Genomic DNA, 123,436 nt, shown 5'->3' on the forward strand with positions numbered 1-123,436 from the left:
CGTAACAACGAGAACATTGTCGCCACGTATAATGATTCTCACTTCACTTTGAAACATCTGTCATCTCAAGGAGATGAAAAGAGTAGTTTCTACATCTTGACCCTTGAGAATAAAATACGATCTTCATCATCATCATTAAAATATAAACTTTTATGAAGCTTAACAATGAGCTAATGAGCTACTGATTATTTTAGGTTTTCTGTGTTGTAATGTTTATTGCCAATTTTCATACTTTGGAATAATTTCAGTAGCTTTGGTAATTACTGTTGTAGCCACTTGAGTAGAGAAAGAAATTATTTTCACTCTTTCTATTTTGAAAACAGTAGGCTCTAAAAATTGAATAGATAAGATATAATTCTCATTTTAAAATAAATTTTATTATTATTTTGTCCCTTTTTTAACATTCAACGTGTAAAATAATATGTAAAACTATCATTTAACATAATAAATTTTATTACCTATTTTCTAACATTTAACATTTTTTTTTGTCGTAACATTTGGTAACCATTGTAATATTTTTGCCTGCAGACGACTTCCGTTTAAGATTCTCAACTCTATTGCTTGTGTTTTCCCGCCTTTTTTTCGAACTTTTGCGTTCTGATGGTAAATGGTTAAAATATAAATGGAATGAGAATATTATTTGCTCGCAATAAAAATAGTTTTAAGATAATTAGAATCAGTGAATAATATGTAAGTCAATACATTTCTGAGGAAGTAATATTATTCTTATGTACAGTTTCATTTATGTATCATGCTTTTTTTTTTTTATTTAAGTGTATTTATTTATGGAGTCTTAATGACGTCTTTAAAAAAATGTAGTCAGTTTGAGTTTGTAAGGTCTGATTAATTTGAGACAAAATTTTAAGTAGATTCATATTCTATTGCATTGAATCAGATGTATAGTTTTAATTAAAGAGGAAACTATAATTAGTTTAATGTGTTTTTATGTTTGATCAGATGAGAAGTTATAATACTTCTGTTTTGTAAAAAGAAATATCTTAAGCAGTATAATTTTTAAATTTTCCTTTTAATTTCTTTCCATTTTCTCTTCCTTCATACAAAATTAGTTTTGATGTTCTAAACATTTGTTATTTAATCTGCTTTTTTTTAAGTTCTTACTTTTTCAGCAACTATAGTATATTTTTTTATTTGTAGAGTTAAGTATGTTAATTTTTATTATTCCTTTTAATTCTTATATATACTGTAAATTCTGTATTTGTATAAATCATTGTACTTATACCTAATACATAGTAACTGATATTTGCAAATAAAACTAAAAACACAAGTGTTTGCAAATAAATATGAGCCACTGTATAGATTATATTCATGAACAGGGTTACTAGATGGTCAACTTTTGGAGGGCATGTCTAGCTTTGTTAAGCCTGACTCCTGTATTTTAAGAACTTTTAAAATATTAAAGTATCTAGCTTTTAATCAAAGAAATTATTTTTATTACAATCTGTGGAAAAGCCATTTTTTCATTTTTAGATGGCAACAAAATTTTAACAATTTTCATGATAAAATCGGAGGAATTTTCAGATGAATTCTGTTAGATTCTAAATCTGTTTTCTTAATCTTAATTTCTGTTTAGCAATTTTTGTTACAATATTTAGAAAACATAACATATAAGTTACGTGATGTTTTGCAAGACAATTAACTGAATTTTTTTTATGGGAGGAATGTCACTGAAATAAGGTGTAAAGTTTGTGGCAGTTATGTATCCATTTTAAGTAAAGGTAATGAATGCTTTAGACTTTTATGTTGCTATGATATGCATGAGAAAGCATTCAGAATTCTACTGAATGTCAGTATCAGCTTGTTTTGCAATGTAAATTTTTAAAACAACTGACGAAAAATTTGAGTTCATCAAGGGCTACTCTCCATATTTTATCATAAAATGCAATTTAACACAAAAAATGTATGTGTCATATTATTTGAGAAACAGCTTTTATTGATAATTATTAAAAAATGCTAATTTTTTGTTTACTTTTTGGTTTGAATAAATGATGCAAAGCACAAATATATATATTTAGCGTCTTTCATTTTAAAAATATTTGGCAGTCCTGATTATAATGCCAATTCTGAAAAAGTGTATTCGACTGCATAATCATATCAAGCCATGTTAATTCAAAACATTTTGTTTCTGTGATCCATATAGCAATTTATATATATATATATATATATATTATGAGTCTGTATATGTATTTTACACACATATTTTTTCTTTAGTGTCATATGCTTTCTTCTATACAAAGCTTCTTTGCTTTTGACTGATCAGATGGCTCAGACGTACTGTGTTGATTCGATTCATCGGGAAAAAGAAAGGTAAATTTATTAATAAATACTTTTTAACATATGTCATTGAATCTTGTAATTCCATGGTTATGAATTATATAAATATTTAATAAAGAATAGCTGGTTAATCTTTGGATTATAGTAACTTGGCGAGTTTTTGGCAAAAATTCGACGACCAACCCTGCTACAACAACCTGCTAGTTTTTGTTTGGATGCCATTTTGTTTTCACGAAGTAAAGGCATTTTTTTTTTTACTCAACATTTCCAACAATCTGCTAGCCGAATTACGCTTATGCTAGAACTTTTATGGAACAAAAGTGCTTAATCATGACGAAGATTAGGTGCGAAATTGGGACAAAGTGCAGAATCACCCACTGCTTGCCACGTTTTTACGAAATGCACATACACGGTATCATCCATGTACACGTCGACCAATTTTCACTTAAAAAAACATCCCAGAATTGCACAAAAATGGCATTGCGCACACTCTTGACTATATCCATGTACACTGCTAAAGCCGTAGCTAGTAACCTTTATCACCTTACCAAAATGTCGCCAAACTACCTGTTACCATATTCCAAAGATTAGCCAAATAGCCTTCTTTGCAAGATACTGCATCTGGAAAAAAAAAGAGATGGTGGTATAAAAAATATTTTAAATATATTAAATAAAACTTTGTGGTAGATAGAACAGTCTCAATGCAAACACATCTACTATGAAATCTTCATACAGTGACCACTTCAAGCTCCAGATGATTATTATCTTTAGAGGAGACCACCTTAATGATATAATTTTAAATTATATTAAAAAAATTCTGGTTACATCCAAAAACAATCATTATGTGAAATTTAACTGATGATTGGAAATAATCTAACTGGAGAAGAAACATGCCAATATAAAAAGCAAAATTAGGGAAAAAAAAAAACAACAACTTCAGATAAGTGTAGATTTTTAAATAAAACTAATGAAATAGTTTAGGGTATAATAAAAGGAATCTAAGTCTGATCATCATCAAAATGAATAGAATTTTATTTAAAATTTTCTTTGGCATAATTTTATAGGATTTTTTTGTATTTAAATCAACACCTTCTAAATATAAATTTCTTAATCCTATAGAAAGAAGAGTGCCTTTAGCGTGACAAAAACATAATTTATATATTTAAGGACGATTACATGCATTAGTATATGCAGGGTTGCCACACTACCTGGAAAACCGAAAAAAGCAAGGGAATTTGAAATTGACCAAAAAAGTCTGAGAATTTAAATAGTTGAGCTAAAATCTGCAAAAGGCTGTGAATTTCATAAGGCAGTCCCCCCAAAAAGTGATTTTTGCACCAACACTGGAAGCAGATCACTTTCTTGGTGAATTATGTATCACATGAGCATTATTCCGGAAGCTGGTGTAGCGCCTGTTTTCACAGTGCCAAATCAGATTGTCTTTCAGAAAGGCAAAGCAAGTACAGTCAAAAGTCCGGATTATAGATCATCAATTTAAATCTGGTAAGATGGCAATTATAAAATTAAAAATATGAAACCGTAATTTATGAAATAAAGAGCAATTTATGATCTAAAGGGTATCAAAATTTACAAAAAAAAAGCTTAATATTTATTTGTTTACTTTATTAAGCATTTCTTTCAACGCGCACATGTGTAAAGCATACATTACGTATAGTCGAAATTAGAAAATTGCAACCAGAAAACTATTTGATGTGTATTCGTGACGAGGAGTATTATTTGATGTGTAAAGACGAGGAATTTGATTTAAATCATATCAAAGACGGAGTACATCGAGATGAAATACTATATTTAGTAAGGAATTATAAGCCGAATAAAATAAAAATATCTGCCCTGAAGATATGGATAGTGCTGACAGATCAACTTCCAGTTCATTGCGTGCCACGACATTCCCCCCCCCCCCACTCCCGCAGAGCAGCATGAAATTGATAAACAGATTATTTTTCCCTTTGCACGGAACCCCACTTTCACTTCCTGCACCCAACCCCAAATCTATTACAATGTAAATGTAATTTTTAATTGTCAAGTAAAAGCTTTATTTAAAGTAAAGTGCATTAGCTAGTATTGCCTATTTGAAATATCCTTGAATTTTGTTTTATTATTTTCTTGATTTGATGCACTGTTACAAAAATAGTGATCGAATTATTTCACATATATTTTCATATATTTAATTAAAAGATTTAATTTCTTTATGAGATAAAAAGATCTTTCTTTAGCTTAGATATTTAAAGTTCTTATTAAAAATTGCAATTTTTTAATTTAGAGTATTTTTAACTTGTACTTTTTCTACAGCAAGGAAAGTTTAATTATGTGAAGTGCCTATTTCAAAGAGTAAGAAAGTAGTAAGAGTTTTTAGAGGTTCTTTGTTGAATAGATTACTACAGGAGTGCCCATTCTTTTGAATAACGGACTGAAAATTCAACAATGGTTATAATAAAATAATATTTAAGATAATTTTTGATAATTTTTAATTTTTTAAATTATAATTGTTCTCATTTTCTTTATGATGCCCTTAATATTCCCTTTTTCTTATTCTAGCCTCATAAAAGTAAATAATTTCAAGAATTATATCCAAGACTATATATATATATATATTCAAGAATACCAATATCAATTCAAAATAAAGTAATTAAAAATAAATTAAAAAGCATATGACTTACGCTAAAGCTGCAAAGTAATAAACCAATAATTTATAATAAGAAAACTTTTCATATACCATCTCCAAGGAACACAAATTTAAAACTATCAATGAAAATTTTTTTAGAATTTAAATTAGTATTTTAAATAATTTTAACTATTTGTTTAAAAATCTGCTAAGAAAAATCTCTCGCAAAAATACTACAACCAAAAGTAAATTTTAAATATTGAAAAAGTAGCTATTATCATAGATTGCAGATTAATAAACTTATCAAGAGGATAAACCGATCTACCATTAATTAACAATAACTAAATTAAGAGAGTGTCTCATCTTACTTCCAAGTAAGCATCAAATTATTTGCTAGATTCAAATCATAAGTCACATAAATACTCAATCCAAATAATGACATTAGTCCCCTTAAACCAAAAGAATCTTGTAAAACAAAATAGCAAATAATCTTAAAATTAAGATTTCTCAATAAGAACACAATTAATCTGAACAAGATGCTTACCTTAGAAGACTCCTACTCTTTCATTTTCAAATTCAAAACCAGAACTAGAAATATTAGAAAATTAAAAGTTGATTCAAAATCATAAGAAGATCAACAATGATACAATCTTAAAATTAAAGTTTAAAACAAGCAGTTAATTATAGAATATATGTATTCAAGAATTATTATTAATTTGACAAGGCTATCCTCATAAAAACTTTTCAGTATCCTTAAAATTTTATTAGGTGAACTAAAATACTTATCTAAATTTATTTCTTAAGGTTTTGGTATAAGTAGGTTAAAAATATAAAGCATTCACATTATAGTTTGTATATTTTAAATGATATAATTATGTAAATATGTGAATTATGTAACAAATGAAACACCATAAAACCATAAAATTCAGTTCAAGAGCAATTTCACAAAATAATTTTAAAATGAGCATATCTTTATAATTTCTGATATGCAATCTCGCACATGGAGATAAAAGTGTTTTTTCTGTGCAATGTTGCCATTGCTCGCTTTGAAAGCCTTGAGTTTGTTAATCAAAAATTTATTAAGTTTTACAAAATAGGAAATCGATAACCAAACAAATTCCAAATTTTAAATTTGGCCTTCAAGATGCCCATACTCGCAGGAGGATTACGTTATTCAAAATTGGATGGCTCTAGGTACCATTCTTTTATCACAACTTGAGAAACATATGTACATTTATGCAGATTCTTCAGATAGTATTTGGTGACAACAATTTGAAAAATGAAACAACGTGTTTAGTGATTCAATGCAAAATGCTAAAACAAAATTAATAGTCCATCTGGGCAAATTGCTCCTTTGGACTAATAAACATTAATAGCACAAGCTTGAGAAATGAAATGTAACTTCGAAAATTTCAGTTCAACATTGTCATTAATTGGTGCATCATAGTCATAATGAGATTTAAAGCAAGTAATATTTCCCCCTGTGTAAGTAAAGTGCTAAAACACAATGCATATATTGGGTATAGCATTTCAATTGACAAAATTAAAGACTTACTTGGAAGTAAGATGAGACACTCTCTTAATTAAGTTATTGTTAATTAATGGTAGATTGGTTTATCCTCTTGATAAGTTGATTAATCTGCAATCTATGATAATAGCTACTTTTTCAATATTTAAAATTTACTTTTGGTTGTAGTATTTTTGCGAGAGATTTTTCTTAGCAGATTGTTCTTATTTCAGAGAATTATATACACATCATATTCTCAAGGAAGTGTTATAGGAATTTAAAAGATAGCATTTAAAGCCTTCAAATCCCTTTGTTCATTAAAGGGAGAAAGCTGTTGTGGATGTCATAAGATAAGTTGAGGGGGTAGCTATTCGACGAAAGTGTCCCCATCCTTTACTTTTCTGAAACAGCCCCACTGTGATCCTAATGCAACACCGCTGAGAAGATAAGTAACCCATCAATCACCTCTTTTCATTTTCGACTCATTCTCGGGGAGTTGTAAAAAGACACTGTGACTTATGTGCCTTGGGGGTTACAGTCAGGCCCAAATTTCACCCCGACAAGAGTCTGCCGAACTAACGGATGACGATGCATTTCCTGTGAACGTATCTCGTGGCAAACGGTGAACTTGATTAATCTTATCATATACAGTCATTTTACCGTGTAAAGCACCAATAAGCAACATACTTCCTAACCAACATCCAACACATAAATAAGCCCTTACAAATATTTTCCCATCACTCATATTCACCACAGTCATGCAATCAGTCATGTCATAATAAGGTTTCCATAACATTCAAACTCTTAGTTAACCATAAATGAAACAACAACTTGGCAATAATCCAAGGGCACCCTAAAATATAGGCTAACCCATTTTTTCTATTAATGTTTTGTTTAAATATTATAAATGTCTTTTTTTTTTTTTTTTTTGTCTTCAATAAAACATTTTATTTGTATTATATATGCTTACATTATTTTTTTTTTTTATGAAAAGTCTGTTGACTAAAAAAAAAACTGCTTGTTGAACTTTCAGAATTTAGCAACTGTCATAACATTACAGAGAGTATTGTTCTTTATTAGGATTGATATAACTGCTCCTCAATTGTCATTTGTAAACAATAACTTCCATTGCAGAATTTATTTGTAATACCTTTTTTTATATCTTTAAATATACATTTTTCTATATCTTTAAATTTTTAATGAAAATATTTTGAGTTTTTTTATGTGTTTTTGCCTCGCCGCGAAGTGAGAACTGAATTAATTGAATGAGAAATATATCTCTAATGAAATTCAAGAAAATAAGTTTAAATGAAATGTAGGAAGAAATGCATATAATTTAATGTTCTGTACAAGGAAGTCATGTGGTGCACACATCAACTTTTTTACATATAAACACCAAAATTTAAATAAACTATGCTTTATCTATATAATGCAGTTTCCACTGTAACTTTTACTAGTGAGTTGCCTGCTTCATCAGAAGTAAAGCTTTCAGCTTTAACCATGATTTGGGCAAGCTTAACAGAAACTTTTTGTATTACACAATTCAAGTTTGTTTCCTTTCAGATTTTAATCTTTATATTTTAGTATGGTTATTTTGATAAATTTATCAAGATGCCCTTTTTAAGTAATTATGTTTGTATATAAAGATTTAGCAATGAAACAAAGTTTATTATTAATTGTTTTTAAAAAATTGTATATTTTATTTATAACCTATTTTTATATTAGTAATTTTTTAAATCTGAAATTCAGGATTCGTCATCAAAAGCTACAGTCTGTATTAAATGAAACAGTAAGACTTGTCCCGAAAATCTGTGATGGAAAAGAAACTAAAGTATGTTTATTGGAAAACTTTTGATTTTTTTTTCACTTTTGATTTTGTTTGAAAGTATTTTCTAAGGGTGGATTGATATTTTTTTTTTAAATTTTGATCTATGTAACCCATTTTTCTGAGGAATAACGTAATTGTATCTTTTTTAAATTTATGTAAATTTTTGATATTTTTCAATGCATTCAATTTTTTTTTCAGTGTAAAAAACTTCGAAAAATTCTTGTCTATTTTGAATTTTTGAAGAGGAAATTAGAAAATCTTGAATCAAGTGTTCATAAAAATAAAGGTTTGCTTGTTAAACTGTTAAGTTTTTCTTTTTTTATCACTCATGAAGACTTTATTAACATTCTGTAAATTATTGTAAAGCTAAAATAATGAAAAATCTTCCACTTTAAATTTTTCTAATTTTTAGATGTTAATATCCCTGCCATGTATTTGTTTTAATTTATTTCTTTTTGATAAAAAATGTTATTGGGGTAGAAGATAGTATTGTATATAAGAAAAAACGTACAAATATATATATATATTTTCGGGATATATCATATATATATATTTTTAGGATATATCATTTTTTATATATCATATTGTAAATTTTTAAATTCTAGACTCAGTCATTGAGCTCTAAATTGTAAATCAGCTGAACTGGCCTTCTTAGTAGTCCAGTGCCAGTTTGGATCGAACATGAGCAAACTTTTCCGTCCCTACCAGGGAAAGTCTCTATAATTCTACCTAGAGACCACATATTTCTAGGGTAGCTTTCTTCATTGATTAATACTATGCCATTTGGTTTGAATTCAGTTGCCTTTGAATTTTGCTGGTACATATTAGCAGATCTTAAATTTAATAAATAACCCTTTTGCCAGCATTTCCAAAATTTATTTAATAATATATTCTGCTGATGTTTGAATTTTTTCATAATAGATTTTCTCGATCCTGATAAATCATCCTTAGATATTCTAGTTGGAGGAAGGGATAGCAAACGTCTACGTATAAAAAAAATGTGCAGGAGTGATTGGAGAGGGTTCTGAGGGTTCACTATATAAGTATGGGCCTAGAATTGATCATGGCTTCAATCTCAACGAACACAGTTTCCAGTTCATTGAGAGAGAGTGGTGAACGGCCAACAATTTTTCTAAGAATTGTTTTGATCATTCTGATCATTCTTTCCCAAAATCCTGCCCACCATGCTCCCCTTTCAATTATATATTTCCAATGAATAATGAAGGAAGAGAAGAAATTCTTTACACAAGGATCAGAAATGCAAGTCCACAGTTTTTTGAGTTCAGTGTCTGTGCGCTTGAATGATTTTGCATTGTCGTTGTATATAATTGAACACAGTCCTCGTCACGCTGTAAATCTTCTAAAGGCCAATGAGAACACTTCTGTATTCATCGAAGTTACCAGTTCTAAATGAATAGCACACGTTATTGCATAAGTGAATACCAAAAGGTAATGCTTATTGTTGCTCTCTTTAGTGAAAAATGATCCAGCATAATCCAGTTCAGTACCAGCAAACGGTGGCGACTGAAGAATTCGATCTGGAGGAAGTGGAGCTACGTTTTGAACTCCAGGGCGAACACTGTATCTTTTGCAAATCACACATCTGCTCAACAAGGATTTAATTCGCTGTCCACCTTTGACAACCCAAAATTTTTTGCGTAGGTGTGTCAGTGTTTAGTCCACTCCGGAATGAAATACGCTTTCATATGCATTGAAAATTAACAAATCGACGTATCGACACTTTGGTGGAAGTATCCATGGATGCTTGACAGATTCCAGACAGTCTGCAAATTGTATTCTGCCTGTTAACCGGTTAACTGTAGAAGTTCGTGTTCATCGAGCTCAGGATTCAGTGAGTAAATATTGGACCCTCTGTCAACTGACTTTCTTTGGGATAAATCAAGGATTTCCTTTTTGAAATATTGAATTTGTGTGGTTTTAATCCAGTATTTTCCTATATTCATTATTTCAGAAGCAGTTAATGGTCCACAAAGTCTTTCGGATCTAGGGCTAGAATTGTTGATGAACATATATATTCACACTGTTATTTGGTATACCTTGCTTTAATTTACTAAACTGATTTAAATCAAGCAATGAATTAGAACTTTGCTCAGTGTCCTTGTTATTGATGGCAGCTTGTAGGACATTATGAGTCTTTCTCTATTACGAAGTGATTAACGATGCGAATGCGAAGTGCGAAAGGCGAGTATAACACTTGACAATTTTTGTACGAATGCTATTTTTGTTTTGACGAGTTTTCATCAGTGGTAATTTTGATCTTGATTTGATATACAAAAATAAATGATGATATCTTTCGTTTATATTTAAAGAAAACACCAAAATATATCACAGTAACACAGACACATCGCAACGGGAACCTGCAGTTACATAATGTAACACACACAGAAGAATTCTTTCAGCACAACAGCTCCCTCTATACTATGAAAAGTTCTAACATTCTCTCTTCCTCATTACCTTTCAAACAGATAGATTCATGATAATTTTTGTCATTACATTTACTACATACATTTTTACACAGTTGTCATAGTTATCATAGGATAATTCGAATCCTGAGTTTATATATATCCTAAATTGCAGAAAATTAATTAAAGGTTGCATGTTTGCGAAAAGCAAAGCCATCGTATTTTTTTATATTTTACATATACAGTCAAAAGTCTTTAATCTGAACTCGTTGGGACTTCAGAGATTCCGGATTATCGGTTTTTCCAGAATATTGATCATCAGTTTAAATCTGGTAAGATGGCATGCAGAAATTATAAAATTAAAAATATGAAACCGTAATTTATGAAATAAAGAGCAATTATGATCTAAAGGGTATCAAAATTTACAAAAAAAAAAAAAAAAAAAAAAAAAAAAAAGCTTAATATTTATTTGTTTACTTTATTAAACATTTCTTTCAACGCGCGCTTGTGTAAAGCATACATTATGCATAGTCGAAATTAGAAAATTGCAACCAGAAAACTATTTGATGTCTATTCATGCCGAGGAGTATTATTTGATGTGTAATTACGAGGAATTTGATTTAAATCATATCAAAGACGGAGTACATCGAGATGAAATACTACATTTAGTAAGGACTTGTAAGCCGAATAAAATAAAAACATCTGCCCTGAAGATAGTGCTGACAGATCAACTTCCAGTTCATTGAGCGCCGCGACGCTCCCCCTCCCCTACGCAGAGCAGCGTGAAATTGATAAACAGATTTCGGAATGGTTAGAGAAACAAAGGATATGCCTCTATCCATTTTTTGCAACAATTCCACTTTTTATTTGATGGACATCGAAACACGCTTTCGCTTTGTAGATCCTTTGGCAGCTCCAGAATCGGAAATTCTTTTTGACATAATTGAAAGTTCAAGCTTACTTTTATAAAATTGCTCTAACAGTGTGCAAAAAATAATAAGCCTGGTCCAATTAGAAGATTAAGGAACAACGCAATCTGCAACATTAACTGAAATAGATAATTAGATAATTTTAGCTTAGCTTATACCGTCCGTTATACATTAAACGTGCATGTGTAAACGTATTATGCGCATGCATAAAGGTATCGTGCAGAAAGTTTGTAGCTTTGAAGTCTGGATTATAGATCATTCCGGATTAAAGACTATTTGGACACCCATAATCCGGAATGATCTATAATCCGGACGTCAAAGTTGACGCATGCGCATAAGACCTTTACGGCTGAGAATATGCGTGTGCGCATGTGCAAAATATGTTTACGAATGCGCGTTTAATGTATAATGGACGGTATAAGCTAAGCTAAAATTATCTAATTCAGTTAATGTTGCAGATTGCGTTGTTCCTTAATCTTCGAATTGGATCCGGCTTATTATTTTTTGCAAACTGTTAGAGCAATTTTATAAAAGTAAGCTTGAACTTTCGATTATGTCAAATAGAATTTCTGATATATATTTACTAATATGTAAAGGGATCTACAAAGCGAAAGTATGTTTCGAAGTCCATTAAACAAAAAGTGGAATTGCTGCAAAAAATGGATAAAAGCACCTTTGTTTATCTAACCATTCCGAAATCTGTTTATCAATATCAAGCTGCTCTGCGGTGGGGGGGGGGGAGGACGCCACGGCGCACAATGAATTGGAAGTTGATCTGTCAGCACTATTCTTATCTTCAGGGCAGATGTTTTTATTTTATTTGGCTTATAATTCCTTACTAAATGTAGTATTTCATCTTGATGTACTCCGATATGATTTAAATCAATTAAAGAGAAAGTATTATCACATAAAACAAAGCAACTTAAACAACTTACATTGAAAGAAATGTTTAATAAAGTAAACAAATAAATATTAAACTTTTTTTTTTGTAAATTTTGATATCCTTTAGATCATAATTGTTCTTTATTTCATAAATTATGGTTTCATATTTTTAATTTTATAATTTCTGCATGCCATCTTACCAGATTTACACTGATAATCTATAATCCGGAATCGCCGAAGTCCCGACGAGTCCGGATTAACGACCTTTGACTGTATGTATATACTTGCTTCAAGAGAAAAGAGCCATGGATTGAAAATGATAAATTGGCTTATGTTGATTAGGAAGTATATTTAAGATGTTTAATAATTCTTTGCTAAAACTATCAGTAAACAAATGTGATCTTTAATGTCTTACTGCTGTTGCTACAAAGACAGTAACAAAGCATCTACTGCAATGCAAAACAGACAAAAAATGTAAAAATTTCAAATTTCATCAGCATGCAATTACAAAAGCATTTTTGTAAAAAAAATTGTGAATAAATTTAATGATTTTATAAATAGTTAAAGTTTAGTGTCAATTTAAATTTCTTCTTTCAAGTTGGTATTTTCTGATTATCCCCCCTCCAACAAAAAGTTTTTAATGCATTGCCATTTCACAAACTCAGCCACTTTGGAGAGAAACATCTTTTTTGACATTTTTATGTCTATTTTCAGTGGTGTATTCATTATCGCCTGTTTTTTTTTCCCATTGTTCTGTTTCTCTACAAGATATGTACGTGTCTTGTTTTTTTGCACTCTAGCTTAAAGCTTGTGCAACTGGTGTGGCAGAATTTAGGGGTGGCAAATATTTAGAATTTAGAGTGGCTCTGAACAAAAAAATTAGGAATGGCAACAGAAGGCCTTGCACCAGCCTTGCTCTTGCTCTCATATACTCAACTATCTGCTTTTGCTAAAAAAAAAAGTAATCTTTAAACATCTCTCATAACCTCAGCACCAGTATCCTAAAATTAGAAGAAAATAAAAATAATAATAATAAAAAAGCTTTATAAATATATATAGATAGATAAAATAAGGTTTTATTTAAAATTCAGATGAACTAAAAGGAGAAAAATAATTTTTTTTTATATAGTTTTAATGGTCACAAGAAATTAAATGATTCTGTTTACAAAATTCATCTGCAATTTAAACCATGAACAATAAAAGCATGTGGCATCTATCATAAATTTATTACGTTAATGGCTTATGCATTTGATGGTGCAGTTTGATTATTCGATTTTATTATGTAGGTGCTTAAACTTTTAATATTCGTAATATAAAATTATAGATTAGTTTTGTAAAGGTAATTATTTAATCTATTGTTTCCATTTAAACGATGAGATAAATTATTTTTCTCCTTTTAAGTTGTTAGTTATTTTGTGAGTTTTAAGTAAGTTATTTTAAAAAACCTTTTCTTTCTTTCTTTTCATCTTTTAAGTCTCAATAACATATTATGAGTTTATTCAATTGAGAAATCATTTTTCAGATAACGCTTACTTCCAACAATTCTGTAATTCTGTGCATTATTATTATTCTGTTATTCGGTGCAAACAATAAAATTGTGTCAGTTCATGTTTGTTCATCAAATAAATATGTGTACAAAAGGGGGGAATTGAATCAAATTTTGAAAATATTGAATGTTTCACCACATTGTCAACCATAATGAGTGTGCTCAAAATTTGAGCTCGATAGCATTTTCGAAGTAATTTTAAAATGGATGCAATGTTTTGACCATAGTGAATCTACCACAAGTGAATTAAATGAAAACTTATAAAAATATGGCTAGATTAAAAGAAATTCCTAATTAATCATTTTTTTTTAAAAACATTCTTATTTTAAAAGAGGGTAAAGAGTTTGTTTTGACCTTTAAAAATTTCATATTCTTGTAAGATACATTTTTGGGTGTCAGAATTTTACAAATCCCACTTTGTACCACAACAAAATTAAGAAAATTAAACTCTGAAAAAAATGTATATAAGCGTCTGGAAAAAAATGTATATAAACGTATAAACTGAAGTTAAAAATAATGTGATAGATATCATTTCAAATAACTTTTAAACATTAATCAATCTTGTTGTATTTTAGATTAAATGAAATGAAATGAACTTATTTTATTTGGCTTATAATTCCTTACTAATTCCTTACTAATAATAAAGTATCTATTTTTTGAAAAAATGCCAATATATAATATGTATAAAATAGTTGAAAACTTCTGTAGTGTAAGCTTGATTTCTTTCCAAGGATTTTTTTTGCAGCAAGGGGATTGGTTAATAAATAAATACATAAATAAATAAAATTTTAAAGAAATCTCTATAGAAGCAAGAAAAGTAATATGATGTAATTGCATCATAACCCTGAAACTGAAGAACTGTTACCGTCTGTTCCATATTGTAGCACATATATTTAAAAGAATATAAAGAGCTACCCAATTAATATTATTTTATCATTCTTGTTTTGAAAGAGGGCAAAGAGTTTGTTTTAGAAACTAGGAAAATTTCAAAGTTTTTTTTTTTAAATATGACATGGTTCATAAAATCAAATTTCATTAAAATCCCCCCCTTGGCTCTGTCTGATAATGGACATAGTAAATTTCTGAGATTTTAAATTTGATCATTAACTAAAGATATATGCAAAAAATTGTTTCAACAAATATAACATGAACTTAAAAAATGTGCTTCATAATATTTTTTTAAATTCAGTGTTTACAGAAGTTTAAATGTAATTTAAAAACTGATGACAAACATCATGATTGAGCTAAATATAAGCTTATAAAAAGAGGTACCAAGATTTCGCTGCAGATGCTGAAAACAACAGTAGGCAGTTCATTGCTTGGTACAGTTCTGATATCGGGACCAATGTGTATATGTATACACACATACATTCGTGCTTACATGAACTCATGCATGCATGAACATGTACACTGCTAAAAAAAAAAAAAAAAAAAGGATAGTGCTATATCTCCCGTTCTACTGGGCCGATTGACAAAATTCAAACTGCGTTTTTCATGTCTCGAAAGCGTGACTTAGGATATATATTAGATTTATATATAGCACTATTCTAACATAAGTATTTTGACACAAAATCGGACTTTTTCTGAAATAACATACCAATTTTTTCCCATATTTCGATTCTACGACTCAAATTATGCCAGAATACCAAGTTTTGTAAAAATCGCACGAGTAGTTTTTAAAATATTAGCTCTCAAAATTTTAGCTCCTCAATGTTAATTGAATTTGGCAAATATTTATTAATATCTCTTTTTTTATTAAACATTTTTGATTTTTCCTTTCACATTTCGAAACTTAGGTTCATTCCAAATAAAATTTACCCATTTTTTGTGTTTTATTTTTAAAATTTCTATTTTTAAATAATTTTTATAAATTTTTCGAAAAAAATTTTGAATTATAACCTATAAAATTTTTACCATCATCTTAAAGTAGGTGTATTTTTAAGCATATCTGCAAAAAATTAGACTTTTTTATTCAAAATTTTCTTAGATATACACGAATTTACATATTTTCGCGTTTTGAAATTTGGCATCTTTTTTTTTTTTTGAGCGATAATAACGCCAAATGTGGTTTATGGATTTTTGTTACAGGGAATTGCCACAGCTATTTTTAACCTTAAATTTCAAGTAAAATATTATGGAGAATTAATAATATGATATTGTTTCTCTCAAAGATGCGTAATAAATATTTATTAATACTATATGAAAAGTTATTTTTTTAAAATTATAGATGATATTATTCAAATTTTTAACTATTTTTTTAATTTCTCTTTCTTCCATTTTTAAAAAAAAATAAGAGTAAATTTTTGTAAGAGTAAATTTTTACCTTCGGCGTTTTATCGTCTGCTACTTTACTTTAACTTCGCTTAATTCGAATTGTCTAAAACTGAGAATTTTCGTTTGATGTTTATTTGAATTTTATGAAAATATTTTATGACATTAACTGCATAATTTATTTCTAAACAAACTGTTGCTTATGAAGTGGCTGAAAGAGCGGCTGATACTATCATCCATATTTTTAAATCACAGTGTATTTTTATAGAAATATAAGACTTAGAATAATCATTTTTATAAAAGTCAAATTATGATATAAACATACAACCCTCTAGAGACTGAATTAATGGAAGTTCAATGGTTATGCAGAAATGATCTGCAGCTACTTAATGGCTGGATAAGTCAGCAGGTTCTGTGGACAATCCTTAAAATTCTAATTTACAATGTAATTGTCAAGAACTGAATCCTGATCATCAGTAGTATAATAAGTAATTATTACGGTTATTAATAAATCCTTCTTATAAAGTAACTGCAAATATTTCAAAAAACTTTCTGTCTGAAAGCAAATATTTTTAATTTTATATTAATCAAGATTGCACACGATATTACTTATTTACACTTCAAATTTTTACCGTCAACTCTAGTAGAAGTTACAAATCAATTATAGTTAATTAAGGATTGAATTGGATTGGATGGATTATTTAATTATGGCAAAGCACACGAGGGCTATCTGCCTAAAGGGAGGGATGCTTTCGTGGAGGACTTTCTAAGGGAAACTGGCTGGTATACACATTACACATGGGGAATTCCACGAAAACGCCCATGCAGCCAGCCCGTTAGCGGGATTCGAACCTCAGACCGAACTACCAGTGTTCAGCATCTTTACCACTCGGCCGCTGGTGGGCTATTTAATTAAGGAATGACCATCTAAGTTTAGAAACAGCGTACCATAACAGCAATTCAATTATTCGCGCCATATCTTTCATGTTACTCCTGATTGGCAAGCTACATGATTTTTAATGAGTATTCGAGTTTTGCTAGTAACTTCACTTGGAAATCGCGCCTTAAACTAAGTTAGTTGGTTATTTGAACATAGAAACAACATGGGAGCTATTTGATTAAGATGCTTTCATAGAGAATCTTTGTAAGGAGAACATAGAAAACTATGAAAACCAACTATGCAGCCTGGGTTAAACGTCGCAACGAACAATTAGTATTTAACAATCTTCAAATGCTAGGCAACTGATGAGGCTCCAAGTAAATCTCCAATTTAATATTTTATTTGTAAATATTTAAAAAATATTGTTGTATTCTTAGACGCAAAAAGCAGAATTTAAGTTTTGTTAATTCGTTAGTTAACTACCAAGACGTAGTGCAAATGAATATTCAAATTCTTTTGCAATAATTGTATTCACTTAATATTCTTGGAATATGAGCTAAAGAAGGTATGTTCTCGCAAGATTAAAGAAGTGTTTAAATCCAATGATATTAGGTTTGTCTTACAAGCTCAGGATCAAAATGATTCTGCAATTGCCGAGTAGTTGACTTGTAAATGGCTGTGAATTAAGCAGATGACTTTTAATCTTACGTTTTCAGTCAGACAACGTATTCCAAATGTTTTGTATTCCATGATAATGCATCTTTTCATTATTCAATAACCAGTCGGAGAACCGCTTGTGTTCCGAAAATAAGTATGTGTACTCAATCGTCTGCATGTTCTTCAAATTTGTCTTCTTGTGATTTTTTTTTCTTTCCTAAAAACTAAAGTTGCCTCTCAAAGGAAAGTTTTTTGACATTGAAGAGACAAAAGGAGTATGACATCTACTTTTAGAGGCATGTCAAAAACAGATCTGTACAAGCCTTCTCTTCCATTACATGTTGTGCAGTCAGACAAAAATTTGCATCAGCGTAAATTTTACAATCTATTTTTATTCCACTCTGATTACTTTATTAACATACAGTGAATATATACTAAAACTTTTACTTCAGCTTCAGTAATTCAGAATTTTTGACGGAATTGTTGTCAGAACTAGGACTTAAGTCAAATTAAATATTTCGATAACCCAATAAATTCAAGGTCGAAGTTTCAATATTTTATTTTCGGAGGGAGGGGAAATTTGTTCAGTTTTGGTTCATTACCCTAAGTATATTTGCTTCGATTCTTTATTTTTCCATAAAAGCAAAACATTTACGCATGGTATATATATAACGCATAGCTTCAAATTAAAATTTAATAATAAACAGAGTAGTTATAATTAAAGTTCCACATTGAAACTGTCATAAAAGAAAAACTACTAGATCAAGTGTTAACAAATTTGGTAATCGTGTAAAGGAGGTCATGGGAATTTATTTTCCGCGAAAAAAGGAAGTTCGAAACATCACCACCAGGGCAAAATGGCGCTGTATACAATATTGTTAAATGAAATATGGGTCGGAATCTAACTTAACCTTTTGTTACACGAGTTTAATATGTTGTATACCATTAACAAACTTTGAATTAAGCAATATATCATTTAAAGGCGTTAAATTCGATAAACGTCGAGTGCGCCATCCGTGTAAGTGAGAAATTCGTCCGTGAAAACCACGAATTAGCGTTTAAAATGTGAGATCGCAAATCACTCGCACAAGTGCGTACAATCTGGAAATTGTTTTCTGACAGATCTCTAATTTGTAATTTTTGAACCCTGAATTCGGCCCTAAAACATGAAGACACTGATTCAAAACGCTTTTAATCGATTTGGGCGAAAGAAGTCCCTCATGTTCCATTGCATTCTCCTACTGCATTCGATTGCATAGCAGTCATTCCACACCGTTTAGTGTTGAATGACAGCTAGTTTTATAATTGAACCATTTTTCTTTGAAGAGCAGTCGACAGCTGGACCACTGTGATTGCAGCTCACTTAGAGTCAATGTTAAAATGTTTCGTGATACATGAACTGCAGTAACGTGGAATTTTAGATACTACGATTTTTACGCAGAGCTGGGCCTAACCTCACGTGTGTCACACAGTTACTTAGGCAACATTTCACGAATGAACATCTTATAAGCCAACACTTCCCCTCTTCCCACCAGACCTCAACCTCTGTGACTTTTGGCTATGAGGTTATCTCAAAAGCACTGTTTATGGTGATAATCTAAACAATTTGGCAGAAATGAAAAATGTGATACACTGACATGTCCGTAACATTCCTCCTGATATGCTAAGAGCTGCTGTTGAGAATGCAGTAACAGGATTTAACTTGCTTTCGGAAAATGCTGGACGCTACATTGAGCATGCTTTGTAACACGTTTCGGAAACTATTAAACACATTTTAAACAGATGTTTTCATGTCTTATTTCATTTAACAATATTGTATACAGCGCCATTTTCGCCCTGGTGGTGAGTTTTTTAAATTCTTTTTTTTTTTTTTTTTTTCCCCCCCCGAGGAAAATAAATTCCCATAACCTCCGTTACACGATTCCCAAGTTTGATAACATTTGGTCCGTTTCCTTTTATGACCATTTCAAATTGGAATTTTAATTATAACCACCATGTAAATTTAAAAGTTTGACAGTTTGGTTCATGTCCCAGCTTTAAAAATATATATATAAATATAATCTTTTATATTAATTCTCTTAATTTTTTTCTCGCGTTATAGATTGTATAAAAAAAACATGATCTTTAATATGATTTAGATTGTTTCAGCCGATATAAGAATCGGGTCACTCAGTGGTACAGAATAAACCCTGCTGGACTGTTTTATTTCTTTGTCATTTAGCAAAAATCTTTTAATTAAAATATTTATCCTTTGGACTTCGCTTTAAACTTTATTTATAGTTAAAATGACTAGAAAATGAAAAGCTGTCTTCAGCTGAAACGTAATTCATGTAATTGATATTTTAAAAAATTGACAAGAATGCAAAATTTATGGAAGTCTAGCTATCGAAAAATCTTAATTTTCTTGTGTGTGCACTGAAAATAACTGTAGAAGGAAAGAAAAAAATTAGGGAGAAAAGTAAGCAAAAATTTGAATGGAAATTTGGCTGTCAGACATACCAAGATGTTTCAAAAAGTTGGATGCTTTTGAATATACTTTCAGGATACTTCAAAGAATTTAGGTGTTCAAAGAAAAAACACTTGGACGTGTACACCAGCAAATACTATCAATTGAGCTTGTGGTTAACGGAAAAGACCAAAGCGATATCATTGCAGATTAAAGTGAAGAGCGACTGGTTTTAGACTATATGGTTGTATAAATTTAAATTACGTTATAGAACGTCATATCGTATCATAAATGGAGAATCCCGTGATTTTCTCATTCGAATTATTTGAAGATTCAGGAGTTTATCCAGTGATGTATGTGGATGTAACCTAAAGAGGTTTTTTTTTTTCCTCCTGGTGAAACAGGGACCGAGCGGTAAAGTCGCTGAACGCTGGTAGTTCGGTCCAATGTTCGAACCCCGCGAACGGGCTGGCTGCATGGGCGTTTTCGTGGTTTTCCCCATGTGTAACGTGTATGCGAGTCAGTTTTTCTTAGAAATCCTCCACGAAGGCATCCCTCCCCTTAGGCAGATAGCCCTAGTGTGCTTTGCCCTAATTAAATAAACCAAAACCTCTTGATGAAACCAGTCCTTCCTTTCATCTCATACCTTCAAAATGTTTAGCCTCTAAAGACTGATAAAGGCTCTGACCAAATATTGATGAAATGGATTGAATTGGATTATTAAGTTACATCAAAGCATGGCTATCTGCCTAAAAAGAAGGATGCCTTTGTGAAGAACTTTCTAAGGGAAACCAGTTGGCATACACGATACACATGAGAAAATCCACGAAAACGCCCATGCGACCAGCCCGTTTACCGGGATTCGAACCCCAGAGTGAACTACCAGTGTTCAGAGACTTTACCACTCGGCCGTTTATGGGCCTTTATGAAATGGAAGGCGATAACTTTATTTAAAATGATTGTCAGAAATATCAAGATATTTCGAAAAGTTGGATGCTTTTTAATATACTTGCGGAATGCCTAAAGAAAAAGAGCAAGAATAAAGTATAATGCCTGAAGAAAAAATAAATGTTTGGTAAAATTTAGTATTTGTATTTTTTTTTTTTTTTTTAATTTAAAACTTTTTAATCTTATGATATTTGATTCTTACGATTTCAAAAATAAAATATTTGACTAAAATATGAATAACATTTAAGAAACAAATGTAGGATAAAATTGTGTAAAGCAATGGGCACAATGATAAAACTGTTTAAAGCAGTGTATGCAAGTCATCCTAAGTCAAAATGTCGGTTATACATCTCTCCTATTTATGTATATCTTTTCTGAACAGAACATTGAAAGGCGTGTTAACTGTGCTTTACTGTATTTTCTCTTTTAATAAATGCAGTTTTCAAACGCATCGTAGTCTGGGTTACAAAGTATTCCTCCGAAAGAAACGCAATTCAAATAAATAAAATCAAATTCTGGAAAATTTATATTAATAAATATATTTAAAATACTCAGTTCGAAGGAATAAATAGAAAATTTTAAAACAATTATCTGAAGAGACAATGCAACACAAACAATTAAAATAAAAGTATAAGAATTTAAAAAATACCTAAAATAATAACTATGACAAAAAATATATATAAAGAAAACTATTTGAAAAAAAAAATAAACGCTGCACCTTTATTTACGCAGTTCGAATAGGTAAATAGAAATTTTTAAAAGAGTTATTTGAAAAAAAACCATGCAACTTAAACAATTAAAAAGAAATTCGAAAAGGAAAAAATTACTTATAATAAGTTATAATTAAAAATATAATATAAAGAATATTATTTGGAAAAAAGGAAGGATGGTGACTTTTTTTCCTCTCACGGGAAAGGAAACTAGGTTGCCATATATTAAGAAGTTCGCCAAGTGAAGTATTCTTGGCGCAAACGGACAAAAAAGTGCCAACATAAATTTGTGAATTTCTCCGTAAATTTCGCTCCAAATTTTACAAAATTTCATATTTAGGCGTAAGTTGAGTCGTAGAATCGAAATATGTAAAAATATTGGTATGTTATTTCAGAAAAAGTCCTATTTTGTGTCAAAATACCTATGTTAGAATAGTGCTATATATAAATCTAATATATATCCTAAGTCGCGCTTTCGAGACATGAAGAACGCAATTTGAATTTTGTCAATCGGCCCAGTAGATTGGGAGATATAGGACTGTCCCCCTTTTTTTTTTTTTTTTTTTTTTTTTTGAGCAGTGTACATCCATTCACACATACATTTCTGAATCCAGTCCTAATAACAGAAAAGTATGCGTCACCATGCTAAAATACTGAATTTCCTATTGGAAAGATCATAATTAATAATCACACTTGTGAAAATATTGGCAGAAATGGAAAGTGATCTGGATGATATGTGCTTACCTGGATTGTCACAGAAGTACTTTATGGTGACATCGTGGTTTGCTACCTGAATACTTCTTGACAGCGCAGTGCATTGTATCATCGATATATTTTTCCAGCTTTTTGGAGATGGAACAAATAATTAAAAAGTATCTTTTAAGTTATTAATTATTAAAATAGTCATTAGGTATGATCTTACTAGGTAACTCTAATGCTGCCTTCATAATTTGCAACACAGATTTGCTATCTATTAAAGTCAACCATATCTCAAATATATTTCAAATGGATGTGATTTTAAAAAGTGGCAGAGATTACAATGACTGTTCATATAATTTTAAAAAGGAAATACTAAGATTCATTGATTTAGAACTGAGGTCTGTGATTTCTCTTGTGAATTAAAAAAGAATGACAGTCATTGGGATAAACATAACAGCAGCCGAATGGTAAAGTTGCTGAACACTGGTAGTTTGGTATGAGTACAAACTTTTTGCAGGTGATTGTGCCAATGTATTGCAGTTTTGTCAGCTGCACCCAGCTCTTTTCTCCCCTTTCAAGAGATCTTAATTCTTTCGAACAGCTGTAAATGAACTATAGCTTGGTCACAAACATTATTCCACAGCCATCAAAATAATTTTTTTTTTTTTTTTTTTTTTTTTTTTTTTTTTTTTAACGTAAGGAAAAATATACAGCAATGACAATTAATTTTTATTCTTGTTCATAAAAACAAAAGGTGGCAGTACATCAAATGAAAGCACAAATGTGAGTGCGTTGTGATGTCATGCTTACACGTAACTGGCATTAAATTGTATTGCTTGATTGTCTAACAGTTGACAGGTTAATATGTACGAACCTCCTTTTATTTTGTATGCATTAAATTTCCCACTCCCAATCTCTAATTTTCTGTTCATTATATAAAGTCTAAAATTATTTATATTATGATATTTCATGACTATATCAAATGTATTTCTTCCATAGACATTCCTGCTTTATATTCAAGTGATCTAAACATAGTGAAAGAAAATAAAGTCATTAAATGGGTATTATTTTTCATTTCAAATTTTTCACATTTATTTAATATATTAATCTTTTCTGATGTTTCAAAACTCAGATTATGAAGAATTTTTTCTGTATTTCCTTTTATTATAATTAACTATATTTTCATGGATATTTGTCATGTTATACTTTTACAGAGAGACTTCTGTTTTTTTTTCCCATCTTCCAATCTCTTGGTAGATCAGAAAATCTCATTTTTAAATTTTAGTCTTTATGGAGGAAAAGATTTCCAGTAATAAATAAAATTTACTTAATTAATGAAACTTAAGTTGTCATTTTCAAACCCCTAGTGATTCTCAGCATAATTTTTCTTATTAAATTTATTTGATTAGAATAGTAAAATTAAATAAGTCAAGTAATTAAATAAATTTATTAATATTAATGTGTAGAACATTTTATGAAGTTTCAACCAATGTTTAATCAGTTAATATTTGTATTTAATTTTGTTTTGTATCAGTGTATGGGACGAAATTCAACTTGCGTTTTTCATGTCTTGAAAATGCAACTTAAGATATGTATTAGATTTATATATAGCTTTGTTCTAATACAGGTATTTTGACACAAAAATCGGACTTTTTCTGAAATAACGTACCAATTTTTTTCAACGTTTCGATTCTAAGACTCAAATTATGCCAAACTACCAAGTTTTGTAAAAATCGTACGAGTAGTTTTTAAAAAAATAGCTCTCAAAATTTTAGCTCCTCTTAACTGAGTTTGGTATATTTATTAATCTCCCTTTTTTTATTAAACTTATTTGATTCTTCCTTTCACATTTCAAAATTTTAGGTTCATTCCAAATAAAATTCACACATATTTTATGATTTATTTTTAAAATTTGTATTTTTAAATAATTTTTATAAATTTTTCAAAAAGATTTTTAAATTATAATCTATAAAATTTTTACCATCATCTTAAAATAGACATATTTCTAAGCATACCTGCAAAAAATTACAGTTTTTTATTCAAAATTTCCAAAGATATATGTGAATTTATATATTGGCATGTTTTTAAAATTTGGCATATTTGTTGAAAGCGATAAAACATCAAATGTGATTTAGACACTTTGCTAAAATTATGTGGAAGTAGAAACCATAGTGACGTTTTTTATGCTCATGTACAATGTAAAAAGGTAGGAATGAGGAGCCCTTTTTTTCCGCTCCACCATAATGGAAGGGAAAGGAAAATTGCTACATATTAAAAGGTTCATTAAGTGAATTATTCTTGGCGCAAACTGAAAAAATTGTGCCAAGATAAATTTTTGAATTTCTCCGTAAATTTCGCACCATATTTTACAAAATTTAATATCTAGACATAATTTGAGTAGTAGAATCGAAATATGGAAAAAAATTGGTATGGTATTTCAGAAAAAGTACGATTTTGTGTCAAAATACCTATGTTAGAACAATGCTATATATAAATCTAATATATCCTAAGTCACGCTTTCAAAACATGAGAAACGCAATTTGAATTTTGTCAATCGGCCCAGTAGAACGGGAGATATAGAACTGTCCTTTTTTTTTTTTTTTTTTTTTTTTTTTTTTTTTTTTTTTTTTTTTTTTTTGTGCACAATGTAATTTATTATTTATTTTACTTTCATCATATTTAAAAGTATTTTAAGAAATAAAATTTTTTCTTCCTTCCTTAAGGTTTTCTCAGTTAAAAGATAAAATTTAGAATGTATAATTTAATATTAATATATTTTTCATAAGAATTATATTCTACGAAGTTCAGTAACCTGAATCATGCATTACAGAGTGAATTGAAATCAATTTGAAGTTCTTTTGAAATGGCATCTCTTTACAGTATGAAAAACCTCCTGGAAACTCTGGTTTTTGCATTAGAATGTATTATCTTCCTTTCAAAATCTATTCCATAACTTATGTAACAGTATACTACTTATCTATAGCTGTTGAAATAAATTTACAATTCTGGTTTTTACATTGAGCAGCAAGTAAAGAAAATAAATTTCTGTTTATCTCAGGTACATACCAAACATCTTTTAAGTAGATTCTTTAGATTCTATTACTGATACTTGTCTTGATGCAAGCTGTGCCGTTTCCATATGCATCTAATTTTTTTTTTCCAACAGCTTCAATGCTACAAGGATTATGAAACTTCACAAAATTAAAATGTGTGGAACAGTTAATGATGTCACTTGAAACTTCACTGTTAATCCAAAATGATATTCAACCAGTCTCAGCTATACAGGCTTCTTCCTGAATGGATGTCAGTGCTAAATTGACAATATTTTCTTTAATCAAAACTCAATTATTCATTATTAATTTTTTTTAACAAAACATACTTTAATAATAGCTGTTAAATCAGAGCTGCCAACCCTTCCAATAAAAGCGGAGACTTCCTTTTTTGAAAAAGAGGTGTCATCTTTCCCTGTAAATCTCCATAAAGATTTTGTATTTATCTGAATTTAGATTAGTACCTCTTTCAAAGTTTTTGATAAAAACTACTGATCACTAAGTGTCAAAGGAATGGGAAGTGCTCTAAAGAAAATTTTGATGACCATTTTTTTTTACAGACCTTGTGTCAATAAAGCTGTGAAAATTCAATCCTTCGCCTTATGGTTTTTAATGTAATGTATCATTCAGATCTGAGAAAGTTATTTTGTCTTTATCTGGCTTTCACCAGCCCTAAAATTTTGAGAAAATTACAAAATCAAATATCATTAGAAAAGAATTTAATATGCTATTCTAAATTGCAATTTAACTCATCTTACATCAAAGGCATCTAATAACTAGTTTAGTAATTTAAACTATGCATTATTAATTGAAATTAAGTCCGATTTGTTTGTTTGAAATTCATAAAAACTTCTTAGGTTTTTCATATCATTCGGGGTTTCAGCTCTAGGAACAAAAATAAAGAATTATAATTCATTTTGGTACAACTCTAATATACGCCCTAATTTCACCAAATGTGGCGATATGTGTTCCGCGCTGGTTTGCACGATTGCATGTTCTATGGCAACCCTGTTGATTGCATGTTCTATGGCAACCCTGTTGACGTTGAAAAATCTTTCGCTGGAGCTCATTGATTTGCCTCTGTGTCTGAGAAGATGGGAGGGAAAGATAAAATGGTAGTTGTTGAATTGAAGTTCGGCAAAAGGAAATATCATTGTGGCTATCCTGTTGAGGGGTAGTGGGTATTTAGAAGTGTGGAAAGAGGGTCTGGGAGATTATTTTTAATGGCAATGCATGATAGAAGTAGGGATTTGTGATTTTATTTATTTGTGAACCATAGTATAAATTTTCTGGATAGTGTGTCTGGCTGTCATGTAAATATGATAGTGATTACGTGGCGGTATGAAATTGATATTTCTGCTATTCGAAAACGCATTAATTCATGGTAAGTGCATTTTATCCTTGTTTTTATTTTGTAGAATGTTATGTTCATTGGTTCTTAGTATGAATTTCTGTCGTTGTTGTTGTTTTTTTGAATTGTTTGAAATTTATTTTAGTTTATTTTGTTGTTTAGTGTCTAGACTGTGCAATTCGTAGATGTTTTTTAAAGTTGAAACAGAACGCTGTGTACATGGTATTATTTGAAATTTATTGTTGTTATGTTATTTTATTAAGGCAAGGAGTGTATAGATCGTAGATTCTTTCCTTGCCTAAATTGTGCAATTCGTAGATTTTTTTTAAAGTTTAAACAGGATGCTGTGTACATGGTATTCTTTGAAATATATTGTTGTTATGTTAATTTATTAAAGCGAGGTGTGTGTAGTTTGTAGATTCGTTTGTTGCCTACATTGTGCCATTCGTAGATGTTTTTTTAAGTTAAAACATGTAAAAGGATTCTTGTCAAATATTTTTGGTTAGAAACTTTACATTTCTGTTATCTAAATTTTTTGTTTTTGTTTCGGATTTTTAGCTAAATTGTGTGTTCAAAATGTAGTTTTTGCATGTGCGAAAACCGCGTTTTTGGAGACATTTTAGACTAAAAGTTCGAAATGTAGACAAAAAATTTAGATAGTAATATGGCAGCGTGAAGAAATTTGGCGACTTGAGGGCGCATATCAGAGTAGTTCCTTCATTTTCATCAAAATAAGCAGTTTTAAGATTTTTGTAATTTTTTTATCCTCCTAGTGTAAATTTACTGAAAGTCTTAGTATAAAATATGATTTTAATGAATTATTAATTTAAAAAGAAGATTATGTTAATTCTAAGATACATATGTTTTTCATATTTAAATAAATAGCAGCAATTTTTTTTTTAAATCTGAAAAAACACTTATTAATGATGAAATATGATGTAAAGCTACCATAAAACATAGTTTAACATATCAGTTATAAAAATTTATGTTTTCAAATCTTAAGACAATCATTTATTACATTGTTAGAATTTCTAACATTTAGTTACATTTATCACACTTGATAATTTAGCTCAAGTGTTTAAAGCTACATTTAATAATCTTGTAACAAGTTGATTTCTGGAATTTTTTTTAATGTTTCTCAGATAAAATGTAAATTTTTACATTGTAGCAGGGAGTGAGTGAATTAAATGTGATGCTATTTCCATGTTAAATATGTAGATCATATCCTTGTAATAACTGCGTAAATCGAAAGATTTTTCAAGAAAACCATAAAGCAGATGTACATAACAATCTGATACAGTGCAGTATATTAACACTGACTGGAAGTTAAAATTGAAGCTTAGGCAAGCTTAATAGCTTGATGGATGAATCAGAGCTCAATAGATTGGGAAGACAAGTTTTTCTTATAATGATGAGATTTAGCTGTCGAAGTATTAAAACAAAATATATGCTCCTTCAAATTCATTCTGTAAATGTAAGGAAGTGTTACATGAAAAAGTTTTTTATTTTCTATAGCCAAAAATACCATTTTTGAAAATTTTGTTTTAGACATTTTAAAGCTTATAAAAGATGAAAGTTAAATGCATTATTTTTCATGTACTAAAAAAGTGTCTTGTGAATACATCTGATAAATATTTTGAATTTTTATGAATTTTTAGTTCATTACAACAATTTTGTATGAAATGAAACAATGGGAGTCAAGTATTCAGTGAATGCTTGTTAACATGAAATATTACTTATTTTAGTACTTTCTGTCTTTAGTATTTAAAATTTTGTAGTAAAGGAAAAAGAGAATGTTTTGACCTAAGTAATATTTTAGTAGAGTTCTCCAAAATTATTAGGCTGTTCCTTGTGCTAATAAAAGCACTTATTCATGCAACTTTACAAATGTTATTCATTATGCAAAACATCATCTTTTTATATTACTTACCATGTGTTGTTACAAATAGCAAGCTTTCATAGTGCTGGCATTCTGGTAAGCTCTTTAAATGTATTTTAAAAATATCTGGTTGTAATGAAAGTTTTCCACCAAAAAACATTAATTAAAGTTGGGGGTGGGAACATGAAAGCAGTACCTTTAGTGCGGGTAATAATCGTCACCTAAATCTATGATTTTTTTCCCAATGTTTTGGTAGCTTTTCAAATCTTTTAGCACATAAATTTGATGGCTGCAAGTTCAAAAACAGATCAAACTCACTTCAGACGTCCTGTACAGAATGGAAAATAGCACCAGAAAGACAGCTGCAGGTGCGAAAAAATGCAGAAATCCGAAGGAGCGATGTCAGGGCTATATGGTTGGTGTGACAAAGGATCCCATTTGAGTCCGTATAGAGCACACTTGGAGAAAGTTTCTAACATGGAAAATAGATTTTTACTTATTTCTGGTACATACCAGACATTTTCAGGATTTTTGATTTGATTCATCCCATTTTTAATGGTCATTATCTTCGAAATGCCTTATAAACTGCTGGTAATGACTTTCCATTTGCTACATTGATGCCATGTGGAAGCTCAAATTTTTCATTTTATAAAGTAATGACTGTTATTGATGGCCTGCTTTTAGGTTCCACCATTAATAAACCTATCACCAGAATTTGTTTCAGCAGAAAATATTGCCTCATCTACAGCTAAGAGTTTCATATTTGCAGCAGTATTATTCTTACCTCTTTTGCTTGGCCCTGTATGCCAATGCCAATGATTATAAGTTACGGAGTGCCTATGGTTCAAAACCATGTACCTCCACATCAGAAAAATATCTAAGTAGTGAGCAGAAATAGGAAAATTACATAATTGGTTATCATGTTGCACACTAGAGGGAGCTACATTAGCTCGAGAAAGTTTAGGGATAGGAAAAATCAAGTTTTGATTTTTTTGGAAGTTTTATGATTTTAAACTTTTTGTACTTTTTAATTTTATGTATTTTTTTGGTATTTTTTTTAAAAAAAATTATTACACATGAATACGACACTAAAGCAAAAAGCAGAAAGGAAAGATTTTATAGATTAATAGGCTTATTGGCATATGGCACTAATCATAGCGAAGTAAAGATTGAATTTTCGCGATGAAATATCCATGGCAGCGGGCACGATGTGGTTAAATAGTGAACAGATTGATAAGAATGCAGAGGTGGCCACTTCTCAGTAATACTGGAGTAGGAGAATGGTAGAGCAATTACATGGCAGTACGTCCTTCATGGGCCGGGAGCTGGAACTAAGAACAGAGGGGCGTGTCTATGCCTTTTAGCTGGAGGATAGATGCCGTATTTACGTCCCATGAAGGAGCGAGGTCTTTTTTACAAGCTAGAAATAGCAGGATCGTAGGCCAGTAACTGTTGAAGTGCACGGTTATCAGTCTGTTCAATTTTGAGGAATAAATTTTGACTAAGTTTTTTAATAGCAACGTCCATGGGTTTAATGTTAAGATCCGAATGAATCACATCAGTATGGACATAATAGGCTGCATTAAGGACTAAACACAGGGTCCTACTTTGGAAGCCATGAAATGTTTTTATTTGTGTTTTTGCAGCTGTACCCCGGATGGTGCAAGCATACAAAAATATTGGTCGAATGATGGAAGTATAGAGAAGAGCTTTGTTTTTGATTGACAGATTGCTCTTTCGGCCTAGAAGGGAGTAAAGTTGGGTTCTGACGGTCTTCACTTATTGAGTGTATAATCAATATGAAGACGCCAGATTAATTTGGAATCAAGTATATACTAGATACTTACATGAATTTGACCAGGGGACATAGTCATCGAAGAACTTTATATTAATGGTAGGGTACGGGATTTGGGAGCGTGTGAATATCATGGCAGCACATTTAGTGAAGTTAATTTTGATTTTCCAAGTAATGAGCCAGTACTCAAGGATATGGAGATAACTCTAAATATTGTATTGTGAACCAGAACATTCAAATGTTTGTGTTTTGTTAGGATGGCCTTGTCATCTGCATAGAGTGCTAGAGTAACACTGAGTGATTTTGGAATGTCGTTGATAAAGATGTTGAATATAGTCAGTCCAAGTAGACTACCTTGAGCCACTTAGGATTGGACGGGGAGCCGAAATGATAGAATTAACTCGTACTGAGAAAGAAAAATTAGTGAGATACGAGTTAATTATGTGAATAAGTTGAGCCGGAATACCAAGTCACATGAGATTGATAATGATACCCGTATGCCAAGTCCTATCATATGTTTTGGCTATGTCAAGAAAGAGGACGCCAATAAGCATTTTGCTACAAAAGCCTGCATGAATGAACTCCACTGTCCTCGGAAACTGGTGCGTTGTGCAGTGTTTTGTTCGGAAACCAAATTGCTCATCAATAAGGACTTTTTGGCTCCAGAGAAAATCACTCAGGCATTTAATTAGCACAAATTCATAAATCTTTGATAACGAAGATAGGAGGCTGATAGGTCTATAATTTTGAGGATTTGAATGGCACTGGCCAGGTTTCAGAATAGGCACAATAAGTGCTCTCTTCCAGCTTTGAGGAAATAGCAATGCAGTAACATATAATTTATGAGCATTACTAAGAAAAATAGATAGCTGGTGAGTAGGTATTTAATCATGCGGTTAGAAATAGAGTCCAATCCAGGCGCTTTCTTAGGATTTAATTTAGCAATATATTCTCTAACTTCGTGCATGATTGTATATTATATGTCTCTCTGACATGAAGAGTTTAGAAATCTTTCAAAATCTAGTTGGAAGGAATTTGCGGTCTTAGCAAAAATCTCTGCATTATGTGGTGTGAATTGTTTGGAGATTGTCAGCAATTAATTCAGCTTTCTTTGTGTCTGTATGAGCCACCACCGCGTCCTTAGCTAAGGACGGAATACGAGATTTGTGTTTGCGAAGTCTGGCAGATGCATGCCAAAAACTGTTATCTGTGGTCGTTAGGGACCGAATGTGATTAGAGTATCATGATTGATTGAACTGGTCACATGAAGCCTTGATCTCATTTTGGAGAGCACAAAGTTGTAATTTTAAGTCAGGACTAATTCTTTGCCAAAGCCTTTGTACTTTATTCTTTTCTCGAATTTTGAGTTTGATTTCAGCTGGAATTTTATTTTTGATACTTCTTTAAAAGTATCTGTTAGGATAGAAGTTAACTGATCAACAGCTTTGTCAATATTGTCACTGGATTTAATTTCAAGGGAGGGAAAACTTTTACTGTTAAGTTTATATCGAAACTTGTCCCAATTTGTAGAGACAAGTGCAGGAGAATTTTGATTAAAAGAATTACAATTAAGGTCGATGAGTATGGGGTTGTGATCTGAAGATAGACAACTTTCCACAGTAACGTGATAGTCAAAAGGAATATTTCGAAAAAGAGCCAAATCAATATAAGAAGGAGCTCCCCGTACATCGTATTGTGTGGATGAATCCAGCAGTATAATTTTAAATTGGACGCACTGAGCCCATTTTAGGAGGCCACAACCAGCGGTGTTGGAAATTTTACAGCGGCAAGCCTGGTGGTGACAATTTAAATCACCAGCGATAATGATATTGGTTGATAAATTGAGCAGTTTGTTAAAATCCTCCACCAGAAATTTTTCTCTTGTTTTGAATAAAGGTGGAAGATAGGCAGAGATTAAAACTAAGGAGGGTGAATTTTGAATACAAATTTCGATAATCATCATCTTGAGTTTGCTCAGACTCGGTGTGTCAATACTGCGATGGGGAATATGATTTTTAATAAAAATGTACCACCATGTTAAACAGCACGAGAATCCGATGCTTGTCTGTCATTTTTATAAGTAATTTGCAAGCTTGGGAACTCTTCCTGGCTTGAAGTCTGGTCTCTTGGACAAAGATATGTCAGAGCCCTTCTCTTCGACGTAATCACGAAATTCGTGATATTTACACATAATGCCATTGGCATTCCAGGTACATAATTTTAAGTACTTCAAACCTTTCAAAGTATTGAATTTTAATGTGAGGGCGAAATCAGAAAATTGTAGAGTAACATAGCTCTCAAAAATATAGTATGCAGCATCAGCACCAGAGGGAGCCACTCATAGCTTAGGCAAGGCACTTTTGAATGCTAAGAGTAATTTGCTGTGGTCAATGCTAGGCTGATTAGAGATTTGGATTATTGCCAAAAGGATTTCGGTGCAATTTTGAGTCTGATAAGCTCCTTGGGGGACCGAATAATTTGGAATAAGGGGGGGGGAAGCAACCTGTTGAGTGCCCGTTAAGATATTGGAGTATGAGACTCCGGGATGAACTTTACTGTCATTATTAAACTTTGCAGCCAGACGTGGGTTTGATTTGAGATTGTTGCTATTGCTGGGGGAAGGACAAACGGACTGGGTGGATTGAGTCGGGGGTTTATTTAAGTTTTTCTTGGCTCCAGGAAGGCATGGACACGAACACCAGTTCGCGGCATGAGAACCTAGGCAGTTTGCGCACTTCATCGGCTTGTCGAAGGGCTGGGTGCAGTCTTTGGCTTGGTGCAGACCAGCACATCATATACAGCATTGGGGTAAAGTACAAACTTGAGAGCTGTGGAAAAAACCCTAACAGCGCCAGCACTGTGAAGGGCCTTTCCTTCCTTTGAATCTTTCGATTTGACGTCAGTGCCGAGAAGTTCCGTGATATTGAAGACTTTGTCAGCTTTCAGGCTGTTGTAAATCTGGACATAAAAGTGAGGCATTGGAACTTTAGTCTTCCATCGTTTGAGTTATTTTGTGGATTTTAAACCCAGCAACTTCAATCGTAGTCTGAACAATGTTGATGGGCATTACCGAGGGTAGGCCTCGAACAACATTTTTTAAGGGACGTTCTGCTTTGAGAGTATGAGATTTAAATTCTATTTGATTCTCTGAAAGGAATCTAACAAGAGTTTTATAATCAGTTTCATTAGTAGTAGTTTATCTAAGAAAATCAATATCTTGCTGAGTTTTCAGATCATGCATTCTACCATTATGCAATCTGAGTTTGAGACCACACCTCGCCTATAAAAATTCTCTTTTATTTTACCTGTTTTTGAACAACAATTATTATTATTATTATTTTTTTTTTTCTATTAACTGGCTAGACTGAATGTACTTCCAATTGCATCTTTCAGGTATTGAATTTAGCATATACTACATGGCTGCCTACATACATGCATATGCACACACATATGAAATCTCGGTTCATTAATCCCTTAACTGCCTTGAAAAACGTGCAAGATTCACTCACCAGTGTCTCCGTTTTTTACACTGGTACGCATAGTTATGCCATGAATTAGGGAGAAAATAAGTGCAAGTTTTGCTGTCTAAAACTGTTTACTTTCAGAAAATAAAGAATAAAGAATTAAAAAAAAAAAAAAAAATGAAAATACAAAATTTAATGTTTAGAGTAAAAGTATAATAAAAAAAGATGTAAATATAATAAAAATGTTTGCATAATAAAAAATATGTATAATAAAAAATATCCCCAAAAATGGAGTTTCAATCAATTTATTTTTAGACTAGTAAAGTGTAATAGTTTTAGTATTATACCTTGAAAAATCAGTATGCCTAAAGGGAAAGTGTGGAGGCATCATAGGCAAGTTTTTCGTATCAAGTTGTACCCAACATTGAGCATCTTTCGGAGATTAGTCGCAATCCTCTTCATCTGATGTAACATTCTGAGGTGTCCGATTCTGAAGATGACGGAAAGTAATCATCTGTTTCACTGTCATACATATTCGTTAAAAAAGCACCTACTTCAAATAGTAAACGAAAACGGAAAACACAGAATAAAAAAGTGTGTTTTACTCAAATAAAAACACGAGCAATAACTGCGCAGTCATTAAACATCACTGTCAGACATATTTGTAAAAAAACACTTATTGCAAACAGTAAACAAAAAGGAAAGTAAAGAATTAAAAAAATGTGTTTTCCTCAAACAGAAACATGACCAATAACAGCTTATTCATCACTTTCACTGTTTCAGAAACATCCCCCCCTCCAGTTCCTTCTCCTTTTCTCTGAAATAGTATCCATCTTTGCATACTCTGTCATTGTGGTGTTACATTCCAAAGCTTTACGAATAATTTTATTGGTAGCAGTGCAAAGCAAATGATAGCATTTCGGAAGGGCGTATATATTTGTCCAAGGCAGTTACTGCATTTACAGAGCAAGGCATATATATATACGCCCACGGCAATTAAGGGGTTATTACCATTCACTCAAGTCATATCAACCATAATGCTCATGAACCCAAACTATTTTCCCCATGGGAATTAATGTGAAACAGATTAACTGTTCCTTCATCACACATGACTACTGGAGTTTTGATAGTTCTTTGTGCGCACATCATATATATATATATATATATATATATTTAAAAAAAAATTGAAATCATTAAATCTAAGACACACACAGACACACAATATTAAATAAACAGGTGATGATTTAGTTTGTGTTGTACCTGTATGAAGGAGAGTAGCTAGCATAAGTGGAAAATTATAAGGAGAAATGAGAGATGTTAGTGTCTGGATAAGAAATTCCCAATCCATCAAAATATCAGGTAACTATCTATCTGGGGTATTTTTTAATTGTCTCTTAATGCCACTTTAACCTGATTGAAGCACAGTGGATCTCCGTTTTATTCAAAATTTTTCAAATGTGATTTGTTGTTTATAGTGTAAAATGTCTCTGATGTGAGACATGGCATTGCCATCAAAAATGCTTGTGTTGCAGTTTGCTGTTGCTTTACCACCATAATATCTCTGTAAAAAAATTTTGCATCTTCCCCCATTTTTTATAAATTTTGCAGATAAAAAAATTAGGTTAATTTATTTTTCCTTCCTCTTCATCTGAAAACATTTCCTGTACAATCAACTTCTGTTGCTGCTTCTGAAATTGTTCCAGTTCTTTCTTGTTGAGTTCATTTTTACTATCTTCTAGTAACTCCTCTATATCTTTATTAAAAACAAGAATAAAATGTTTGTTGCGATTTTACTGTTAATCTTTACTATTGCTGACATTTTACAGTTAAAAGAGTTTGTAATTATTATTTCTTGCATGGATGTACACTTTCAAAAAATGCATATGTTTCCTTTTATAAATTTATTATAATCATGCATTTAACCCATGGAACCTGCTATCCTTAATAGTGTAAAAGTTCTTTGATTTCAGAATTTTTTCTCCTCTCTCTCTCTTTCTTTTTTTTTTTTCTTTTTATAAATTAAAAAAAAAAAAAATTTTTTTTTTTTATGCCTAAACTATTGCCCCCACATTCGAAACATTTAAGTTTAAAATAATAAGACTTAAATGTTTGTATTATATTAAACAAATTTTCATTTGTGTTTAAAAATATTTTTGATTTCATTAGTATTCTAAGCATTTTTTTTCACTATTATTAGACTTCCAAGGCCAAAACAAGAAGAGCACAGATTGTCTATCTTCAAAAATCATCTAATTCATCTGAAGCTGGGCAGTTTAATAATCGTGGTGGAGAAAATAACAGTAATAACACAAGTAAGGAAGTCATCTGAAAATTTAATTTTTAAATGTTTTAGATGTAAGTATTTTAATGGAGGACAGTAAACATTAATAGCAATGGGATTTAACTAGTATTCGCAATTTCAAGTAAATATTTTTAACAGAAATAGTGCTAATGCATTATGATCACGCATGAGAGTTTAGCTTTATGCACATCCATCTTTATTAGAAAAGCAAAGACTGTGTATTATGACAACATAAAATATTATAGAAAATCGATGTCCAGTGGTTTTAAATTTTGATTTTATTGAAAGCTGACCTTTTTTTTTTTTTTTTTTTTAAAAATTAAAACTCTTGTCAAGAATATGATGAGTGTTCTACTAATCTATGTAACAAAATTTTCAAAAGCTTTTAAAATTTTAAACTATGTATGTTTTTCATTGTATTTGATGTATTTCATTCTGACAAGTCTCTAATTATAGGAAGGAGAATTTTATATGTCTCTGATCAAAAGTAATTTAATGAATGTACAGTTATGCATCCTCCCAAAAGAGAAACACCTTTTATTTTTTCTCAAATTTAAGAATAGTGCAATTTATGATTTGTTTGCATTCTAGCAATTACTGATTTAATGAATCTTTAAGTCAGTCAGTGATTATTGGAATGTTTTTGTATTATAACATTTTCTATGAACTACAAAGATGCCAACTTTGTAGTTCATAGAAAGCTAAGATGTAGTATTTATTTTCATACTACATCTTAACTTTATAGCATTAGATTCTGAAAATTTAAAAAATATTTGAATAAATTTCCTCTTCCTCAGCCTGTTTTCCACAAATTAGCCATGAGCTTCCACAAATTTTAAAACGGGTTCGTCTACGTACTGATTTGTTTTTGCCTTTCTAACAAAGACAAGCCATTGCAAACTATTGTGAAGGTCATGCTGAACCTTTGTGTTCTAACTGTTGAACTTTATGCCAACTAATACATGAACCTACCAGTGATAGTGAAGCAAACATAAACTGAACATTCAGTCTATGATTCTGCTGAGTTAGCTGCACATTCACCTTTTTTTTTTTTTTTTAATTCATCTATTTGAGGCCTAATGAATAGCAGAAACAAGAATAAGAACAAGCAAAATTAAAGTTACAGGGAAGTGAAGATATTTTATTAGATATTATAATGTTATGTTGCTATGCATTCTTATTGGAATATAGATTAAAAAAATATATTATGGTAGTTAACTGTAGTTTATCCATGACTACATTTTGTTTGGAAATTAAATTATTCGCGTAATTTTCTCCTGTTATTTCTTGGATAATAAATTAAGTAAAAAAGTTCAAAAATACACCAAGAAACATGGCATTCCAAAAATGCATTGGACAAAAAATAAAAACTTTAACCAGAAATCTTTTTTTGGGGGGGGGAGAGGGAAGGAATTGGTTTGGTTCTAAAATTTTTCATTGAAAAATTGCTTATAATAACTATATAGGGGAAAATAGGTAAAGAAAACATTGCAATATTGCAGAGTTGCAAACTATTTAAAAAAAAACCCTACAGAATAAACCAGCTTCTGCCTCAGGGCTCTATGAGGAGTCTCTTGTTATTTTCATTCTGGTCCAGATATTGGAGTGATTTAAAATAATATCAATTCCACCCTTTCTGAAGTGGAAGTTTTCGCCACCCACCATAAAATACAATTTATATCACTAATCGAAAATTAAATAATTATCCTCTGCATATTGTTATGGTCATGATTGTTACTTTGGCAGGGAGCTGGGAGGTGCTTTTGTTTTTGAGGTAATCATCATGCTCAGCACACTACTTTGACAAGGCTCCTAGGTGACAATACCTAAAATGCCTTAAATTGGACCAGGGCAATAAAATCTAGCTCCATCTGTAGGAAATGCAATACTGATCATTTCACTCCTGAACATCTTCTCTCTTGAAAAGACCTACTTTCCTGTTAGAAATATTAACCCTTTGCGGTATGGCGTGCCTGGTCTGGGCACACCTAAAAATTTCCTTCTGTTCGCACAGAAAAATTGAATGAAAAAGGATTTGAAGTTTACTATAGGTTACTGTGAACCTTCTTTATTTATAGTAGATGGCAGCTCAACACAAACCAATACATATATTTTAGCCATGTTTAATTTTTTAAGACCCTCATTTTTCGAAGAAATCTTCCCAATTTTTTTTAGGGTATGAAAGGAATTGTTTGAAAGGAAATTTCTGTGTTATTTTTTTGGCTGTATGCTAATCTCCTTATTCTATATTAGTTTTAAATTTTTACCTTGAAATCTTGCCTAAAATTTAATGGCGAACCGAGGCGTTCCCAGACTGGGCTCACTGCCAATCTAGGTCACCGAGAGGCAGCTGTATCTTTGTTTCTCTGCAGCTCATCGATCAGCTCATTAACATAGAAACGTGGGTCCACATCTGTGTTTCATTTCCTGTTTTTCTCTTTCTTCTTTCCCCCTTTTTTTTTGGGGGGGGGAGGTTTGGTTATCAACTATGAAATTGTTGGGGTGATTTTCTGAAGGTCAGGGATCATTTTATCAGTTAGCTGTTTGGTTTGTCACTAGAGCTGTTCTCTTTTGCTTTGGCTCAAAGAAGTTTTCTTAGCGCTACATTTAATAGTTATGAGTTGTAAACATTTATATTTTTATTTTATAGTTTATAATTTCAAATTGTAGGTATAATATTATGTTATTTTTTGTTTGATTTTTAATTATTTTTCAAACGGATCGGAGAGGGCTGACCATTTCTAAAGCACTGAAAGTGCTACATGAATTGCTTTCAGATAGTGAATCTGATATGGATACCAGCATATGTTCAAAACATGCAGTATTGGGGTTATGCTTTTTCAAAGGTGGTGTCACTTCGAAAAGTACCACGATGAAAAAAATAGACTAAAGTGTAAATATAAAATGTAAATATCATATACCCAAGATACTTTTTTTACTTCCTTCTACGGAGTAAAAAGAAAGTATTGTAATCGCAAAAAGTTTCAGGCATCATATTTCAATGCAAATGTCCGTTTTCACCGCTATTGAATGCAATGTAATGATTTTTTTTATGGGACATCTGTACGTAAGGACAGGATAAAGGACTCTTTTCCCCAAAAAAATTGTAAAACTAATTTAAAATGAATTCTAAAGAGAATTTTTTGTGGCGTCTGTGCGTATGTACGTATCTCGCATAACTCAAAAACGAGTAACCTCAGAACGTTGCAATTTTGTATATAGGACTGCTATAACATGTAGATGTGCACCTCGTATTTTGGTAGCACCAAAAGTATATAAATATATATATATCCACTCTGTTACTCGGCTCAGTGATCTCAGTTTCTTTATTCTTATATGTTTGTAAATTGTGCATTTTTTGCTTTAAAAATGATTGAACTATGTTATTCTTATCTTTCGGTTAAGATTTTTTATGCCTTTAGTGAATCTGTATGCAATATTTTTAGAATTATCAACAATTTAAAAGTTGTTTAAGTGCCGCTAAGCCTAATAATTGTTTCCATGGCAGCCATTGCTTGTTTACATTTGAAACAGCAGAATAGTAGATTTGTTGCCAATCTAGAGAAAGTAAGCTTTGCAATAACAAAGATACCGCCTTCTTTTATTATTGTGAATTAAATCATGCGTGATCCATTCTAGAATTTATTCGAGGAAGTAAGTGTTTAAGATTTACTTCATAATTTTCAGTACAGACATCTAGAGTTTTAATATATTTTTGCCTTGTCGTAAAGTGAGAACTAAATTAATTGAATGAGAAATACTGAATCGTCTTTGAAAAACTTTTTTTTTTGTTTTGTTTTGTTGTTGTTGTTGTTGTTCTTTGCTTAATTTCTTTTATACATCATTTTAGATTTATTATAGTATTTGAATAGAACATGTGGCAATGATTAGATAATTCTTAAGATGATATAAATTTTGGGCATTCTGAGTTAAAAAATGAATGAAATGTAACGCTGCTAAGTGAACGTAGGACCAGAGTGTTGCTATGGTAAACAAATACAGTCAAAAGTCTTTAACCCGGATGTCCATAATATGGAATGATCTATAATCCGGACCTCAAAGCTACAAACTTTCTGCGCATGCGTCAACGCATAATGCGTTAACACATGTGCATAATGCCTTTATGCATGCTCGTAATATGTTTAATGTATAACGGGCAGTATAAGCTAAGCTAAAATTATCTAATTGTCTATTTCAGTTAATGTTGCAGATTGCTTTGTTCCTTAATCTTCTAATTGGATCTGGCTTATTATTTTTTGCAGACTGTTAGAGCAATTTTATAAAAGTAAGCTTGAACTTTCGATTATGTCAAAAAGAATTTCCGATTCTGGAGCTACCAAACGCTCTACAAAGCGAGCAATTTTATAAAAGTAAGCTTGAACTTTCGATTATGTCAAAAAGAATTTCCGATTCTGGAGCTACTAAGCAAAAGCATGTTTCGATGTCCATCATACAAAAAGTGGAATTGCTGCAAAAAATGGATAAAGGCATGTCCTTTGATTCTCTAACCATTGCAAAATATGTTTACCAATTTCCCGCTGCCCTGTGATGGGGGGGGGGGGTCAATGAACTGGAAGTTGATCTGTCAGCACTCATCTTCATCCTCATCTTCAGGGCATATGTTTTTATTTTATTCGGCTTATAAGTCCTTACTAAATGTAGTATTTTATCTCGATGTACTCAGTCTTTGATATGATTTAAATCAAATTCCTCGTTATTATAAATATCACGAAAACACATCAAATAGTTTTCTAGTTTCGACTATGTGTAATGTATGCTTTACGCATGCACGCGTTGAAAGAAATGTTTAATAAAGTAAACAAATAAATATTAAGTTTTTTTTTTTAAATTTTGCAACCATTTAGATCATAATTGCTCTTTATTTCATAAATTACGGTTTCATATTTTTAATTTTATAATTTCTGCATGTCATCTTACCAGATTTAAACTGAGGATCTATAATCCAGAAAAACCGATAATTGGGAATCGCCAAAGTCCCGACGAGTCCGGATTAAAGACTTTTGACTGTATTGTTAATTTTGGAGAGTACATTTATTCTATTGTGGTTTGTGCGCTATCGACGAAGTAGATTTAATTCAATCTAATAAGTTTAAATGAAATGCAAGAAAAAATGGGTATAATTTAATATACCGTACAAGTCATGTGGTGCACACATCAGATTTTTTCCATTCATAAGCATGTAATCATCATATAACCAAACATATAACCAAAAATGAGCTTTTTAGGGAGGTGTAGAATAACAGATTCTCCCGTGGCATACCTTGGGTAATGCTAAATCTGCTATGGTATTCAGAATCTAGTGTTTTTTAATCGTAGGCAAAATCTCTTTTTTACGTGCTTCCCAGCAATGCTCGTTTCAGCACTCTTTTCAAAGCTCTATTCAATCAGTGTGCCTGCTTCTGGCACACCCACAGAATTAAAACAATGAGTGCTATCTTTACAAAGTTTTACTTGTGTACTCCTCTAGGCCTAATTAAACTGCCTACCATTTTTTTAAAATTGAAATTCCAGCTTTGAAAGGTAGCGTGCCGGAAAGGGTTAATGGCTCTTGGATTCATGGATCTGGTCTAGCCTAATGGCTAACCAGTTAGGATTTAATCTTACTATATATTAAACATCTTAAATATTTGGGCTACATGTTTGATTTGGAGTTGTTGAGTAATAAACATGCTGAAAACCTGGCAGAAAAAGACTTAACATCCTTAAGTATATATCTGGTATCAAGTGAGGGGATTCATCTACTGTCAAATCTACGTATATGTCATTGATAAGATCCACTTTGGATTATGGTTTGGGGATTTACTTTGTGCTTCTCCTACCAGTTTGGCTAAACTCGAGCTTGTTCAATTTAGTGTAGCCCATCTAATTTCTTCCTTATACAACAGCTGCCCGGCTGAAATGGCACGCTTTTAATGTGACATACAGCCGTTAAGTTTGAGATGCAAAACTAAACTGCCGAAATACTTTAATAAACTATACAGTTATGGTACTCATAACCATACCTTTATACTTTTTCATGATTGGTTTTCTAATCAGAGATTGAAAAGAGACAGCCTTTTTTCTTTGGCTTATCTCATGTGTGTAATAGATAAAACTATTGAGAGATACTCACTGAAACTTACTATCAACCCATTGGAAGGACTTTCTGGTATCTATTTTCACACAGACCTAACTTTTTACACCAACAAAAAGACGGATTTACCAGATTATCTTCGGCAGATTGCAATGGAAACTTTGAATGGCATTCCCTCTAATGCCCTTGAGATTTACAATGATGGCAATAAAAATGAACTTGGAAATTGGGGGTAGTAGAGTCTTCATTAGAAAACCTATTAATAGCTTTAAGACTAGAAGCCCTGATCACTGCTTTGTTTTTCTTTATGAGCTTATAGCAGTTAAGGAAGGCCTTAAAGCTGCTTGCAGTTGCACTGCCTACAAAGATACCTGGATTTTGACTGACAGCTGTAAAATTGGCCTTGTATTGGTTATAAAGACTTCACTCTCTATTCTGGCTTTCTAGCAAAAACTCTCTTCCCGTCATGATGTACAACTGCAATGGATCCCTTCACGTATTGGTCTCAGTAGTAATGAAATGGCTGATGCCCTGGCTAAGAAAGATACTAAGAAGACTGGCTAAGAAGAATTGGTGTAAAAAAGTTAATAGTTTTAGCGTTAACAGGCTCGCCAGAACTTGTATCAGAACAGTCTTCGCTGATACTAATTATTCTCTCTAGCTTCTTTTCTTGAATTACTCATGATGTCTAAAGAAGGTTATTTCATCAGAGTAAAGTAAATCTAGTACTTTCCTCTACTTCTATAATGATATTCAGAAAACTCAGCTAATACTCAGAACAATCCAATAGTTTCTTCTCGATTGTTTTTACTCACACTAACTGAAGTTTTTTATAAAACGTCTTGACACATTGTCTGGAACTCAGTGATTGCAAATTGTTCCTTAGCCGAGCCGAAATGCTTTATGTTTAGGCATGCACAATCGACAGATAATCACACATGACATATCCCTTGCCATGGTGAGCTGCTGTGCATTGATATTGGATTCGATGTGATCGAAAGATATTTCTGCTGAATTATGATTTGTATTTAGCATCTACATTATCTACATTCTAATTACTTTATATTTATCATCAGAAAAATAATTTCATAAAAAGAGTGATTTATTATGATTAACTACAAAGCTAGTGTACCCGTCATTTAGACAGGTATAAGATAAGTGTACATCATACAGAACTCTCAAAATAAAGGACTGAAGGGGAATTAAAATCGATAATTGTCAGCATAAATTAGAAAAGTAAAAATTGTGGTTTTTATAATTTTGCTTAAAAAGTCCGAAATCCATCAAAATGATGAATCATTTGATGATTTTGGGTGATTTATGATCAATTTATTTGGTCATAAACTTATTTGACTTTACAAATCGTCAAATGATCCTGTAAATCTAGTGTTAAAGAAGCAGTGGAAAATAAATTTATTTGGAATGGATGGGAAACAGTTTGCTTGCTGATTTCAAGGCCAGGCAAATAATCCAAAATACACAAGGAAAACTGTTAATGGCAAGAGATGAGATGGCTGTCATATGTTGTGGGGTTATTTTTCATGGTAATTTTCAGTTTCCGTTTTTCATATAAATGATATCATGCTGAAAAAATATATGTGGATACTCTGAAAAACATGATGCTCCTATAAACAAAAGATATTGTGCGACTAAAATGGTGCTGCCAACAAGATACTGATCTATTACATTTATCTAAATAAGATAAATTAAAATACTATCGTTCAATGAATTTGAAATAACATTGGAAAATGGTCCAAGGTGCATGATATTCCATTCATATTGAAAAATGACAAACATTATTCTATGTCAATTGAAATTAGTACAGGTCTTAAAAACAAAAGTTTTGTAACTAAATTTTAATAAAGAAGTTTACATTTTGTAGCAAATAACAATAACCAGGTTTTGGTATTTTATAATACCTGCATCCGCATTGAAAAGTTGCAAACTTATTACCAACTTTATGGAGTATTTGCAAACTTGTTTCTGACTCTGGAGAAATATGTTTGAGTATTTTACATTTGTTTCATTTATCCAGTGCCTCCTTTTTTTTTTACATACAAGACACACACACACTTCCCCCCTTTTTTTTTTTTTGCGCTTCCCATTTCTCCTGGTATAATAGCAATCTGCTTTTGCTAAAAAAATCACATAATTCTGCAAACTTGGCACTCTGCGCAACCTCGGCACCAAAATCCTAAAATGAGAAGGAAAAAAGAAGCCTTTGTGCCTTTAAGTAAGCTACATTATGCTGTATGTGTGCAGAAAGCTAAGTCTGAGATTTTGCTAAAGACAATGAAAACTACAGTATGTTGTCCATCATTATGGTTAAAACACTGAAATTTCCATAGGAGAGGCCATAATCTGCATTCACACTCGTAAAAATGTCCAGATCGGTGGAAAGTCATTTTGGGTGGGGGTATACTGCAGGCATACTTGGGTTGTCACATAAATACTACTTTATGGTGTCATCATGGGCTGCCACATAAATATTTTTTAGTGTCAAGGTGCATCACCTGGTACTTTTTTTTTTGGGCTTTTTGGCAGGGGTATGAATAATGAGAAAGCACTATATATTTTTGTTCAATATATTTTGGGAATAATTCTGAGGGAAACATTATGACATGAAGACATTCCAGCAATCAGTGATGATTCTCGCAGAATTAATAAATTATATCACCAGTTTAAAAAAATATACATTAAACATGAGCAAAAAAGTTAAACAGACTTTATTCTTTGGGGGGGGAAGTGTTTATACCTAACTGTATGTGCTGCCTTATTTTCATTATTAAGCTAATACTGTTTATTAGTAGCTTTATGATCAAAATAGACATTAGATTCTTAAATTTTAAACTAGATTTAACTGTGTCTATTCTCTGTTGAATTTTTAGATTTATATTATTTAAAAACTGATTTGTTAATATTCAATGAGAAATTTAAAAGTGTGAATTAAAACGTGTCGGATTTGAGCAAAGTTCTTGCCTGTTAGTATTGCAAAGAAAGTGTCTATTACTAACTACAGCTTAAAATTCAAGGGTGTAAAATAATTCAAATGTCCTTTAAATAAAGCTATTCCATGTTTTAGAATGTTTAGATTTGGGCAGTATATTTGCTATTAAAATAAAAGCATTAAATCTAGCATGGTTTATTTCTTGGTTAGATTTGTAGTTTGCATTCAATGTATGTTTCGCAGCCTTCAGATCACAACATTATAGTCATGGATTATGTAAATGATCTCTCTAAATTTATAAACCGTATAAATCCTATGTGTATGGATTTTTTTTGGGGGGGGGGGTGAAATTTTTTCTTGTGTAACTTTGTTTGGGGAGGGGAAGAAGCTTTAGTAATGTATTCAAGAAAGCTGCAGTTATCAAGCTAGTAAGTTTTTTTAAAGACATTTGTGTCAGTTTTTTTTATAAGCATATCTCTAAAAGCATACAGTGTTATTATATAAAACATTAAAGGCTCATTGCCAGAACAGATGTGCTTCTTTTAAACTATATAGATAAATTCTAATATATAGTTTTTTACTATATAAATATTTGTATTAATATAATCAAAATGGTGTATTACATTTGATTAACAAACAGTAATTTTGTAATGATTTTATTCATCGGAAGTTAAATTAAGTGACTTGAATAGATTAAACTTGAGGAAATTCTGTTTTAAAAGTTAATCTCTAATTTTGTATTTTTATTCCTTTAGGTGACAGTTATTCACCTTCAGTTGTCTGGGAATCTGTGAGTAATTTTTTTTTAGTTTTCAAATTTTTTAAAAAATTTTTATTTTTATTTATTTATTTATTTTTTGTTAGAGTAATTTATGCATAAACACCTTCTCACTCACATACATATATTTATATAAAATAAAAGAGAATTTTAATGGAAGTTTCCCACCACTTCAAATATCTGCAGAAACAGTTTGTGTTGGTGTGCATGACGATATTTTGTCAAACAATTTTTGGCATTTGAAAGAAAGAGACTTGCTTTAGAACATTAATGAGTTTCCCGCCATCCCAAATATTGTCTGTGCAAACAGTTTACATTAGTGTGTTTACTCATATTTTGTCAAACGATTTTTGACATTTGAAAGAAAGAGACTTGCTTTAGAATACTATATTGGGAAGTTTGTAAGAAAATATCATTAAGTACAAGGTGTCTGAAATGAAACTATCACACTATTAAATTAGAACCATCATTTAATCTCAGTTCTGTTGCTAAAACTCAGCTACAAAATGTCACCAAATCATGTGTATGTACTAATGTTGTATCATAAAACACTATGAAGGTTTGGTTCTGAAAGTTCAGAAATAAGGACTATGACTTTCAAGAAGCAGAGGGCTCTGGTCAGCCTACTGATGTTCATGAAGCTCACCTGAGAGAACTTGTGGAAGAAGATCCGTATGCAACCATTCGAGAACTTGCTAAGGAGTTAAACATTAATGGCATGTCCATTAGTCGCGGTATCTATCGCAAAAACTTGACATACTAGTTCAATTGCTGGGTGTTGCATGAGCTGACTCGAGCAGATACGAGCAGACTTGTTCGGACCTGCACTAATCTGCTCAAATATCAATCCAAGGACAAAATTCTGGACCAAATCGTCACTTGTGATGAAAAGTGGATTTACTTCAACAACATGGGCTGAAAAGGGTGTTGATCTGCACTTGGCGAGCCTGTCGACCGCGTCGCAAAGTACAATTTGACTAACAAAAAGATCATGTGTTATATCTGGTGGGATTGCCATGGTATTATCTACAAAGAGTATCTGGAAAAAGGTAAAATCCTTGACAGTAATGTGCACAGCAAGATGCTAGTACATGTTGATGCTGCTATCAAGGAAAAATGTGCAACTGAGTTCTAGTGTAAAAAGGTAATGTTCCATCAAGATAATGCAAGACTACATGTGTCTGTATTCACCGGCTGGATTCTGTAGGGACTCGAATGGGATCTTTTGCGATTTCTACAATATAGCCTCGAAATCGCTCCTTCAGACTTCCTTTTTTTCACACTTGCAGCTATATCTTGCTTGTACTATTCTGTATGTGGTGCCCGAAATGAAGTTGATCTGTTTTTGTACTCATGGCCACCAAGTTTCAGGGCTGAAGGCTTTGAAAAGCTACCAAAACTTTGGCAGAGAAATCATAGATTTAGACAGTGATTGCTATCTGCACTAAATGTACTGCTTTCATGTTTTTTTCCCTAACTTAAGAACATTTTCTGACAGAAAACTTTTGTTACAACCAGATAATTATTTATCATTGCAAAGATATGTACATAATTTCCATACATTTTTTTATATTGGAAAAAAAATTCCTGTTTTGTTGTAATTTTTAGCAAAGGTTTACTGAAATCTGATAAGATGTGTTTTGATATAATACAGTACAAAGTCCATAATCCGGACATCCATTATCTGGAATGATCTAAAATGCGGACTTCAAAACCACCAACAACATTTTTTCTCATAAGCTTTATGCATGCACATTTGATTCCTCCCTCCGGGCATAATAAAATATCTGGAGAGTCTCGATTCTTAATTTCACTTTGACACTAAATAAAATACCTTCTTATTGGGGGAAAAAAAAAAAAAAAAAACTAGCGTAAATTTGTAGGATCAGTAATTTAGTTCCATTGCTGCATATCTGCTTGGCACACATCTCAAACTGAAACATTTAACATAGATACATCGTTGATCTGACGCCAACCTGGCGAATCATTATTATTCTTTCCTTTCATCATCGCATCATTTTATCAATACATGACAATGACTTGAGTAATGACTCATGTAGCGATGCCTAAACAATTTGTTTATGTTAGTAATTGAATAATAAAAGAGTATGATGACCTTTTATGTTGACATTACTCTTGGCAATGATTATAGATTTATGTTGACGAGGAAAATTTTACCAAAAATTTCTTTCCATATACTGAAAATAGATTTTGCTAATTTATCATAGACCCAAAGATTACATTTAGGGCTATTTGAATTAAGAATAACTGATTTCTTATTAACATAAACCCAGAACCAGTGCCAGGGCTCGTGTGGCCACACCGAGTCACAGAATTTAAGATATCTAGCGCCAGCCCTCAATAAGGCTTAAGTATATGTGAGAATTTATTTATTTAGAACTCTGTTAAGCCTTAAACATGTGCAAGAAATAGACATAAGTATAATTAATTACTAAGCTAATACAATTCAGGCTTAATTGTCTCAGTGTGCGGTAGAAGCAAAATAAAATTTACCGAAACAACTTGTCCTTAGTTGCCAAGCTCATGATGCATATAACCAAATATGTATAGTGAAGGATAGCTAAATTTGATGGTGATAGCCACTAATTTTAAAGGTTTTCGGATATTGCAAAATAAAGGTCAAATTTTCCAATTCACAGCTTTTATAAAGAAATGTGGAGAAGAGGTAATAAACGCAGATGATTATAAAAGAAGTTTTTCATTGTGATGACAATGACTTCTCAATCATCAATCAATTAATGAATGTCAAATCAATCAATTAATGAATGTCAAAATCTGTAGTATGGTTCAAGATCTAGAAAATACCGCTACCGCTAATGAAGAAAGTGACAGAGAAGTTACTGAAAACGAGAAAATTTCGATTGACAAGTTAGTCAAAATTCTTGAAACGACAGTTACAGGATTTCAGCAATGTAACTGAACAAGATATTATGTCTGTCTAAAGAATTGAAGAGAAGGCATTAGCACACACACACACACACACACAACAACAACAAAAAAAAAAAAAAAACTTAAACAACTTACATTGAAAGAAATGTTTCAAGGTAAAAAAATAAATATTAAGTTTTTTTTTTTTTTTTTTGTAAATTTTGATACCCTTTAGGTCATAAATACTTTACTTCATTATTTTATAAATCATGATTTCATATTTTTAATTTTATAATTTCTACATGTCATCGTACTAGATTTAAACTGGTGATCTAATATCCGGAAAAATACCAAATCCGGAATCGCCGGAGTCCCGACGTGTCTGAATTTTGGACTTTGTACTGTAATAGCATCTCAAATGTTATCACTAATGAATTATTTCATTTATGTCAAAAATCCATGTAACAAACTATTGATCATAGAAATTATCATAAGATGTAGGAAAATGATATTTTATGTTTTATATATATATATAGATAGATATGTGATTAAATAATTTAGTTCTTTGCCATAATTTAATATGAGATGAGTGCTTGACCAGAGAAGGCGTTATTTTGGAGTTACAAGTGGACTGAGGTTAGAAGATCACTGAAAATATCAGTTACATAGTAGACGATGCTAGGAACTTTTGAAGAAATACAAAAGCTCTTGTTAATCCATACATATCTTTATTACTTATTGATTTCTCTATTAAACGGCACTGCAGAATATGGGCAATCCGCACCCCACAATTTTGATGATGACGCATTACATTTTTAACAGAAGCAGCCAAGCAAGAGACATTCTTTAGCTAGCAAGTGTATGCAGAGAAAAAAAGAGAGCATAGTTGGATTGCAATGGTATTTATAGTAAAATGTTTTGTTAATCCAATTGGCCAAGAACTGTACACAGTGCAGAAGGCATAATGCAGACTTAGTTTTCAGATATGATGCAGTTTCAAGAAAGTTATTACCATTTTTAGAATAGAGAGGGGGAAGTGCTATCATATACAGGCAGGCACTCTGCTAGCAGAAAATAATCTTTTGTTTTGTCAGTGGCAAAATCTGGTTATAACAGGTTGAAATCAACAGAAAATGACAGTAACTGGAAGAAATTACTTTGCATTAAGTAGTAATATGTACTATCACATTAAAATGTTTTTAATAGACAAATCCAATATGTTTATATAAATGTATTTCAAAATAAAAGAATGGGTTATTAATTTAATCTATGTGTAATTCTAATAATTGAAGAGAAAAGAAAATATTCTGTAAATGTCTACTTCTAGAAGTTGTAGGCTCATAAAGAAGTTAATCCAAATGTTACCTAAACACTTAATATCCATAACATAGTATTAAAATCTAGAATGAAAGTGTTGCAGAAAAGTATAGTTGTGATCATAGTAGAAGAACAGGTACACCTACCTTCTAAAATGGAACTTGTTAAAGAAGCTAGTCATTTAACTCAGCTTCACGTGTAAAGGGGAGAAGAAAAGATCATGGTAAAGACAACTGACTCAGATGAAAAAACTCATGTTTGGGTATTTGCATTAATGTGGTATCCCCAAATAGCATATTTGAGCAATTTTTGATCAGTATGGGAACGTAACATGTATCAAAGTAAGATTAATACAAAAATAAGAACTGGTATGTAATATCGAGTTGGTAAGAAAGTAATTTCAGTTTTTTAGTGTGAGATAAAACTCAGTTTTTTTCTATGCAAAAAATTAACTTTAATCAGTCAAATAACTTACATTCTGTTTAATGACAGTTCTGGTTTTCTCTGCCTCGGAAGGGCAACAGTCTGAACTCGACAATTTGTTTTGATGCAGCTTGAACAGTGCTGATGAGATGTTAAATCGATTCTAGATTATAATAATTTGTTTGATATTTTAATAAATTCCTCTTTAAACTAGATTGAATGTTGATTTATACAGAAACACCTCTGAACCGCACATATAGATATTTAGATGTGGCACTTAGATTCATTAAAAAATTCAGTTAGCTATTCAGTGCCATTTGTCTATTAGTCTATTGTACATTAGTGCACATTTTGGTGCATTGGATGTCGGGAATCCGGCATAACCTATTTGTGTGAACAAGGATTTTCTTTTATGTTATGTCTGAAAAATAAATACAGAACTAAATTAAAAGTGTATCCTAATGGATGGTTGAAATAAGACCAGACATAAAAAAATTGATTTGTCTCATACAAGCACGAATTTCACACTAAATTTCAAAGTAATTAAATTTTGATTATTAAAATTTTGATAATTAAAATTTGATATTTAAATTTTGATAATTAAAATGGTAACCAATTTTTAATCTAATATTTTTTAATGTGTGTGTATTTGATGCAAATAATCAATAAGTTGTGCAAATTGAAAAATAATTATTGTAAAGCATAGTAGTGGAATGACTTAAATTTTGATAATTAAAATGGTAACCAATTTTTAATCTAATATTTTTTTAATGTGCGCATATTTGATGCAAATAATCAATAAGTTGTGCAAATTGAAAAATAATTATTGTAAAGCATAGTAGTGGTACTAACGTTTTCTTATTTTTGTTTAGATGTTATATATCAGTCAAAAGGTTGAGAACTGCTGTTATATTATAAGAATATTGTATTTGTTATTCAAGTACTTCACATACATTGTAAGATAATTACAGCAATGAAAACAAAAGAAAAAATAAAGTGTTTTAATTATTTTTACCTCCTGACGTGGGCATCGACAGAAAATTTTCAAGTGAAGGGAGAAAATTGGAGACAAATTATTTTATGAATAGATTTTTATTTGATTTTTTACCTTTTGGGGGGCATTCACAAAGAGGTTATAAACTGTAACACAAAAACACATGGACTGTACATATATTTTGCATACATCTGAACAAAAACAGATTTTGTATTCAATTTTAGCAGGACAATATACTACAATAACCCCTTTTGATGAATGCCCACATTCTGGGTTCTCCTTCCTAAAATATAGTAATCCTATGTATTTTTCAGTGTTACTTTTTATCAATAATTTATCTTTCATGAATTTAATTAAATTGGAAGAAAAATTGAACATGGATTAATAACTTTTATGATGTATATGATTATGTAACAAACACAGTGGTGACCCATTGAAAAACTTAACATATACTTTGTTGTAATCTGTTTCAGAGTATTACATTGACTGTTACGTAAAGTTAGTTCTACATCTGATGCTGATTTTTCACTGTTTATAGCAGGGATGTCAAACTCATAGGTACACTTGGGCCAAACAAACAAGGTTTAACTTTAGGTGGGCCACCCCCCCCAAAAAAAATCAATATTCATAGAAACGTAGATTTATTTTGAATAATACAATAATAAACATATATATATATTTATATAGAAAAGAACAAGAAAAATTTAATGTTTACGTCCTGATACTAGACATCTCTGCTATTATCTTTCCTATTTCGGGAGAAATTTTGTTTGCAGTGATAACTTTCAACGCTGACCCAAGGTGAGCATCATTAATACGCTTTCTAATAGGAGACTTATTACCTTTCATGACTGAAAATAACTGCTCGCACCGATAAGTGCTACCAAACATGGAAATAATTTCATATGCGAATTTTCGAGTATTTTCAAACGTGGCTGGTAAATATTTGTAAAATTCAGGCACGCCCACTTCAATGAAGGCAACATGAAGCAAATCTAATTACAATTCTAAATAAAAAAAACTAAATAAATAAATAACTATGAAATCCGTAACAATATGATTTAAGTAATAATTAATAATAAAGCAAAGTGCATGCACATGCATGCACCAATATATCGTACAAAACTATGATTGGAAAACTGAGACCATGAGTTCGGCCACATTTGGCTATCGGGGGATGCGTACAAGTTCTGAGTGCACGTGTCCCCTAACTATGAAATCCGTAACAATATGATTTAAGTAATAATTAATAATAAAGCAAATATATCGTACAAAACTATGATTGGAAAACTGAGACCATGAGTTCGGCCACATTTGGCTATCGGGGGATGCGTACAAGTTCTGAGTGCACGTGTCCCCCAAAAGCCGAAGGTAGCTGAACGCAAGCTACTCACACGCATTTATAATTGAAGTAGTGTGTGTGTCAGCTCGCTGTGAGTAATCTAACAACACTGAATAAATTATTGTTAATTACTTAGCAGTAAACATTTCATTTTTTTCTTCGTCGATATGTTATTTTATTATTATATATTATTATTTGCCGGGCCGTAAAAATATTTGTTGTGGGTCGCGAGTTTTGACATCCTTGGTTTATAGGAGGATCTATGGAACACATTATTTCACCTTTAAAAATAACTTTCATGACCAATCTCTAGTTAAATTATGTGGTAACCATCACATGTATGTTTTATCAGTTGATCAATTATGAAGCTTCTCCTGAATTGTATGGTAACTATCATGTATATTTTATTGGTGAATCAATTATTATGCCATAATAGTTCTTCCTCCCTTTGATTAAAACTAAACTTTCTAAACAGTTTCTGATATTCATTTAGGAAAACGGTCAGAACATACCAAAAACTACTATTTTCAGCATACTCTTTTATTATAATATTATTTTATTATAATTGTAACAACAGTAAGAATGTATGATACCTTGTTTCTAATCTAAGAAAACTTACATAAGATTGTTACAGACAGATCTGGAATCTATAGATTTTGAATTTATAAATTTTGTACCAACGAGTTCTGAACTGTACTAGTTGAGCTATATAGTATTATTTTGTTACATGAAATGTTAGATTTTGTACTAGTAGAACAGAAGCATAGATTTTGGACTAATTAATTTATATTGCCCTGTTTGAACTATGCTGTCTCTAATGCAATCATCCTTTTGTTACATGGAATAGAATCAAGCTACATCAAATTTAAAATTAGAGAAAATCATTCTTAGACTGACACTAGTTTTTTAGAAAATTTCTTTCTTGTAAGAAAGGTCTTTCTCTGAAATTTATTTTACAGCAAAAACATCATTCTGAGGTTGATTTTTCTTAAATTTTGTAATCCAGTGATGTTTGTATGATTGCTATTTGTTTAAATTATGTGCTGAGATACAATGGTGGCATGTTTGTTAAAAGCTATTGTGGTATTTTAGAAAGAAAAGCATGATCTGGTTTCCATGTATTTTCTCCTAAATAGAATGTTATTAATTGTGCTTGTAAAACAACACTATTTTTTCAGGATGAACTTTAAACCTAGTAAATTTAACTTAAAATATATATTTCTCATTACATTTTCTTATTTAATTACAGGTTATTGATGTTCCTGAAGAAATAAATGATATAAAATCTGAAAGTAAAAGGTCATGTGTTTCAGAAAAAAATCAGCCCTTTTATCAAAAAGCTAAGCAAAATAAAGGTCAAGAAAATTTTCAGATATTTTCACCGCTTTTGAACTCAGTTTATGATCAAGGGAAGTGTATAAACTTTTCATATATGTCAGGTACAGATCACTACAAAAATACCTCAAAAAGTCCCATGTTGTCTACGGAATTTATAACTGAGGACGTAAGTTCAAAGAACATAGTTTATAATGCATATGATGCCGTCCCATTTTCTCTGGAATCTGATGAATTTATGTCTTATGATAAAATGCCAAATTCAGAATTTAGTTCACAGTTTATTCCAAATGATATTTCTAAGGAAAGTGATAATTTATCTGTAACTGAATCTCCAGTTCCTGATTTGATTAAAATGAAAAATTTGATTAGTAAAAACGAAGGTTCTGTAAATGAAATTTCCAAGCAAGATCAGGACTGCATTGATCTTAAATCATCTTTAAACAGAAAATTTTCTTGTATCAAAGAATCAGATAGAAATTATCCTTCAATAGAACAACAAAATGAAACTTTTGAGGAATATTTAGGTATCTCTAAGCAAATTGAGGATTGCATTGATTATAAATCATCTCTGAATAATACTTTTGATTTTGTCAAAGAATCAAATAGAAATTCTTCAATAAAGCAAGATGATAAAAGCTCTGAGGAATACCTTAATATTTTGAAGGAAGGCCAGGATTTCATTAATTTTAAGCCATCACTGAACAGTACATGGGCTCTTGTTAAGGTATCAAATAAAATTACTTCAGTGGATCAAAAAAATGAAAAATCTGAGTGTTTCTCTAAGAAATCAATGTTTTGTAATCCCCCTACAAATTCTGAAAATGAGGCATGTTTCAAAGCAGATTTTTTCTTGCCTATAAAGGAAGAAAATATTTCATATAACAAAAATTTAAGTCCTAGTGTTCCTTTGATAGGGGATGATAGTAATTCTTCTGAATTGAACTGCTTGCAGTCAGATGCTCAAGTTAATATATTAAATCCTATGCTGAATGCTTTTTCTGATACTTATAGCTTTCTTGATGGCGAAACTCTCCCTAATTCTAATGAAAGGGCTTTTCAACATTCTTCTTCCACTAGTGCTGGAACTGAGACATTTGAAAATAATTCCGAAGGAAATTATGAAATTAATGAGGAAAATTATTCTGAATTTGGAAGGAGTGTTTCTTCTTATTTTACATTTCCTGAGAATAAAAATTATTCTAAAATAGTTTTTCAGTTACAAGATAATTCTACTTATGAAAGCAGAAATATGAATTGGTTTGAAAAGCCTCTTTATGCTGAGCGTTCTAATGCAAAAAATCTAATTCCTATTCCATATGGCTTTTCTTCTGTGTGCAATGGTGATTTTTGCTCTAACAGTGCTACTAAAATAGAATGGGAAGATATTAGCAATAATGTTGAAGTATGTGAAGATACTAAAAACTATGTTGAAGAATATGACAACTCAGGTATTCTTATGGAAGAAAATAATGGTATTAATACTTACATTGAAGAATATGTAGATCCAGTTCTTTTTAATAACACCTACAGACCACTACATCCAGAAATGAACAGCTGTAGAGCTTTTCCTAACATGTTTAAAATTCCAAGTGATTCTATTCCGTATCTGCCTAAAGAAGAAACAAGTTTTAATCTTAACCATATAGAGAGCTCTGACTTTTGTTATGAAAATGTAAATGGAATGTAGAAAGGGGAAGAGTAACTTTTTTCCATACTTTTACAATTTTTGTAGGCGTTTTAAAACTTATCTATGGAAGTAATTAGTAATTTTAAACTGACTATGGAAGCATTACATGTGGAAGTTTTTATTAAGTTTTAAATTTACAGTATGTATTTTATATCTTTTATAACTAGGTTTTTTTAATGTGTTCTGTGATATTTAAATTTTGTTGTGCAATTGTAACTTAATTTTAATGTATGAGTTTTGTTTTTATTTATAAATATATGCTTATGTTAGCTTTGATATTATATCTATTAACTTTGTTAAGTTATTATATTTAAGTAAACAAGTTTTTGAAAAAAGAAAGTATTTAATTATCTGATAATATTGTTTTGTATTGAATGCAGTATTAATGTTGCCTGCTTAACACTTTTAATGCTGTGATATTCTTTGTGATATGTTTTTGAATTTAATTCATCTAATACATGAAGAAATTCACTGTGAGATTTTTCTAGTCACATATTTATATTACCTTCTTTTGGGGGGGCAGTAAAATATTGTAAATATAATTTCTTTTCTTTCTTAATTTTCAGGATTCCAGTGAAATAAATTTCTATTTCTCTTATTTATAGAATATGTTAACTTTCTATATTTAAAAACTTTATTTCAGGAATTACATAAATGCACATAAAAAATGAAGCTTCAATATGCATTTTATTTATTTTGATTTAATAATTGAAATATTATATTTAGAAAAGGTTTAAGATAGAAGTATTTCTTTCTCTTTCTTTCATCTGCTTTCTTATTCTTTATCTTGAATTTTATGACAGCTTTCTTTCTTTGTGGAGACATTAGGAAATAAATTATATATATATATATATATATATATATATATATATATATATATATAAATTATGAAAACCTTACTTGATACTTTCTCATTAAGTTGCACATATTCTTATTCAAAACATTTCAGTCCTGCAAAGGAAGTCTTGGCCAGCATTTATATCAAATATATTATTGTTTTCAATTATTAGATGTCATTAATATTTATTATTTCAATGCTATCAATGTTAGATTTTTGAGCACAAAGCAACTCAAGTTAACTGAAATAATTTAATGATGCAGGATTCTGTGGAAATTCAGGTTTATTGTCTTTTTTATTTGCTAATAGTATTTATAAAATTATGACAATAAAGATATAAAAATTTGAATTGCATTAAAAATGTGATACTCATTTTACTAAAAGTTATCAGTATATTTCATAGCATCACTAAACTTGATTTTGTTCAAGATTTTTACATGCTTAAATACTAATATAATGCAATACTTAGTTGTTTGATATTGTCAATAAAATATTACTTTAAATACTATGTTATAACTAAAGCAGAAGCTGTTGTATATAATTTAATTATTATCAAAAGTGAAAGAATTATTATGTATTAAAGAAAATGTGTGCTTAACATAAGTGGCAAGTGAAAATAAATGTATGCATTTTTGGAAGCAGTTCTGATGAATATGTTGTAAGTATTTTATGTATAATAATAATTTTAAAAAGAAACTGTACAACTATATATTTGTATACTGCATTTTATGAGTAAAAAATTTTAAAAGGTTAATATGAAATATTATTATTGTGTTCTCGTAAATTCTACTTTAAGGTCCAAAGTTTTTTTACCAAAGAATTTAGTAATTTGTTATACTTCACATTAATTTTAACTTTCATCTCAATACTGTTCTTGTTATTTTTTTAGTATATTCTGAGTACATCATAAAGTACACTTACTTCTAAAATTTAAATGTAGTATGGTCATGGTTTTTAAAATTAAATGGCTGTTTTGAAAGAAGAAGAAGAAGAAGGAAAAAAAAAAGCAATTTATTGTAAGAATTAGTAAAATATTCTTTATTATGCTCATTAAAAAATATGACACTATTCTTTATGGGGGCCATAAAAATTACTAACCTATTATTGGCACCAGTGATGCTCTTAATTAATTGTGGTAAACCTAACTCAATTCATGAGCTTGATTTACACAATTCAGTAGTTCAATTAAAGAGATACACAATTCACGAGTTCAGTTTTCTTTTTCACCTGTGAATTTTTCACATGAAGTAAATATTTAAAGCATTTAATTTTTTTTCTCTGCTTATTATGGATTTCAAAATTTGGGAATTGCCTATGGATGGAAAGTCTGTGATTGATTTATTTCACATAAGAGCCATCATCAAAAATAAAAAGTTGTGCTTGAAAGATCATAAAATGAAATTGAGTTTTGAACAAAATGCCATGAAATGACATTCGAAAAAGGATTGGGAAAACAAAATTGGTTTGAAGGTTCCAAAATCCTTATCCTCACAATCAGTAGGTTCATATATTTCTAGTTCCAGGAGATGCAATTAATTGAATTTTGAAAATTACGATTTAAGATGTTAATTGATTACTTAAGATGTGCAAATTACCACTACTTAAGATAAAACATAATATTCTGTTGATTGGATTGGAACAGTTACATGCAGAAGGCCTGCACAGCAGCTTTAATAGCTCGGCCGAAATCCGCGGAAGCGAAATAGACAAAAGCCTTTTCAATAGGAGAAACGTTCAGTGGGTTTTTGGAAAATTGTGCGGAGAATCCAATGAAAGCTTCAAATTTCGACCAGGAATTACTTGAAAGAAAAAGACTAGCGTTTTACGAAAATACTTAAAAAAGGTTCTCTACTCTTTTAAAAGTTAAAGATGAACAGATGCAAGACCACAATTTCAACTGGATAATAAATAATAACGAACCGATAATAGAAACGCTTCACACTTTAAAGATTGATAATTTTTTCTGTTACGACTTTGAGAATTTATACACAGCTATTCCTTTACATGAAGTCTTCGACCGTGTTATTACTCTACCAGATCTATTTCCACAAGTTATTACTGTTATTTCCAAAGAAGAGTGGCAACTTTATTTAAAAAGTATTCTATTTAATAACTACATAGCATTTAATAATTTTTTTTTTTTTTTTTTTTAAACAAATCAGCAGTATCCCGATGGGGGCTAGCATGAGTTCAGTGATCTAATTTGTATCTTTTCACCAAGGAATTTCATTTCCAACAACAGTTATCTCAAGTACAACATTTGTATTAGATTCACTTAATTAAATTATTATATACATTATTGAAATAATTTATTCTATGCATTAAATTATTATATACATTATTGCAATAATTTATTATATGCATTAAATTATTATTACATATATAAATTGATTATATTATTCATTGTATTATATGTGCACAACATCGAGGTTTACCGATTTCGCCTCGAGCAAAGATTTCCAGTTTCGGATTCCAGTGTTAGAATCACTGTTGCTGTAAAATTTCAACAGCTTTTCTTTATTTTTCCATATTTCATACACAATCGTGTTGCAATTCCTTACCATTCTGCTATAAATCGAGGAGTAGCACCTGCTTCCATTTTTTACAGAATTTGCACTTTTTGTGTTACAGTCAATGCAACGTGTTTACATTTTTCAATGTTGCAAGCAGTAAAATCACGTTTGCGTTTCTTATCTGTCATTGTATTAAAAAGAGCTGAAATTAAAAATATTCTAATTTATCCATAAAATATCTGGATAAAAAAAAGGCAGCACTAAACAATCTCATGAAATGAAATAACAAAGCTCAGAAAATATAACAACCTGAATCGTGAACTTGAACAAAGAGTTGAGTGAATTGTCTGCTTTTTTACCTCGATGCAGATTAGAAGGAAAAAAACTTATTTATTTTATCCTATTTTTTAAACTTTTTTATATCAATAATTTGGTATTTCCGTTTTGACTCATTCGTTAATTATGACGTCATTATTCGGTAAGTATTTTTTTTTCGATATTTCGTACTCAATGTTGCGGTTTCCGGAACCTATAAACTGAATGTTTATATTCTGAGAGGCAACGCGGATTTCAGGTCGCCGCATTTTCGGTATTTGACTGTATTTGCAACAAAATTGAATACTTACTAGAAGAAATCACTAACTTAGTGAATATTCTCTTAGAAAATAAAACACCTCTATTCAAAATTTCTATATTTTAAAGAAAGCTGGTATAAATTTCTCATCTAAAGTGATATGATAATTATTACTTAAACTTTTATTGCAGGTAATAGTTGGATGACTGATAAGAAACTTAATGTAATTATGTAAAAAGTTATTTTTTCCTTTTCAATTATTTTTACTATTTTTATATACTATCTTTCTACTATTTTATAAATTTAATAACTGGCAAATGTAGCTGTTACTAGAAAAAGGGATTTTCTAATTTCTAAGGCGTATTATACCTCGATTACGTGAAGCAGGATTTGTACGGTCCTTAAAAGTCCTTGGGTTTTTTTTGGAATCGATTTTTGGTCCTTAAAAGTCCTTAATTTTAAACATCTTAAATTGCTGCCTGTTTTTACGATTTTTATATTGAGTGTGAATTAGCATTTTGAAGGAATATTTTTGGCGATTCACTGACAAATATGGTTATGTTTTGAATGGGTTCATGAGTTATAATTTGTTCCTGTTTCTGATATAAATATTGTATACTTGAGTTTCAGGGCAAGAAGTGAAACATGAGCATTTGGAAATTATTTAATTTTTTTTTTAATGAATAGCTCTTAAACAAGTTTTCACTTTTGGGGATGTAAATTCTTTTATTAAACGGTTCTAAATTTGGAGACTTATCAAAATTTTGGCGATTTTAAGATCAGTTTCTACTGAAAATTTTTAATTCGAAGATCTGGTAATTTTTCGGTGATTTTTTTTAAACATTATAACATTGAAAATCATTAAAATAATGGTAATACACTGGAATTATATTTAAGAAATAACATTAAAATAAAGCATTTTTATTTTTCGCTGTCATATTATGTGAAGTGACATTATTTTCCATTTTGGCGACTTCTACACTATTTTGAATTTCAAAAATTAATAAGGTTGTAACGTTGCGCGCCTCCAACTTGCACGCAACCAAGAGGTGACTGTGAAAACTGGATAAAATACAGAGTCTTGTGAAGGGTTTAAGTCCCTTTTTATTCAACGTAAAACTTACAATTGCGTGCTTTTGACGCTCACAGACTGCGCCAACTCGGCGGTCAAATAAAAATAATAACCTGAAAAGAAACTAAAGACAAAACTCTAACTACGAGGCTCTCTAAAATAACTAACTCACCGCGTTTTACAATACCGCTGCTAATTCAGCAGACTTGAAGCTCACTTGAACGATTAACACTACTTCCCGCCAAGCACATAGGCCGAAACGCGGGGTTCTTCAATTTCTCGCTAACTACCTCCGCGCTCGTGAAGTAAGAATATCACCCACCGAACTCGTTTCCTTGCTATTTAAATCATAATACTTCCGCTGATAATTTGAATCCTTGCGCGTTCTACTAAAACTTACATATTCTGGCATTGGCAGTTCCAGGGGAAAGTAAGGCTTGACAGGAAAGATAGTTTAAACTTAAAATAAATGTTAGTTAAAATAAATATAAACCCTACATTTGCCGCTGCCATTATTTGGAAAACTTGGAAGCAGGTCCTACAAACGACCTGTTGTAAGTTTCTCTAATTCTGAACTAACTGGCGAGAACCTCGTTTACACAAAAAAAATCTTATGTAACAAATTGTATACTAAAATTCTGTTGCTCGTTATAACTTTCTTCTTACAGCAACTTTTCCTGGACTTCATCAATCAATCTTGGTCTTTCCTTCCAGCATCTGGAAGGAATAAGTATCAGTATCTTTCTAAATACATTATAATTTACACTTTCTTGACACAATAAATTTTTGTTTTTAAACGATTCGTTTTTCTTAGTTATTGCTTACTTCACATTCATTCAATTTTTCAAGCATTAATTTAACTTTACCCTGGCTCTCCACCGTGTGTGGTGTCAAACGGGAATATTCGTGTTTTAGTCTTACAACACTTCCCCTAACCACCATGATTTGTTAGAATTCAACGACCAAATAGACACACCTTACTCGACATTCTACAACTCAATGAGCTACTTTAATATTCTTAAAAATTCAAATGTAGGTGGAGAACCCTACAAAACACATTCATTCTAACTTCCCCCTCATTCATCTTTAAACATGCAGGCTTTCGCTCTAAAGCATGACTTTATCTACAATTTAATACTTAAATTTTGAATTCATTCCTTATGAGCATTTTACTTTTATCATCTAAAATTTTATGCTTCTAGACTAAATTCTACTTTTACATAACATTCAAGTATTTACGTACATTTACAAAATTTTAATACATATGATTTTTACAATTTACCATAAAATGAATAAGAGAAAATAAATTTTTACTTTACTCATTCTTCGCCAAGCTGGCGGCACTGAAACTAAAATTCTTATTAATACAGGAATACGAAGTTATTTTTATCTTCGGCCAAATTTTGGCTTTAACATAACAGAATTAGTCTTTCGACCAACAGAAAATGCTTGTTTTTAGCTTTTACACTTAAAGAAAACGCTACTTTTGCCTTAGCTAAATAAAGTAAAACAAAACTAAGTCTCAACCGAGACATATTGACTTTCGTCAAAACATAGAACTTCGTACTTATGCATAACATTTCGGAACAAAAGAGAAAAAAAATTTATAGAAGGTTTTAACTATCTTTGAGTTTTCGATGCTTGAAACTCCGTCATTCGTTTTTGGCAAAATTGGTCCCAAGTTAGAGGTTTCATGGATGTTAATCTCCTTACTGCCCTCCGAGTATCGTCCACATTACTTTTTCTTTTGCGTCCTCTACATGCTGGCCTCTTGGCGGAGTAATCGTCTGGTTGTTGGCATTTCCGTTTTTCCCTGGGACGGCTGGTTTTGACGTCCTCCGGTCTGGAGTCCTTGAATTTCTTCTGTTCGTCGTATTTTTGTGCCTCCTGTTACCGTTTCAGTTTCCGGAACGGCGGCCTTGCTGGCACCTGACTCTGTGGCCGTGTGCGCGTTCTCCTTGATGTATAATTTTTCCTGCAATCCTTTGTAGGTGGTGTTTTTCTCTTTACCACGGTTTCTTTACCCGGTGCATCTGTATTTTTTTTTTTTCTTAAACGCTGGAGTCTGAAAATTATTTTTTCTTTTTGATACCGACGTCCGGGTTGTAGAAGGGCTAGGTCTCTCTTCAGTTCTCTGTTTCTTGGGTGGTGGAATAGTTGTTGTTGTCTCTGGACCTTCTATTTCGTTTAGACTTGAGTCCTGCAAGAAACTTTTAAGGATTTCAAAATCATTTGGATTATAGTATTTTTTCACCTGGTCGGGACTTGCTTTACAGATTTCCCCTCTCTCGTTCTTAAGATATAATACTACTCCTTTGATTTCCTGAATTACATAGGGGCCTTCAAACTTTGGAGCTAGCTTTGCCGTAAAATTGTCTGGGGCACTTGATAAAGAAAATTTCCGCTTCAATATTTTATCCCCAACTTTAAAATCTGCTTCACGGCGTTTTCTATCATAATATATTTTCTGCCTATTTCTTGCCGTATCCGAGGTTTTAAGCGCCTGATCAATCAGCTTTTGCACATCTTTTTGTTTAAACTCCTGCTCTCTTTGTTGCACAAAGAATAATTTATCTAAAGGCGTAATTAATTTTCGGCCTAAGAATAATTCTGCTGGAGTTTTTCCCGTAGTATCATGATTTGCCGTTCTTAAAGCATAAGCTAATTCATTTATGTAGCCATCCCAGCGCTTGTGATGTGTGCTCACGTAACTGCGAATTATTTTTACTATGTTTTTATTAACTCTTTCTGCTATGTTAGCCTGTGGTCTATACGGAACCATTTTGATATGGCGTATGCCAAGTCCATTGCATATGTTTTCAAATATTTGACTAATGAATTGTTTTCCGTTATCGCTAATAACTTTTATCGGTGCACCGTATTTTAAAATGTATCTGTGTAAGAATGCATCTGCGACTGTTTTGGCTGACGCGCGTTTAAGTGGAACAATTTCTGTCCATTTTGAAAAATGATCTACTATTACTAAAAGAAAACGATTTTTATTTAACTCGCTCTGGGGGAAGGGACCAAGAAGATCTATGCCTAAAATTTCATTCGGAAATGTAGCGCGAATGCTATTTAAGTACCCGGCCGGGATGTAATTAATATCATTTATTAACTGACATTGATTGCAGGACCTGACATACGCCGTTACTATTTTGTATAATTGCCGGAAATATACCGCCTCGCGTACCCTTTTTAAAGTCTTTCTGACCCCTAGATGGCCCGCTGTTTTTGTTTCGTGCAACTCCTTCAAAATGCTTAATCGAAGCGAGGCTGGGATGACTGGTTTATACTCAAGATTTTCGTTTGTTGTTTTCGTATAAAATAATAAATTATCTATTATTTCATAGTTTTTTGCTCTATTTCTTATCGCATCGATATCTGTGTGCTCAAAGCTTTCGGGGTCTTTCAAATAAGCATAGATATTTCCAAATTCAGGATCAGCTTTCAGTTCAGTAATAACCGTATCTCTAGAATCTAAAATTTTTGAAGTCAACACAGCGCATTTAAGTTCATTTCCTTCATCGTCCAGTTTTATACGAGAAAGTGCGTCAGCTACATTGTTTTCCTTACCCGGTTTATATTTTATTGTGATATTATATTCTTGGAGTTTTAAAGCCCATCTTATTAACCTGGGCGTTAGGTTTTTCCCCGAGTAAAGTCTACCAACAGCCGCATGATCCGAAAAGACTGTTACTGGCGATTTGCCGAAATAAACTCGAAATTTCTGTACAGCCATTAATACGGCTAATGTTTCTCTTTCTGTAGCTGTATAATTCCTTTGTGTCTGATTCAATGTTTTACTAAAAAATGCCAGAGGATGGTTATTTTCCATAAGAACCGCACCCACCGCATAGTCTGACGCATCTGCTGCAATTTCCAGGTTTTCGTCCCCCTCCAGGAATTTTAAAACAGGGGCATTAATGAGCGCTTCTTTTAATCTTTCAAATGCTGTGTTCGCTTCCGCTGTCCACGTAAATTTACCCCTTCTTCTTTTGATTACTAAGAGTGGTTCAACAATATTAGCGAAATCTTTTATGAAAGATCGATAGTAAGAACATAACCCAAGGAAGGAAGAAAGTTTCTTGGCGGTGGGAAATTCTTAATAGCTTTTATTTTTGAATCTTGCGTTTCTATACCCTTTTGCGAAATTTTATAACCGAGATATTTAAGTTCTTTATTTGCGAACTTGCATTTTGAGGCGTTAATTGTAAGACCGGCCTCTTTTAATAATTTAAAAACTTGTTCTAGATCGTTAATGTGTTGTTCCAACGTACTACTCGTTATAATTATATCATCTAGATAAATTAAAGTTGATTTTCCTAGGACAGGTTTTAGAACAATGTCCATAGCTCTCTGGAATGTTGATGGGGCCCCACACAACCCAAAAGGCATGCGTAAAAATGCATAAGTGCCCGATTTTGTTATAAACGCGGTTTTATGTATATCTTCGGGTCTCATAGCTATTTGATAGTAGCCAGACGTTAAGTCCAAATTAGACATATATCTTGTCGATTTGATCTGTCTAATGATCTCGTCTATAACCGGCAAAGGGTAAACTGGAAATTTGGTAATACTATTTAGTTTTCTGTAGTCAATAGCAAACCTCCAAGCCCTTTTATCCGAAGGAGGAAACTCGTTCTTTTTCCTACATAGTACGACTGGACTCGCGTACTCACTATTTATGGTTGTTATTATTTTATTCTTTAACATCTCCTGAATATGTTCTTCGATGATTACGTCTTTTTGTTTGTCATACCGATAAGGTTTAGTCCTACAAGGTTTTTCGGCATTTAATTGAATCTTGTACGTAACTATTTGGCAGTTTCCTGGTTTTTCTGAAAATAAATGAGAAAAATTACTCACCACTTGCTGTATTGCTTTCCTTTCATGGTCATTCAGATGGCTAAGGTCCAATTGCGGTGTCTCCACAGGTTCCACCACCCTCTGGTCCATCTCCAACACCACGGAGCCCACCAGCGGCTGAGCGGTAAAGTCGCTGAACACTGGTAGTTCGGTCCGAGGTTCGAATCCCGCGAACGGGCTGGCTGCATGGGTGTTTTCGTGGTTTTCCCCATGTGTAACGTATATACGAGCCAGTTTCCCTTAGAAAATCCTCCACGAAAGGCATCCCTCCCCTTAGACAGATAGCCCTAGAGTGCTTTGCCGTAATTAAATACACCAACACCAACACCACGGAACTATCCTGAAAATTTAATTTGGCCCTCGCGGCCCTTAAAAACTCCATACCTAAAATAAGAGAATGTTGCAGATCTTTCACCAGAAAAATTAATACTTTGAGACTTTCCTCTTTTACCTGTAAGTTTAATGATAATTTCCCGATGCAGTGACATGTTTTTCCTTGCGCCGCTATAATTTCCGTATTTTTGGTTTTAAATAATCGTACCCTATAAAAATTCTTTTTGAAGAAATTTTCACTCATAAAATTTCCTTCTGCTCCTGTATCGATGAGGGCTTCTACTGGTACATCGCCAACCAGGACTTGTATAATTGGTAGCTGTGAGTTTTTTACGATGACCGTATTTAAATGTCTATTTGAGGGTTTTTTTAAAACTTCCGGGGTCTGGACCCTCCCTTTCACAGGCCCCTCTACTCGTTTAAAGCTTTCCTTTCAATCTGTGTCTTCTGGGTACGCGGATGTTTATTTTCAAATTTTCTTTTTGGGCCTTGACCTTCGAGTTTCGATGCGTTAGCTTGATAGCTCTTTCCCCCATCAGAGCGATTTCCATTTCTGGTTTCCTCCTTTGAAGATTTCCTTCGGGTACTTTTAGAATATGTTTCCCCTCTCGCTTTTTCCGCTATTCTGCGATTTTGAAACTTCACCGCCAATTCGAAGAGTTCCTGCAATGTGCTTGGGTTTCTAATTTCAAAGTAGTCTTGAACAGCGGGTAACAATCTTGGTAATATTATTTCAATAATCTCCGCATCGGGTTTCTTTCCATACAGCATATCCGTTAGCTTGATTTTTCGTAGAATAAAGTCCGTCAATTCTGCTATATCCCGTTGATAGAAACTATATAGTTCGGCTTCCAGCCGTGCGCGATCTTTCACTATGGGGAAGGCCTTTACTAACGATTTTTTGAAATTTTCAAATATATATGTCTGGCTTCCAAATTCCCCTAATAAAAATTTGCCTATATTTTTCCACCATAGCGCGGCCTGTCCTCTTAGTGCTGATGTGGCGATGGCAACTTTTTGTCTTTCAGGAACAGGGTAGAGCTGAAAGTGGTTTTCTAGAGCTTTTAGAAATACCGCCACCGAATTTTTTCCGTCAAAATGGACGTTTGGCTTGATTGACGCTCTCAAAGTCTGGACCAGGTATCCAAATCCTTCTAACTGGCTTGTCATTTCTTGGTGTTGTCCAGCGGCTTCCATCCAATTTTCGGCCATTTCAGTTCGATAAGTGTTCGGGCGCCAATGTAACGTTGCGCGCCTCCAACTTGCACGCAACCAAGAGGTGACTGTGAAAACTGGATAAAATACAGAGTCTTGTGAAGGGTTTAAGTCCCTTTTTATTCAACGTAAAACTTACAATTGCGTGCTTTTGACGCTCACAGACTGCGCCAACTCGGCGGTCAAATAAAAATAATAACCTGAAAAGAAACTAAGGACAAGACTCTAACTACGAGGCTCACTAAAATAACTAACTCACCGCGTTTTACAATACCGCTGCTAATTCAGCAGACTTGAAGCTCACTTGAACGATTAACACTACTTCCCGCCAAGCACATAGGCCGAAACGCGGGGTTCTTCAATTTCTCGCTAACTACCTCCGCGCTCGTGCAGTAAGAATATCACCCACCGAACTCGTTTCCTTGCTATTTAAATCATAATACTTCCGCTGATAATTTGAATCCTTGCGCGTTCTACTAAAATTTACATATTCTGGCATTGGCAGTTCCAGGGGAAAGTAAGGCTTGACAGGAAAGATAGTTTAAACTTAAAATAAATGTTAGTTAAAATAAATATAAACCCTACAAGGTAATAAATGTTATAAAGCACAGTTTACGAAATAGTCCTTAGCGAAAGCAAAATACAGCTATTTAATTAATTAAAAATGTCTTATTTAAATTTTTTCATGGTAAGAGTTTTTCCCATCTAATTCTCAAAACATTCAGAATTCTCAGAATATGCATCAGTTTTCTCTATAAAATTAATTTTGCACTTTTTATTTTTTAAAAAAAATATTTTGAATTGGTAAGGGTAATTTTTCTTTCGGATTTTTAGGTATTGCAACTTTGACAGTTAGAAGCCTTTGAAGGCAAGATTTAGAGACCCACGAGTTAGAAAATTCCCGAAAAATGTGACAAAATGAAAAATGTCTTCATAGTATTAACACTGCATTTGACAGAAAGTTTGTGATGAATTTCATCTTTTTTGTAGAATTTTTAGAAGAACAATGAAAATTTAATAATTGAATGTTTTACTTCTGATGCTAGAAGTCTTTTGCTTAACATGTTTATCCTCCCTTTATTTTCTTTACTTTTCACTAGATACAAGGGTGGAAAATATCAAAAAATTTTCTAATCATCATGGGGAGGCATTTATAAAAAGCTCTAAATTCTAAAAGTTTTGCAAATACTAGATTTTGTTGCTCGGTGTATCACTAAATTATAAAAATTTTTCCGCAAAATTTCGACCCTTACCATAAGTCATTTTATATTTATTCTAAATGTTCATACAGTATAAAGTCTTTAATCCGGATGTCCATAATCCGGAATGATCTATAATCCGGACCTCAAAGCGACAAACTTTCTGTGTTTACGCATGCGCATAATACGTTCACTCACGCGCATATACGTTTACGCATGCGCGTTTAATGTATAACGGGCGGTATAAGCTAGGCTACAATTATCTAATTATCTACTTTAGTTAACGTTGCAGATTGCGTTGTTCCTTAATCTTCTAATTGGATCCGGCTTATTATTTTTTGCAGACTATTAGAGCAATTTTATAAAAAGTAAGCTTGGACATTCGATTATGTCAAAAAGAATTTCGGATTCTGGAGTTGCCAAAGGATCTACAGAGCGAAAGCATGTTTCGATGCCCATCAAACAAAAAGTGGAATTGCTGCAAAAAATGGATAAAGGCATGAAGAAAGCGACAGAGAGGTGATTCGTTTCTCTAACTATTCCGAAATCTGTTTATCAATTTCACGCTGCTCTGCGGGGGGGGACGTCGCGGTGCGCAATGAACTGGTAGTTGATGTGTCAGCACTATCCTCATCTTCAGGGCAGATGTTTTTATTTTATTCGGCTTATAATTCCTTCCTAAATGTAGTGTTTCATCTCGATGTACTCCAATATGATTTAAATCAATTTCCTCATCATTATAAATATTACGAATACACATCAAATAGTTTTCTGGTTGCAATTTTCTAATTTCGACTATGCGTAATGTATGCTTTACGCATGCACGCGTTGAAAGAAATGTTTAATAAAGTAAACAAATAAATATTAAGCTTTTTTTTGTAAATTTTGATACCCTTTAGATCATAATTGCTCTTTATTTCATAAATTACGGTTTCATAATTTTAATTGTATAATTTTTGCATGCCATCTTACCAGATTTAAATTGATCTATAATCCAGAAAAACCCCTAATCCGGACTAGCCGAAGTCCGGATTAAAGACTTTGTACTGTATTAGTAGAGAAATACAATTAGGTGCTTTTTTTATTGCTCAAAATGCATTTTCTAATGAAATCCAAAAATTCTAAAGGAAGACGAAACATGTTGCAGAAAAAAGAACTGAATACGTAAAGAGAAAGAAAATTATTCTTCAGAGATATGTACAGTTATTATTATGTAAATTTACCAATTGTTTATAATTTCAGTCTTTAATATAACTTCCCCTTTCCGTTTAATCGCCAGAATGTAAATCAGTTAAATAGTTTCTAAGCTGAAGTTTTTGAATTGTAGGACAGTGTGTTTCTGGCTTCCGCATACATGCAACATTAGTTCCTGCCAGCTCTGATAATTTGTAATTATCCCTCTTTGTGTTATTGCTGCGACATTTGAATTTATTATGATGATAGAGTTACTGAGCCAGCATAGATTCAAATTAAATTGCGTAGTCTCTGACTATTAGTCCACATTTTTATTTTGAATTTGACTATTCCTGTTTAATTACATTCCGAGCTGTAGTTGATTTTGTTAGCTTAAAAACGTGCTTTTATGTTCCAAGTTCTTTTTAAATAAGAGGTTTATGTAAAACTTTATCTGACTTTGTAGTTAATTTCAGACATGGCAGTAATTTCCTTCACATATGACAGGGGTTTGGACTATTTAACTTTTGCCAGGTCAAGTAAAACCTTACGTACACTGCGAGGCGAGGGGAAATCAGATTTTAAATTACGTCCAAAGGGGATTTTTTTTAACATTTTGTCTGTTACCTTTATTTATTAAATATCTCGTTCTTCACACTTAAACCATAAAATTCAGTTCAAGAGCAATATCCCCCCCAAAAAAAATAGTTTTAAATTGAGCATATCCCCCCCTTTAGAACTGCGGATACGCAGTCTAATGCGCTGGAAATAATTTTTTTTTTTTTTTTTTTCTGTACAATGTTGCCATTGCTCGCTTTGAAATCCTTGAGTTTTTTAATCAAAAATTTGTTAAAGATTTACAAAATGTGAAATCGATAATCATTTATGGAGATTTTTCGTTATTTAATTTCTTCAAATATAATGCAGGACTCTAACATTTGGTGGCAACAGTTTGAAAAGTGAAACGGACATTTATAGTGAACCAACGCGAAATCGCAAAACGAAAACAATAGTCCATCAGGGACAAAACCCCTTTGAACTAAAAAAAAAAGGACAGTTCTATATCTCCCGTTCTACTGGGCCCATTGACGAAATTCAAACTGCATTTTCCATGTCTCGAAAGCGCTATTTAGGATATATATTAGATTTATGTATAGTTTTGTTCTAATATAGGTATTTTGACACAAAATGAGACATTTTCCGGAATAACATACCATTTTTTTTCCCGCATTTCGATTCTACGACTCAAATTGTGCTTAAATATTAAATTTTGGAAAATTTGGTGCGAAAATTGCACATAAATTGGCGCATTTTTTCCCCCAGTTTGAGCCAAGAAATTGATGCACATTTTAAACTTTGCCAAGACTTCGATGCACTTGGCGAACTTCTTAATACAGGGTGATCAGCGAATAAGCCCTGATTTCAAAATTAAATATTTCTACAACAAAGATCGATAGAATTATGCGGTAAACTGTACGTTTATTAGCAAAACTGTAAAAATGGTGTACAAAAGTTTAGCAAATTCAGTTACGAAAATCGTCAGCAGAGGGCGCTGTAATCGCAATGACCTATTAATAGCCTTTAAAATGTGCATCGAAGTCTGGCTAGTGAAAAGAGGCTAGCGTAGAAAGTGAAATAATGTATTCCATTGAACAACGTGTTTTTTTTTTGCTTAGTCCTACGGCAACACGTCGCAGTTTTCAAAACCGATTCAATGTTCCAGTTGGACGCGATGCGAAAACCATTTCCATGCTCTTCGCGAAATTCGAACGGACTGGCAGCGTGGCTGATGATCGAAAGGGAAATGTTGGGCCTAGGCAAACTGTAGCCACTCACTGTTTCTGGAATTGTTCAGCAAAATCCTAGGAAAAGCATCCGACGGATTGCATCAGAGACAGGTTTAAAGTACATAAGCACGCAAAAAAATATTAAAAAGGCCTACGGATTTTTAATATTTTTACGGATTAATAAGTTAACGGATGTTTCCATACAAAAGTCATCATGAAAGGTGTGCAACAAAGGGTTGACTTTGCGAATCAGATTCTATCGATGATCGACGACAGATTTGATGTGAGCTGCATCTGTTTCACAGATGAGGCACATTTTCATTTGAATGGAATTGTTAATAAACAAATCTGGAGATTTTGGGTTTCCGAAAATCCTCATTTGTGTGAAGAGAAAGCACAGCATTCGCCTAAAGTTACTGCATGGACTGCGGTATGGGCCAGAGGCATTATCGGACCCTTTTTCGTACGAGAAACGATAACCCCTGGACGTTACGTTACGATTTTGGAACAGTTTGTCAGCACTCAACTAGCGTTGGAGGATCGACCAGGTATCGATTGGTTTATGCAAGATGAGCTCGACCACATCGAACAGATAAAGTTTTTCGCTTTCTTCATGAATACTTTGAGAATAGAGTAATTGCGTTAGATTATCCGCAATTTACTGACACAGGGATTGCTTGGCCTCCATATTCTCCCGATCTGAGTCCTTGTGACTTCTTTCTGTGGGACGTATTGAAAGACACTGCCTATCGAAACAATCCCGCTTCACTTTATTGTTTTTTTAGACTCCTTTCAGAGAAAGAGTTTTCAGCGCAGAGTGCCATTTGTTAACGATTTTCGTAACTAAATTTTCTAAACTTTTGTACACCATTTTTACAGTTTTGCTAATAAACGTACAGTTTACCGCATAATTCTATCGATCTTTGTTGTAGAGATATTTAATTTTGAAATCAGGGCTTATTCGCTGATCACACCTGTATATAGCAACCTATTTTCCCTTCTCTTCCATTGAGCAGGAGCGGAAAAAGACTTACATCGTTCCTATTTTTTTCACATTGTGGATGTTAGGGAAAAAAGGTCACATCATTTACTTTCAAATAATTTTAACAAAGTGCGTAAGCCACAGTGCCAAATTTCAAAACGCGCCAATATATAAATTCACGTATATCTTCGAAAATTGTGAATAAAAAAACCCTAATTTTTTTGTGGGTATTCTTAAAGATACATATACTTTAAGATGATTGTAAAAATTTTATAGGTTATAATTCAAATTTTTTTTTGAAAAAATTATAAAAAATATTTGAAAATACAAATTTAAAAAATAAATCATAAAAAATGGGTGAATTTTATTTGGAATGAACCTAAATTTCGAACTGTATAGGAAGGAATCAAATAAGTTTAATTAAAAAAGAGATATTAATAAATACATACCACATTGAATTAACAGTGAGGATGCGAATTTTATAAAACTTTGGAGTTTTGGCATAATTTGACTCGTAGAATCGAAGTAATGAAAAAAATTGGCATGTCATTTCAGAAAAAGGTCCGACTTTGTGTCAAAATACAAAAATCGGAACAATGCTATATATAAATTTAATACATATCCTAAGTTGCGGTTTCGAGATATGAAAATCGCAAGTTGAATTTAGTCAATCGGCCCAGTAGAACGGTAGATATAGAACTGTCCCCCCTTATTATTATTATTATTAGTATTATTTTGCGCAGTGGCCCACCAGCGGCCGAGCGGTAAAGTCACTGAACGCTGGTAGTTCGGTACGAGGTTCGAATCCCGCGAACGGGCTGTCTGCATGGGCGTTTTCGTGGTTTTCCCCATGTGTATACGAGCCATTTCTCCGTAGAAAGTCCTCCACGAAGTCATCCCTTCCCTTAGGCAGATAGCCCTCGAGGCTGCCATAATCACTCACGCATATTTTGCGCAGTGTACATAATGTAAAGTTCTATGGATTTTAATTGTCATTTTGGCACAATATTATGTTTTATTCATTTTCCCAAGTGTTTTGAAAATGTGTAGGGAAAATTCTGGTACATTTTAGATTCGAGTTTTTGGTTTCATAAAGTCTTTAATAAAAATTTGATGAAATCTTTTTATGGTTTTTGATTACAATTGGACCAGGAGAAAGAAACATATTTTCGAAACATATTAATCGACTTTTATGAAGCTTTAATTTATTTTCTCCTGATTAGTTCTGAATTGGAGTTTCAGTAAAAGGATATTAATTTTTATTTGTATATTTTCGATTTCGCATTTTTATTTTTCGAGTTTATTCTACTATGAATTCTTTCTTTAATTGATTTGTTTTGATATTGTGTTAAACCTCTTATACATTGCTGCTATTATTATATTACAGAGAAATTGTCTTGCTTTTATTCCAATTTAATAATAAATTTAGATGCTTTACGTTTACATATACATATAATTGCAGATTAGTTCGAAAATTAAATCTTTTATATGTTTGCAACATTTTTAATTATTTTAATTTTAAATTTGCTTTTTTTACGTATATACATGTTTGTTAAAATTTAAATTTGTTTAAATTAAAATTTCATTCCTTGCAGCAATGGCACAAAGAATTAATTAAATTTGTATTTAAATTAAATTTATTTAAATTCAATTTATTCTTATATATATATATATATATATATAGTAGGGGAGTTGAAGATGCTAATTAACAATCCCAACTTTGTTTTCCACACCACAGAACATTTAATAAAGATAATCAGAAAAGGTACAAATTAGATTAAATACAAGTGCCGTTTGATACAAAGAGGATTCTGTATAGCTTTCACCAGTCTTATCACATAACCGATTAGTGCCTACTCGCATTTGCTGATGTATTAAACAGTCCAATTTACCACCTTCGCGTGGAAAACTACAGTTCCTTATTCTACACCTTCATGTGCAGACAGACATCTCACCACCTTCGCGTGGGATAGCAGAAGAGTCTCTGTCATACTCGATATGAAAAGTGCTCAAAGGGATACTATCTTTTGGTATGGGATTCAGCAACCCTTCGCTCTTACATCGTTTTCTGTCGCACAAAATACATTCTACACAATTTGAAATAACTTGCTCAATTCGTTTTCTAAGATTAGGAATATATAAGTCGTTTTTTTAGCAGATCTTCTGTTTTAGACACTGCGAAATGTCCCTTGTTGTGGATACTACGTATGATTTCTAGCTCTAATACTTCGGGTACCACAAGTAACTCATGACCTCTGTCAAACTTGTATAATACTCCATTTTTCACTAGAAAATCTTTCTTTAGTCCTTGCTCGACTAAGGATTTTAGCAACTGGAGACGCTCATCACTTCTTTGCGCAGCTGCAATTTTGGCTGTAATTTCTCCCTGAGAACAAGTAACCATCATGACAGCGTTTCTACTTAAGGAATCCACATGCTTCATTTGTTGCCCAGATCTGTGAACAATTTCATAGTCAAATTCTTCTAGAAGTAACGCCCATCTCGCCACTTTAGGAGTTAAATCCTTCTTGAACATAGTCTTCTGGAAAGCATCGCAATCCGTAACTATCCTGACCTTAGATCCTAAAAGGTAATTCCTGAATTTCTTTAGAGCTTCTACTATAGCTAAAACTTCAAGCTCATAACTAGATAGCTTCTCTTGTTGGAGACTCGTTTTTTTACTCATGAAGTAAATGGGGTGTAATTGTCCATCATCTGACTTTTGTAGCAATACAGCGCCGAAACCATGACTGCTTGCGTCTGTATGCAATTCTAATGGTGCTCCTTGTTTAAAAATATGAAGAACCGGACTTGTGGATAAAAGTTCTTTCAATTTATTAAATGCATCTTTTTGTTCAGGCCCAAATTTGAATTCTGCTCCGTTACGAAGAAGATCACTTAATGGTTTCGCTATTTTTGAATAATTGGCAATAAATTTCCTAAAATACCCAGTAAGGCCCAAGAAACTTTGAATCTGCTTAAGGTTTTTGGGTTCCGGGAAATTTTGAACAGCCCTGGTTTTTTCAGTAGAGGGGCGAATTGTACCATCCTCAATAACATACCCGAGAAATTCTATTTTTCTTTTCAAAAATTGGCATTTCTTAAAATTAATCTCCAAACCATATTCTTTGGCTACTTCTGAAACACGTTTCAACTTTTCTAAGCCTTCTTTCTCATTTCGTGCTGGAATAATAAAATCGTCCATGTAAGTAACAACAGTGTCATCCCGAATTAAATCTCTAAACACATTATAAATAAATCTTTGAAACACACTAGGGGACGTGCACAAACCAAAAGGTGCTTTTAGAAATTCGTACAAGCCTGAATGAGTAATAAATGCCAAATATTTAGTGCAGTTTTCCTCAACTGGAACATGAAAAAACCATTCTTTAAGTCTAATGTCGAAAAAACCTTTGCTTCACCCAAACGATCTAAAACCTCTTCTACTTGTGCCATAGGAAAAGAATCCTTAACTATTTTTTTATTTAACTGCCTAAAGTCAACACAAATCCGTGTCTTCCCCGATTTTTTTCTACACAAAACAATTGGCGAAGCATATTCTGAACACGACGGCTTTATAATCCCATCCTTTAACCATTCATCTATTTGATTATCAACAATTTTTTGGTCAGCAAAAGGGATTCTCCTCGAACGCTAAGAAACTGGAATATCATCTTTTAATATTACTTTCATTTTTAAATCTGTACTGCGCGGCTTTTCTAACGGTTTATACTCATTAATAAGAGTGGAAACAGTATTGCGTAATCCTTCATCTTTAATATGCCATAAATCTGTTTCGCTGTCTGCCTCAATGGTTGCAGAAATAAAAGACAAAAAATTCCTTTCCGAAGAGACGGAATCGTTTTCATATTGCGTATTCATCATTTGGTCACAACAGATCATTTTTAGACAGGAAGGGGGGAAAATACAGTCTGTTATCAATCCATCAACCATCGCTGCTTCAATCTCTTTTTGTTTTTTGCTTTCGCATAAAGAAAAAATAAGCTTAGCCGTTTCCGCTTTAACTACGTGACCAAACGAACTTTTCAGTTCTATACATCCACTTGATAATTTATTCGGAAAAAGGGATTTCTTTACAACTATCAATTCACTTCGAGAATCTATTAAACATTTTACTTTCTTACCATCAATCAACAGTTCAATAAATTCTAACTTATTTCTAGCTGCATTATCCGAGTCAATCTCTAACCCAGATACCTTTTTTGGAGACAAACTTTCCTCCTTTCCTAACCGTTTGGGACAATTTCTAGCAAAATGAAATAATTCCCCTTTACTCCCACAAACATAGCAAATACGTTCTGGTTTACTACTACCCTGATTTACAAACTTCCCTGAATCCTTGAAATTGCTCTGAGCTTTTCTAAGATTGTTTTTGGAAAAATTAAGCTTTTTATTTTCTGGAGTTTCGATTCGTGTGTTACTGGTATCAACTAAAGATTTACCCCTGGATGAATAAAATAAATCACATTCTCTTCCCAATTGATTAGGTGGGTACCAACTTTGACCCTCCCGAACACTAATATGTTCCTTTTTTTTAGAATCAAGAGTTTCATACAACTTATCAGATACAATAAGATCACACAATTTCTTAAAGTCATCTACCTCTCTTAACTTGCAATAATAATTGAAAGTTTCACTGAGTCGAGACGCGAACTGAACATGCGATTCAGATGAATGTCTCTGCGCATTTTTAAAATTGTTCAAACATTCACGCGGTGTCGGCTGAAATTCTTTCAAGATTAGAGTTTTTAATTTATCATAATCCGCGATTTCTTGTTCAGAAACATACGTTAGAACATTATTACATTTATCACCTAATATATTAATCAACACTTCTGATTTTAACTCCGCTGGTACACTTTTAGTAGTAAAAGCTTTCTCAAGTGACTGAAAAAACATATGCATAGCTTCCGGTTTCTGAGGTACAGCTATAGTTAGTGTTTTGACGCTTTTAATAATATCTTCAACACTAGTCTGCGCGTTTCTTCTATCACTCGATAACGATTGTGATTTTAAACTTTCTAATTCAATCTGCTTCTCAATTTGAGCTAATTTAAGACGTTCGATCTCTAACAGATAGTGTTCATTACTTGTTTTAGGCGTCCGATCCTCTGCGATCGACTTGACGACGCCACGAACAAATTCAACGTTCGTTTTGAAAACATCAGAATTTTCAATAATTTTTTTAATGTCAGCTTTTTTAGCATTTTCTGGAACAGTCTGTCCAATTTGTTCCGCAATTACTATTAAATCACTTTTCTTTAAATTATTTAGGAAACTCATTTTAAAATCGAAACAAAGTATCCTATCTTCAAGAAAGAAATAAAGCAAAGTTTTTCACAGTACCTTCTCTGAAGTATCCAAATATCCCGGACAGGGCCCCCAGATTTTCTGTAGTAGGGGAGTTGAAGATGCTAATTAACAATCCCAACTTTGTTTTCCACACCACAGAACATTTAATAAAGATAATCAGAAAAGGTACAAATTAGATTAAATACAAGTGCCGTTTGATACAAAGAGGATTCTGTATAGCTTTCACCAGTCTTATCACATAACCGATTAGTGCCTACTCGCATTTGCTGATGTACGAGGGCTATCCAGAAAGTAGATTACGTTTTGGAATAAAAAAATAAACAAAGTATAGGAAACAAATTTTATTATATACAGATGAAAGCCACACTCAAATACTACTTTTCTACATAGTCACCACACAAATTAAGGCATTTATCGTAGCGATGTACGAGCTTGGAAATTCCTTCGTCGAAAAATTCGGCCGCCTGCGCCTTCAACCACTTCGTTACCTCTTCTTGCAGCTGTGCGTCGTCATCAAAACTTTTCGCTGATGATTTCGTGCAACAAACTTCGCGAAATTTGTGGAAAACTCAAAGAAAGTTCCGTTATTGTGAAATTTCGATTTTCACGGACTTTAGCATCGACTTTTTCGAGAAGTTCGGCGGTCACTATGCTGGGTCTCCCACTTCGATCTTCGTCGTGAACATTGGTTCGGCCATTTTGAAATCTTATGACCCACTGACGCACTCCACCTTCAGTGATAATGTTGTCCCCATACACTTCACGAAGCTGCCGATAGATTTCTATCGGTTTACAGTTTTTTGCAGTCAGAAACCTTATTACTGAGCGCACCTCGCAGCTCGCGGGATTTTCAATTAACGCAGACATTTCAAACCGTCACAGTATTTGAACGGAGCACAGCACGAACCTCTCACTAGCACGGCTAGATGCAGACTGAGCTGCGCAACGCTCTGACCCCAAGATGGCCGCGCTAGCCCCGTCCCTAGCGGACACAGACGGAAACGTAATCTACTTCCTGGATGGCCCTCGTATTAAACAGTCCAATTTACCACCTTCGCGTGGAAAACTACAGTTCCTTATTCTACACCTTCACGTGCAGACAAACATCTCACTTCGCGTGGGATAGCAGAAGAGTCTCTGTCATACTCCTATTTCACCTCGCTGCTGGCGCATCGGTGAGGCCCTCTGGTGGTTGTGTCGCACTTCCAGATACTACTTATATATATATATATATATACATATATTTAACAAACATTCTCTATTCGTAAAAAGAAAATTAAAAGTTAATGAAATTTAATTGCAAACAAATAAATGATTAATTATTGCTGCGAACTAATCTACAATATCATTTGAATTCTGAGAGCAAGTGCAAGTATCAAAATCCACGAAAAAATATATAATTCCAAAAAATTTTTTAATCCTAAAAAAATTATAAAAATGCATAAGTGAATAATTGTTCAGCAGGCAGGAGACAGACTTATCAAGGGGAAGTTGCCTCCAAACCTATCTCTTCAATTGTTCGATTTCATTATACCTATGTAACCATATCTATATTGCCGATAGATGGCGTTGCTTCCTCGCGTATGGTACTACCGGAGGGTATAAAAAGCCGTTACAGAGGCTGCTTTCCCTTAACCACAATGCAGCTTGTCAGAATCGTTGAATTTTTAAGCGCAGCTATTCATAAGCCCCAGACAACTGCTTTCCTTATGCTGGACGTGGCAAAAGCCTTTGACCGCGTCTGGCATAACGGACTTAGTTACAAGCTTGCTTCCCTTGATTTCCCCAGGGAAACGATTTTGATTCTTCACTCCTTTCTAAGTGATCGATCCTTCTATGTCAGGCAGGGCGATGTTTATTCTGAAAACACATTAATTAAAGCCGGCGTCCCCCAGGGAAGCATCCTTGGACCTATTCTCTATCCTATATATGTTAAGGACTTCCCTTTGATTGAAAATACAAACTGCATCACCGCCTGCTACGCGGACGACACCGCCATTCTTTCTAGTTCACTTAATTCACGACATGCCATGATCAGAATACAAAACCATTCACACGAGATAGAGGAATGGTGTCGCAAATGGAAGACGTCCATTAATGCCACAAAATCTAAATTATTACTGATAGGACGGCATAGGAGAAAAAACACTGATGCAGATCTGACCCTCTTTAATGAAACGGTGGCCAAAGTCAGAGACTACATACTTGGGAGTTCGCTTTAACGGCTCTCTTACATGGGGTCCTCACATTTCCATGACCATCGGGAAAGCCATAGGAGTCTCTAGGAAGCTCCGAAACTTTCTTGACGCCTCCTCACCATTGGATCTTGTTCGCAAGAAGCACATTTACACATCAATATTAAGACCCATCCTTACATATGCCTCTCCTGCATGGTTCTCTGTCCCCCCTTCCGTATTAAATAAATTGCAGGTTTTCCAAAACAACTACTTACGAAAATTCACAGGAGCACCTTGGTTCGTTCGCAATGAACAGCTACATAGAGACCTTAAACTCCAAAATATGGCGTTATTCATCAATAAATTAAATAATAATTTTTTCAAGAGAGCCATTACGAACGCGGAGGTAAATTATTCTGACAATTTTAAGTACGAGATCCTAGAAATTGACATCAATTAAGGCCCTATGCAACCCACATTTATCGGAATCCCCCATAAATACTCCTAACTTCTGCCAGCCAATTTTTAAGTTTCAAATTATGACTTCTTCATTTACACTGGCCTGGGCCACATCTACACAATCTTCCTGCAGTCCCTTATCAAGGTATTCCTGCGAAGCACTGTATGTTATGTCTCCCCTAACCGGGGTTATTTGAGGTGCCTGTAATAGCGGGATATAATTTCTGCTGAAACAGGCATATCAAAAGTATCAAAGTATCAAAGTATGCTTTCCCTTTCTAGTAATTTCGTTCTCCTGATGAGGAGGGACCTGTAAGCTGCCCTCGAAATCGATTGAGTGTTTTAATAAATATAAGCGAAATACGAGGTTGTTATTGCGATTTTGAGCTATAAAAATATTTTTAAAAAACTATAATTTGAATGTTATGTTTTTAATTAATTAAAATTTTATTAAAAAATTATGATTTTTTCCCACGGTTATATTTTTTATCCGAATGAATACTTTGCAATAGATTTAGATGATTTATTAAAATGCCGTGAAATTTCTCACATGAATTGGTCAAATTATATTTTATGCTTAATACAGATTTAAAAGTTTTAATGTTCAACTGCGTTTTTCAATTGTCCATATTTTATTGATATCATAAAAAACACGTTTTGTTGTTGCATTTATTCCTGGAAGGGAGAGCGCGTGTTCTACAATTTTCAAAATGTTTCCATAAGGAATATTATTCTGTTTAAAATAAAGGAATAACTTCGTTCCCCCCTTTTTTTTGTGGTGTCTGTTTCCACATTTGCAGACAACCAACATTTAATTTTTTTCTTCAGTAACGTATCTTTTTACTAATGACACCTCATCAAAAAGATCATTTTCGCAAATATTATTTTTCGGAAAATGGTTACTAATATATTAGAAAGATTTTCCCACATATTCCCATAAAATCTCCTTTTAATGTCAGCCAAAGAATTTTTTAAATATCCTCGAACTGAACTGTCCGTTCTTCAAGATATTCCAAGCTGTTATAAAAAATTTTGACTTCTTTCAGAAAATCAGGTCGTTTAATGGCACCTTGTTCTTCCAACCTGGTGATGTCCTTTCGAATAACTAAAGGAACGTGATAGTTATCAATTCTTTTTCCTTATCAATTCTTCCCTTCAATAATTTTCATAGATTGTGAAATAATGTAGCTTGGTTGTGGATGAACTGGAGCCACATTTGTGATGTGTCATTTTCAAAAAAAAAAAAAAAAAAAAAAAAAAAAAAAGGGGTGCAATATTCTTGGACATTTATCTTGTGATAAAAAGTATGATTTTAATGGTTCGTAATTTTTAAAACATTTTTCTACAGCTGGTAAAAGAGCTAGCCATCGTGTTTTGCTGTAACAAATAATTCTTTTATATGCGATTTCTGCGCTTTCACAAAAATCCTTCAAACTTTCAACACGCACAGTTTATATATAAAAATACGAATAAATTTTTGCACTAATATTTTCAAGATCCACTGGAAGTAAGTCAGATGCTGTTTGAATAGTACTGTGTAGAATGTGCGCTGCACAACCTACTCCAATAATTTTTAAATTCAAATGTTCGTTAAGTTTCGTAAAAACGTTATGGATGCCTCTTCTAGCTTTTCCACCAAAATTTGCGCTAGTGTTATCCTCACTAGTTTCTCACTAGCTAGTAGCTTCTCGCCAAATTGCTAACATAAAAAAATCTATGGTTACAGCTATTTACAACTAAATTCTCGCTATCTGCGATTTAACTTTTCTAAACATCTTTAGCAACTTAGAACAAGATGATACAATTTGAATCTGTATTCAAAGTAAAATAAGCAAAGAAATTTTCACTTATCTTTTTCTGTACTCCTCCATTCTGATCTATCAGAATTGTTCAAATGTAGGGTACTTCAGAACTTCCAAACTTTTTCTGAAACTTTGATGCCCCGTGCCGTTTAAATCACTCCTTTTCCTCTTCTGCCCTTTGTCTACGACCCTCTGCCCTTTGTCGGTTTTTTGCGGGACGGCTGCGGGTTTTGGAACTTCAGTCTCCTCTTGAGCTGCGGTGGGGCCATCCGTCCTTCAGGGTTTTTGAACTTGCGCTTGGACCTTCTAACTTCTTGGTCAGGTACGGGTGTATCGGCTGGTCTTTTATCTCTTTTCGTCCTCAATTCTGGACCTCCTTGTCGTAGCTGTTGCCGCTGGAAACTGCTTACGTCGCTTACGTCTTCTTGATTCTGTACGTCGTTGAAATTGCTGTTTCGCTGGAACCTCCTCAGCAGGCCTCACTCTCTTTAGCCGGGGGTACTGGTGTTTTTGTTGAATCCTCGGTTCTGGCTCGTTGGTTTGTCGGTGTTCCTTTCCTCCGTTTTTGTGCGCCTGGACCTTTTACGGGTTGGATCCTCTTGGTCGGTGATTGATCCGGCTGTTTCCTTTTTTGTGTTAGGGGTCCAAGCTGGGCTATTGAGAGGGCGAAATTCTTTCCTTCCTTCCAGGATCCTGTAATAAATCATGTAAAATTTGAAAATCATTACGGCTGTAGTAAGGCTTGATTTGGTCAATATTTTCAGTCAGTTGTTGGCCATTTTCGGTCTTTAAATAAAAAATGGCTTCCCATATTCTCTCAACAATGCACAGGCCTTCAAACCTGGGCTCAAATTTTGCGACCCTGGTTTTGGGTGCGGATGATTATGAGTGTTTCAACTTGAGTACTTTCTGCCCCACTTTATATTCTATTTCCCTTCTATTTCTATCATAATATAACTTTTGTTTCCGCCTTTCTACATCAGAGCTCTTGATTGCTTCATCGATAATTCTCTGTATGTTTTTTAACTTGAATTCTTCTTGCCTTTGCTGTACAAAGAACAGCTTATCCAAAGGCGTTAGGATTTTGCTTCCTAAAAATAACTTCGCGGGTCTTCTGTGTAGTATCGTGCTTTGCTATTCTCAAATAGCAAAACCTAACTGATTGACACAGCTATCCCAGCGGTCACGGTAATTCTTAACGTATTGCCTGATAATTTTTACAATATTCTTATTTATGCGTTTCGCAATATTCGGTTGCGGTGTATATGGTACCATTTTTAGATGGCGTATGCCAAGTCCTGTGCACAAATTTTTAAATATACTGCTAACAAACTGTTTTCCATCATCTAATATTACTTTTAGTGGGGCCTTGTATTTCAAAATATACTTATTTAAAAATGAATCTGCGACTATTTTAGCTGAAGCTCGTTTAAGAGGGCCTATTTCTACCCATTTTGAAAAATGGTCTACAATTGTTAACAAATATCTATTTTTATTTATTTTTGTTCTAGGGTAGGGTCCAAGCAAATCTATGCCAACCATTTCATTTGGAAAAGTGGTCGTTATGTTTTTAAATACCCGGTCGGGCTGTAACTAACATTATTTATTAATTGGCACAAATGGCATGACTTAACATACACCGTAACTACTCTTTGCAATTGCGGAAAATAAACCCTTCGCGAACCCTCTGTACGGATTTTCGAATTCCGAAATGACCAGCGGACGGCAGATCATGCAGTTCCTCTAAAATATTTAAACGTAGACTCGCTGGAATCACTGGCCGGTATTCCTGCTTATCATTTGTTACTTTCGTATAGAATAACAGTTTGTTGATTATTTCGTAATGCTGCGCTTTATTGCGAATAGCTCCTAATTCTATATATTCAAACTTTTCGGGGTCTTCGAGATATGCGTAAATATCTTTGAATTCCGGATCCTTTCTTAATTCTTCAACTATTGATTCACGGGACTCGATCACTTTTGAAGTGAGCATAGCACACCTAACCAGTCCCGGATCTAGCGGGGGACAAGCCGGGGTTCTTGCCCCGTGCGGCAACTTTTGAGGGCGGCAAATTCAAATATAACTCTGGATCGTTTGGTATGTTGTTCGCTAAAACATCTCTCTAATTTTAGTACAATGTTAATAGTTTTAAGGCCAAGTTTTAAAACCTCTTTTAAGAAGATTTGCAATTAAATACTAAGAACCCTTTTAAAGGAACATGAGTTAAAATACAGCCGATTACAACTATAAATACAAGATCATAAAAAGGCCAATGGAGGGACTCCAGGCGTCACTGATAGAATCAGACTGTCCCTATCAGTAACATCTGGAGTCCATGTATCATTTGCTGTCTGAGCTGGGTATATTCAAATAAGAAATAGAACGATATATTGTTGAAGAAATCACCTGGTTCTCATAGCAAGGTCTACTGGGAAATGGAGAAGCATTGTAACTATTTTTTAAGAGCTAACCCAAAAAATTAACCTTGGGCCATCCTGGACAAATGAAATAATTCAAATTAATATTCATCGAGTATATACAAGACACAGTCATTATGTCTTCAAGCTGAAGCAAGGCATTTAGATTTTTTTGCAGCCAGTAGGCAACTTAGGCTCAACTTTAATTTGACTCGGAACGGTGTAGCGCATTTTGGATTTTAAAGCTAGATTTATTATTATTATTATTATTAATATTATTTTAGTTTTCAAGTCTCTTCTGTACTTTTTTTTTTAAGATATGCGTGCTTTTAATAGTTTTAATAGCCCGCACTATATTTAGTGAGACACTACCATTTATTTAGAACTGTTCAGTGTAATTATGCCAATTCTTAGTTACCCTTATTAAGGCAATTCATAGTGAATTTCATTGAGATTAAAAGAAACCACCTGCGCGTCGAGAGGGAGAAAAGCGGAATACAGAAAACGAACCAAAGATAAGGCCAAACAGAGAAAACAAATTTCAGCTAAGATGAAAAAATAGTAACTTCACGGAAGAAGTAAACCGTCAGACCCTGCCGCAATTCCGATTATGCTGATATTCTAGAGGGAATTAATATTTCTTGCAATTTGCACGACCAAACATGACTTCATATATCATCCCCAAACAATCTACAAGTCAGCATTTGGAAGAACAACCTTCTTCATCGACATCAAACGAATAGCTGAAGGACATGAAACCATGATATAAAGATCTCTTCATTTAGATGGGGGCGGGCAGCAGAAAGACGAAAAACTAAACATTTTAGATTTGTTGGACGCATGCAATTAGCTGGTCATAGAAAAAAATGAACGGTCTCAAAAATCTTTCTTAAGCAGTCAATCAGTATCGTTAGCCGGTAAAACGTAAACCTCAATCCCATTGAACGTCATGGCAGACATTTGACATGTACTACAGAACATTAGTAAATAATGAAAAGCTTAGATCTTGGTTTACATATTCTAAAAATAAGAATACAATTTTTTGTACGCCCTGCAAGATTTATCAGAAACATGGTGCTGCCGTTACACCATACAACAAGATTCATTAATTGGAAAAAAAAAAAAATTAGGCATCGATCACGACACTGAGCGACTCATTCATACAGAGAAAGAAAAATTCTGTATAGTCATGGATGCGGTATTATATCGCTCAATAAACTGTCGTTCTTTGCTTGGGTCTGATGAAATCCCAAGTAGCCTGTTCACAAAGTGTCCTCGACCTAGCGAAGGAAATTTTCTGAATTTAATCTCTCCGCTTGCCAAACATAATTCAACTCTTAAGTACAAGTCAATTCACCTAAGAAAGGAAAAGCGATCATATTTACCCCATATGTGTCTCATACAGAAAAAAATAAACCAGGTGAATCAATATGTAAAAACGTGTGGTGATTGTGTGAAATAAAGGAAAATTTAATTGATTTCATAGAAGTTTGTGGGAAGATAGGAGAATGTATTTCTGAACGCACTGTAGAAGATTAGTGTCTTAATTGACACTTGATGGTTTAGATATTGGACAATGTCGTTGTCAGTCTTACGACAATGGGTCTAATATGGCTGGCATTTCTAAAACAGTACAAGCTAGAATTATAGAAATGAATAAGCTGGAGGAATTTGTGCCATGTTTGGCTTACTCCTCGTATTTTGTCAGTATGCATTCTGCTTCTTCGTGCCGGGAAGCAGTTAATCTGTTTGGAATTACTTAGAAAATACTTCGCTTTTTTTGTGGGATGCACTACACGACAGTATATTATGAAAAAATGTACAAAATACAACTTAAAAGGAGGCAGCCAGACGAGATGGTCGGAAAAATGTGTGGCTGGGAAAGTGCTTCTAATGAATTTACCGGAAATATTCAAATATTTAAAAGAAATTGAAGATATTTCTCTTGATGCGGAATCAAAGCACGAGGTAGAACATCTGGTACATGCTGTGAAAATTTTGAGTTTACCATCAACCTGAAAATTTGAGCTAATATTTTTCCAGAATTCAATGGAGTAAATATAGAAATTCAAAAGGAATTTCTCTTCCGCATTCTGTGTAGTTAACGAAAGAACTGACCAAAACTGAGGAATTATAAAAAATGAGAGAAAAATCCTGTGGAATATTGGATACAAGAGTCTAAAACAGTAGCCGAAAAAATTGCAGTTGAGTCTATTCTGACAAATAAAGAATTCCAAAGCACAAAAAGCAATCCGATGAACTGTTTGAGGACGAATCACTAACACCTCAACCTGTTTAGATCGAAGTTTCAGCAAATTAAAAATTTTAAAAATATCTACGATCATCAGTGAGCCAAGAGCGTTTATCAAATCTCGCGATTATGGCAACTGAAAAATCAAACCGCAGATCAAATTATGACGATTCCATGCACTTATTTGCAGAACAAAAGGCTTACAGAGTAAAATTTTAATTTTCGTTACTAATACCGTGATATTTTAGTAGCGTTAAGGCAGGTAAGAACTTAAAATTACTTATGAAATAGGAAGTATGAAAAACAAGACAGGAAGCACGAATACTCTCAGTAATAGCCCATATTCTGTATAATCGTTTCAGAATACTTTCTTTCGGCAATAGCCCATATTTTGTATGCAATGGTACCATTAGTGGCTGAGCAATAAAAGCCGCTGAGCACTAGTAGTCCGGTCCGAGCGTCAAGTATAGGTGAATGGGCTGGTTGTATGAGCACTTCCGTGATTTTCCCCGTGTGTAACATAGATATAAGCCAGTTTCCCTTACAAAGGTTTTTCCACGAGATATTCTTCCTTTTCTATGCAGAGCCTAATGGCGAAACACAGTAAATAATCAGACAAATGTCCTCAACAGTGGCCGAGTGATTAAGACGGCTGTATACTGGCAGTTCGACCTTTTCTGGGTTCAAACCCAGGCGAACGGGCTGGTTACCTGGTTTGTTTTCGTGGATTTCCTCATGTGTAACATGAATACGAGCCAGTTTCCTTTAAAAAATTCCTCCACGAAAGCACCTCTCCTCTAAGCAGATACGAGTCAGTCTCCTTAAAAAAATTTTTCACAAGGCATTCCTCCCTTTCCATGCAGTGCCTAATGGCGAAACACATAGTAAATAACCAAACAAATATCCTGAGCAGTGGCCGAGTGATTAAGACCGCTGAATACTGGTAGTTCGACCTAGCTTGGGTTCAAACTCAAAAGAACGAGCTAGCTGCATGGTTTTTTTTAGTGGATTTCCTCATGTGTAATGTGAATACGAGCCTAAAAGGTTCCTCCACAAAAGCACCTCTCCTTTAAGCAGGTAGCCCTCCTGTCTTTGCCATATTCATATAAGAATGGTGGCGAGGACTGGAGGGTTAGAAGAACTCATGATTAGAGTTAGGATTAGGCTTGAATCCGAAAGTAAGCTCACTAGAAAGGCGATTCTCCTAGGAGGGGACGATTTTCTAATTATGTAACTTTGCTACGTATTTGTCCTTTATAGCTCCCCCCCCCAAAAAAAAATGGCACGTTAAGAATTTAGTATAAAATGGAGCTTAGGTTTTTACCTCAAACCAAACCTATTTCTGTATTTATTAAAGAAATTAAAACTTTTTAGGGAAACTTAAAGGATGATGGGTGAGGGCCGCAGTTTTAGCTTTTGCCCCACATCAGAAAATTCAAAGTTCCGGCTCTGCACCTAACAGTATTCCCCTCCTCATCGACTTTTATCCTTGAAAGGGCATCGGCAACTAAATTTTATTTTCCCGGCATGTGTTTTATAACTAAATTAAATTCTTATACCTTTAATGCCCACTGTAACAGGCGAGGCGATAAATTTTTCCCCGAATACAAGTGACCGACTGCTGCATGGTCCGAGTATACTGTTATCGGAGAACTTCCGAAGTTGACGCGAAATTTCTGAACCGCTAATAAAACAGCGAGCGTTTCTCCCTCTGTTGTTTAATAGTTCCTTTGGATAGAATGCAGCGCTTTCGAAAAGAAGGCTATAGGTTGCACATTCTGGGAAAGCACCGCTCCAACTGCATAATCGGATGCATGTGCAGCAATCTCTAGGTATTCTTCGCCTTCTGGGAATTTAAGGACTGGGGTTATTAATTAGGGCAGTTTTTAGTTGTTCAAAAGCGGTGTTCGCCTTGGCTGTCCAAGAAAATCTAGTTTCCTTTCTTTTCAGCACTAAAAGAGGTTCCGCGATTTTGGCGAAGACTTTAATGAACATTTTGTAATAGGAACATAAGCCCCAAAACGAAGATAATTTCTTAGTCGTGTTTGGGGGAGGATAACTTTTAATCGCTAATATTTTGGAATTATCGGTCTCTGTGCCTTTATTTAAAATCTTGTACCAAAGGTACCGCAACTCCTTGGCCGCGAACTTGCACTTTCTTGCATTTATTTTGAAACCGGCCTCGTTAAGTAATGCAAAAACTTCTTTCAAACGTTTTACATGTTCGTCCAATGTTTCGCTGGTGACTATTATATCATCAAGATAAATGATTGGCCTTAAAACTATGTCCATTGCTTTTTGAAAAGTAGCCGGCGCTCGGCTTAAACCAAACGGCATTCTTAAAAAGGCATAGACGCTTGACTTTGTAATGAACGCAGTCTTTTCAACATCTTCAGATTTTACGGCGATTTGAAAATAATCAGAAGTTAAGTCTAAGGTTGTCATAAACTTAGTCGAACGAATTTTCCTGATGATTTCATCAATTATTGGTAGGGGATATGTAGGATACTTCGTTATACTGTTAAGTTTGCGATAATCAAATGCAAACCCATACGCGTCCGTGTGCTCGGGCGGTAGCCCATTTTTCTTCCTGAAAAGGACCACCGGAATTGGTTATGGACTAGTTCTTGGCACAATGATTTTATTTTCTGACATTGTTTTTATATGATGTTCCAGAATCTGTTCCTCGAATTTATCAAATCGATATGGTTTCGACCGGACCGGAGGGGCATTCCCTGTATCAATAGCATGATTTACTACTTGGCAGAAGCCAGGTTTATCATTAAACAAATAATTAAATTTTCTTACCAACTTTTCAATCTTTTCCTTCTCTTCAAGCTTCAGGTGGTCTAAGCCCATTTCCAGCGTAGAACCTTCCTCTTCTTCCACGGGGTCCATGTGCACCTGAAACGTAGAATTCTGGAAATTAAGATTCGTGACAGCTGCGCATAAGAAATCGACCCCTAATATTACGGATGTAAGTAAATTTTTTACAACTAAAAAATTAACTTTTAACATCTCATTTTTAATTTGCACATGCAGTGCGGTTTTCCCCAAACATATGCACTGTTTGCTTTGGACGGCAATTACTTTTTGCCCTGTATTTTTGATAACCAAGTAAAAAATGCACATGAGAAAGGCTTTCTCAAGTTTTCCTATGCAGAAGATGTGTTGCTTTGTTCTTTCTTTATATATATATATAATTATAAGTAAGGTTGTAAGAACAAACGAAAAAAGACCAATTTTGGTCAAAATTTTGCGCATTGTGCTGCAAAATTAAGGAAGTTAGAAGGTAAATTTTAGTGTGCACGCCAAAAAGTTACCAAAAACTGTGGCTCCGTGAAAACTCCAACATAAGCATATTTGGTTGCTATGAAATGTGTGAAAGAGGAGGAAAAATATTTGAATATTTACAAATTAATAAAAAAGCTATATGCTAAACAAATTAGGTAATATTTAACACAGTAAAAAATATCAATTGAACGAGGTAAAATAAAAATAGTAGGCTATATGCTAAACGAAAAAAATGTAGATTATAGAACACAGTAAAATACTAATCAATTGATCAAGGTAAAATATAAAAAATATATTAAAATTAAGAAGCGGTAAATGGTTAATTAGACCAATTCATTTTGGCTTTTCAAGGGAAATTTTTTAAATGAATTTCGAACCAAGCTAACTCCATTACGCGTTTCGCCGAAACAGACAATTGAAACTTTGCGCGACAAATTTTTAATGAATTAAATAAACTATGTCAAAAAACTTTAGTCTCAATTCTCCGTTCCAATTTCCGGACGCGTCCGCATATATTGACACACTAAGGTGTAAAAAATGGAAAGGCAATTCTGATGTACAGAAAAAAAATAAATAAGTAGCATTATGCTATTAGTCAAAATATACAAGAACTTATGGGTTGGACCTGCGAGCTTAAAGAATTAAAACTTTTCAAAGGAACCGTTAATTATATTTAAATCAAAAAGGAAAAAATAATAAATAAGACGACAAGCAGCATGGGTCTTGCCAAGACCTAGAAAGACTTTTAGAGAAAAAATTATAAAAATCAGACCTGGAACAAAGCTGTCTTCTTTGGTGACGAGGAAACTCGAAAAGGGCTTGCAAACCCCGTAGCGCTTCCATTGCCCTCCAACTTGTCGGATGATATATATGTATGTATTTATTAGGTACCCAAATTTAGCCAACAAAGCCACATGCTTATGTATATATATATTAGAAGATTCCTAAATACTAAAAAATTATAATTTGATTGATACTAACAAATTATAATTTGATTGAACTTTTTCTAAAATGCATTGCATTTTTGTGTGGTATTTGTTTTTAAAGAAATGTAACACGTTGAATAAATTGATAGTAAAAATCGCAAATATACTGTATTTTTGAAAAGGTTAATATGAAATTTTATTAAATTGTTTTGTTTATCTAATAAAATCTGGAATTCTTTCCCAATTTCAACACATAAGAAAAGTACATAAATATGTTAAATAAGAAGGATGTGTGAAGGATTAATGCATGTAACAAATAGATTTTTAGAAAAAATGTCAATAGCATAACATGAGGAATGTAAAATGGGAAGATCTTTATAATGTAAATGCAATTCATAGACTGCTGAACACTGATAGTTAGGTTTATATCCTAACAAATGTGATTTTGGACACAGTTTGCTTAGCTTATCTGGTCTGATGATCTCCATCTTAGTATCAGTAATATTAGGTTTTTGCAAAATTAAAAATGTGGTACAAAAAGTTTGTTACGATATCTTCAGTGATGAAATGTACGAAGTTTGCACGCGTTCTTTTCACAGTTTGTCGTGTGTTGCAAACCTCATGTTCTTTTTGTTTGCTTATTACTTATTCCAGGGAAAAACGTCTTGCATGTTGTAACCGTACTTTAACGAACATTAAATTTTACATTAAAACATGAAATATAAATAAATTATTTTAGGATTTCCATTGAGATGGTTTTAACATGAAAACTGCGTAATGGCATTTCTAATAGTAATAAGGTATAGTTATTATGAAGACTATTAGTATTAATAGAGGTGAAACTAAGCAGGCTTTAAGCTCGATGAAAAGTGTTTCTACAGTAAGACCTTCTTTGACTCGCAATAAGTTTTCAAACTATTAGTGTTTTTTAATCTTATCCACTTGACTGCTGATGAATACTAATTATGGAAGATGGTAATAATTTTTCTCAGCGTGAAAATTTTGTGACCATTTTATAGAAGTTATTCAGCATCTTCGGATGAAGTTATCATTACATGATGTATCATCATTTTTTTCTTCATATCGAAACTGATTGGAGAACTGTATTTTTTTTCATATATGGAATAATTGTTCCTAGTAGTAGAATAACTGCACACAAAGGATTCTGTTTATAATTGTTATTCTCCAAGCAGACTTAATAAATTGACACCATTCAGTTTATTATACCATTGTTGTTATACCATTGAGTCAAAAATGCTTTAAGACAAATGGGTGGTATCTGATAATGCTAAATGGGAAAAAGTAATAGGAGTTAAGATAATGCTAAATGGAGAAACCTTTAGCAGAATGTAAAAACATTTTGAAAAATCTTTGCTGGTTCTTAAAAACCTTCCAAATGATCAACTGAGGTGAGAAGAAAACAGTGAGTGGCAACTTCTGGTACAAATTGTTCACATCATGAAATTTATTTGCTATTTTATGCAATTAATATATTTTATGTATTTAATATATTGTTACGAAATGTACAGGCGCGGTAAGATAGCTTCCCCGCAGAGCAGTTTTAGGGTTGCCCTAAAATGGCAAAGGAAGGCAGGGTTGCCACATTTGGCGAGAAATCGCCCATTTGGCGACAAAATTGGCGATTTACCATGGACGGTTGGAGAACCTTTTGGAACGAATTCTTACCGGTTTATCCCAGAATGTTCCCGAACACAAGCCAAAAGCTATATAAGCCCTGCTGGTCCGCAGTCAGTGTATGTGCCTTGTCTAGCGAGCTGATAGTCATTGAGCGAGTGTCTCGAAGTCTAGTGCTGAGTTGGTCGTCGAGTGCATCGAGAGAGTCTTTTAGTGCATCGCGAATTAGTGCATCGAATTAGTAACTGTGCTGAGTCGAGAGCTATACTCTTGTGTATCGTCGAGTGCATTACATGGAGAGTCTCGAGAGTACGTGGAGTTCCGAGAACGACCAAACAGAGTCGGAAGCTGTACTCTGGTGCTTTGCGGTGAAGCTGTCTCCATCGTTATTGCCTGACAGTGTGAAGGCTGTGTCGCTGAACGTGTCAGCTTGTTTATAACAGTTCAACGACTGAAAACGTGATTTTGGAGCTGTCCTGAAAATATTGGTAAATAAAGTGTGTTTCGATACGGTTGTAAATTAATCAGGCATTTGAGAATAAATAAATAAAATGTTTTTTCTTACTTATTTCTGGCAACCCTAAAAATGCCAAGACACACGGGCGTCAAACACGTCAACTATGTTAATCACGTGATGTTAATATAGCTCATGATCCTCTTGTTCTTTAGATATTATTAAGCTTCTGTTTGTGCTTGTGTTAACATTAATGTATCAACCGCTTATATTATTTTAGTTTCCACCAAATTCAAAGATTATAAGAAAGACAAGCTCCCCAACCACATCATTGAGAAAATAAAAGACAAAAACTGCACAGCAAAAATCTGGCGAAGAACAGGCGATCCCACTGTTAAAAGAAATATGAACAGAAAAATTAGGAACATCAAGACCCTCCTCCTAGAGTACAGATCAAATTGTTGGGACGATTTCTTAGACTCTATGGATTTCTCTCCGAATACAGTCTGGCGTATTGGAAATTCCTTAAGGAATACTAATAACAGAAATATTGGTTCTCTCTACACCAGTAGTGGAATTGCTTATTCTGAACATGACATGGCTGAAGCCCTTGCGCTGCATCTAGAAAAGACTTTCACCAATCATGCCTCTAATAATGATGAGACAGATCAAGAAGTCGATAATTTCATTAACCACCTAGCTGACAGAAATTGTAATAATCACTTCAACCCAACTTCTCCAACAGAAATAAGTAATATAATTAGCAACTTAAAGTCCAGGAAAGCTCCCGGCTTCGATAGCATCACCAATACGGTTCTCAAAACTCTCCCAAGAACCTACATAGTCCTCATTACAAACATAGTCAATGCTTGTATGAGGCTCAATTACTTTCCGCAACAGTGGAAGCACGCGCAAATAATTACGTTTGTCAAGCCGGGGGAAAACCCAAAGGACTTAAACTCCTAACGTCCGATCAGCCTTCTCCCCAGTTTGGGAAAGGTATTTGAGCGTGTGCTCCAAAAGAGATTAACTCAACATCTAGAGGATAAGAAAATTATATGTAAAGAGCAGTTTGGTTTTAGAGCCGGTCATAGTACCGTGCACCAACTACTGAACGTTACAGAATTTATTTCAGACTCCTTCGCAAAAAAGAACACAATCGCCAGCTGCTTTCTAGATCTAGAAAAAGCATTTGACAAGGTGACAAGGGTCTCCTCTACAAGCTGCACCTTGTTCATCTGCCCATCAGTTTTATTAAGCTCATGAAAAGCTATCTTAAAAACAGGACCTTTCAGGTAAAAATTAATGACTCTCTCTCTTCAAGAAAACGAATTAAAAGCGGAGTGGCTCAAGGAAGCGTTCTGGGACCGCTTCTGTTTAATATCTACACGAACGATATGCCGGTTCCTTTGAATGCAAAAGTAGTGAAATATGCCGACGACACAGCAATTTTAACCAAGTCGCTAAAACCTCAGCTCGCTGTAGATAAACTTGAAAGCGCAGTAAATATCATAGCACACTATTATGATTCATGGAAATTAAAAGTAAATCCGTCAAAGAGCCAAATTCTCCTTTTCAGACATTATCGGAAGTTCACTCCTGTAAATGTAAATATAAAAATTAATGATCAAGCCCTAGCAATTGTTTCAAGTACCAAGTATCTAAGAGTGGTCTTCGACTCACAGGTGTTATTCAAAGAACACACGGAGCATGCCTTGCGCAAAGCCACCGCTGCTAAAATGTCTCTTTACCATTTAATAAGAAGAAATGCTAAATTAAATATCAGTCTCAAGAAGAAGATCTATACCAGCTTAATAAGACCCACTCTACTTTAATGCAGTGCCTATCTGGGCCACTGTGTACAAGACTTATAGACACAAACTACAGGTCTTTCAGAACAAAATACTCAGACAAATTGTTGACTCCCCATGGTTCGTACGTAACCTGTAGATACATAAAGAACTAAAAATAAGACCCATAGCTGATCAAATTCTCACCACGAGCCACAATTTCTATCTAAAATAGAACTTTCCCAATACGAACATATCCGTAATCTGATAAATTATGATCCTACTATAGAAATTGCAGCAAAGCGCCCAAGAGCCATCTTCCATAACAGCAAATGGTGAAATGTGTATATATTGTACATTGTACTATTATCTTTATTTTATCTTCATTGTGTCATTTTATCAGTGTCTTTGAAACTTTATAGACTTATGGACATGATCCGTGTACCTGGATCTTCAAAGCACTGATCTTATATTTGTCATTTTCGTAATCTTCTTATTGTTATATCAGAGACTTTGTAATATTGTGGACTTATGGACATGGTCCGTTTGCCTGGATCTTCAAAGCTCTGATTATTTATTGCTAGTGTAAAATGTTTTTCACCATTTGCTACTTCGCTCAAATACCTCCGTCCCTATATGTACATAGTGTATAGTTTCAGTAACTCATGTGCCTCAGTGTTGTACAAGAACTTTAGTGTTTAATTTCTCAGACCAAGACTTCACTGAATTGTGATATCTACTATTTCAAGATGCATTGGCTATGGACAGTTCACGGGAGGGTGACCCTCACCTGACTACCACTGTCCAATCTGTGTTTTACAGCAAGGATGAATTTGAATATTTTGTTTAGCTAATCTGTTGCACTTAGTTGTGCCATTTGTCTTCATTTAGATCGCGATATTAGTTTAATTATTCCAATCTGGATAACCTGTTTCAAAACTTGATAATTATTAATATATCCAATATTTCTCATTGCACGCGTAAGCTGCTTTGCTCGGAGTCTCAAAATTTCACAAAATTTGACAAGTTTCGCCTAGTCGGCGTAAATCGCCTTAATAAAAACTTAAGTACCAACGCCTTAGGGCAATTTACCAACAGAGACGGTTAAAGTAGCGGTTGGCTACTAATTGCCGCCTAGCCATTGACTCAATTTCGATTTCGATTTATTATTTTAGTTGCAGTTAAATAAATATGTTATTTGTGTTTAAATCTGCATCGTATTATTTATGGATAAATCCCTCTCATCATAATTATCAATAGTTTTGGAGATTCAGCTGCTGCTACTGAGTGCACAAAAGGTAAGCTGATTTTGCTATTTTTATTCTTCATTGATTATTGAGACTGATATCGTTGTAAATCCCGAAACTGAAATTTATACTGTGCATATAAACTTTCTGAAACTGTTAAGTAAGAATTAATAATGGCACAGGCAAGTCTTAAAGATTGTATGCAAATAACGAAACTGAATTCCGAAAATTACGCTAATTGGAAATTCAAGATTCAAATGCTTTTAATGCCTGATGGGTTAGATGATCTTCTTTATTCTTCCCCACCATCTAAACCTGATGATGAATTTTTAAAGAGGGATAAACAAGCACGAGCTATAATAAATCTATGCATTGATGACTCTCAGATTATTCATGTTAGAGATGAAACGACTACCGCCGGTACATAGCAGAATTTAAAGTCAGTTCATGAGCGCTCAAATTTGAGTAACAAACTATATCTTCTGAGAAAATTATATTCAATAAAAATGGCAGAACACGGTGATATGGTCGCACACATCACTCATATGATGGACTTGGTCGAAAGACTGAAAGCTATCGGTGAGAACATTCCAAATCAGCATGTAGCCGCACTTTTGTTAGTTTCGATTCCCGAATCGTACAATAATCTTATAACCGCCATTGAAGATAGAGAGGAAATTCTTATAACTACAGATCTTGTAAAAACGAAACTCACTGACGAATACAACAGAAGATTAGAACAACAAGCAGATAGAAGTTCTAATTCTTCAACCGCGTTTAAATCTGCAATAAATGCAAGAAATTATGATAATAATAAACAAAAGAAATTTTGTACTTTTTGTAAACGCAGTGGTCATACTCGTGAGTGTTGTTATAAATTGAAAAAAAAAAAAAAAAAAAAAAAAAAAAAAAAAAAAAATAGCAATTCTTGTCCTGACAATTCAAAATCCGAAAATCGCGTGACCAAACATGTCGGAAAATCGAACCGGCATTGTATGAGCGCAGACATTTCCGTTAAAGAAAGCTATAAATACAGATGTCAATTATCGTCTGTCAAAAACGATGCTTATAAAAAGGGTTTAATAATTACTCCACGATATTACTCAGAACAAAATATAAATGAAAAAATTTTGTACGTCGATTCCGGCACGAGCTGTCATCTAGTAAGAGATAAAAGTTTGTTTACAGAACTGAGATATGACGATTCTCAAGCAAAAATCATTTTAGCGGATGGAAAAATTTTATATTCGCAGAGCAGAGGATTTGTTGACCTTGATTTAGAAGATGAATGTGGATTACAGAAAATTCGGTTGACTGATGTTTATTACGTTCCTGATTTAAAGAGCAACTTAATTTCTGTTAAGCAAATTGCCAGTAAAGGATATTCTGTTACATTCGGAAAAAAAAAGTGTTACGTAAAGAAGGATAGCCAAATAATTATGCGTGCATATTCTGATGATAATAGTTTATATAAAATTGTTTTAATAAAAAATTCAGAAAGCGCTAATTATGCAGTTGAATGTAAAAATAAAAACTGCATACAAATATGGCATTCTAGGTTAGGTCATCGAAGTTATGATGCAATCAGATAATTAGTAAGAGAAAATCTTGCAGAAGGAATAAAATTAGATAATAGCAGTCATAATGAAAGCTGTTCAGAATGCATAAAGAATAAAATGCAGCAAATTCCTTATCCAAAAGCTGCTAGCGTTCGAGCAAGAAAACCACTAGAACTTATACATAGTGACATTTGCGGACCTATGCCTACTCCAAGTATTGGTGGAAAACTTTATTTCGTAACCTTTATTGATGACTTTACTAGATACACTGTCATCTATTTACTCGCTAAAAAGAATGAAGTTCTTAGTAAATTAAAGGACTTTGTCGGTATAACAAGAAATAAATTTGGGAGAACCATACTGACTCTTCGAACCGATAATGGTGGTGAATATACCAGCAAGGAAATGGAGGAATTTCTATCGGATAACGGCATCAAGCATCAACTAACTGTTCCCTTTTCGCCTTCTCAGAACGGTGTGAGCGAAAGAAAAAATAAAAGCCTTACTGAGATGACCAAGTGCCTGCTGTCCCAAGACCGACTTTCAGACAATTTTTGGGGTGAAGCTGTCAACACAGCTAATTACATCCAGAATCGCCTTCTAACCAGAGCTTGTGATAAGACTCCCTATGAATTATGGAGTGGAAGAAAACCTAATTTAGCTCATATGAAACAATTTGGTTGCACAGCTTATGCATATGTACATAAGGAAAACCGTAAAAAATTAGACCAGAAAGCAAGTGAAGGAATTTTTGTCGGTTACGATCAACGATCAAAGGGGTACAGAATCTACACAGGTGAAAACCGTATAATTATCAGTAGAAGTGTAAAGTTTGTCGAAGAATTATCAGCGAATCAAAATGGTGAAATTTCTCTTCATCCAAAGGTTGAAAATGATGAAGAAACTGAAGAAAAACACAAAATTATATCCAAAGAAGAGCCAAGACGATCAGAAAGGAAAACGAAGGGAATACCACCAGAACGTCTAGGATTTCTAACAAACACAATCAAAACCATACCTGAGAATTTTAAAGACTTAGATAAATTGAATTTCGAAGAAGAGGAAAAATGGTTACTCGCAGTTGACGAAGAAATCAATTCCTTATCCCGAAATAAAACTTGGGAACTGGTTGATCTTCCTGTAGGAAAGAAACCTATTGGCTGTCGATGGATTTTCAATCTGAAAGAAAACGAAGATGGAACAATCATTCGTTACAAGGCGCAACTAGTTGCTAAAGGTTATAATCAAAAATTTGGAACTGATTATGATCATACCTTTGCACCAGTAGTTCGACATACAACTATCAGAACTTTTCTTGCTGTCGCAGCATATGGTAAAATGCATGTGAGGCATGTAGACGTTACTACAGCATTTCTACACGGAAATTTAGAAGAAGAAATATACATGGAACAGCCAGAAGGCACTGTTCAACCTGGACAAGAAGAGAAGGTTTGCAAACTGAAAAAAGCTATTTATGGATTAAAGCAAGCTGCTAGAGCATGGAATAAAAAAGTTGAAGAAGTATTAAAGAATAGTAACTTCTCGCAAAGTACGGCAGACCTATGCTTATTTCTAAAGAAAGATGGAAATGACACGATGATGATTATTGTCTATGTTGACGATATCCTTATAGCATGCAAAAGTGAAGAAAAAATCAAAAGGCTAACCAAATCTCTCAATGAATTCTTCGAAGCAAAAGATTTAGGAGAAATTAGAAACTACTTAGGAATCAACATCAAAAGAGATAAAAACAAGTTTCTATTGAGTCAAAAATCAAAAATAGAAAAATTGAAGAAGATATTTGTCCAGATATCCACAAACCATCTTACACACCAATGGATACTTCTTATCCAAAGGAAGAGGACATCTCTCCACCAGTGGACAATACGAAGTACAGGCAAGCCATTGGAGCCTTATTATACATAGCCACTCTAACCAGACCAGACATTACTCTTGCAGTGAATCTGTTAAGCAGGAAAAATGAATCTCCAAATAAGAAAGACTGGAAAGCAGTTCTAAGAGTGATTGAATACCTCAACTCTACAAAGGACATTTGCCTCAAAATTGACTCTGATAGCACACCAACACTTTCCTGTTATACGGATGCTGACTATGCATCTGATTTAACCACCAACGATCAACAGGTGGAAATTTATTTTTCTTAGGAAATAGTCCAATATTTTGGTCCACAAAGCGACAAAATAGTGTTTCCCTATCATCTACCGAATCCGAGCTTATTTCTGCAGCCACTGCTGCTCAGGAGTTCAAATGGATATCAGATCTCCTTAAAGATTTTGGAATAACTCAACAACTACCCATTAAGGTATTTGAGGACAATAAGTCCACAATAGCTCTTATAAAACAGGGAAAAATGAATACTAGGCTAAAGCATATTAATGTTAAATATTTCTTTTTAAGGGAAATGGAAGAAAACAAAATAATTGAGATAACTTACTGCAATACGAATTCTATGATTGCAGATATTTTTACTAAGCCATTGCCCAAACCAAAATTTCTGAAATTAAGAAGTGAGCTAAATCTGATTTCCAACATTTCCCAAATGCATGATTAAAGGGGGATTGTTGTAAATTAATCAGGCATTTGAGAATAAATAAATAAAATGTTTTTTCTGACTCATTTCTGGCAACCCTAAAAATGTCAAGACACACGGGCGTCAAACACGTCAACTATGTTAATCACGTGATATTAATATATCCCATGATCCTCTTGTTCTTTAGATATTATTAAGCTTCTGTTTGTGCTTGTGTTAACATTAATGTATCAACCACTTATATTATTTTAGTTGCAGTTCAATAAATATGTTATTTGTGTTTAAATATGCATCGTATTATTTAGGGATAAATCCCTCTCATCATAATCATCAATAGTTTCGGAGATTCAGCTGCTGCTACTGAGTGCACAAAAGGTAAACTGATTTTGCTATCTTTATTCTTCAGATACTTCATCAAGTGTCGTCGTTATTCACTTCAAATCCACAAGAACCCCCTGAGAACGTGAAGGAAGAAAATAACGTAACAATATATTGCCCCAAACATCAGATTATGTTGCATAATATGAATATTTTTTTATAAATTCTTAAACTCTGTAAATTTTGTTTTTAATACTATATTTCAAAATATTTTTTGCACATGGATCATATATGCATAATCACAAAATATAACCTGAAGTTGAAAATTTCAGGTGTTTGTTTTCTATGTACAAATAAGTTGTTTTTATCAATTTAACATTGCATCAGTCATTTCTTAACATATTAAATATAGCATTGGTCCCTAGGAACCAACCTTAAACCAAGCAAAATAGACCTGTTGTTTAACATGCTAGATATTAGGAAAACATAACATTACTCTAAACCATTGTAAAACAATAAATGAATGTTAATTATTGTAATTAAATGCACATTTATACTCAGATACCACCCATTTGTCTTAAAGCATTTTTGACTCTTATACAACAATGGTATAATAAACTGAATGGTGTTAATTTATTAAGTCTGCTTGGAGAATAACAATTATAAACAGAGTCCTTTGTGTGCAGTTATTCTGCTACTAGGAACAATTATTCCATTTATGAAAAAAAATACAGTTCTCCAATCAGTTTCGATATGAAGAAAAAAATGATGATACATCATGTAATGATAACTTCATCCGAAGATGCTGGAGCAGACTAAAGTGAGAAACCTTCTATAAAATGGTCACAAAATTTTCACGCTGAGAAAATTATCACCATCTTCCATAATTAGTATTCATCAGCAGTCCAGTGGATAAGATTAAGAAACACTAATAGTTTGAACGCTGGTGGACAGGCTAGCTGCATGGGATATTTCTCTTGTGTCGCATGAGCAGAAGTCATATTCTTTTAAATACTATACACTTCATGAAAATCTTCTACCCTTTAGAAGATACTGTTTTCATGCTTTGCATGCATTAATTAAGTAAATAAGAAAACATCCTCATTTACTACCATTAATTAATACAGAACTAAAAAAAAAAAAAAAAAAAAAAAACCTCTTTACAATCTTTTATCAACTGAAATATTTTTATGCATGCTCTGGTTTAAAACTACAAAAAATTTATTTATCAAAAAACAACAAATTTAGTTTTTCATATTTACATTCTATTGAAAAAAAATACAGAATTATGAAAATTCACCACAATTCCACAATCAGAAATGATAGCAAATTATAGGAACATAGGTAGCAGATGTGTAGACTACAGTAGACTACAGGGGCAGAAGAGGCCCCACGCAATGTTATCGCTGTCAAATCTTTCACCATGCTCAAGCAGAGTGTCACCTCTCTCCGCGGTGTGTAAAGTGTAGACAGGGGCACGAAACCAAAACTTGCACTAAATCCCCAGACGAGCCAGCCTTCTGTGCGAACTGTGGTTTAAATCACACAGTATCATTTCGTGGATGTAGCTACTTCCCCAAGCCCCGGCAATATTCACAAAGAAAAATGTTGTATTCGGACAGAGTCATCATGAATAGTGCTCAGCCACCCCAAAGCAGGCACGCACCTGAAATTGCCGAGCTCTCAGCAAAGCTAGAAGAGGCCAAATCATTGATAGCAACCCTTACGGCTGCTATCTCCATTCTGAAGGATACGATTACTCAGCTCAACGCTGCTGCTGCACAAAATTCAGTCATGCCTCTCCAGAAAAATCATAACTAATTCTCATCACAGTTTTTCTCCGCTCACGATTACTCTGTGGAATGCACAGAACATCACACATTTTTTGTGTAATTTAATTCGCCTTTTTAATTCGCCATGAAGTGGATATTTGCCTTGTCACTGAGACACATGCTAATTCAAAGCACAACATCAATATCGTAAATTACAACACTTATCGAAGCGACAGAATTAGACACCGTGGTGGAGGTGTTGCAATTTACATGAAAAGAACTCTTTGCTCAGGATTATTATCTACGGATAATACAAAAGCATTTGAAGTCATCTGCGTAAATGTTGTACTACCCGAAATTGGACATACCAAAATTTGTGCACTTTATAACCCTCCGGATAACAGAATCTCAGCACCTGATCTACAAGACCCACAATCATTGGAGGAGAGTCAATTCAAAATATGTGGACTGGGGCTGCAATCATAACAACGCAAATGGTCATAACATCAGAGACTACGTAGAAAATAATCCCATCTTCCCATTCACACCCGAAGAGTCTACGTACCGCCCTAAAACTCCTCGCAAACGACCTGATATTCTTGATTTTTATATCTCAAATTTTAACATACCCCTTGCAATAGAAGTAATTCAAGAGCTTTCCTCAGATCATGTCCCCGTAATGGCAAGGTTGGGATACAGCAAGCCTGAAGATACAAAGAAAAGGAAAACTGTGGACTGAAAATTACTTCACAACCTCGCAACTACATCACCCATTAAGTCTGGGTTCTCTTAAAACCACAGCTGATATCAAGAATGCTGCAAAAATCTTTACGAACATTCTTCAAGATTTCCTAGCACAAGCAACTGCAAAAAAGATGAATTCCTATCATTACGGCGCCTTCTCCATGCATATTCACGATTTAATCAAGCAACGGAACAGAACTCGCAAACTCTACAATCATACCTGGGATCCTACCTTAAAACCATTAATTAATAGACTCATCAGAAAAATTAAATCTAGCATCCAGCAGCATCGAAAGGAATCTCGGAATTTTAAAATAGAAAACTTAAATCTTGAAGTCGGCTCATTCTGGAATTACATCCGTAAACGAAAAAAAAACCCAGCGATCAACACTCCTCCAATCAGAACTCAATCTGACATTGCCTACACCAATGAAGAAAAAGCTTCAGATTTCGCCGACCACCTGACTCAGCAATTCACATCCAACGACTTCCCAGCAGACCAAACCACCATTGCCGCCATTATTGACCATGTCACGAACTGGCTCAACGCGCTGTTGGAACATAACGCTATTAAACTCACTACTCCAGGTGAAGTTAAAAATATTATCAAGCATTCAAATAATAGAAAAGCTCCTGGAGATCCTGGACCAGATCAAATTTTAAATAAACTCCTTAAGCAGCTCCCGCACGGTGTCATCTGCAAGTTAACATCCATTTACAACGCCTGCCTCACGAATTCTTATTTTCCCGAATGTTTGGACACACGCTTCGATTTCCTAATTCCTAAACCCAAGAAACCACCTGATAAACTTACTAGCTACCGACCCATAAGTCTCTTGTCTACGCTGGGAAAGATTTTTAAGCAAATTATTATTTAAAGCAGACTGCAAAATCACCTCGACTTCATCCCGAAAGAACAACATGAGTTCAGGAAAGGACTTTCTACCCCCCATCAACTGGTTCGTATCTCAGAATTCATAGGATCGGCTCTCAGAAATAAACTTAGTATTGCTTTCCTCATGCTAAACGTGGCCAAAGCTTTTGACCGCGTCTGGCATGAAGGCCTCATCTATAAGCTCATACAACTGCATATCTCGAGAGAACTCGTCCTCATTCTGAAGTCATTCCTCGAAAATCTTACCTTCTCAGTTAGACAAGGTGATTATTATACTAATCCATATCCTATCCTGGGAGGGGTCACCCAGAGTAGCATTTTAGGACCTATTATCTATATTATTTATATTCATGATTTTCCAACCTTGCCTGAAGATTACAACTTTCACCTGGCCTGTTACGCGGATAACACTGCGCTTATACAAAAGTCTAGAAGGCCGAACAACGCTATTGCACAACTACAAAATAAAATGCAACAAGGGGAAGAATGGTGCAAGAAATGGAGAGTGAACATAAATGCAGATAAATCCCCAATTCTACTTAACCGGTGCTACAAGAAACTGGATAACATCTCCGCTACAGTGACTTTGTTTGGAAAAACAATCCCACTTGTAACCCAAGCTAAATATCTTGGCATCACCTTTAATCGAACTTTCACCTGGTCAACACACATAAACATTACCAGGGGAAAAATCTCCGGAATTATGTGCAAGCTTTTTCACCTCCTAGCTGAATCCTCAGTTCTTAGCATAAATAGGAAGAAGAGAATTTACACGGCGATCATAAGACCTATTTTTACTTATGCATCTCCATTCTGGGCAAATGCCAAACCGAACGACATTAAAAAGTTACAAGTTATCCAAAACAAGTTCCTCAGGACTATCATAGGAACTCCGTATTACATCAGAAATAAAAACTTGCACCGCGACTTAAAAATTGAATATGTGAAACCCTACATCAACAAGCTCAATGAAAATTTCTACAGAAAAGCAAATCAAAATAGCATAGCGGACTTTTCAAATATTTTAAATTACGAAATCATAGAGGATAACTATTACAATAGGCCTTTCACTGCCCACACCATCAATATGTTGAATTTACACTCTTAATCGCCTTTCCTCGTGTTTTGGATAAAACGAAGCCCATACTGCAGAAGATCCGAACTTTCACCTTGCTTTACCTAAATCTCCTTTCTTGGCCAGCTTTGCAACAGACCGATAGATGGCGTCACAGAAACCAGCAGCTAACCCTAAATTCCATTCCTGCGCCTACTTACGGAATCACCCATAGATGGCAGCACGCAAAAACGAGAAGATCACCACCTCGGCCGGCTTCTGAACTTTATTTTCTACTCCCTCGCCAGTTTTCAAGGGACTTACTTGAGATTTTTCTTCTTTTTCCTCCCTCTTCCTCCACGGGATTCATCCAGGAACCTTTCAACACCATGCCCATTGTGGACTTCCTTCAGGTTTACAGGGAAGACTGAGAATGCAGTAGAACCCCTGTATAACTACCTCTGTATCAATGTATCAGTTAAGCCTGTAATTAAGCCTGTAACGGCATAAAATATAAATAATTAGTTTGAAAGTAACTCACAATATTTTAATACTCATAATACTTTAATAATTATAAATGTTTACTTTGCATATTATTGTATTATCGTTTTTGGCACCAGTTTTTATATTTAGAATTCGATTTGTTTATTAAAATATAGAAGATGAGATTTTTGACTATTGAGCTGGTGAATAATATTTGATGTTGATATGGTAATCTTTTTATTTTATAGTAAGAATTTATTTGCGTTGTACCAACTAAAGATCCATAAAGGCGTACTGTTTATATTTGTTATAAGCCTGAGTAAGAAGTTTGAAGCTTAGAAGTTAATTAAGGTGTCACTGATTTCTTATATTTAGTCTCATTAGCATGGAAGGTAATTTTGTATGTTTGGAGTGTTCGAAGACGTATTCATTATGACAAAATTTACGGGCTCTACATCTACAAAGGCAGAACTACTGAAGCATTTTGAAAACGTCCATGATAAATGTGTTGTAACTGAAGATTTGCAGTTCCCTTTTTTTCAAGAATTTACTGTATGGAAAAAGAGCATTGAAATCGAGACAAAATGCAGTTTTATAGTCGAACGTGGTGCCCAAAAAAGAAATTCAGATACTCACTACTTTTTTGTGTGTCACCGTTCTGGTGTTTATACACCAGAAGGCAGTGGTATTAGACATTTAAAACTACAAGGGTAAAAAAAAAAAAAAAAAAAAAAAAAAAAGGATTTTGTCCAGCAAGTATTACAGTTATTGAAACTGATGGAAAATGCTGCATTCAGTACTTAAAGACCCATGTTGGACATAAAAATGAAATTGGACATATGTTTCTCTCAAAGGAAGCTAGAATATATTTAGCTTCCAAGATTGCTGCTGGTATTCCTTTCAAAAGGATTTTAGACGAAATTCGTGATTCTATTGCAGGAAATCAGACACGTATGCATCTAATCACTCACCATGATTTACATAATATTGAATTTAAATTCAATCTGTTATCTGTAAGACACACAGATGACGCAGTAACTGTGGACTCATGGGTTCGTGAAATGGAGGGCACAGAAAATTCTTGTGTGCTCTTTTATAAACTAGCTAAGTGACATATACCTTGAGCTTAACCTTGAAGATTTTATTCTTATAATTATGAATGAAGCTAAGTATTACATGTTAGAAAAATGTGGTTAAGGACTGTGTTTGTGTTGATGGATGGTGTGTTGATAGATAGTTGTATGTATGAGGTGATGTATGAGACTATGGGTTTGAACACACTGTTGGTCCTCGATAACCTTCGTCAGGGATTTCTATGAGCTTTCAGCATACGTAGCAGAAACGATCAAACAGTAATGGCCCTGTTTTTTTCGCATATTCAGAAAGCATGTGGTGTTGAAATTATTTTTTTTCCCTCCGATGGATTCAGTTTTTCTTTTATTTTTTTATGGTCTGTCGCCGACTAGGTCACGTGACTGGCGGCAGAGAAGGAATGTAATACTCTTTTAGTTAGCTTGAGGGCAACGCCTTGAAATGATCTGTTCTTGGCCGCATAGCGGTAATTGTTCTTGATAAACGAATATTGGCCCTATGATGGGAAAATTTATAATATATGTATGATTGTGCTTTCAATAATGTACATAAGCTCTTCATTAAATGTTTTGTTTTTATATAAAAAAAAATAGAATCGTGAATTCGTGAGCATAAACGTGACAATTTTTATACATGTGGAAACATTCAGCTTGACATATTTATGTCAGACATGGCCAATAATTTTCTTAACGGGTGGTGCCAAACCATGCCAGCTCCAATAAAATGGCTTTTCTTTAGCTGGTATGTGGATAGAGCATGACGAACATAATTAAAAAAAGTAACTAGTAAAGAAAAACAACTGGAGGTTTATAAAATAGACTGAGAACTTTATTAGAAGAGTGGGATATTTCAGCATTTGAAAATATGTTAAAAGCAGCAACCAAAACATTACTAAATGACTCTGATACAAGTGCCTTGGGGCAGTATTTTATGAGTCATTATGCAAATAATGCCACAGCATGGGCAAATTACAGTGTGTCATCAATACAAACATGCACCTAAAAAGGATGCACAAAACTATAAAGTACCTCTGCCTTAATGGAAAAATAGCTAAACGACTCAACAAGTCTATAACAATACTAATGAAATTTATCACAGATAAATTGATCGACAGACTAATTATGCTGAACAAGGGTAAACTGTGCAACAAGTTACAAAATCTGCGCAAACGACACAAGATAATCCTAATTGAATCGTATTCAGTTATTCAGAATGAAAGAGGTTGGGAAGTTTTATCGAGTGATTGTTCTGAAATCTATCTGGTCGAGCAAAAAGTTAATGATTGTACTTGCCAACTTACTTGTACTATATCCAATGCATGTATTCACAAATATACTTGTACATGGGGGGATGTAAGTATAAAATGGAATATGTGCAAGCATAACCATTCTGTATGTCAGTACAGAAAAAATAAAAAAATGTGATGACCATGATAATTCACTAGGTGATTTATGTATTGATCATGATGATGACAAACTTACCGAGCAGGATATAATGCCATCATAATTAGGAAAAAATGCACCTAGCAACTTCCAAAAGTCTGATGTAAAAGTTCAGAATATGAATGAAAACATTTTATTTATGATATGTTCGATAAAAACTGATGCTGATTATCGCACAATAAAAAGATTGGTTGACACAATGCAACCGACACTGGATGCAGTCCGTGCCCAGAACGACAGCTTTTCTGAACTTGAAACTGCTGATTCTCCTAACAAAAACATTAAACTTCTTTGTCATCTTTGTCATATCGCAAGGTATGACAAAGAAGAAAAAAATTGATGTGCCTCAGAGGCATTTATTGTCTATAAAAAAGGAGGGGAAAAAAAAAGGTGCTACTTTGGTAGACGGTTGCACGGATTTTGGCGACTTTTTGGCGATTTGCCTTTTGGCGAGTAATACAACTTATGGTAAACCCATTGCTGGATAAGTTATTTATGGTAACCGATACTTTGTTGTCATTTTATTAAGAAAATAATGCATTTTATTATGCATATCTTCCGTGTTTTAAACATTATTTATGGCTTCTAAATATTAAAAATCAATTTAATTTTACATTTTTATTTGAAATAAAAATTTTGTTGTTTATAATATTTTATATAATTTTATGTTGTAGTTGATGTAATCAATGACGTCACCTTACTTAAAAAGTAATTGGTTTTATTAATATCTATAAATTTAATCTAATGTTTTAAATATTATTTATGGCTGTTAAATGTTAAAATAAAATTTAATTTTGAATTTGTTTTAAAAATGATTTTATTATGAATGATTATTTAAATAATTTTAATTCTATGGGTGATGTAATCAGCTCCCTGATTGGTTGCTGAATATTTGTGCATTACCGCGCCATTTTAAAATTTTATTATTCATCTCTTCGAATTCCTCGGATTTCAAATGGAATGGATATCTCCGTTTCGAAGACGAATGTTGTTATTGGTAATTACCAAGAATTATTGGTATTGGAATAAAAAAATTGCCCTTTGAGACTTTATTTTGGCCAACCTGTCTTTCCTAATCAAAGATTTATTTATAAATTGTTAATAGCGTCAGAGGAAATTTTGGAGGAAACCTCGCTAATTGCTTCTTCAATGAAGTGAGAGATATTTAGATAACAGATGAAGGTGGTTAAAAGATCCGATTCAATTATGATTTCGATTTTTTTTGTGGTACTTATCAATAAATAAGAGGTTAAATTACTCAAAAAAACGTAAGTACATATTTTTCTTTTATTTTATAATTGTATACTTCAATTTTTGTTAAAAAAATTAATACATTATTTTCAAAAATTGCTCAGATAATTATTGTCACATATGTTTTAATGTTAATTATATTTTATATAACGTATTTTAAAGTATTTGAATTGAATAATATTCTAATTCTTTTAAATGTTGGTAGGATGGTTTTTAATTCGATATTCAATTTCAGTAATATTTTAATCTAAGTAAACGTTGGCACAATGTTTTTATAGCGGTGTTTTTATTCTCTTTTTTGCTATATGAAAGTAATAATAGCCTTACTTTAGTACTTTATACTCATAGTAAATGTATTTATTTACACTTGCCTGCCATCTTAAAAAACGACATTTTCAACAAAAAATTAATCCATTACTTTTAACGATATTTATTTTTTTTTAAGTTTCAAATACTTTACTATGCATAAAAACAGCGTTTTTCAAGATGGCTGACGTTTGTAAAAATCGCGCCAACAATTGCGCCAACGTAAATCGCCAAAAATCCGTGCAACCGTCTACCAAAGTAGCACCAAAAAAAAAAAAAAAAAAAAACTTGTGTAAACCCACAAAAGAAAAACTCCAAATGACTGCCTTACAGTTACTAAATATTGGAGAGTCGAATCATAACACAGGCCAGTATTACAGCAACACAATCTAGAAGACTAAACTTCTTGACTGGGCTAGTAATATATTATTTATGCGTACAGGTAATCTTTTAATACCCAGTAGCTTCCATTATAGATTTATGGCCGAAAATTCCTTGCAATAATATATAATTCCAATTTTTGTAATAACTCATAATAAATGTTACAAAAGAAATAAAAGTCTATTTAAAGATATCTTATCACTGTGTATTATTTTAAATTACTAATTCTTAATACTTTGACTGCTGTGTGCATTTTGCGTGGTTTGGCCATGGCACCAAGATGATTTTTTTTATTATGCAATGTATATTGTGTTGAAATATTACCTACAGAAGATAAGGTGAGTTATATAATCATGTTTAATGCATTTTTTATAGTGGGTATCACCAGTCATCCCCAAGGTCCTGTAGACCATTATTGCAATTTATTATTCTTGAAATCATTATAGTAACTATGGTAATATTTAAAAATTTATCAGGATCAATATTTACTTCTAATTATGTATTTTTACTATTGGTTGCATCACTGGTGGCCCCCAAGGGACTGTAGCCAAGTTGAGTGCCGGCCACTGGTGACCCCCCCACAGCAATCAACGTTAATCAGTTCTTTAAATACAATATAATTAATTTCTAATTTTATTATAATAATTATTTTTGTTGATAAAGGTCATAAATGTTAAAAAGAAATTAAAAAATAAGAATAAACATTGGATTTGCTGACAGTGAAATTTTAGATGAATTCTGAAGATAATATATTGCAAAGAATAAAATCATATCTACATTCCTGAACTAAGTTGAATTTTTTAACTATGTGTAATTTCTTTACATCTCATACTTACAAACAACTACATACATTGCAAGCAACCTTTGTTAAGTATACAAAAGGTAAACATAATTAATAAATTTAATACGAGTATAATATGGCAAGATACAATACAGTCCTGTAAAGAAAAATATGTCTTGACGGCGAAACGTCCCAACAGCAAAACGACCACAGTGAAATCGTGAAGGCTAAAAATCCTAGACCCAGAGGAACATATTAGAAAGTTTAAAGAAAGATGTTTTGTAGATAACTTACTCCAGTTCAGGAAATTTTTATTTATCACTAGTACGAGATTTGAATTTTGTTGTACAGTAGAAGTCCAGAAATTCGCAAGACCAGAGGTTCTGCGAATTTTAAGGTTTTGAGGATTTCAGGACAGAAATAGATAAATAATATTAGACTATAAGAGTAAAATAAATAAGATATATTAGATACATTTAATTAAATTATTATATACATTATTATAATAATATACATATACATTATTACATTAGTTTATTATATGCGTTAAATTATTATTATATACATGTGGGTCCTTTAGTTTCGAAATCACAATTCATGTTCAAACAAAACACATTTAATGAAACATTAATATATCTATAAGATCGTTCATCTATTAGTACAGCATCTATATCACCTTACATCTATAAAACAACATCTTACATCTCCTCTCATAAAACAAAGTGGCAAGAGTTCTATAAATTTGACTCGTGCTGTTAACAGCTAAAATTTAGACAGCGCGGGAGGAAAAATATTAAGCTATGGATTTAAAACCCCACGTTCGGCCTTCCTGCTATGCGTCGACCTCGACGACATTATTCTACTCTTGACATCATAAATCATTGGTCATCTTACATCATCGTTGTCTTCAGTAAAAGAACCATCATCAAGAATAAGTCGAAACCTGAAAAGAAATGCGAAGGGAGAGGGGAAGATTGTGTGCTAAGGACAAAATTGAAAGGAAACATCTTAATTGTCCTTCATCTTTGCAACAAGAACATCGTCAACAATCTCTTATACTTTTCAAAAAATTTCATCTGAATCGAAAAAAAATCTCCAATCTTTAACATTTTTGGTAAACTTCATTTCATCTTAAAAATAACTTTAACTGAAATAAAAGTCAATATTAGGTAAAAATCACAGTTCGGTTATCAGTCGTATTACTCCAGGTTAAAACGTCATAATCAGTATTATTTTATACATCTTCTTCTGCTTGGGTCCATTGTTTTATGTACTCAGCGCATGTAGTTGTTTTTGTGGGTTTTTCATGATCTCCTTCTTTTACAACATCATAAGAGTCATTCTTTATTTTGACAATTTGAAACGAGCCTAAATACTTTGATTTTAACTTAAGGTTTGGTCTAAATTGAGTTCTTTTGATGGCTACTAAATCATTAACTTCAAAACATTTTGAAGAACGTTTTCGAAAGTTATATGTGTTATATGTTTTCTTATTTTCTTTCTGTACCTTAAATATTTGTTTCTTCATATCTTTTCGGAGTTCTTCTTGGTAAGTTTCAAAACTATTTTGAATTTCTGCGTCAATTATTTTTTTAATGTTTTCTTTTCCAGAAGTATAATCAGTACCTGCTTGAAAATTAGAAGCATTCTGTTTGCTTACTCCAGATATCAAATTAACAGTTGATTTTGCTTTAGGAAATCTTCTTTTTGGGACAGAAGGTTCTTCAAGGAAAGATTTACGTCTTTTATATAACTTTGTCTTAGATTTAGTTGATTTGTAACTTGAAGTCACACTAGATGGTATTAGAACAGCAGCACCAGCACATAGGTCTCCATAATGTTCCCAATCATCAGCATTAAGAATTTCTCGCAACTGACGACATTTTTCTTCAGTCATACACATGTTTCTTTCCAATTCTGCTTGTTTGTCAGGAGCATCCAAATCCATTTGTAAAATAGATTTTTCTTGTTTTAATTGTTCTTTACCTATAATTGGTAAACGCCTGGGTCTCAAAGAAATAGGTTGGTTATCTTTTAAAATAAAATCCATTTCAATATTAGTAGATTTTCCTTTGGTTTGTCTTCTTTTAAGTTTTTCAGACATACTAGGATCTAGTTCTTTAGCTGGAAGTTTCTCTTGCTGTTTACTCTTTTTTACTATTGATATTTCTGTTTCACCAGCATTATATTCAACTAATTTCTCAGATTCTGAATTCTTTCTTTTTCTAGAACTCTTTGGCCCTGAAGTGGGTTTTTTGGATTCATTAATTCTTTCATTACTCTTTTTGACCTGCTGAACATTCTTAGGTGGGTTTTTTATTCTTCCTCTAGGAATGGAGTTCTTCTCTTCCTCTACATTTTGCAATTTTCCTCGTCCACGTTTAACATCACTTTTTTCGTGAGAAACCTCTTCCTTTAATCCACCTTCAACAACAATTCTTTCTTCTATAGGGTTTTCAGTTTTATTAAGAATATGACTTTCAGTTAAGTGTTTTACTTTGGACTTACATGCTTTATTAATATACGAACAATTATCTAACTCATCTTCTTGATGTATATTTACATACATTAAATACGATTCATTTTAGTCTTCATTTTCATCTTCTACTGCTTTCATAGATATGCCTTTCTTGTTTATAATAATTTCCATTTGCGAAAGCAATTCATTTCCAATAACAGCATTTTCTTTCATTGTTTCTTGAGGCACAACATAAATATTTGACTTCATTTCACAATCATCAATTCGCATGGAACCTTTAAAATAACCAATAGGCTTTACCTTATTATTACCAAAGCCTATAGAATCAAGTCGAAAGAATTAATATTAGGTGAGCCAATAACTTTATAAATATTTTCCGATACCACATTTATATCACTTCCTGTATCAATCAGAACTTTTACTTCTACATTATCTATCGATACAGCTTTATACATATCATTTAACTGCTTCTTTACAAATATATGATTCACTCTGGCAAGTTCTTTCATATGTGTCTTATTTTTTATACATTCTGTGGCTACGTGACCAAATAAATTACAACGAAAGCATTTTTTTCCCTTGCTATTATTTTTGCAAAAATTCTTCGCGTGACCAAGATCTCCGCAGTTATAGCAACGAATATTTGTTTTTATTTTACTTTCAAAATGGTCGCTTCTGGTTTTAGAAGTAGGCTTAACGGATTTATTTTTATCATTATCTAATTTAATTTTTTCATATATCTTCATATACCATAAAGAATAGCTTTATTAAATGCAGAATCGTTTATACCTTTAATAACATATTCAAATACAGCGGAGTTTTCAATGTTACCTTAAGAACACATATTTTTAATTACCAAAAAATATTCATATAGCGATTCTTTTTCCTGCATTTTACGTTTTGATAATAATTCATGTAACTGAGCAGAGTTATACTGAACACCATATTCATTTACACCAGTTAAAGATCTTTTGGAGAATATCAGTTTCTGTAATTCATTTAGTTTTAACAAATTAGATACATCCTCAAAGTTTTCAATAAATTTGTCAACCGAATTATACGGATTACCATCAAATTTAGAAATCAAGCTTTCAATAACATTAAAATTTATATACGCATTTGAAAACTGTGAAAACGGAAATTGAACTGACGACTTACTAATATTTTGTTTTACCTCATGATCTTCATCAAAACAGCGAAAGAAGACTCGTTGAAAATTCGAGCAGTTGATGCATCAATGTCACTATTAACAGAAATATTCTTTCTGTCATCCAATATTGCTTCATATTCCTCTATTTGTTGCTTGTAATTTAATCCCGATCCTGACACCAATTTTGTGGGTCCTTTAGTTTCGAAATCACAATTCATGTTCAAACAAAACACATTTAATGAAACATTAATATATCTATAAGATCGTTCATCTATTAGTACAGCATCTATATCATCTTACATCTATAAAACAACATCTTACATCTATAAAACTACATCTTACATCTTCTCTTATAAAACAAAGTAGCGAGAGTTCTATCAATTTGACTCGTGCTGTTAACAGCTAAAAATTTAGACAGCGCGCGAGGAAAAATATTAAGCTATGGATTTAAAATCCCACATACATGTACTATATTATTAATTTATATTATTGTTTATAGAAATATTTGAAAGCATTAAAGACATATACAATAAAGTCATATAAAAATGAGGGATATTAATAAATCATAATTTTTTAACGTGTTTAAAACATTTTTCTGGTAGAGGTTTGTTTTAAAACTTTAAGGTGCTCCAGAGTAAGTTTTTTTTATAAATTATATAGAGTAGGAATCTCTTGCTCTGTGACACAGCTCTGTTCTAAAAATTTTAGGTATTTATCACCATGTTCCAAACTCTTATTAAAAATATTTTTTGATCCCTATCAAATTCAGTATTTGTGTTGAAATTGTTTTCTTGCTGTGGCGAGTTCAAAACAGAGCCAATGATTTTATCATCGGTCATCTGATATGCCAGTGTTGCCTCACCTGAACACATGCATTCAACGATATCTTCTTCTTGCAAAGCCTCCTCATTTACTCTTTCTTTCGAATATAAAAGCAATTCTCTTGCTATAACCCTTGTTGCACTGATCCTAAAACCAGAAAATTTACTGTCATCACTCTGAGTTTCAATAAGCAGAGAAGATGGCCATACATTGCACCAGGCATTTAATAACATTGTTTGGGAAACATAATTCCACGATTCAGCTTACAAATAAATACAGTCTTTGATGGTGTATTTTTTTTATAATCATAAAGTGAAATAGAATGGTCACTTGAAAGAATTTTTTTTATAAACTCTGACTTATTTTTACCTCGATACAGATTGGAGGGGAAAAAACTTTTACCATGATGTCAATAATTTGGTATTTCTGTTATGTGTCATTATTTTTCAGTAATTACGATGTTATTATTCGGTAAGTATTTTTTCTTCGATATTTCATTCTCCATGTTGTGTTTTCCAAAACCTATAAATTGAATGCTTATATTTTGAGAGGCAACGCGGATTTCAGGTCAAAAGATTTTCGGTATTTGACTGTATCATAAATATATCAGTTATGCATGATGGGAAATATAGACAAAACATTTAAACTTATATAACAGCTGACTGTAGAAGAAGGACGTCAGCTATATTATTCTTACGGGTAAAGTGCAGAATCGCCCACTTATTTGTTTGGAGCTTTTTACAAGAGTAAGAAGAATTGGATTTTTGTCAATTTTCTTTGACTTTTTAAGTGAAAATAGGTCGATGTGTACATGGATAAAATGAAGGGAGTTCGCAATGCAATTTTTGTGCAATTCCGGGATGTTTTTTTAAGTGAAAATAGGTCGATGTGTACATGGATACCGAGTATGTGCAATTCTTAGAAACGCGCCAAGCAGTGGGTGATTCTGCACTTTCCCCAGTCTTACATTTCTCAGTCTTTAGAATAAACAGCCATTTTAAAAATTAATACTGGATTAAATAATTCCATTACCTATTAGTAAATACTTATAGTGGTAACCGTCTATCTAAACGCCACTTCTCAAAAAGAAAGTTACTATTTTTGAAAACAAAAGCACTGGTACTGGGAAAAAAAAAAAAAAAAAAAAAAAAAAAAAAAAAGAGGCACAATAAAAACATTAAAAAAAAAATCTGAAATGTTTCAGATTTTAAATTACGTCCAAAGGGGCGTTTTTTAACATTTTGTGTGTTACCTTTCTTTATTAAATATCATGTTCCTCGCACTTAAACCATAAGATCCAGCGCAACAGCAATATCGCAAAATAGTTTTAAAACGAGCATATCTTTAGGATTTCCGATACAGAGACTCACGCGCTAGAGATAAAAATGTTTTTTCTGCACAACGTTGCCATTGCTCGCTTTGAAATCCTTGAGTTTGTTAATCAAAAATTCGTCAAAGTTTTAAAAAATAGGAAATCGATCATAAAACAAATTTCAAATTTCAAATTTGGTCTTCCACATGCTCATATTCGTTGGAGGATTACGTTATTCAAAATTCGATGACTCTATGTACCGTTATTTTATGACAATGTGAGAAATATACATACATTTACGCAGATTTTCATTATTTAATTTCTTCAAATATAATGCAGGACTCTAACATTTTATGGCAACAGCTTGAAAAGTGAACCGACATTTATCCGTCCGACGCAAAATGCCAAAACGAAACTAATAGTCCTTCGGGATTCAAATCCCTTTGGACTAAAAAGGGGGCGTAATTGTAACGAAATCGAAACTAGATTCAGATATACATAATGGGAACGCAAAATTCATTATTCTGCTGAGAGCAAATTGTCTAAAAGAAATACTGATAATTTTCTGGGGACCAGATTCAGAAATAGATATTGTACTCGTATGTATGTAATGCACATACATACATATATTTCTGTATCTGGTCCTTATAAAGAACAGTACCAAAATATTTAATGAATAACATTGCAAATCAAAGCTGAACTATGTCATAGTAGTAAGAGGAACCTCATCTAAACTGCTTTAATTGATAAAAGCTGATGTTTATGGTATCAGAAAGTAGTTTTCCAAGGAGGAAATCGGTGAGAGAAGGCACGGATGAATAGGCATTGAGCTGAAGATGAATAAGAAAAGGATAAAAATGTCACTGTTTTGAGCTGAAGATAAATTATGAATCAGAAAAATAAAAACGGCACTAAGCTAGTCTCTCTAATCCACTGGTTCCCAGCGGGGTTGGTATTGACTCCCCAGAGGTTGATGAAATTATGAAGAGGGTCATGATTAAGGGGTTGATTACTGAATATGAGTAGCATCTCGTCCTAGCATTGCATTTGCTTCACGCATGCGCACTGGCAACTGATTAGCATAATCAACATCCCATCGACTACAAAAAATATTAATAAAACTGATAATCATTTATTGATAAAAAAGCTATAATGTGTAATGAGGAAGAAATCCTGTAAAACAAATATATACAGAAAAGTACCAAAAATTATTTTGACATGTTTTAAAGATGAATAATGTAATTTTTCATGCACTAAATGCTATATAATACATAAAACATGCAATGAATGAATAAAACTAATGCACCAAAGCAAAATTTACAGCTATTCTTTCACTCATGTTGGCCGTTTAAATTTGCCAAGGTAAACTAATAAAGGAATTTTGTGTAATAACTCTCAAAACATGCACAAGAGAAGACATGTTTCATTGTTTTGAAAGCATTTTCTACAATTAGTGTATATTTTAAGGTATCACTTAGATTATTAACTTGTTGTTTCATTTATGATAACCTGAGTAGTTGAATGTTATGAAAACCCTGTTATGACGTGATTGTGGTGAATTTGACTGATTGAAAAATATTTGTAAGAGCTTATTTATGTGTTGGATGCTGATTAAGAAGCATATTGCTTATTTTATGCTTTATGTAATAAAATGCCTGCTGCTGGTACGATTAACCTGAAGTTTCTGTACACTTTAGAATGACTGAGAAAGAAAACACCGATTGACTGGTGTGTAAATGAAGATTTAAATGGCTTCGTTCACCTCTCGGTAAATTACACAGGGAGATTTAAGGATGTGGAAACCGTAGCTTATATCGACACAATGGAAGGTATGTGGGGTGTAATAAAAATAGATTTTTGAAAGAAATGCCATCGACAGTTCGCCAGTACGGAGAATATTTTTCCTGTTTACTTTTGTGAATTTATGTGGCGACAACAGTATATAAATTCTAGTTCAGATAATTTTAAGAAGCAGTTTTTGGAGGCTGTTAAGGAGAATTCTGTATGCCATGCACCGAAGGCACAGAAATTTCTAAATAAGGTAAGCTGATATTTCCTTTTTGTACTGTGCAGGTTAGATAACATATATTTCCTTTTGTATATCATTTCCGTTTTATTTTGATTTAAAATGCAGTTTGTTGAAATTATAATTTTTTTTATTATGTTTTGGACGACGTTTTACTTGGAAAAGCGTTGCACGTAAACAGGAATGGTACCAATTTTCACCAAAGGGGAGACCCTGAAATACATTTTCCTCAACTTTTGATATGCGAGTTGATAATAAATAAGATGATTGCTCTACTTTAGAACAGAAATTTTCCCCATTCATTTGTCTATTCTGACATGAGTTTCATTTTTTATATGCTCAACTATCCTAAATTTTCACACATCTGGAATTCAGCATTTCCGGAGCTTTTACTGTATGTTGAAGTTCACTAGCAAACTACTTGGCAATAATTTTTCGTCAAGCTAATCCATGAAAGACAACAACCATTTTCAAAATGGTAGTGCAGCAAGAAATTCATACAAAAGCAATCAATCAGTAAAATTTTAAAAGCAAGAAACATAAACTATGGAATAAGATCTCTCATTTGCTAATTTAGATCTTGTTTATCATGCATAAATCATGTAACACAAAGGTTTCAAAATACTAGATGTATCACACATGTATCGCTCAAAATTTATAAATATTTCCACATTTGTATGGTTTGAGTCACTATAGCCAAAGAGTTCTATGAATTTGTAGATGTACAGTATGAAAAAGTTCTTTAACATAACAACAACCAATTTCTTTTACTACTTTCAACTATTGCAAAATTCTTGAAATCTCTAAAGGACTGAAATATTATTTTATTTCACAAGAACACCTTTCAGAGATGATAATGATTGTAGTGAAATGTATTTGTGGTTTGTGCAAAGACAACTTAAATTATTTAACAAAATTATCTTTATTAAGGAAAGTACAAACGCAACTGCAACTAATATTGCCAGTGAAACTGAAAAATAAAAACAAAGCTTGATAGTAAATCTATGCTTCAAGAAGCAAAAACGTTTTAAAATACTAGAAAATAATGAATTATGAATCCTACAAAAGTTTACATTTTATGATAGATGTTTTGCTTACACTGAGCTATGTGACAACAGTTTTGGCGGAGCTGACTCTTTTCTTTGTATAAACAACAGTAAATTAATATGATCTCAAACTGACGTATCAGATTAAAAAAAATAATGAAAATGTCGAACATTATACAATGAACACGGATCTATTTTTTGAAGAATAAACGATTTCAAAAGTTTTTTGGTCAGCCAATTATAAAATGCATGTTTATGGATACACGTTTTCAGTCGTTTCATTGAAAAATGCACTTCATTGGTCAGTTCCATTCAAATAACAGAATACATTTACAAGCATGCCAAACACATCCACACCAGTCCAAAGAGTATTCTCAATAATGAACGTGATATGGTTTGCAGAAAGAGGTAAAATGGCAGAACCAAAGGTCAAAGCTTTAGTAAGCTGCAAAATTAATAGTGAACAAAAACTGCAGTGAATTTTCCGATGCCATTAAAAATAACAAAGAAATTTTAAAGAAACTTCACACTAGTGAAAAATAATAATGATAAATACTACTGAATTAGGTATGTTGAATCACCAGAAATTTATTTTAACTCATTGCTGTTTTTTGTTAACAACTTCTTTACCTGAAAGTAGTACCTATAAAGTGGATGCTTTTTAGATTACTACTAAGGTAAGATAATGTAATCAAGAATACGAAAAGAAAGGACCGCAGTATGTTATTTTGCTGAATGCCTGTTAAGAGAAGAACTTTTATGATAATGAGGTTAAATTAATTATGTTAAGCTCAAGAATTATTTGTCAAGATTTTTTATGACACCTGTTAATATGAAATAAAAAAAATTGTAAAATGAGGTTAAATTAGTTCATTATGCCAAAGGACTGAAGAGTTATTTGCTTAGGATGAGACATGCCTTTGAGGAAAGAATGAATTAAAAAAAATATGATAACGGTAAATATAAGATGAAATATCAAACAAAAATACATTTGGAAATAATGTAAAATACGGTTAACTGATTATTGCATGTTACAAAAACCTACAGCATTAATTTAAGCAACTCAAAAACATCAACAGGAGCGATAAAAGGCTAAAGTGCAGAATCGCCTACTTATTTGTTTGGCCCTTTTTAGAAGAGTAAAAAGAATTGGATTTTTGTCAACTTTCTTTGACTTTTAAAGTGAAAATAGGTCTGGATAGGCTAAAGTGAAAATAGTGTACTTGGATAAAGTCAAGGGAGTGCACAATGCCATTTTTGTGCAATTCTGGGATGTTTTTTTAAGTGAAAATAGGTCGATGTGTACATGGATACCCAGTATGTGCTATTCTTAAAAACGATTCTGGGAAAAAAAAAAAAAGAAAAAAAGAAAAAAAAAGATAGCGTCTATTTCCCTATACGTTTTTCAAGTTCCCAGTAAATAAATTCTCATATATTTGAGCACAAAACTCACCCCGTATGCTTTTTTAAGCACCTAGCAAATTGCTCCCATAATTGGGCACAAAGTGACCTAATTTCACACATTCCGCAACACTTCACTTACGAATAGCAGAAATCTGAATTCATCGCCAAGCCAAACATACATAGATGTTCTTCGGCCAAGCGGCGAAGGTTACCATGCTGAAAATATGCCTATTGCGCATGCGTAAAGCAACTTCAATGCTAAAGCGAGACGCTACTCGGACTTACTATTTAGCTGTTGAGCAAATTTGGACCGTCCGAAGTGTGAGGAGGCCCACCAGCGGCCAAGTGGTAAACGTCGCCGAACACTGGTAGTTCGGTCCGAGGTTCGAATCCCGCAAACGGGCTGGCTGCATAAGCCGTTTTCATAATTTCCCCCATGTGTAACGTGTATTCGAGCCAGTTTCCTTTAGAAAGTCTTCCACGAAGACATCCCTTCCCTTAGGCAGACAGCCCTCGAGGCTTTGCCGTAATCACACACACACACCGAAGTGTGAACCCCCAGACCACGACAAGGTAAAGCTCAACTGGAAATCGTATAGCAGAAAGATCATCAGGTTCGCGGTTGCTCCCATGGCACCCGACATCTTGGGAGATGTTCTTAGAGGGCTGTGTTTTCACAAAGCTCAGTGAACAGATAAATCTACTATATTAATCGCTTTCTCTTGGCGGCTATTTATAGTAAGAAGCTAGTATCGCTTTTGATACAAGGAAAGCAAATTTTGATTTATTTTTTATGGCAAAATATTAAAACGAATAAACTATGTTATGCAACTTCCTTTTTAAATGGTAATTTTTTATGGTAAGTCTTATGATTGAAGAAAAATAATAGACATTAAATTAAATATAAAGGCAAATTTATTTAATATGAAAAATATGTACCCTTTACAAAATAACCATTCAAGGAATTTTTTCCTTGGTGTATAAATGTTACATATTTTTATATTATATACAGGGTGGTTCCAAATTCATGGTACAAACCTCTGAGAAGAGATACAGAACAACGATGCGAATAATATTCACATAGGAAATCCCTGTCGCAATCCATTTATTTAGTCATAAATACAAGGTATCCTCCTTCAAACAAAACAAAGTGTTCACAAGAATTATTCAAAAGATAATAATCAAAAGATATTCAAAGCTTTTAATTGATGAAAATAGAAGGGGTGTAAGCGAATTTCGTTTAACACTCTCCAAATGGAATGTTGGCTCACACCTATGTTTTGCGCAACAGTTCTAGTGCTTGACTCGTGTCTGTCAATCACATGTTCAAAATGCTTTCTTCAAATCTTAGATTGCGTACAGTCACCCTATCTGGTGACGTTGAAAGAACCTGTTTCACAAAGTTGACGATGTAATTGCTGAAACATTCTGTGATCCGGCAAGCGTCTATTCGGAAACTGCTGCGCTTGAAATATTGGAAGAGCAGTTCTGAAGTTACCGTTTACACGGCCTTACACGTAATGCATGTCTGCTTTTTCGCTAAGGTAAAATTTCCCATCACTGACGACAGTGATGGGAAATTTCATATCGCGAATAGCGTCTTCCCTTACTGAAATGCACTGCCTTCTACTGACAAAGGTGTTTTTTTATGTGTAAAAGTGTTTCGTGACGTAGTTTGAAGCAAGATCTTTTTAAATGAGTGATAAAAGGCTCTGTGGGTGCTGTTCTTCGTATGAAGCAATTCGTATGAGATATTACGTGATCTTAATCTCATTTTAAAATTTTCTTATTGTAAATGCATTTTAAGTTGTATTTATGACTAAATAAGCGGATTGCGTCCTGGATTTCCTATGAGAATATTAATCGTATCTTTGTTCTGTACCTCCCCTCCAAGTTTGTACCATGAATTTGGAATCACCCTATATATATATATAT

The 123,436-nt window shown here is 32.9% G+C and overlaps 1 protein-coding gene and 1 long non-coding RNA gene across 2 annotated transcripts; one reads left to right on the top strand and one right to left on the bottom strand.

Moving 5' to 3' along the window:
• Positions 1-295: 295 nt before the first annotated feature.
• LOC118194647 (uncharacterized) lies at positions 296-57,185 on the top strand. Its single transcript, XM_085818836.1, has 8 exons — positions 296-690; positions 2,230-2,325; positions 8,172-8,253; positions 8,449-8,536; positions 23,641-23,702; positions 36,378-36,492; positions 46,279-46,313; positions 54,516-57,185. Exons 2-8 carry the CDS (start codon positions 2,279-2,281, stop codon positions 56,289-56,291), a joined length of 2,205 nt encoding a protein of 734 aa, XP_085674962.1. The 5' UTR covers positions 296-690; positions 2,230-2,278; the 3' UTR covers positions 56,292-57,185.
• On the bottom strand, positions 2,009-56,219 carry LOC146996822 (uncharacterized). Its single transcript, XR_015041700.1, has 3 exons — positions 56,091-56,219; positions 5,460-5,503; positions 2,009-2,292 (listed from the first exon to the last, which is right to left on the bottom strand). It is a non-coding gene; the product is annotated as an uncharacterized LOC146996822 (long non-coding RNA).
• Positions 57,186-123,436: the final 66,251 nt, after the last annotated feature.

Source organism: Stegodyphus dumicola, chromosome 6 (assembly GCF_044657685.1).
Source record: "Stegodyphus dumicola isolate Sdum_Otavi_A_Nest chromosome 6, ASM4465768v1".
NCBI classification, from domain to species: Eukaryota; Metazoa; Arthropoda; class Arachnida; order Araneae; family Eresidae; genus Stegodyphus; species Stegodyphus dumicola.

Bases quoted from the DNA above. Each gene is read 5' to 3' on its own strand.
- LOC118194647 (XM_085818836.1), top strand. From the start codon at position 2,279: ATGGCTCAGACGTACTGTGTTGATTCGATTCATCGGGAAAAAGAAAG. The intron at 8,537-23,640 runs GTTTGCTTGTTA...TTTCTTCCATAG, and splicing joins AAGTGTTCATAAAAATAAAG to ACATTCCTGCTTTATATTCA. The intron at 46,314-54,515 runs GTGAGTAATTTT...ATTTAATTACAG, and splicing joins CTTCAGTTGTCTGGGAATCT to GTTATTGATGTTCCTGAAGA.